The sequence below is a fragment of the Bemisia tabaci genome, chromosome 8 (genome assembly GCF_918797505.1).
Source record: "Bemisia tabaci chromosome 8, PGI_BMITA_v3".
Lineage (NCBI taxonomy): Eukaryota > Metazoa > Arthropoda > Insecta > Hemiptera > Aleyrodidae > Bemisia > Bemisia tabaci.
The window spans coordinates 4265925-4410103 of record NC_092800.1 but is presented as its reverse complement, the minus strand read 5'-3'; the positions used below and the strand labels follow the sequence as shown (position 1 = coordinate 4410103).

The following is a 144179-nucleotide window of genomic DNA, read 5'->3' as shown; positions in this document are numbered from 1 at the left end:
GTTCCGAAAACTGATCTAGAAGATTCTTGGATGCTTGCTGCCACGAGAGACACGCTTTAAGTACAGTGACTTCTCGATTTGCGCGGTTGGCAGCAGTCATTCGGAATAAAGGAGAGTGTGTAGATTCAGAGTGTTCCTAAAGGTGATCTCGATTTTCTAGGGAGCCTTCTTGCCCGGGAGCCCACAATGAACTCGGTGAAGTCTTAATTTTCATGGTTGGCAAAAGTCATCCCGACAAAAGGAGAGTTAGTAGATACAGCGTGTTCCTAAAAGTGAACCCAATCTTCCGCGGATCCTTGTTGCTAAGGAGCCTATTAACAACTTGGTGAATTTTCAATTTTCACGGTTGGCAGCAAACGTCCCCGTCAGAGCCGGTAACCGCGGATACAGGGTGTTCCAAATAACCGACCTGCACGGCTCATCGATGCTTTGTTCGAATGGGGGCGGCAGTTTGCAATCGGGGAATTCCCAATTTGCACGGTTGGCATCGGTCAGCACTGATCGAGAAAGGAAGCGATGATACGGCGTGTTCCGAAAACTGATCTAGAAGATTCTTGGATGCTTGCTGCCAAGAGAGACACGCTTTAGTTACAGTGACTTCTCGATTTGCGCGGTTGGCAGCAGTCATTCGGATTAAAGGAGAGTGTGTAGATACGGAGTGTTCCTAAAGGTGATCTCGATTTTCAGGGATCCTTGTTGCCCAGGAGCCCACTATGAACTCGGTGAAGTATCAATTTTCACGGTTGGTAGCAGTCATCCCGAAAAAGGGAGAGTCTGTAGATACAGCGTGTTCCTAAAAGTGAACCAATCTTCCGCGGTTCCTTGTTGCTAAGGAGCCCATTAACAACTTGGTGAATTTTCAATTTTCACGGTTGGCAGCAGTCGTCCCCGTCGGAGCCGGTAACCGCGGATACAGGGTGTTCCAAATAACCGACCTACACGGCTCATCGATTCTTTGTTCGAATGGGGGCGGCAACTTGTGATCGGGGAATTCCCAATTTGCAAGGTTGCCATCGGTCGTCACTGATCGAGAAAGGAAGCGATGATACAGCGTGTTCCGAAAACTGATCTAGAAGATTCTTGGATGCTTGCTGCCACGAGAGACACGGTTTAGTTACAGTGACTTCTCGATTTGCGCGGTTGGCAGCAGTCATTTGGAATAAAGGAGAGTGTGTAGATACGGAGTGTTCCTAAAGGTGATCTCGATTTTCAGGGATCCTTGTTGCCCAGGAGCCCACTATGAACTCGGTGAAGTATCAATTTTCACGGTTGGTAGCAGTCATCCCGAAAAAGGGAGTGTGTAGATACAGCGTGTTCCTAAAAGTGAACCTAATCTTCCATAGATCCTTGTTGCCAAGGAGTCCAGAATCAACTTGGTGAATTTTCATATTTCACGGTTGGCAGCAGTCGTCCCCGTCGGTGGCCGAAAGCGCGGATACAGGGTGTCCCAAATAACCGACCTGCACGGCTCATCGATTCTTTGTTCGAATGGGGGCGGCAACTTGTGATCGGGGAATTCCCAATTTGCAAGGTTGCCATCGGTCGTCACTGATCGAGAAAGGAAGCGATGATACAGCGTGTTCCGAAAACTGATCTAGAAGATTCTTGGATGCTTGCTGCCACGAGAGACACGCTTTAGTTACAGTGACTTCTCGATTTGCGCGGTTGGCAGCAGTCATTCGGAATAAAGGAGAGTGTGTAGATTCCGAGCGTTCCTAAAGGTGATCTCGATTTTCTAGGGAGCCTTCTTGCCCGGGAGCCCACGATGAACTCGGTGAAGTCTTAATTTTCATGGTTGGCAAAAGTCATCCCGACAAAAGGAGAGTTAGTAGATACAGCGTGTTCCTAAAAGTAAACCCAATCTTCCGCGGTTCCTTGTTGCTAAGGAGCCCATTAACAACTTGGTGAATTTTCAGATTTCTCCGTTGGCAGCAGTCGTCCCCGCCGGAGGCGGAAAGCGTGGATACAGGGTGTTCCTAATAACCGATCTGCACGGCTCATCGATGCTTTGTTCGAATGGGGGCGGCAGTTTGTAATCGGGGAATTCCCAATTTGCACGGTTGGCATCGGTCAATACTGATCAAGAAAGGAAGCGATGATACGGCGTGTTCCGAAAACTGATCTAGAAGATTCTTGGATGCTTGCTGCCAAGAGAGGCACGCTTTAGTTACAGTGACTTCTCGATTTGCGCGGTTGGCAGCAGTCATTCGGAATAAAGGAGAGTGTGTAGATACAGAGTGTTCCTGAAGGCGATCCTGATTTTCCAGGGATCTTTGTTGCCCAGGAGCCCACTATTAACCCGGTGAAGTATCAATTTTCTTAGTTGGCAGCAGTCATCCCGAAAAAAGGAGAGTGTGTTGATACAGCGTGTTCCTAAAAGTGAACCCAATATTCCACGGATCCTTGTTGCTAAGGAGTCCAGTATCATCTTGGTGAATTTTCAATTTTCACGGTTGGCAGCAGTTGTCCCCGTCGGAGGCGAAAAGCGCGGATACAGGGTGTTCCGAATAACCGACCATTACGGCTTATCGGTGCTTTGTTCGAATGGGGGCGGCAGTTTGTGATCGGGGAAATCCCAATTTTCTCGGTTGGCAGCAGTAGTCCCCCTGGAGGCGGAATGCGTGGATACAGGGTGTTCCAAATAACCGACCTGCACGGCTCATCGATGCTTTGTTCGAATGGGGGCGGCAGTTTGTAATCGGGGAATTCCCAATTTGCACGGTTGGCATCGGTCAGCACTGATCGAGAAAGGAAGCGATGATACGGCGTGTTCCGAAAACTGATCTAGAAGATTCTTGGATGCTTGCTGCCAAGAGAGGCACGCTTTAGTTACAGTATCTTCTCGATCGGCGCGGTTGGCAGCAGTCATTTAGAATAAAGGAGAGTGTGTAGATACAGAGTGTTCCTGAAGGTGATCTCGATTTTCAGGGATTCTTGTTGCCCAGGAGCCGACTATGAACTCGGTGAAGTATCAATTTTCATGGTTGGTAGGAGTCATCCCGAAAAAGGGAGAGTATGTAGATACAGCGTGTTCCTAAAAGTGAACCCAATCTTTCATAGATCCTTGTTGCTAAGGAGTCCAGTATCAACTTGGTGAATTTTCAGATTTCTCCGTTGGTAGCAGTCGTCCCCGTCGGAGGCGGAAAGCGCGGATACAGGGTTTTCCTAATAACCGATCTGCACGGCTTATCGATGCTTTGTTCGAATGGGGGCGGCAGTTTGTGATCGGGGAAATCCCAATTTGCACGGTTGGCATCGGTCAGCACTGATCGAGAAAGGAAGCGATGATACGGCGTGTTCCGAAAACTGATCTAGAAGATTCTTGGATGCTTGCTGCCAAGAGAGGCTCGCTTTAGTTACAGTGACTTCTCGATTAGCGCGGTTGGCAGCAGTCCTTCGGATTGAACGATAGTGTGTAGATACAGAGTGTTCCTAAAAGTGAACCCAATCTTCCGCGGATCCTTGTTGCTAAGGAGCCCATTAACAACTTGGTGAATTTGAATTTTCACGGTTGGCAGCAGTCGTCCCCGTCGGAGCCGGGAACCGCGGATACAGGGTGTTCCAAATAACCGTTTTCACGGCTCATCGATGCTTTGTTCGAATGGGGGCGGCAACTTGTGATCGGGGAATTCCCAATTCGCACGGTTGGCATCGGTCAGCACTGATCGAGAAAGGAAGCGATGAGACGGCGGGTTCCGAAAACTGATCTAGAAGATTCTTGGATGCTTGCTGCCAAGAAAGGCACGCTTTAGGTACAGTATCTTATCGATTTGCGCGGTTGGCAGCAGTCATTCAGAATAAAGGAGAGTGTGTAGATACAGAGTGTTCCTGAAGGTGGTCTCGATTTTCAGGGATCCTTGTTGCCCAGGAGCCCACTATGAACTCGGTGAAGTATCAATTTTCACGGTTGGTAGCAGTCATCCCGAAAAAGGGAGAGTGTGTAGATACAGCGTGTTCCTAAAAGTGAACCCAATCTTCCATCGATCCTTGTTGCTAAGGAGTCCAGTATCAACTTGGTGAATTTTCAATTTTCACGGTTGGCAGCAGTCGTCCCCGTTCAAGGCGGTAACCGCGGATACAGGGTGTTCCAAATAACCGACCTGCACGGCTCATCGATGCTTTGTTCGAATGGGGGCGGCAGTTTGTGATCGGGGAATTCCCAATTCGCACGGTTGGCATCGGTGAGATCTGATCGAGAAAGGAAGCGATGATACGGCGTGTTCAAGAAAATGATCTAGAAGATTCTTGGATGCCTGTTGCCAAGAGAGGCACGCTTTAGTTACAGTATCTTATCGATTTGCGCGGTTGGCAGCAGTCATTCAGAATAAAGGAGAGTGTGTAGATACAGTGTGTTCCTGAAGGTGATCTCGATTTTCAGGGATCCTTGTTGCCCAGGAGCCCACTATGAACTCGGTGAAGTATCAATTTTCATGGTTGGTAGCAGTCATCCCGAAAAAGGGAGAGTGTGTAGATACAGCGTGTTCCTAAAAGTGAACCCAATCTTCCATGGATCCTTGTTGCTAAGGAGTCCGGTATCAACTTGGTGAATTTTCAATTTTCACGGTTGGCAGCAGTCGTCCCCGTCGGAGGCGGATAGCGCGGATACAGGGTGTTCCAAATAACCGACCTTCACGGCTCATCGATGCTTTGTTCGAATGGGGGCGGCAGTTCGTGATCGGGGAATTTCCAATTTGCACGGTTGGCATCGGTCAGCACTGATCGAGAAAGGAAGCGATGATACGGCGTGTTCAAAAAACTGATCTAGAAGATTCTTGGATGCCTGCTGCCAAGAGAGGCACGCTTTAGTTACAGTAACTTCTCGATTTGCGCGGTTGGCAGCAGTCATTCGGAATAAAGGAGAGTGTGTAGATACAGAGTGTTCCTAAAGGTGATCTCGATTTTCTAGGGAGCCTTCTTGCCCGGGAGCCCACTATGAACTCGGTGAAGTATCAATTTTCATGGTTGGGAGCAGTCATCCCGAAAAAGGGAGAGTGTGTAGATACAGCGTGTTCCTAAAAGTGAACCCAATCTTCCATCGATCCTTGTTGCTAAGGAGTCCAGTATCAACTTGGTGAATTTTCAATTTTCACGGTTGGCAGCAGTCGTCCCCGTCGGAGCCGGTAACCGCGGATACAGGGTGTTCCAAATAACCGACCTGCACGGCTCATCGATGCTTTGTTCGAATGGGGGCGGCAGTTCGTGATCGGGGAATTCCCAATTCGCACGGTTGGCATCGGTGAGCACTGATCGAGAAAGGAAGCGATGATACGGCGTGTTCCGAAAACTGATCTAGAAGATTCTTGGACGCTTGCTGCCAAGAGAGGCACGCTTTAGTTACAGTAACTTCTCGATTTGCGCGGTTGGCAGCAGTCACTCGGAATAATGGAGAGTGTGTAGATACAGGGTGTTCCTAAAGGTGATCTCGATTTTCTAGGGAGCCTTGTTGCCCGGGAGCCAACTATGAACTCGGTGAAGTCTTAATTTTCATGGTTGGCAGAAGTCATCCCGAAAAAAGGAGAGTCTGTAGATACAGCGTGTTCCTAAAAGTGAACCCAATCTTCTGCGGATCCTTGTTCCTAAGGAGCCCATTAACAACTTGGTGAATTTTCAATTTTCAATGTTTGCAGCAGTCGTCCCCGTCGGAGCCGGTAACCGCGGTAACAGGGTGTTCCAAATAAGCGATCAGCACGGCTCGTCGATGCTTTTTTCGAATGGGGGCGGCAGTTTGTAATCGGGGAATTCCCAATTTGCACGGTTGGCATCGGTCAATACTGATCAAGAAAGGAAGCGATGATACGGCGTGTTCCGAAAACTGATCTAGAAGATTCTTGGATGCTTGCTGCCAAGAGAGGCACGCTTTAGTTACAGTGACTTCTCGATTTGCGCGGTTGGCAGCAGTCATTCGGAATAAAGGAGAGTGTGTAGATACAGAGTGTTCCTGAAGGCGATCCTGATTTTCCAGGGATCTTTGTTGCCCAGGAGCCCACTATTAACCGGTGAAGTATCAATTTTCTTAGTTGGCAGCAGTCATCCCGAAAAAAGGAGAGTGTGTTGATACAGCGTGTTCCTAAAAGTGAACCCAATATTCCACGGATCCTTGTTGCTAAGGAGTCCAGTATCATCTTGGTGAATTTTCAATTTTCACGGTTGGCAGCAGTTGTCCCCGTCGGAGGCGAAAAGCGCGGATACAGGGTGTTCCGAATAACCGACCATTACGGCTTATCGGTGCTTTGTTCGAATGGGGGCGGCAGTTTGTGATCGGGGAAATCCCAATTTTCACGGTTGGCAGCAGTAGTCCCCCTGGAGGCGGAATGCGTGGATACAGGGTGTTCCAAATAACCGACCTGCACGGCTCATCGATGCTTTGTTCGAATGGGGGCGGCAGTTTGTAATCGGGGAATTCCCAATTTGCACGGTTGGCATCGGTCAGCACTGATCGAGAAAGGAAGCGATGATACGGCGTGTTCCGAAAACTGATCTAGAAGATTCTTGGATGCTTGCTGCCAAGAGAGGCACGCTTTAGTTACAGTATCTTCTCGATCGGCGCGGTTGGCAGCAGTCATTTAGAAAAAAGGAGAGTGTGTAGATACAGAGTGTTCCTGAAGGTGATCTCGATTTTCAGGGATCCTTGTTGCCCAGGAGCCGACTATGAACTCGGTGAAGTATCAATTTTCATGGTTGGTAGGAGTCATCCCGAAAAAGGGAGAGTATGTAGATACAGCGTGTTCCTAAAAGTGAACCCAATCTTTCATAGATCCTTGTTGCTAAGGAGTCCAGTATCAACTTGGTGAATTTGAATTTTCACGGTTGGCAGCAGTCGTCCCCGTCGGAGCCGGGAACCGCGGATACAGGGTGTTCCAAATAACCGTCCTTCACGGCTCATCGATGCTTTGTTCGAATGGGGGCGGCAACTTGTGATCGGGGAATTCCCAATTCGCACGGTTGGCATCGGTCAGCACTGATCGAGAAAGGAAGCGATGAGACGGCGGGTTCCGAAAACTGATCTAGAAGATTCTTGGATGCTTGCTGCCAAGAAAGGCACGCTTTAGGTACAGTATCTTATCGATTTGCGCGGTTGGCAGCAGTCATTCAGAATAAAGGAGAGTGTGTAGATACAGTGTGTTCCTGAAGGTGATCTCGATTTTCAGGGATCCTTGTTGCCCAGGAGCCCACTATGAACTCGGTGAAGTATCAATTTTCACGGTTGGTAGCAGTCATCCCGAAAAAGGGAGAGTGTGTAGATACAGCGTGTTCCTAAAAGTGAACCCAATCTTCCATGGATCCTTGTTGCGAAGAAGTCCGGTATCAACTTGGTGAATTTTCAATTTTCACGGTTGGCAGCAGTCGTCCCCGTCGGAGGCGGATAGCGCGGATACAGGGTGTTCCAAATAACCGACCTTCACGGCTCATCGATGCTAAGTTCAAATGGGGGCGGCAGTTCGTGATCGGGGAATTTCCAATTTGCATGGTTGGCATCGGTCAGCACTGATCGAGAAAGGAAGCGATGATACGGCGTGTTCAAAAAACTGATCTAGAAGATTCTTTGATGCCTGCTGCCAAGAGAGGCACGCTTTAGTTACAGTAACTTCTCGATTTGCTCGGTTCGCAGCAGTCATTCGGAATAAAGGAGAGTGTGTAGATACAGAGTGTTCCTAAAGGTGATCTCGATTTTCTAGGGAGCCTTCTTGCCCGGGAGCCCACTATGAACTCGGTGAAGTATCAATTTTCATGGTTGGTAGCAGTCATCCCGAAAAAGGGAGAGTGTGTAGATACAGCGTGTTCCTAAAAGTGAACCCAATCTTCCATCGATCCTTGTTGCTAAGGAGTCCAGTATCAACTTGGTGAATTTTCAATTTTCACGGTTGGCAGCAGTCGTCCCCGTCCAAGGCGGTAACCGCGGATACAGGGTGTTCCAAATAACCGACCTGCACGGCTCATCGATGCTTTGTTCGAATGGGGGCGGCAGTTCGTGATCGGGGAATTCCCAATTCGCACGGTTGGCATCGGTGAGCACTGATCGAGAAAGGAAGCGATGATACGGCGTGTTCCGAAAACTGATCTAGAAGATTCTTGGACGCTTGCTGCCAAGAGAGGCACGCTTTAGTTACATTAACTTCTCGATTTGCGCGGTTGGCAGCAGTCACTCGGAATAAAGGAGAGTGTGTAGATACAGGGTGTTCCTAAAGGTGATCTCGATTTTCTAGGGAGCCTTGTTGCCCGGGAGCCAACTATGAACTCGGTGAAGTCTTAATTTTCATGGTTGGCAGAAGTCATCCCGAAAAAAGGAGAGTGTGTAGATACAGCGTGTTCCTAAAAGTGAACCCAATCTTCTGCGGATCCTTGTTCCTAAGGAGCCCATTAACAACTTGGTGAATTTTCAATTTTCAATGTTTGCAGCAGTCGTCCCCGTCGGAGCCGGTAACCGCGGATACAGGGTGTTCCAAATAAGCGATCAGCACGGCTCGTCGATGCTTTTTTCGAATGGGGGCGGCAGTTTGTAATCGGGGAATTCCCAATTTGCACGGTTGGCATCGCTCAGCACTGACCGAGGAAGGAAGCGATGATACGGCGTGTTCCAAAAACTGATCTAGAAGATTCTTGGATGCTTGCTGCCAAGAGAGGCAGGCTTTAGTAAAAGTGACTTCTCGATTTGCGCGGTTGGCAGCAGTCACTTAGAATAAAGGAGAGTGTGTAGATACAGAGTGTTCCTAAAGGTGATCTCGATTTTCTAGGGAGCCTAGTAGCCCAGGAGCCCACTATAAACTCGGTGAAGTCTCAATTTTCATGGTTGGCAACAATTACCCGAAAAAAGGAGAGTGAGTAGATACAGCGTGTTCCTAAAAGTGAACCCAATCTTCCGCGGATCCTTGTTGCTAAGGAGCCCATTAACAACTTGGTGAATTTTCAATTTTCACGGTTGGCAGCAGTCGTCCCCGTCAGAGCCGGTAACCGCGGATACAGGGTGTTCCAAATAACTGACCTGCACGGCTCATCGATGCTTTGTTCGAATGGGGGCGGCAACATGTGATCGGGGAATTCCCAATTTGCACGGTTGCCATCGGTCATCACTGATCGAGAAAGGAAGCGATGATACAGCGTGTTCCGAAAACTGATCTAGAAGATTTTTGGATGCTTGCTGCCAAGAGAGACACGCTTTAGTTACAGTGACTTCTCGATTTGCGCGGTTGGCAGCAGTCATTCGGAATAAAGGAGAGTAAATAGATACAGAGTGTTCCTAAAGGTGATCTCGATTTTCTAGGGAGCCTTCTTGCCCGGGAGCGCACTATGAAATCGGTGAAGTCTTAATTTTCATGGTTGCCAAAAGTCATCCCGAAAAAAGGAGAGTGTGTAGATACAGCGTGTTCCTATAAATGAACCCAATCTTCCACGGATCCTTGTTGCTAAGGAGCCCATTAACAACTTGGTGAATTTTCAATTTTCACGGTTGGCAGCAAACGTCCCCGTCAGAGCCGGTAACCGCGGATACAGGGTGTTCCAAATAACCGACCTGCACGGCTCATCGATGCTTTTTTCGAATGGGGGCGGCAGTTTGTGATCGGGGAATTCCCAATCCGCACGGTTTGCATCGGTTAGCACTGATCGAGAAAGCAAGCGATGATACGGCGTGTTCAAAAAACTGATCTAGAAGATTCTTGGAGGCTTGCTGCCAAGAGAGGCACGCTTTAGTTACAGAAACTTCTCGATTTGCGCGGTTGGCAGCAGTCATTCGGAATAAATGAGAGTGTGTAGATACGGAGTGTTCCTAAAGGTGATCTCGATTTTCAGGGATCCTTGTTGCCCAGGAGCCCACTATGAACTCGGTGAAGTATCAATTTTCACGGTTGGTAGCAGTCATCCCGAAAAAGGGAGAGTGTGTAGATACAGCGTGTTCCTAAAAGTGAACCCAATCTTCCATAGATCCTTGTTGCCAAGGAGTCCAGAATCAACTTGGTGAATTTTCATATTTCACGGTTGGCAGCAGTCGTCCCCGTCGGTGGCCGAAAGCGCGGATACACGGTGTTCCAAATAACCGACCTGCACGGCTCATCGATTCTTTGTTCGAATGGGGGCGGCAACTTGTGATCGGGGAATTCCCAATTTGCAAGGTTGCCATCGGTCGTCACTGATCGAGAAAGGAAGCGATGATACAGCGTGTTCCGAAAACTGATCTAGAAGATTCTTGGATGCTTGCTGCCACGAGAGACACGCTTTAGTTACAGTGACTTCCCGATTTGCGCGGTTGGCAGCAGTCATTCGGAATAAAGGAGAGTGTGTAGATTCAGAGCGTTCCTAAAGGTGATCTCGATTTTCTAGGGAGCCTTCTTGCCCGGGAGCCCACGATGAACTCGGTGAAGTCTTAATTTTCATGGTTGGCAAAAGTCATCCCGACAAAAGGAGAGTTAGTAGATACAGCGTGTTCCTAAAAGTGAACCCAATCTTCCGCGGTTCCTTGTTGCTAAGGAGCCCATTAACAACTTGGTGAATTTTCAATTTTCACGGTTGGCAGCAGTCGTCCCCGCCGGAGGCGGAAAGCGTGGATACAGGGTGTTCCAAATAACCGACCTGCACGGCTCACCGATGCTTTGTTCGAATGGGGGCGGCAGTTTGTAATCGGGGAATTCCCAATTTGCACGGTTGGCATCGGTCAATACTGATCAAGAAAGGAAGCGATGATACGGCGTGTTCCGAAAACTGATCTAGAAGATTCTTGGATGCTTGCTGCCAAGAGAGGCACGCTTTAGTTACAGTGACTTCTCGATTTGCGCGGTTGGCAGCAGTAATTCGGAATAAAGGAGAGTGTGTAGATACAGAGTGTTCCTGAAGGCGATCCTGATTTTCCAGGGATCTTTGTTGCCCAGGAGCCCACTATTAACCCGGTGAAGTATCAATTTTCTTAGTTGGCAGCAGTCATCCCGAAAAAAGGAGAGTGTGTAGATACAGCGTGTTCCTAAAAGTGAACCCAATCTTCCATAGATCCTTTTTGCCAAGGAGTCCAGAATCAACTTGGTGAATTTTCAATTTTCACGGTTGGCAGCAGTTGTCCCCGTCGGAGGCGAAAAGCGCGGATACAGGGTGTTCCGAATAACCGACCATTACGGCTTATCGGTGCTTTGTTCGAATGGGGGCGGCAGTTTGTGATCGGGGAAATCCCAATTTTCACGGTTGGCAGCAGTAGTCCCCCCTGGAGGCGGAATGCGTGGATACAGGGTGTTCCAAATAACCGACCTGCACGGCTCATCGATGCTTTGTTCGAATGGGGGCGGCAGTTTGTAATCGGGGAATTCCCAATTTGCACGGTTGGCATCGGTCAGCACTGATCGAGAAAGGAAGCGATGATACGGCGTGTTCCGAAAACTGATCTAGAAGATTCTTGGATGCTTGCTGCCAAGAGAGGCACGCTTTAGTTACAGTATCTTCTCGATCGGCGCGGTTGGCAGCAGTCATTTAGAATAAAGGAGAGTGTGTAGATACAGAGTGTTCCTGAAGGTGATCTCGATTTTCAGGGATCCTTGTTGCCCAGGAGCCGACTATGAACTCGATGAAGTATCAATTTTCATTGTTGGTAGGAGTCATCCCGAAATGGGGAGAGTATGTAGATACAGCGTGTTCCTAAAAGTGAACCCAATCTTTCATAATTCCTTGTTGCTAAGGAGTCCAGTATCAACTTGGTGAATTTTCAGATTTCTCCGTTGGTAGCAGTCGTCCCCGTCGGAGGCGGAAAGCGCGGATACAGGGTTTTCCTAATAACCGATCTGCACGGCTCATCGATGCTTTGTTCGAATGGGGGCGGCAGTTTGTGATCGGGGAAATCCCAATTTGTACGGTTGGCATCGGTCAGCACTGATCGAGAAAGGAAGCGATGATACGGCGTGTTCCGAAAACTGATCTAGAAGATTCTTGGATGCTTGCTGCCAAGAGAGGCTCGCTTTAGTTACAGTGACTTCTCGATTTGCGCGGTTGGCAGCAGTCCTTCGGATTGAACGATAGTGTGTAGATACAGAGTGTTCCTAAAAGTGAACCCAATCTTCCGCGGATTCTTGTTGCTAAGGAGCCCATTAACAACATGGTGAATTTGAATTTTCACGGTTGGCAGCAGTCGTCCCCGTCGGAGCCGGGAACCGCGGATACAGGGTGTTCCAAATAACCGTCCTTCACGGCTCATCGATGCTTTGTTCGAATGGGGGCGGCAGTTTGTGATCGGGGAATTCCCAATCCGCACGGTTTGCATCGGTGAGCACTGATCGAGAAAGCAAGCGATGATACGGCGTGTTCAAAAAACTGATCTAGAAGATTCTTGGAGGCTTGCTGCAGAGATAGGCACGCTTTAGTTACAGTAACTTCTCGATTTGCGCGGTTGGCAGCAGTCATTCGGAATAAAGGAGAGGGTGTAGATACAGATTGTTCCTAAAGGTGATCTCGATTTTCTAGGGAGCCTTGTTGCCCGGGAGCCCACTATAAACTCGGTGAAGTCTCAATTTTCATGGTTGGTAGCAGTCATCCCAAAAAAGGGAGAGTGTGTAGATACAGCGTGTTCCTAAAAGTGAACCCAATCTTCCATAGATCCTTGTTGCCAAGGAGTCCAGAATCAACTTGGTGAATTTTCATATTTCACGGTTGGCAGCAGTCGTCCCCGTCGGTGGCCGAAAGCGCGGATACACGGTGTTCCAAATAACTGACCTGCACGGCTCATCGATTCTTTGTTCGAATGGGGGCGGCAACTTGTGATCGGGGAATTCCCAATTTGCACGGTTGCCATCGGTCATCACTGATCGAGAAAGGAAGCGATGATACAGCGTGTTCCGAAAAGTGATCTAGAAGATTCTTGGATGCTTGCTGCCAAGAGAGACACGCTTTAGTTACAGTGACTTCTCGATTTGCGCGGTTGGCAGCAGTCATTCGGAATAAAGGAGAGTTTGTAGATTCAGAGTGTTCCTAAAGGTGATCTCGATTTTCTAGGGAGCCTTCTTGCCCGGGAGCCCACGATGAACTCGGTGAAGTCTTAATTTTCATGGTTGGCAAAAGTCATCCCGACAAAAGGAGAGTGAGTAGATACAGCGTGTTCCTAAAAGTGAACCCAATCTTCCGCGGATCCTTGTTGCTAAGGAGTCCAGTATCATCTTGGTGAATTTTCAATTTTCACGGTTGGCAGCAGTTGTCCCCGTCGGAGGCGAAAAGCGCGGATACAGGGTGTTCCAAATAACCGACCTGCACGGCTCATCGATGCTTTGTTCGAATGAGGCGGCAGTTTGTGATCGGGGAATTCCCAATTTGCACGGTTGGCACCGGTGAGCACTGATCGAGAAAGGAAGCGATGATACGGCGTGTTCCAAAAACTGATCTAGAAGATTCTTGGATGCTTGCTGCCAAAAGAGACACGCTTTAGTTACAGTGACTTCTCGATTAGCGCGGTTGGCAGCAGTCATTCGGAATAAAGGAGAGTGTATAGATACAGAGTGTTCCTAAAGGTTATTACGATTTTCAGGGATCCTTGTTGCCCAGGAGCCCACTATGAACTCGGTGAAGTATCAATTTTCACGGTTGGTAGCAGTCATCCCGAAAAAGGGAGAGTGTGTAGATACAGCGTGTTCCTAAAAGTGAACCCAATCTTCCATACATCCTTGTTGCCAAGGAGTCCAGAATCAACTTGGTGAATTTTCAGATTTCACGGTTGGCAGCATTCGTCCCCGTCGGTGGCCGAAAGCGCGGATACAGTGTGTTCCAAATAACCGACCTTCACGGCTCATCGATGCTTTCTTCGAATGGGGGCGTCAACTTGTAATCCGGGAATTCCCAATTTGCACGGTTGGCATCGGTCAGCACTGATCCAGGAAGGAAGCGATGATACGGCGTCTTCCGAAAACTGATCTAGGAGATTCTTGTACGCTTGCTGCCAAGAGAGGCACGCTTTAGTTACAGTAACTTCTCGATTTGCGCGGTTGGCAGCAGTCATTCGGAATAAAGGAGAGTGTGTAGATTCAGAGTGTTCCTAAAGGTGATCTCGATTTTCTAGGGAGCCTTGTTGCCCGGGAGCCCACTATGAACTCGGTGAAGTCTCAATTTTCATGGTTGGTAGCAGTCATCCCGAAAAAGGGAGAGTGTGTAGATACAGCGTGTTCCTAAAAGTGAACCCAATCTTCCATAGATCCTTGTTGCCATGGAGTCCAGAATCAACTTGGTGAATTTTCAGATTTCACGGTTAGCAGCAGTCGTCCCCGTCGGTGGCCGAAAGCGCGGATACAGTGTGTTCCAAATAACCGACCTGCACGGCTCATCGATTCTTTGTTCGAATGGGGGCGGCAACTTGTGATCGGGGAATTCCCAATTTGCACGGTTGCCATCGGTCATGACTGATCGAGAAAGGAAGCGATGATACAGCGTGTTCCGAAAACTGATCTAGAAGATTCTTGGATGCTTGCTGCCAAGGGAGACACGCTTTAGTTACAGTGACTTCTCGATTTGCGCGGTTGGCAGCAGTCATTCGGAATAAAGGAGAGTGTGTAGATTCAGATTGTTCCTAAAGGTGATCTCGATTTTCTAGGGAGCCTTCTTGCCCGGGAGCCCACTATGAACTCGGTGAGGTCTTAATTTTCATGGTTGGCAAAAGTCATCCCGAAAAAAGGAGAGTTTGTAGATACAGCGTGTTCCTAAAAGGGAACCCAATCTTCCACGGATCCTCGTTGCTAAGGAGTCCAGTATCATCTTGGTGAATTTTCAATTTTCACGGTTGGCAGCAGTTGTCCCCGTCGGAGGCGAAAAGCGCGGATACAGGGTGCTCCGAATAACCGACCATTACAGCTTATCGGTGCTTTGTTCGAATGGGGGCGGCAGTTTGTGATCGGGGAATTCCCAATTTGCACGGTTGGCATCGGTGAGCAGTGATCGAGAAAGGAAGCGATGATACGGCGTGTTCAAAAAACTGATCTAGAAGATTCTTGGATGCCTGCTTCTAGGAGAGAGGCACGCTTTAGTTACTGTGTCTTCTCGATTTGCGCGGTTGGCAGCAGTCATTCAGAATAAAGGAGAGTGTGTAGATACAGAGTGTTCCTGAAGGTGATCTCGATTTTCAGGATCCTTGTTGCCCAGGAGCCCACTATGAACTCGGTGAAGTATCAATTTTCACGGTTGGCAGCAGTCGCCCCCGTCGGTGGCCGAAAGCGCGGATACAGTGTGTTCCAAATAACCGACCTGCACGGCTCATCGATTCTTTGTTCGAATGGGGGCGGCAACTTGTGATCGGGGAATTCCCAATTTGCACGGTTGGCATCGGTCAGCACTTATCGAGAAAGGAAGCGATGATACGGCGTGTTCCGAAAACTGATCTAGAAGATTCTTGGATGCTTGCTGCCAAGAGAGACACGCTTTAGTTACAGTGACTTCTCGATTAGCGCGGTTGGCAGCAGTCATTCGGAATAAAGGAGAGTGTATAGATACAGAGTGTTCCTAAAGGTGATCTCGATTTTCTAGGGAGCCTTCTTGCCCGGGAGCCCACAATGAACTCGGTGAAGTCTCAATTTTCATGGTTGGTAGCAGTCATCCCGAAAAAGGGAGAGTGTGTAGATACAGCGTGTTCCTAAAAGTGAACCCAATCTTCCATAGATCCTTGTTGCCAAGGAGTCCAGAATCAACTTTTTGAATTTTCAGATTTCACGGTTGGCAGCAGTCGTCCCCGTCGGTGGCCGAAAGCGCGGATCCAGGGTGTTCCAAATAAGCGATCAGTACGGCTCATCGATGCTTTTTTCGAATGGGGGCGGCAGTTTGTAATCGGGGAATTCCCAATTTGCACGGTTGCCATCGGTCATCACTGATCGAGAAAGGAAGCGATGATACAGCGTGTTCCGAAAACTGATCTAGAAGATTCTTGGAAGCTTGCTGCCAAGGGAGACACGCTTTAGTTACACTAAAGACTTCTCGATTTGCGCGGTTGGCAGCAGTCATTCGGAATAAAGGAGAGTGTGTAGATTCAGAGTGTTCCTAAAGGTGATCTCGATTTTCTAGGGAGCCTTCTTGCCCGGGAGCCCACTATGAACTCGGTGAGGTCTTAATTTTCATGGTTGGCAAAAGTCATCCCGAAAAAAGGAGAGTGTGTAGATACAGCGTGTTCCTAAAAGTGAACCCAATCTTCCACGGATCCTTGTTGCTAAGGAGTCCAGTATCATCTTGGTAAATTTTCAATTTTCACGGTTGGACGCAGTCGTCCCCGTCGGAGGCGAAAAGCGCGGATACAGGGTGTTCCGAATAACAGACCATTACGGCTTATCGGTGCTTTGTTCGAATGGGGGCGGCAGTTTGTGATCGGGGAATTCCCAATTTGCACGGTTGGCATCGGTGAGCACTGATCGAGAAAGGAAGCGATGATACGGCGTGTTCAAAAAACTGATCTAGAAGATTCTTGGATGCCTGCTTCTAGGAGAGAGGCACGCTTTAGTTACAGTTTCTTATCGATTTGCGCGGTTGGCAGCAGTCATTCAGAATAAAGGAGAGTGTGTAGATACGGAGTGTTCCTGAAGGTGATCTCGATTTTCTAGGGAGCCTTGTTGCCCGGGAGCCCACTATGAACTCGGTGAAGTCTCAATTTTCATGGTTGGTAGAAGTCATCCCGAAAAAGGGAGAGTGTGTAGATACAGCGTGTTCCTAAAAGTGAACCCAATCTTTCATAGATCCTTGTTGTAAGGAGCCTATTAACAACTTGGTGAATTTTCAATTTTCACGGTTGGCAGCAAACGTCCCCGTCAGAGCCGGTAACCGCGGATACAGGGTGTTCCAAATAACCGACCTGCACGGCTCATCGATGCTTTGTTCGAATGGGGGCGGCAGTTTGCAATCGGGGAATTCCCAATTTGCACGTTTGGCATCGGTCAGCACTGATCGAGAAAGGAAGCGATGATACGGCGTGTTCCGAAAACTGATCTAGAAGATTCTTGGATGCTTGCTGCCAAGAGAGACACGCTTTAGTTACAGTGACCTCTCGATTTGCGCGGTTGGCAGCAGTCATTCGGAATAAAGGAGAGTGTGTAGATACGGAGTGTTCCTAAAGGTGATCTCGATTTTCAGGGATCCTTGTTGCCCAGGAGCCCACTATGAACTCGGTGAAGTATCAATTTTCACGCTTGGTAGCAGTCATCCCGAAAAAGGGAGAGTGTGTAGATACAGCGTGTTCCTAAAAGTGAACCCAATCTTCCATAGATCCTTGTTGCCAAGGAGTCCAGAATCAACTTGGTGAATTTTCAGATTTCACGGTTGGCAGAAGTCGTCCCCGTCGGTGGCCAAAAGCGCTGATACAGTGTGTTCCAAATAACCGACCTGCACGGCTCATCGATGCTTTGTTCGAATGGGGGCGGCAACTCTTGATCGGGGAATTCCCAATTTGCACGGTTGGCATCGGTCAGCACTGATCGAGGAAGGAAGCGATGATACGGCGTGTTCCGAAAACTGATCTAGAAGATTCTTGCACGCTTGCTGCCAAGAGAGGCACGCTTTAGTTACAGTAACTTCTCGATTTCCGTGGTTGGCAGCAGTCATTCGGAATAAAGGAGAGTGTGTAGATACAGAGTGTTCCTAAAGGTGATCTCGATTTTCTAGGGAGCCTTGTTGCCCGGGAGCCCACTATGAACTCGGTGAAGTCTCAAGTTTCATGGTTGGTAGTAGTCATCCCGAAAAAGGGAGAGTGTGTAGATACAGCGTGTTCCTAAAAGTGAACCCAATCTTCCATAGATCCTTGTTGCCCAGGAGCCCACTATGAACTCGGTGAAGTATCAATTTTCACGGTTGGCAGCAGTCGTCCCCGTCGGTGGCCAAAAGCGCGGATACAGTGTGTTCCAAATAACCGACCTGCACGGCTCATCGATTCTTTGTTCGAATGGGGGCGGCAACTTGTGATCGGGGAATTACCAATTTGCACGGTTGGCATCGGTCATCACTGATCGAGAAAGGAAGCGATGATACGGCGTGTTCAAAAAACTGATCTAGATGATTCTTGGATGCCTGCTGCCAAGAGAGGCAAGCTTTAGTTACAGTATCTTATAGATTTGCGCGGTTGGCAGCAGTCATTCAGAATAAAGGAGAGTGTGTAGATACAGAGTGTTCCTGAAGGTGATCTCGATTTTCAGGATCCTTGTTGCCCAGGAGCCCACTATGAACTCGGTGAAGTATCAATTTTCATGGTTGGTAGCAGTCATCCCGAAAAAGGGAGAGTGTGTAGATACAGCGTGTTCCTAAAAGTGAACCGAATCTTCCGCGGTTCCTTGTTGCTAAGGAGCCCATTAACAACTTGGTGAATTTTCAATTTTCACGGTTGGCAGCAGTCGTCCCCGCCGGAGGCGGAAAGCGTGGATACAGGGTGTTCCAAATAACCGACCTGCACGGCTCACCGATGCTTTGTTCGAATGGGGGCGGCAGTTTGTAATCGGGGAATTCCCAATTTGCACGGTTGGCATCGGTCAATACTGATCGAGAAAGGAAGCGATGATACGGCGTGTTCCGAAAACTGATCTAGAAGATTCTTGGATGCTTGCTGCCAAGAGAGGCACGCTTAAATTACAGTGACTTCTCGATTTGCGCGGTTGGCAGCAGTCATTCGGAATAAAGGAGAGTGTGTAGATACAGAGTGTTCCTGAAGGCGATCCTGATTTTCCAGGGATCTTTGTTGCCCAGGAGCCCACTTTTAACCCGGTGAAGTATCAATTTTCTTAGTTGGCAGCAGTCATCCCGAAAAAAGGAGAGTTTGTAGATACAGCGTGTTCCTAAAAGTGAACCCAATCTTCCACGGATCCTTGTTGCTAAGGAGTCCAGTATCATCTTGGTGAATTTTCAATTTTCACGGTTGGCAGCAGTTGTCCCCGTCGGAGGCGAAAAGCGCGGATACAGGGTGTTCCGAATAACCGACCATTACGGCTTATCGATGCTTTGTTCGAATAGGGGCGGCAGTTTGTGATCGGGGAATTCCCAATTTGCACGGTTGGCAACGGTCAGGACTGATCGAGAAAGGAAGCGATGATACGGCGTGTTCCGAAAACTGATCTAGAAGATTCTTGGATGCTTGCTGCCAAGAGAGGCACGCTTTAGTTACAGTATCTTCTCGATCTGCGCGGTTGGCAGCAGTCATTTAGAATAAAGGAGAGTGTGTAGATACAGAGTGTTCCTGAAGGTGATCTCGATTTCAGGGATCCTTGTTGCCCAGGAGCCGACTATGAACTCGGTGAAGTATCAATTTTCATGGTTGGTAGCAGTCATCCCGAAAAAGGGAGAGTGTGTAGATACAGCGTGTTCCTAAAAGTGAACCCAATCTTTAATGGATCCTTGTTGCTAAGGAGTCCAGTATCAACTTGGTGAATTTTCAGATTTTTCCGTTGGTAGCAGTCGTCCCCGTCGGAGGCGGAAAGCGCGGATACAGGGTTTTCCTAATAACCGATCTGCACGGCTCATCGATGCTCTGTTCGAATGGGGGCGGCAGTTTGTGATCGGGGAAATCCCAATTTGCACGGTTGGCATCGGTCAGCACTGATCGAGAAAGGAAGCGATGATGAAGTGAATTTTCAATTTTCAAGGTGTGCAGCAGTCGTCCCCGTCGGAGCCGGTAACCGCGGATACAGGTTGTTCCAAATAACCGACCTGCACGGCTCATCGATGCTATGTTCGAATGGGGGCGGCAGTTTGTGATCGGGGAATTCCTAATTTGCACGGTTGGCATCGGTCAGCACTGATCGAGAAAGGAAGCGATGATACGGCGTGTTCCGAAAACTGATCTAGAAGATTCTTGGAAGCTTGCTGCCAAGAGAGGCTCGCTTTAGTTACAGTGACTTCTCGATTTGCGCGGTTGGCAGCAGTCATTCGGATTGAACGATAGTGTGTAGATACAGAGTGTTCCTAAAAGTGAACCCAATCTTCCGCGGATCCTTGTTGCTAAGGAGCCCATTAACAACTTGGTGAATTTTCAATTTTCACGGTTGGCAGCAGTCGTCCCCGTCGGATGCTTGCTGCCAAGAGAGGCACGCTTTTAGTTACAGTATCTTCTCGATTTGCGCGGTTGGCAGCAGTCATTCGGAAGAAAGGAGAGTGTGTAGATAAGGAGTGTTCCTAAAGGTGAACTCGATTTTCTAGGGAGCCTTGTTGCCCGGGAGCTCACTATGAACTCGGTGAAGTCTCAATTTTCATGGTTGGTAGCAGACATCCTGAAAAAGGGAGAGTGTGTAGATACAGCGTGTTCCTTAAAGTGATCCCAATCTTCCGCGGATCCTTGTTGCTAAGGAGCCCAGTATCAACTTGGTGAATTATCAATTTTCACGGTTGGCAGCAGTTGTCCCCTTCGGAGGCGGAAAGCGCGGATACAGGGTGTTTCAAATAACCGACCTATGGAAAAGTCGATTTACATAGGGTGTCCAAAAATTACCGTGACTGGTTCTGTAACTTCAAAACTAAGATAGATACAGACATGATCTTGATTTCATTTTAAAGATCAACTCAATACCTATCAATTAAGACCAAGATCAGCTCAATTAAATGAAAACTGACCGAGTTATGGCAATTTGAAATCAGTGAGGAAAGTTTACCCCCACGGTTTTTAAGGAAGATTCTTCATCGCCGTGAATCGAAAAATCGGCCTGTAAAGCGATGCTCATTGTGTTTTTTGATTTCGAGGTGTCATTTATCAACATTTTGTACCGCCTTGTACCGCCAAACACAACAGGTGACAGTACGTATTATTGCAAAGTGCTAAAGGAGTTGAGAGTGCACATCTCCCAGAAACGGCCGGACTTGAAAGCTTCGTGGATACTCCATCAAGACAATGCGCGGCCTCACACATCAAACTTAACGCGTGAGTTTATGAGTAAAAATGTAGTTTAAACAATCCCTCATCCCCCTTATAGCCCTGACTTGGCTTCATGTGATTTTTGGATGTTTCCTACGCTTAAAAATGGAGCTTCGCGGACGAATATTCGAATCGAAGACCGAAATCAAGAATGCAGTTCAGAACTTTTTCAACGTCATCGCAGAGGAAGAATTCAGGAAAACAATGTTGGATAAGTGGCAAGAGCGCATGAATGTATCTTCCTCAATTTTTAAGCAAATGTAGCATATGTTTTCACAATTTTCTTCCAAATTATGTCAGCTATTCAAAACATTAACTAAATCTGGGACTTTCTCTCATGCGTAGCCGCTATATTAAAAAACCGCAAAAAAGGCCTTTTTAGGCCATTTTTTCAAAATGGCGGAAAATTCTCACCAGATACGCGGTAGGAAACTTCAGATTCGGATTCAGCGACCCAAAAAACATTAAGTAAGCCAAAAAAATCGCTGTGTACCCAAAATTCCAGGTAGCCTCATTTTTAGCTACCAGGCGCCTACACTAGCTTGCCTTGTTGAGGATAAGAGCCATAAAAGCCTTTGGCTGATGCGAAATTTCCTTCTTCCCTCCCTTAAAACAAAGCGATTTCGTTTCTAAGTGATTTTTTTTTTTTTTTTTTTTTTTTTTTTTTTTTTTATTTGCACGAATTAAACTTGTACAAAGGTCGCTAATAGACATACATAGATGTCTTTTAAAGCTTAATTAATCTATAAGTATAACTTAATTATAATATATAAACATTTTATCTTATAAATTTTCAAAGTTTTAACATAAAAATATCATACTACCTCTGAATATTGAGGAGCGTTTCTAAGTGATGACCATATGCGGAACGGCAAAATGGCGAATATCATCTTTGGAATTAAAATAAAATTTAACATCGGCTCATGTAGGTGCTTAATTTTCAAATAAGTTTTACCTTGTGCGAGAAAAGTTCATCCAACCTAAAAATTCATTTTACCCAGATCTGACTAAAGATACAGGAGAAAGAAGAAGATATGTATAAGGCTAGAATTCAAATTTTCTGCAAATTGTATGATTTTTGGTCTCCTCGCAGAGAAATATAAACCTCCGTGTAACTTGAAGTGAGTAAAGTAACCGATTTTAGTTTACTTGGTAAAACTAAATCTATCTTAACTAAAGAAATCTCAAGATAAAAAAAAGTCTACAACAATATGAGGTGAAACTTCTAATTGTAAGCCACATATCTCAGTTTGCGACATTGCTGAATTCTCAGTTACCTATGTTTTATTCTTTGAATGGAAAGATGCTAAATATAAATTCTTTTAAATCTTCGTGCTAGGAGAATTCTGTGAAAACTTGAAGGAATGTAATTGATTTCTTCTCCTTTAAAAAAATAACATGAGATCGGAGATTTTTATACACCACACGAAAAAAGTTGAGTTACTTACCGTAATATCAGATCTCTGTATTAAAATCATCGTTCGTAACCAATTAATGCGCCAAAACGTGATAAACAACAAAATGCGAGTTTCAACTTTCGCATATCGTCTTTTCGCCCTACTTAGAGAGCAAACAAATCGCATTTACAAAAATTCCACAAAACTTCTGCTACGTGAAAGTACGCAAAAAGTTGAGCTAAAAACCATAATGTCAGATGTCTGCATGAATTCCATAATGCTTTCGGCGACGCTTCGATACGCCAAAAAGCGCAATTTGCGGAAATCGAACTTGCAGGCGTGTCACATACAACGGCCGTGAGGCACGGTTAAAAAAAAACTTCGATTTTCTTTTTTTGGTCTTCCTTTACACACTAAAAGGAAACTTTTGCAGGGTTCTCCATTAAAAAGTTGAAAAAGCCATTTTTAACGGCCACCCTAATGTGGCAAAGCTCCCATACAACTTTCAGGCACATTATTGCTGAAAATTAACCGTAAGGTGGGATGTTATTGGGTAAGTACACAAAAATGACCATCTGTGTATGGGAAAGATGTCCAAAAACCTCATCAGAGTTGCCCTAACAGAGGCTTTTCCTTCGTTTAATTTTACATTTGGCTATTCTACACTATCATCACATCTCGATACTTAAAAGGTGCTAATGTAGTCGATAAAAGAAGTAACGAGAAAGGGAGCAAAGGTAAGGAACAGAGAAAATTGAGAGCAAGTTGACATGGTGCCTGACAAGAAAGTGCTAGATAAATGAAAAACATTTTTTGGCGCTTCTAATTACTTTTATTGTTACTGATTTGCTGAATATACAGGTGCAGATATCTCTTTGGTTAATCAGTCCATTATTATGATACATGAAAACATTGAAATATTTACAAACATGAATCAACAAAATTATCTAATTTTAAAACATTTACTCGTATAGTACAAATCATTCCAGATAAAGTATAGTGCGTTCACAGTAAAAGTACTGCATAGCTCGAAAAAAGATTATGTTATGTATGGCTTGTATTGGCTTGTGATATTATGGTCCCTTGACATTTTTTTCACTCCTCAATACTGACAAAACTTTGAAGAGAACTTAAAATTTTCTCTGATATTCAGTGTTTAATTTAAGGCTTGGAACCGAGTCCTGGTCCATGAAAAACAAAATCAAGGTCTGAACTGGAAAACCGCGCATTTCGCTTTTGTCCGCGATTCTCTACAGAATTGCCTGTCTTCCATTATTTTTTCATCGGAGGATTTATCAAATCAACCTCTTGAAAATCTTTGTGATTTTACTTCTCCATTTTAAGAATATTAACACAATGTCCAAAAGTTAGTAGCACTGAAATATATCGGTACCTATGTGGAATGTAGCCAAGTGCTAGAAATACTGTAACATTTTTTGGAAAGCTTACATTTTATTGATAAAATGTAGGCTTTCCAAAATATGTTACATTATTTCTAGCACTTGGCTACATTCCACATACCGATAAAAATGGATATGCAATCTTTGGCGAAATCCAAATCATCCTTCAGACAATAAAGTGTTCGAAGCGAAATGCAATACCTAGGTTGCAAGACCTTAATACTGTTAGGAGCCCTATATGAAATGTTGCATCATGCGTATTTGCAGGCAGATTTTGTGCCTTATTTATGGTGTTCGACGTTTGATGCTCATCCCACAGGGAACCTAAACAGAACTTGTCAGAGAATCGAGACCTTTGATTGCCTACATCGAGTCTCCAGTACTTGTCAGAAAAAAAATGATGAAAATCTCAAATGGACAGTTTCTAAACATACCTTTAACAGACCGACCTTAAATTTTGTTTCATGAGGGGGGCGAGCAAAAAAATGGGTTTGATTCCTATGATGCCATAATTTCACTTACTAAAAAATGTGTTAAAAAAGAATCATCGGCGCCTAAAGAAAAAATTCTGAGTAAACGAGTGGAAAAAATCCGAATTAGGATTGAGAAAGACAAATTTCGAGAGATATTTTGAGATACCGGAGAAATCCTTCCTTTAAAAACTTACAGTTTGAGCCACATTTTTCGTGTTTTATTTTATTTTTCTTGTATAACTTCTAATACATCAGTATGTTGTAAATCAGTTCTTTCTTAAGAAATTCGATTCATTTTTAATTTTGGGTCAAAATGACTCTAATTCAGACCTTACATCAAGAAGGAGAAGAGAGGAATATACTAATCTTCAGCACTTATGACATCGCACTACTAAAAATACTTGACAATTACCTAACTATAATTAGCTTTCTTAGGAACCATGACTTTCGTACAAATAAACTAAATACCTACTGACTTACGAACAAAAACAAACAAAGTCCTATATTAATAAATAAATTAATTATTCAAATAAATAAAATTAATACTGCATGTTTATGGAATAGATTCTCTTCCTAAGTACATCACCTAACTTTTCAGGCGTTCGCCCAGCAGTACGGGGGGTAAAATTAATACTTTGGTCCGAAATGCAATAGATTAGAGTTCCCAACGTTCAAAAGAATCCACTCAGGGACCCGTCTTCATCTAGCACGGAATTTGATAGGAGACGAAAACCCGGACCTGTAACAAATTTGATACATTTAAATTTAAATAAAATTAAATTTAAAACAAAAAACAGCACAACTGGACTGTATTTTGGAAAAAGGGACCAGGAGCGTTGAAATCTGGCTGAGATTGTACAACTATTTTTCTTGGAAGAAAAATCTGATTATCCATTCACAGTTTCTATTTTATTTGCCAAGAAACTGTAAATTTAGGACATGAATAACCATGCAAATTTCGTATTTTTTTCATGATTCCAGTGATTTTATTGCAAAACATTAAGTTGCAAAATCTTAGCAACATTGCAATTCTTCTGGTTCCTTTTTGCAAAATGCAATCCAAATTCCATTTATACTTTACTTTTATTCGGTTCTTTTTTATAATATACAAGATTTCCTATAGACTGCAAAATTTGGCACAGCTTCAATTATTTTCCCTTCTTTTTCATAATACAGTAGAATCTCACTTGTTCTCGTTTTCGGGACCGGAAGTTCCCAGCAGTAGTAATCCTGGCAAGCTTGCAGCTTTGGGACTCTCCGTTGAATGTATATGTGCAACAGAGAATTGGACTACATTTTGCAATTTGGAACTACAATTTCTGCCTCGGTTTTGAAACAACGTATGCACCATCAGTTCCCGAATGCAAATTAGTGTTTCCACGGAAGAGCCAAATCGTAGTTCCGAACCACAAAATGCAGTCCAATTGGACTTAATTTTGCAAATAGGAGCTATACATTCTGGCCCAGTTTAAAAATAACGTATGTACCATTAGTTTCCCTATGCTCATAAATGTTTTTTTCTGATGATCTAGAAAATGTAGTTCCGAATTACAAAATTCAGTCCGATGGGCGATTGCTGACATTTCGAGAGTGATCGCAGAGTTTTGTCTCAAAAATCTCACTCATACGAACCGACATTATAAAGGTTTTATCGACAAATGAATTTACAACTACGATCCCGGCTCGAGACGCCTTCATTTCCCCGTGATACCCTACGCTTTGTCGCGAAGTTAGTTTAGATGCCTATACAGCCCTACATCAAAAACGGTCACTAATTCCTCTACGTAAACACAAGTGTACATACTACCGTGCTGAGGAAAAATGTCGTATGAACATCCGAGAGTCGCCAAATTTACTCCGATAAAATGTTTATTTTTGAGGAGAGTTAGAAATATTTTCTCTTGAAATTTTCAGATGATTAAGATCTAATTACGAAACAAATTCTCTGGAAAATTGAAGGGAAAATATTCACAAGTTTTCCTGAAAATTCGTATTCGATCAAAGGAAATTTGGCGACTAACAAAGGTTCATACGGCGCTCTTCCTTAGCACGGCATCATATGACTGCTACCTTGTGTAAAAGACTGTGGCGAAATTCACGGCAGTATAATCAGTCTACTTTGCTTGCTTCCTTATTTCTAAATATTTTTATTTTTTTCTGCTCATTAGTAAAGGCTTGCAAATTGCCGTCGATCGCTAATTGCCTTCGAATTTAGCAAGAAAAACAGACAAATAATGAAAGTACACGGAGAGTAAAACGTCGTGCAGCAGATCCGAGGTTCGGGTCATATAGACCTCTCACGCTTTTCGGATCATACGAGGGCTGTCCCAAAAGAAACCGGACTTTTGTCATAGAAGGCGAACCGAGCGTCGTAATGAAGTTTTCTTGGGCTTGTTTGAAAGCTGATAAGCTATTGGAGATGCTTGTTTTTACAGAATGCAAAAATTCGTCTTGGTAAGGAAACTACACGCTTTGGAGTAAAGGAAAGTCAAACTCGAGTTGCGATTTTTGTCTTTATTTCAAGAAAAACTTGGATACAACTTAAAAATAAACCCCGGTTTTAAGTTAAAAACTTCGTTGCTCTCTTATTCAAATGCTTAAAAATAAGGAAATTAACATTTTAAGCAGATTACCAAGTCATCACCTATCCCCTTCAAAATACTCGCCAGCTTTGTTGATGCATTTTTGCCACCGTTTCTTCAATTGGAAGAAAAACTGTTGGAAATCCTCAGGTTTGAATGATCGCAATTCCTTCAAGGTGTTCTCTTGAATTTCCGGAACGGTTCGAAAACGTCGACCTTTCCAGGTAGATTTAAGTCGCGGAAATAAGAAAAAATTACACGAAGCCAGGTCAGGTGAATAAGAAGGATGAGGGAGGACACTCATGGCATTCTTTGCACAAAATTCGCGAATTTGGAGGGATGCATGGGCAGGTGCATTATCGTGATGCAGAAACCAGGAATTGGCTCCGTGTGATTTTTTCTTATTTCCACGACTTAAATCTACCTTGAAAGGTCGACATTTTCAAACCATTCCGGAAATTCAAGAGAACACCTTGAAGGAATTGCGATCATTCAAACCTGAGGATTTCCAACAGTTTTTCTTCCAATTGAAGAAACGGTGGCAAAAATGCATCGACAAAGCTGGCGAGTATTTTGAAGGGGATAGGTGATGACTTGGTAAGCTGCTTAAAATGTAAATTTCCTTATTTTTAAGCATTTGAATAAGAGAGCAACGAAGTTTTTAACTTAAAACCTGGGTTTATTTTTAAGTTGTATCCAAGTTTTTCTTGAAATAAAGACAAAAATCGCAACTCGAGTTTGACTTTCCTTTACTCCAAAGCGTGTAGTTTCCTTACCAAGACGAATTTTTGCATTCTGTAAAAACAAGCATCTCCAGTAGCTTATCAGCTTTCAAACAAGCCCAAGAAAACTTCATTACGACGCTCGGTTCGCCTTCTATGACTAAAGTCCGGTTTCTTTTGGGACAGCCCTCGTACATCTAGCAACTTGAGGTCCAATGGATCTCTTGCGTGTGTCAGCAATTTGCGATTTGAATACAGATTCTCGTGTAAAATTTTGCGAAAAACACGATAATGCCACTGGTTTTCTTTCAAATCAACTCCAAAACTCAAAAATTGCTCTCAAAGTTGAGGCCATAATGGAGAGGATATCTTACGTTGCCCTGAGAGTCAACCTCTCTATCAAGTCAAACTCTCTATGCACAGATAGGGAGCAATACATTAACAGGGTTGCCATTTTTAGGGGGTCTTCAAAACTGAAAACACTGCAAACTTGTTCATGTAAAATAACAATTTAATTTGGGGAAAGGCTGCAAAAAGGCTTTTTTGCAACCTTTCCCCAAAGTTGATCTTTGACTTTGTCTTAATTTAGAGATGGGATATCCCCTCCATTACGGCCTTAACTTTGAGAGATTTGCTGAGCTTTGTAATGGATCTCAGAGAAAACCAGTGGCACCATCGTGTTTCTCGCAAAATTTTACATAGCTATCAGTATTTAAATCACAAATTTCTGACTAGAGCCTCCTGAGAGCTCCATTCTGGAAAATTTGAGTTCATTGAATGGCTTCTTTTTTGGGCCCCAAGAGCTCTATGACCTAATTTCCAAAATTACCGACATGTCCTTACTCTACGCTTGTAGGTACTTTAGGTGTATCTTAATTGGATCAAATTTAGCAAAAAGGAACCCACGCAATTACAGTGTTTTCAAAACTGTGTAGTTTCTCCTTCTCTTACAAAAATACCCAATATAAGTTCCGTATTAACATTTCGACAATTATTTTCCTTTAAAATTAACAATTTTTTGGTGGGATGTAAAACAAATTTGCTATTTTTCAACACTGTAATTGCGCTGGTTCCTTTTTGCTGAATGTGGTCCAATTGGGCGTATTTCTATCAAACAGACCTATGTGGAGGTGAGAAATATGGGGTGTGCTCGTGGAAGCTGCATAAGAAACAATGTAAAAGTGGGCGTGATTCCTTTTGAAGAATTGGCAAAGCGGGATTTTACACTCTACCAAATAGACCTATGTGCCAACTGAATGCGGGATTCATGAGCCGCGAGGATGGGACGAGAGCGTTGCGGACAGGGCTCATGAGTTAAAGCGCCCCGACGACCATCTCCCCGTCGTGTCCCAACTCGATCATTGCCGCTGACGTCACTGGCGCTTTATTATTCCCATTCACTCTTACGGCCAGAGAACTAACGAGCACACCCCATATTTCTCACCTGCATATAGGTCTGTTTGATAGAAATACGTCCAATGGACCACTAGACAAGGTACGAATTTCAGCATTCTGATACATGTTTCTTGACTAAAATTTCACGTAAAACACGATGCACACAACGAAAATAACCGAAATCAACTCCTTTCGAAGATATTTTATGATTCTTGGTGCGTGAATTGAAACCATCCGCTCATGAAAACTCAATGCTCTACGTGATTCACATCGCTCGCTAAACATTATCATGAACGTCTCTGCGATAAAAAAATCTGGCAACCTCAATCTTGACGCTTTGGCTCAGCTGTAGCAAATTACTTATAGTTTGAACAACACATGGTGGGAAATGAACATTGCTCGATTGAGAAGATTGCTGAAACCGTTGTAGTGCGCGATTTGACTCACGTAGAGCTTTGAGTTTCTTGTGAGCGGGCAGTTCAAATTCCTCGTAACCATTGTGAAATAAAATCGTTAATATCTTCGTTAGGAGTTGGTTTTAGTAATTTTCGTTGTGTGAATCGTGTACCACGTGAAATTTTGGTTGAGAAACATGTATCAGAATGCTGAAATTCGTACCGTGTCTAGTGGTCCATTATTTGTCTCTTTGGCTGGATCTGAGGGTGTGTGAGAAGGAGGGGTTGCGTGAGTACAGAATGTACCTTCATACCGACAACGTCCGAGGTGCTTGATTTCGATGACGTAACCGGTGGCGCAGGCGTCCTTGACCATCTGGAGCTGGGAGGAGTAGGTGATATTGTTGGTGCCGCAGAAGAAGCCACCCCGGTTGACACTCGGCACGAGGCTGTTGCTGATCACCGCGCTCCCGCCGCCGCCCCCGCCCCCGCCACTTCCACCCCCGTTGAGGCTCTCCCTCAACTTCATCTTCCAGAGCGAGCAGCGCACGCACCGCGGGCTCCCCGTGTACATGTCCACCAGACACTTGTACTGCTCCGGGCACTGGATGTTCCGACACTTGGCCGTCTCTGCCAAAACAAAAACACACCAGTTAACATCCAATCCTCTGCAAAGAAAGACCTGGAGCACTTTTACATGGAGGGATCGGCACATCCCTCCATGGAGAGATCTCCCATCACGGAAAAAAAAACTTCGCGCGTGGGACCCGAAGTTTAGGTCGTATGGATCTCTGAGGTTTCCGGATTGAGCATCTGAACACTTTAGGTCCAGCTGCTGAGGTTTGGATCACGCATCTGAAACTTCAGTTCTTACATCTGACGTACTTCGGTTCTCACATCCGAAAAACTTCGGTTCTCACATCCGAAAAACTTCGGATCTCACATCCGAAAAACTTCGGTTCTCACACCCGAAAAACTTCGGTTCTCACATCCGAAAAACTTCGGTTTTCACATCTGAAGTACCTCAGATGTAAGAACTGAAGTTTCAGATGTAAGAACTGAAGTTTCAGATGTGTGATCCGAGCCTCGACAGCTAGACCTAAAGTGTTCAGATGCTCAATCCGAAAACTTCAGAGATCCATATGACCTAAACTTAGGGCCCTACGCACGAGGTTTTTTTTCTGTGTGGCATAGGAAGGTACCATTGGGCTGATCAATGATCATTGAAAAGGGCCGGTTGCGCTGGCCTCAGAATCGTGTTGAAATGCCTAATTCTCATGAATCAGCTGGAAATAATAAGATCCATCCCACCAGCAACTTTCTACGTTCAAAATTGACCGAGATATCGAACTTTGAAAAAATCGGTTTATGACGTCATCCATCGCGATAGTGACACCCTCGGTTTCTTCTGCCTTAGTTTCCTCATTCAGGGAGACACACGTTTGCCCTGATTACTCGACGTGAAATTTGGATGAGAACAAACAAAGGGAATCAAAGGGTGCCACTGCCGGGCCGCGGTGGATGCCGTCATAAACAGAATTTTTCAAAGTGCGATATCTCGGTTAATACTCTGATTATTTTTAGCTGAATTACAAGAATCAAGCGTCAAAACACAATTCTGAGATCAGCGCAACTGGTCCATTGAGAGACAAAGCAATAGACAACGAAGACAAAGAGAACATTGAAAAGATTCATTGATAGAAGTAGGTGGTTGCAACGGACTCACTAGCGGCAACTCACTGGAGACCATGAAGTTAGTCCGTTATTTCCTCCCTCATTGGTCCGTGAGAACAACCCCTTTCACCAAACAGGATCGCTCAATTTTCCCTTTATCTCCTTTGTCTATAGCCTTGTCTATCAATTTCAATGATCGACTCGCCGTGAAGACTTTCTCTATCGATGGCCAAAGTGCGAAACCACGTACCTTTATTTGCGACGTTGCGGATTTCCTGTTATAATTAGTTTTTTCTTTTGAAAACTAGACAACGTAATATCTTGAAAACTTCCATGATTTTTCTTCTCTGTCAGTGGGATATACCGTATAAATTTATAAGTTATGTAGTTAACTTTTCTTCCTTTAAAAATAAAATATAAGCGGAAATTTTGAAACACCGCTATAGAGATACGTGACTTTCGCCATGAATATGAGAAATTCATTTGGACGCATTCAAACAGAATAAGTATATCAGAAATCAAATTTACACTGAAAACTATCCCAGCAGACATCTTTAAATCGCAGGGCCAGTTTGGCTTTTCAACTCACCCGCTGCTGTGAGATTCTGCAAATTGTCAGTGCAGGGAAGAGCGCTTTCTTTGGCTATGTATGATAAGTTGCCGCTCACCTCAATTGAAGGAGTTTTTGACCCGAAATAGAATGACGGCGGAGCCACACGAACGTTTCAGTGTTTCTTGAACGGACACGAGCTATCGTGTTTAGGCAAACCATTTACTCAGCAAGTCGGGTATCCCTCGTAGTGCGTAATTCTTCAAGAATTACTTTCAGGGCATCATAATGTCAAGATGTCTCTTGCCGTAAAAATAGGAACGTTGCCGTACTGTAAGATTGGTCGCATCATCGCGACGGAATTTGACACATCTGGGATACTTCGTTCTTTTGGTGCCTTGGAGACATATCGTAATTTCAGCAAATATTTATTTCCGTTAAAAAATCTCGATTAATTTTAATCGATAAAAAACTATTCTTGACTTTTAGTTATTAACCTTCACAAACTAATACTTTTTTCAAAGCCACGTGAATTTAAGAAAAAAATAAAGTTTAATTTTAGACACGTTGTCTATTTTATCAAAATTTGATTTTAAAATTGCTCAAATATATTTTTCGGTATAATTTTTATACAATGCTGTAAATGTCTATTTGATTGTTTTGATAATTCATACTCATGAGGCTGTTGCAGCCTTTACGATAATATTTGAGTTTTATTCTATATTCTATATTCATATTCTATTATTCAATTCTAACAGAGCAGATATTTAATGATAACAAGATACATGCCGCTCTTTTTTCCAGCGAGTTTAATAATGGAGATATAGGATGAATTTTGAACTGGGCCAGTCGTATATTTTGAATTACTATGCGCAAAATACTAATGGTAGCTTGGCTCGCAAATTCCAGACACTGGCGCGCAAGTAAATTCTGAATTTCATTAAACATACCGTCACATGCTTTCACGAGGGCAAAAAAAAGTGGAAACGGGAAATGCATTTTATAAGTCTTGTCCTGCCGTGCTAAGGAAGAATGCCGTAAGAACATTCAAGAGTTGCCAAATTTCCTTCGATATGATGTTTATGTTTTGAGGCAAGTTATGGATTTTTTCTTTTAAATATTCAGGAACTTAAGGTCAAATTGCGAACAAAATTATCTAAAAAATTGGAAGACAAATATTCATACATTCATCAGAAAATTCGTGTTTTATCGAGGGAAAATTGGCAACGCCTGAAGGTCCATACATCGTTTTTCCTTGGCACGACAGTGTTGGCGCTCAACCTCTCGCAGGAGGTAAATCCAGTCCACAGACACCTCATTTAAATCATGATGTATTGAGCTAATGCAAAAAACGGCAAGAGATTTTAACGATCTGTTAACGTCAATTCCCAGCCATTAATGTGTCCGTCAAGTTATTTTATTATTTATGCGCTCGAGGAAAACGGTAACAATGTGTCCGCAAGAATGGGGGCTTGCAAGGTTTTTCTGTCAGCGATTAAGACGTTTGGCCGTTTGCAAACATCGTGATATGCACATTTTGTTTTGCTCCTTAGATTAAATGTCCTGAATTCAACTAGACGGATGAGGGTCTCCTCAATGGTGCCCTCCTTATTTAAGAGCCCGCGGTTCTCATTCAGAAGTAGTTTAGTGATGAAAAAAGCATCCGTTAGCATCCGTAATTTGAGTTATGATCATACAGCTGTGCAAATATTTTTACATTCATACATTTTTTTTTCTTTTTTTTTCTTTTTTTCCTTTTTTCTTTTTTTTCTTTTTTTCTTTTTTTTCTTTTTTTTCTTTTTTTCTTTTTTTCTTTTTTTTTCTTTTTTTTCTTTTTTTTCTTTTTTCTTTTTTTTTCTTTTTTTTTCTTTTTTTTAACATATTTAGCGTGAATTGAGCTCTTGAATGTGTAATAAATTTGAAATCAAAGCACTGATTCCAATTAAAAATTTTTTTCATAGACAAAGTTCAAGAAATCACAGTTCAAAATTGCAAAATACAGTCCAATCGATCAGTTGCGATTGTGTAATTAGGTGCTGGTGTGCCACTGGAGCTGTCTTTCAGTACGGGTGCTGGGTGTTGGGTCAGTGTTCCGAATGCAACTTAATTAACATCGGAGTAGCGTTGGGAGGTGTCCTCTTTGTTTGAAGGCGAAACTTTGGTACATCTTCTCTCGATATGTTAAAAGTCGGAAACTGCGTATCTCCCATGAAGCTCTTACGTATGTCAGGAATTTGCGGTTTAAGCACTGATTCCTATGTAAAATTTTGCTAGAAACACTATGGTGCCACTGGTTTTATTTGAAATCAACTACACAGCTCAAAAAAAGCTCTAAAATTTGAGGCAGTAATGGAGGGGAAACCCAGCTCTATATCAAGACATACTCTCTATGCAAAGAGAGAGAGCAAATACATCAACAGGGTTGCCACTTTCTCTTACTCCAAAACTAAAAACACGATAACCCTGATGCTAATATATTTGCCTCCTATCTTTACAAAGAGAGTTTGTCTTGATGTAGAGGTGGGATATCGGATATCCCCTCCATTACGGCCTTAACTTTGAAAGATTTTTTGAGCTCTGGAGTTTATTTCGAAGAAAACCAGGGGCACCATCGTGTTTTTCGCAAAACTGTACACTGGAGTTAGTATTTAAAGCGCAAACTCCTGACACATGCAACAGCTTCATTGATGATCATTTTGAAAAAGGGTACAAGGTGCAAGTCCACTTTTCTTTAAAATTGACTTTTTGACGGATTTACACTCTCCAGTGTGTACCGTTAAAAGATGATGGGAAAAAAACACTTTCTTGGAAAGGCTCCTTGACTAAATTCCTCATTACGTAAGTATGGATCTATTTTGAAGAATGGTGACCTATGTGCATATAAAAAAAATTTCCAAGGCGGCAAATTTTGCAAAATTCGATCGCAAATCAAGAAGTGAACTTACGGTGGAAAACGCTCGTTCCTCTATTTTCCCGAAGATTAAGTTTCAGGGGTTGTTCTTTCACAACTGTGGGTTTTTAATCCTAATTTTCATTATACATCTTCATGAGTAAATTCAAGGAGATGTTGCACGACGAGAGACTGTCGTCGACGAAAAGATTCTAAGGCATCAGTTGCCCTACGACCTTTTGGCGGACAGGAAGTGCAAGCGTTTTTACTTCAAACACTGGCCGCCTCATCAGCGACGCACAGTAGGAAAGAGTCAATGATAAGGGATATACAACATTTGAAAATATTAAAAGGTTTTATCGATGTTGATATGGAACTTAGAGGTTTTAGAAGCGGTTTCATTGCATTTCGCGTACAATTACCTTCAAAGAGCACTCAATAAAATTTATGATGTGAAGCATTAACATCAAAATTTGCAGTTTTAGTCAAAAATTCCATGTCGAACCTCTCTGAGAAGCTCGTTTCATTATGCAGCCAGCCTTAGTGCGAGGATCTAAAATAACACAGACTTCAATTTATTTTTCATGTATACTTCGAGGACATCTCTTGGACAGGAATAATAACTTCTCCACAAAGCAAGCCCAGCATACCCTGGTAAAAATTGGCGATAAGAGCTGTGTTTCAAAATACCATAGGAATTCTTACAGCCGGCTAAAGAAGGCTACAGAAAATCATATAGCTGGCTGTAGAATGCGGAGAAAATCATACGGCCGGGAAGCGATAAAAATTATGCAGCCGGGCTATAGTTCCTATCGCCGGGCTTTACACTTTATCGCCTGGCTGTTGCTTTTTCGCCATCAATTATAAAAGGCTATAAGAAATCGTGTAGAAATTCGTGTGCTTTGGAAATCATTAAGTTTGACACGGAACCACCTTAATATTACAAAACACGCATTATGTTTTCCTTTAATACATATTTTTTTTCATCAATTAAAATAAGAATAATCCATACAGGATGTGCAAACATTTCAAAATCATGAGTTGAATAACGCTGACTCCTCCAGATAAAATATTAGAGCCTAACTCAAAGCGGAGCGGCGACGCACTGGCGCCTACAAACCTAACAGGATACTTCACGCACTGCGCAACGCGTGAAGTATCCCTGTTAGGTTTGTAGGCGCCAATGCGCGTTTCGCGCTGGCTGCCCGCCTGCCGCGCCGCAGCGTGCCACGGCGCTTGAAGCAACTATTTCACACCAGAGGTATGGCACAGTATCATACAAAACTGAAAGCGCTCTAATATATTAGTAATGGCAGGCATCCATCAAAAGTACGGAGCTTTCCTCGCAAAATAAATCAAGATACTATACGGCCTAAAAAGAGAGCCGTATTCCAAAAACTCACTAAGTCCTAGCATACGTAATTAGTAACGTTTAGCATACTCTTTATCGCCTGGATGTTGCTTAATCGCCATCGGCTATAAAAGGCTATAAGAAATTGTGTAGCCGGCTGTAGGTCTATGGTATTTTGGAACACAGATTCTACTGCCACTTTTTACCGGGGTATTGTGAGATATATCTGTGTTAAACGAAGGATTTGTGGCAATTTGCTATTTTTGATCCTCACAGTGAAGCTCGCGTGCCTGGTCAACCAAAGCGCCTTTACTGTCGTGCGTATGCAACACGGACAACCATGGAGCCCGAATAGTTGCACTCAGGATTTCTAGATTTAAAATGACACGTTCGTCGAATTCGACACTAACTGAGGTAGCTTTGCCTCTTTCTTTTGCACCGTAACTTAATTCCAGTGTTCCATCCTGAGCCGATAAAGGAAATTATTGCTAATTTTAACTGTAGACTGTAGCATCGTCAATATTCCGCGTATTGCTCCGATTGTCTAAATATGCAACAATGTTGCCATCATGACAAGACACAAATCGACGGTGAAACTACCAAACCACGTATCTCGTTTGCGGTGTTTAAAAATCTACGCTCGCATTTTATTTTTTTGAAGTAGACCAAATCAATATCATTCCTTGAAATTTTCACAGAATTTTCTCCGCACGAGGAGGAAAAATCACAGAAATTTTCAAGACTGGACGTCAAGTAGTTTTTCATTTAAAAAATAAAGTATGACAGGAAGTCTGCGACGTCGCAAACCGAGATACGTGGTTTGGTAGTTTCACCGTCGAAATTCCACCTCTGTTTTCTCTGATCTAGGAACGACGAATGGGGCAAAGTCCTTCGATGGTGATTTCAAGAATAAATCGAGAGCGCAACCCAACAAATTTGTTTTGTTTTTTGTTTTTTTTTTTTTGCTAGAGAGTTAGAAAAGAGTTGAGTTAGAAATATAAATCAATCTCGCGTAAGGTTCCTCCGATTGAAGTAGATGAGCACGTTTTCTCGATTTCTCTGCTTTATTACTAGAAACGCCGTAAAAAGAACTTTACATGAAAACTGTAAAACTGAGCGTTGTCCTCCATTCTATGAACCGTCCTCCTGTGGTCATGTGCATCAGTAAGTGAAATTTGAAATTAAACAATGCAACGTAGCTAAAGTCCATTATTCGCGACTCATTTCGCTCTCTCTCATTTCTTGGCACTTACCGGCTCAGACAGTCTGACATTTGGCACTCAAAATGCGCGATCAAATTTTTTTTTTATAAAAAAAATAAAAAAGACAGGTGCACCGCTGCAAAGGTCCACGAGAGGAGAAGTTAAAACTGCGCTGCATATCATTTATTGTGGTTGCGGAATATGCAACGCGAAGGAAAAAGACCGTATCAACAACTGGATGTTGCCAAATTTGAACCACTAATATTTTCATTTTTTGCGAAAGTTAGGAATATTTTCCCTTGGAAGCATCGAATACTCTCATCAACGTTTAATTAAAATTCTCTGAAAAATTCAAGAGAAAATATCGAAGCATTCTTCCTGCAAATCCGTATTTTATCTCGGGCAATTTCCCTGCAAATTAAAAAACGGTTTTAAAATATTTCAAAAATAATGTGTCCATAATATTTCCGTAATACTTTAAAAATGCTTTAAAAAAGTTTAGGAAATATTCAAGTGTCAGCACTTTCTCGATATTTTTTTAAAAATAAATTTAAATTATTTTTAAAATATTTGTACAAAAACATTATAATAACACAATATTAATGTTTTCTAGAGTATATTGCAAAAATACTTATTAAAAAATACTTTGAAAGTATTGTGACAACAACTCAACAATATTTTCAGAAGTATATTGTCATAAAAATATTGTCGACAACCACGCTAATATTGTGACCATATTTTTAAAATGTTGCTGATTTGCAGAGTTGGCAACGCTTGAATGCCCATACTTAGCGGTGTTTAGGTGTTTCTACTCGGAATGGGAGTAATGGGCGTTGTTTTGTCACTTGTCGACTCGTTTGACTAATTACGAGGACTGCACACACCGCGGGAGTGCGATATATCGATTGATACGCCATTCAAACCTAAGAAAAAAGATCGATTATCGGGGTGTTCCCAGCGAACACCTTTTAGTAATCGATTCTTTACCATAGCTTCAAATGGCGAGAAATCGATAATCGATCATTCACGCTTCGCCAATGACCGCGGGGACCGGGTATTTTCAGGGTGGATTAGAGGATGACAAGAATCTGCGCGGATCAAAACCAAAGCATGGACAAATAGCGTATGCTAATTCTTACTTTTCGGATTTTTTTTTATTTTTATTTTATTTTATTTTGTTTCATCGCCTGACAATAAGTGCACGCTCGATAAACTGCATTAGCCCCTACCTCTCCCCTCATTAGTCTGAGGGCTCTCATTAAATTCCGTCTGGCGAAAACCGGTTGGGAAATGACTATCCATTTACCCTAATGCGCGCTTTCCTGTCTCCTCCTTGAGCCCCGAAAACCCGAAGGACCAACTTCTACTGCCGTGCCATGGAATAACCGCGTATGAGCGTACTAAGATTGCTAAATTTCCCCCAACAAAACGATTATTTTGAAAAAAAGTTATCAATATTTTCTCTTCAAATTTTCGGAAACGTCAGATTCAATCGTGAGTAAAATTCTCCGGAAAATTAAAAACAAAATGTTATCAAGTTTCCCTAAAAATGAATTTTTAGTGAGGGAAATTCGGCAACGCCTGCAGGTTCAAACGACGCTCTTCATCAAGACGACAGCATAGAAATTCTCCTCAGCATTTCGCTAATCTCCCGTCTGTCACGTTCGACGTGCTTTGCGATATATCGATTGATTCGCCATTCAAACCTATGAAAAAAGATCGATTATCAGGGCGTTCGCAGCGAACACCTTAGTAATATATTCTTTATCATAGCTTCAAATGGCGATATATCGATAATCGATCCTTCACGCCACGCCACTGGTCTCGTTGCGAAAAAAGAGAGAGTAAGAATGCTTACATGGTTAGCAGGAGTTTTTAACAGCCAGAGTTCTGCAACAGAGGGCGAAGCTGGCAGAGATAGGTACTGCCAAAACAAAATTATAATATGGGACTGTTCGTAATAAACGTGAGGCTAAATTTTGGATTTTTGACCTCCCCCCCTCCCCCTCTCTTCATCTCGTAACGTTTTTGAGACGTAGACTCCATCCTTCACGTAAAAACAAACTGGCATAACGTTACCCTCGACCACCCTCCCCATTGAGCGTTACTAGTAAATACTACTAATGTTTGTAACGGACTGTAAAATTTTCTATTTACTTGATTTAAGCTACTGAATTTATTCAATTGCTTGACATACAATTCACTTTTTAATTAAAATCCTTTTTTTTTTTACTTCCTCTCATTTTTTTGGCCATTCAATATAACGATGGCTAAACTAGGCAAACACGGATCATGATTGCAAAATCTCAAACCACCATACTCTAATTTCCTTTTTCGAGGGGAAGTTAGTCAAGTCAACTTATTTACAAGGTGGAGAAATGGTGCCGGGTCCACACCATTTAGTAAGGACTATTTCTCCACCACCATTCAGCACCATATCTCCACCTTGTCACATACAGTTCACTACAAGTTAGTGTTTTTTTTTTTTTTTTTTTTTTTTTTTTTTTTTTTTTTTTTTTTTTTTTTTTTTTTTTTTTTCTCACTTATTTTCAACTCTGCAGAATTTTCTTCAAACAAAATGGAAATTTTACAGAAACCTTGAAACATTTATCCAGTGGATCTCAAATAAAAAAGAGGGGATCCGCGAGCGAGCTGAGGAAAAACTTCCTATGAACATTCGGGAGCTGCCGACTTTTCCCAAATGAAACATTTGTTTCGGAGGAAAGTTATGCTTATATTCCCTTAAAATTTGCAGATATTTTAGATTAAATCTCGGACAATTTTTTTTTTAAATAATTTGACGAAAAATGTTCACAATTCTCCCAGGGAATTCTTCATTCATGAAATGAAATATAGCAACGCCGGAAGGCTCATGCGGCGTTTTGCCTTAGCATGGCAGCATTCCGGACTGTAGCCATTGATAATTCAATTCGTCACTAATGTGCGCCGTGCTGCTGAACTAAATAAATTCCGAATGGGTACTTACTTGGAGAGCGTCTAGACCAACGCCGTTCAATGAGAAAAAGATCGTAAATTCCCGCCAGACGATAAATGTTGGCATGATGTAATTAAAGCTCAAATGTACCCTTTAATAAAACGTAATCACGTCATCTTCCAAGAGCCATATCGACACATAGGCACTGGATCCCCTATACTCTCTTCGTCGGGCATGAGTTAAGTCCAAGTTTAAGGAACAGCGAATCCAAATGCATCTGCGGAATCGGACTTCGGTGGTAAAAATTCAAAACTGAAATATTTTTTTACTATGCTAAGGTAGAACGCCGTATGAACATCGAGAGTTGCCGAGTTGCCTAATATCCTTCAATAAGATGTTTATTTTTGACGCAAGTTATGAACGCTTTTCCTTGACATTTTCAGGAACTTTAGGTGAAATTGCGAACAAAATTATCTTAAAAATTGGAAGAAATTTTCATGAGATAGTGAAAAGTCAGTTTCAAGACCTTCAGGAGGTAAATTAAGTTTTGAAAGGTTCTAGGGACTTTAACGAAGTTCGACATTTTTCATTCGTCACTGCGATAATTGTGTTACAATTCGTCGTTTCTCCCACGAAAGAACGTAACCACACACAGTGTTGCCAAATCTCTCCTCGCAAATTTAAATTTGAACTGAAGATTCTTGAGCATTTCCACCTGAAAATTTCCCTAAATATTCATATGATCTCATGCAAAAATCAGGAAAATTTTGGACAGAAATTGCATAAGAATATTCTTGTAAAAAGTCGAATTGTTTGAGCCAATTTTGCAACCTTGGAGTGGAGTTACGCTCCTTTGTCTGAAAAACGACGAAGTGTTTTAAAACTGACTCCAACGCGCAAAAATGCAATGATCTAAAATGAAGGGATTAGTCCTGAGAAGCAACTACGACTTATTTAGCTTTCTGACGAATTAGATGGCGTTGCGCATATTTTAAGAGACATTTCGTGACAAAAGGGCAGATAGGCCGAGAGCTTTCCCTGGATCGTGATCTAGATAAATTCACTGAACCGACTTGGACAAAATGTCAACGTTTGTCCTTTCTCAACACTATTCTTTGAGATTTCATCCTAGAGAAACTGCGCAAAAAGCTCTTTCAACATACGGAAAAACAGGAATAACTGTAAAATACGTAAAGTTCCTGATATATTTTTACATACATCAGTCGGGTAGCTTGTTTTGCTATATATCGATTAATCTGCCATTTAAACCTATGGAAAAGGATCAATGAGCAGGGTGTTCGCAACGAACGCCGTAATAATCGATTCTTTACCATAGCTTCAAATGGAGAAATATCGATAATTGATCATTCACGCCTCGCCTCTAGTAAACATTACATGCGCGTGGTTAATGAGGCCATTAGAATGAGTAAAGTTCTTTACTATAAGTTCTCTGACCCTCTAGATTTTCCCTCTTTGTGACAATTCATTCTACCGTTCTGTTCCACTAACAATAAGCTAATTTCCATGATATTGGCGGCTATAAACATGTGAAAGTACCTAATGAGTCCGCGTTCTGCTCAGATTTTGGAAATATGACCCAGGTTATTAAATATGAATCGCTAAATACAAAAAGGACACATTTCCAGAAAACCAAATTGTTCAGGAGACACAAAAAACTGTTTATTTCGTGGTAGATATTTTCTGGAAAGTCGTTATGTTTAAAAAAAACCGGCGCGGAGCGAAGCGGATAGCCGGTTTTTTTAAACATAACGACTTTCCAAAAAATATCTACCACGAAATAAACAGTTTTTTGTGTCTCCTGAACAATTTTGGTTTTCTGGACATGTGCCCTTTTTGTATTTGGTGATTCATATAAGGTTACAATAAAAAAGACGAGAAAAACGAGTAGCCAAGGCTAAAAAACGATAGGACACAAACCTCGAGACGTTTCGGGGTGAATTCAACCCCCTCTTTGACCAGGAAACAAAAACATATGATGTGCTTTATGTTTCGCTGATTTTACCCTCAGTAACCCGTCTGTCTTGTGTTTTTTAGTTAAATTATTCGAGCTACGTTCAGAGACTACGTTCGTGTATTTTTTTGCTAAGGTTACATATCGACGGTGAAACTACCAAACCACGTATCTCGGTTTGCGGCGTTGCAGATTTCCTGTCATACATCATTTTTTAAATGAAAAACTACTCAACAAAACTTCCATATTTTTTCTTCTCCTTGCGAAGAAAACTCTGCGAAAACTTCAAGGTATAAAATAGATTTGTTTTCCGTCGAAAAAATAAAATGGGAGCAGAGATTTTGAAACACCGCAAACGAGATACGTGGTCTAGTAGTTTCACCGTCGATATGTACATTACATAATAAAGTGATGAATTCTTCGATTCAAATAATGTGATTGTTTTTTGTTTCAGTTCGTTTTGAAAATGTACCGGGCCAAATTTCATAAATTTCCCAGATGAGCCCGCGTGAGATGATGGCGAATCGGCCTAAGAGTTAGGCTGCATAGCGGCCAGGGAGTGTACCCCCTAGTTTACGCTATGACCAGTCTCAACTCATGTTTGTCTTGACATTAATGCGTTTTTTTATACGAAAAAATATTTACAAAACCTTCCTCTAAGAAAAAGTGGTACTGAAACATTAAAATTTGAGTTTTTTAAGCCTTACTCCTACACTATTGTGCCGTGCGGGGTTTAAATTACACTGGGATTCGACAACTTGGAGGACTTGAAACTTGTTTTAAAAAAGCAGGAAGAAGAATTGAAATATGACAATTTGTAACGACAAGAAGAGAACAAAAATTGATGCGGTTCATATCATCTGAGATTGTTCATAACCTTCGGTGCTTTTATTAAAAGTTTATACACCGCAAGTACCTACAGTTATTCTTATAAATAGACCGAGTTCATCAGAACAGGACCAACCCACGTTAAATTGAAACTAATAAAAAGAGGATTAAAGTTTTATTCCTGCACCAGGCTCAATGTAGACAATAAATTGTAACCCCTCATTTCACGAACTAATTTTTTTTTTCGACATCCAGATTTTGACAAGAGAAGATAAACGACTGGTACAACTCAAAAACATTCTAAACTAATTTTTTTCGAAGATGTTGGTTGGTTCCTTTCTGATTAACTCAGTCCAATTTCCACTCTGCTTAACGCAGTTCGCAAACGACCGATCGGTTGGTGGTTTGTGACCATACTGCACTCCTGAGAAATATAACAAACAAAAATTTAACAGGAAAATGTAATTTTTTTAAGGGGGCTCGTCCCCATTCTCCATTCTCCGGTTTTGAGCATTACGTATTTTATGTAATAAATGTGCGTTTAGCGATAAACTCGGCCCAAAATATATCCCTTTATCCCTTCGCGAAGTATACTGACGAACTTTTGAAAGTACGACGGACCCTGGAGAAAAGGCAGAAACCTCACCGAGAACTAGGTCCGTTGGCAATATCGCAATGTAAGGATGACAATGTAAGGACGTAACGCGGTCGGGCGGGGGGAGGGGGGAGGGGGGAGGGGGGAGGGGGGAGGGGGGAGGGGGGAGGGGGGAGGGGGGAGGGGGGAGGGGGGAGGGGGGAGGGGGGAGGGGGGAGGGGGGAGGGGGGAGGGGGGAGGGGGGGGGGGAGGGAGCGGGCAAGAAAGTCGCGGCTCGCGGGTTGGCGCGCCCAGCTCTGAAGGTCGGAATCCAGAGCTGGATTCAAGGACCGGCAAAGCCACGGGGCAAGCTCAAAGCTCCGAGCTTGGGAGCCGAGCTTGCGTCCGCCCCCCCCCCCCGAATGCCGGGAGAAGCGGCCGAGCCAATGTCCTGCTCAACAGACAATGTTGTGGTAGGACAAGATCCTCGGAGGGGACAGGTCCGCGGGAGGTCACGGAAGGAGGACCACGAGAAGACCGCGCCGAGGAGGAGGCCAGGACGAAAAGAGGGTATTGCGCTGTGCAGCGCCGCGCCGCGCCGCCGTGGTGCCCGGTGAGAGTGCACCTGGGAGGAGGGGGCGAGGGGGGCGGGGGGAGACAAGGCTACTCAAGGTCACTGACCACGCGCCAGACACCCAGAGGCAGACAGGAAATATGCACGCACACGAATAAAATAAACGGGCAACCCGAGCTATCTTTGATTCAAAGTTCCGCATGGCGGCCGCGCGGCGCCCACCGCGGTCCACGATTCCGCGGAATACTTGCGACTCGGCCCGATCCGCGCTCCGGCGTCCCGGTGCAAATGAACTTTCAACTTGCGCGGAGCTTCGGCTCCGGAGGGCGGTCCGCGGCCGGCAACACGTTCTGCACGGACAGCATCGGCGAGCCGCGCGGCCGCGCTCCGCTCCAAGCTCGGGCCCGGCCGGGGCCAGGGTTGTCGCGTCCTCCCTGAAAATCTCCGCAGACTCCCGGAAATTTCCTTTTAGCTGGAGCTAGAGCCATTTTAGTTACATAGACTAGGATGCCCATAACTACATGGATGAAGATGAAGAGGAACGTTGGTGGCACACGGAGAAAAAAACTTCGTGCGCGGGACCCGAAGTTTAGGTCATATGGATCTCTGAAGTTTTCGGATCACACATCTGAAACTTCAGTTCTTACATCTGAAGTACTTCAGATGTGAGAACCGAAGTTTTTCGGATGTGAGAACCAAAGTACTTCAGATGTAGGAACTGAAGTTTCAGATGCGTGATTCAAACCTCAGCAGCTGGACCTAAAGTGTTCAGATGCTCAATCCGAAAACTTCAGAGATCCATATGACCTGAACTTCGCGTCCCAAGCACGAAGTTTTTTCTCCGTGCAGGAGCGAACAGGCAGGCGCAAGCGGGAACACCGAGAAAAGCCCCAGTCGGCCGGCCGATGTTTAAGAGGATTTTGGGGAAGGTATGGAGTCGATCGAAAAATGAAAACGTGAATCGATCGACATCAATTCGAATTGATCGACAAGTCAAAACGTGACAAAATTCGATCGATTCACGGGCTCGATGGACAAAATTCGATGGATTCACGGAGTCAGTTGAACGGCTGACGGAGTTGTCGATCGACCCACAAGGTTATATTCGATCGATTTTCTGGTGTGACGATCGATTGGCGGGATCATCGAACAAGCCACCGATCTTTAGATCGATTCAAGGACTTGTCGATCGATTCTTGGAAGTGCCAATCGATTCACGGTTGTCGATCGAATCACGTTTTAACTTTCCAATCGATTTACGTCGATCGAATCCATGCCTTCCGATTTTGGGCAGATTTCCCCACTTCACACGGCAAAAAACAACTAAAATGAGCTGATTCGAGTTTTGATGGGCTGGTACCTCCGGTCTTTTTTTTGGCTGGCAGTCCGCCCCTGGATAGTGGTTACTAGCATCCTCATCGCACATCATCGATACTCCATGTCGGCAACAGAAAAGTACTTTCTACTTCCGGGATGAATGTCAAGTACCTCATTGTTGCGAACTGATGGGTCACAAATTCACCAACGGTAAACTTCTTTGTTTATACATGTAGTTGGAAAGACAGATCAACGATCTCAGCACATCGCGATATCAAAACTGAAGCACTTTTGACACTCATCCTACGCCCAAATGCAACTATTTGTGCCTAGGAGGTATTGTAATATAAATGAAGGGTTGAAAGCCCTCAGCTATCTGGGATCCTTACAGTTAAGCGCGCTGTTGGCGCCACGGGTGAAGTAGTGAAAGCATGGACAGTCAAAACGCCTTCAATGCCGTGCATATGCAACACGGACATCCATGAAGCTCGAATTGTTGCATCCAGGAGTTAAAACAGAGTTTATTTAGTGGTTGTCGCATTCGCCACTAACTAAGGGCTCTTTGCTCGTTCCATATACGCCGTAACTTGATTTCAACGTTGCCTATTATGCAGTGAAGTGAACTATTACTGATTATTATCGTGACATTATACATTTTCCGAATGATTCAGGGCCGGAACAAGGGGGTGGCCACATGGGCCGCGGCCCATGGCGGTAAATTTTGCAATCTTTTTGAATGTAGGTATCAAAAAAAGAGAGAAAAAATCGGATTCAGATAATAAATTACAAACGAGAAAAGGCGATAAAATCTCTCATATCCTGAGCGTACAAGTATAGTAATTTCTAATTTTGTCGTCTTCCGGTGGTACAAGAGACAGCACCTTTAATTAGTCGAGTTAAGAGAGAAACCAAACATGCAATTTGACCCGTAACGGAACGGCGCGGCAGTCGGCATGAAACGCATAGCGCCTACAAGACTGCATGAATACTTCACGCATTGCGTCAAACACACTGCGGTCAGCAGCAGTCGGCGCGAAACGCATAGCGCCTACAAGACTGCATGAATACATCACACATTGCGCCAACACAGTGCGGTCGGCGCAGCGGCGGAAGTTAAAATTATTAACCACGTTTATGTTTGTTCTTTCATAATTTTCATTCTTTTTTATAAATGGAAGGCCTTGTCCAAACAGGGATGGGTTTACGGAACTGAACTTTTGTTAGGTGTTGACAGGGCTTTTACAAAAAATGTGCCCAACACGAGTAAACGTGTCTTATACACCCCTCCTCCACCGGCACGTTCACTTGAAGGGTTTTTATAGATCGTATTCAACAGATCACACAGGCGAGATTATATTGATGACGATTGGTTCAATATGTAACCACAGCCTCAAAAGTCAATTTAAAAATCTGAGGTAACAGGTCTTATGTGATCGAATTTTTACTCTCTCGAGTACCAAATAGCGATGAAAAGTAAAACTGTTAGGAATTTTATCATTTTCAGCTTTTCCAAATTAAATCCTAAGATTTTTGTTTGAGGTTGTGTTCGATTGTTTTGAGCCAAACGATACATTGAACCACTATGTCGAATACAATCTATTCATGTTTCAAATTGAATGAGAAGGGGACGGAAAAATACAGGCGGCCCATGGACGGCAAGTAGGTAAATCCGGCCCTGGAATGATTCATAAATTAATTTAAGCATATACCAACAACGTTGCTTCGTTGCCGTCTTAAGATGTGAGTACGTCACTACCTTCTCTGATCTAAGAGCGACGAATGCGGCAATCGACAAAATCATGTCATGATCACTTCAGGAAAAATTGTGTGCACATCTCAATTTTTTTTTTCTTTCCGCTGAAGAGTTCGAAAAAATTCCGTAACAAGCAACAAAGAAAAAATTACTGCAGTGCCTATCCATGGACGAAACCTTTCCTATTTTTTTTTTTTTTAGAAAAAATGAGAAATTTCAAAGATTCAAATCTGATCGAATTTCCTCGCAAATCTTCAAATGCATCGCTACACTTGAAAAAATTTCCAGAGAATCGGCCTGATAGATATTCAGATCTCACTGACACAAGAAATCGCTTCTTTTTTCAAACATACAGATTGAGCCAATGAAGAAATGAAGAACGCGTGAACCTATTCTGCCAAGCTAAGGAGGAACGCCGTATAAACATTTGAGAGTTGCCAAATTTCCTCCGCTAAAATGTTTATTTTTGGGGACAGTTATGATGAATATTTTTCCTTGAAATTTTCAGGAACTTTAGGTGAAATTGAGAACAAAATTACCTAAATAATTGGACGGAAAATATTCACGAGTTTACCAGGAAATTCGTGTTTTATCAAAAGAAATTTGGCAACGCCTGAAGGCTCATACGGCGTTTTTCCTTAGCACGGCAGTGTTGGCAGAAATCGTCAACTTCAGATTCGCCTACAATTTCGTCGCATAGGCAACAAACATAGCAAGAAGCGCAAGTCGTCATCTTCTCGAAAAACGCACATACATCTCACTTGTTGAACATCTTCTTATGCATCTCGCTACTTGAACTTCGACAGAAGTTCAATTTTGTGAAGTTGAAAAATACGTTCAATTTTATCGCATAGGCAACAATCCTACCGAAAAGTGCGTATAGTAATAACTTCGAAAAACGGACATGTGCCTCGCTCCGTAAAGTCTGGTAAGGAACAAGAGCCTTGATAAGATCTGGTTGCAAGAAACGCCCTTCGGATCCTACATTCGAAAACTTCAATTACTTGAACCAAAAATCCTTGATGTTCCATAGAAATCGAAGTTCATAGAGAAAAAAGGAGGTGTTTGCATCTCGGGCATCTTGGACTTTTTTGATGACATAGGTCAGCACGAACGAATTTCATCATCAATTTTTTCGGAAATTGTGTAGTTTATGGAAAAAAAGTCAACCTACATAAAGTGTTTGAAATTATATCATACACTGGGAAAAAACACATCGGATCTAGAGTCTAGACTCTTAAAACATCGACAAGAAAAAATACTCTTGATTCAATCAGATTTAAGCTTAAATCAAGAACCAAGCCTCTTAGTTTGAGCGCATTTCATTTTGATTTAAGCAAGTCTGATTGAATCAAGAGTATTTTTTCTTGTCAATGTTTTCAAGAGTCTGGACTCTAGATCCAATGTGTTTTTTTCCAGTATAAGTTGATTTACGCAAAAAAATCGAACGTTATGCTCCGTTTTTCAAAAATCGAATTCCGAATTTTGCTGGCCAGGTTGTACTGACCTACGTCACAGGGTAAACAATCCTCAAGTTGCAAACACCTCCCTTTTAAGCGCTCAGCCGATAGGGAGCGCTTTTTGATTTCGACTTGCCTCTAGAATACTAGTATACTAGTGCTAATTCGTTTAGATGGCGCAACAGCTCATCGATGTGTAGGTTTTGGGGGGGGGGGGGGGTCCAGTTTTAAAATAAATAAAGCTGTGATAACCGTGTTTTATGCTTTTAACGTAATGCGCGGGTAGTTTCGATCTTTTGTCTATAAGAAAATTCCTTAGCGGTAGAGTAATTCTTATCGAAATTGATCGTTGAAAATAAATGAAGCCTAAAAAAAACGCGCCTGATGAGCTCAACGGTGACTATCATTTTCGGGAAACGAAAAAACGCGTTTACGGTTTCCTTGGTAACCTTTGTTTGCTATCAGCTGATGTTTTATTTCCATTTCCCAGCCAAGTCGACGGAGTTTATACTTCCTTTCTTCACTATATACATTGACTAACACCTGAGCGCTTTTCTAATACGACAGTATTAGAACTTTCCCGCTTGTTTTTTCTCTGTGATCGAAGTTTGTCTTCCGTGCAGACCCACGAAGTCCGTGCCTCGGACGAGCCGAAGCACCGATTCGACAACGTCGGGAGGCGGGATGCTGGAATGAGGCTGCGGAATCCATCACCAGAAATCACGATAATTCAAGTTCAATACACGTATTTCATTATTATTCGTAATAATGCACGGTCCAGCAAACCCGGGCGATGGATGCTCAGCTGGATGCTGGGACCCGGGACCAGACCGCTCACCCTCGCCCCCCCCCCTTCCTGGGGCCTCGGAGCTTGGTGCAGGCAACTTTGCACTTGGGTTTGGATGTCTTTGCAGTGCGGGGCCTCGGTAAATCGCTGCGCGACCAGGAACGCTGCAACAGGTTACCATGCGCGGCAAGGTTGTTGTACTTACGTGAACTGAGGCTTTTTGCACGGAGAAAAAAACTTCGTGCGTGGGACCCGAAGTTTAGGTCGTATGGATCTCTGAAGTTTTCGGATTGAGCATCTGAACACTTAAGGCCTAGCTACCGAAGTTCAGGTCTGACATCTGCAACTTCAGTTTTTACATCTGAAGTACTTCAGATGTGAGAACCGAAGTTTCAGATGTGTGATCCGAACCTCGACAGCTAGACCTTAAGAGTTCAGATGCTCAATCTGAAAACTTCAGAGATCCATATGACCTAAACTTCGGGTCCCACGCACGAGGTTTTTTTCTCCGTGTGACGAACCGTTCGAACGAACGTCATTCGATGAGAGAGAGCACAGACGCTGCAGGATTTTTAGTTAATAGACTTGGTCTTAGGCAGAATCGAGCCAAAAATTGCATTTCTTCCGAGCGATTATAAGTGAAAACGATTGAAAGTTTAGGTTCCGACGATGGGTCAGTTGCGATGGTCACAAAATCGTGTTTTGATGCGTGATTCTTGTGGATCAGCCAAATATAATGAAATCTATCCAAATAGAAAATCTTTAGGTTCAATGTTAACCGAGATGTTAGGCTTTGAAAAATTCGGTTCATGACGTCATCCACTGCGGTAGTGACACCCTTGCTTTTTTCCACCTTGCTTTCATCCGAGTTTCTCGTAGAGTGACTAGTGAAAATGTGTGTCTCAGTGACTTATGAAAGCCAGGTGGAGGAAACCATGGGTGCCTCCAGGACTTTATGTCCACCTACCTTTCGTCCATTAAATAAATTTCCACCGTTATTTATGTCCATTAAACGTTAAGTCCGGTCTTTATTAAGTCCACATGATTTAATGTCCAACCATGAATATGTCCAAAATTGTCCAAATTGTGGACATGTTATGTCCACATTTTTTTCTTCTCATTTAAATGACAGGAACCACCTCAAAAATAAATGCATAATACTACTAGTTAGTTAGTTAGTATATTTTAGGACGTTCAACGTCACAGGCTATTAACGTCTTTACAGAGAATTTTGAAAAGGGGAGTGTATACGAAAATTTAGATTTTAGAGGTTAAAAGTTCCTTCATTCTTAAAAACATATCATTCATGAATCAAGTCATGAAAGACAACAGACTCTAAGAGCAGATAAAAACATATGTTCATGTGTACACTGTGCGGATATGATAAGATGAAAACCAAACCGGGAGCCTAGGAAACGCTCCAATGCCAAATTAAACATTTTTCAGTAACAGATGCAGTAAAAATTGAAAATCCTCTTTAACTAGTTATTTCGTGCGCCTTCAATCTCGTAGGATACTGTGCATCGCCTCTGACGCGAAATAGTTGCTTAAATCGTTGCGGCGTGTTAGCAGCGCAGAACGCGCACTGGCTCCTACAAACCTAACGGGATACTTCACGCGTTGCGCAATGCGTGAAGTATCCCGTTAGGTTTGTAGGAGCCAGTGCGCGTTCTGCGCTGCTAACACGCCGCTCCGCTCTGTGTTAGGCTCTAATATTTAAACTCGCGGAGTCAGCGTTTTTCAACTCATGATTTTGAAATGTTTGCACTCTCTGCATTGATTATTCCCTTTTAAACTGATGAAAAAGAAATATGTACTACTTGAAAATATAATGTGTTTTTAGTAAGTATAATAGTCGTTCCGTGTCAAATTGGAATTCAAGGATAGAAATGAAACCAAGTATTTACCAAAGAAAATTTGAAAAGATGAATCAAAAGAAGACATTAACATTTCATTTAAAATATGAGTTACGATAACAACACCTCATTCTCTCTTAATTTTCTCATTTCGATATTGTCAATATAATTTTACACGCGGACTATATGACGCTCGAATTTGATTTTAGTGGACTTTACATTTGTGGACTTAACTTAGTGGACGTTTAAGTAATGGACTTAACAATAGTGTGGGCTTTAGAACTGTGGGCGTAAAAATTGTGGACGAAAAGTCTGTGGACGTAAAAAAAGTGGACATGAAGTCCGTGTACCCCATGGGTGTCACTACCGCGGTGGAGGACGTCATAAACTGAATTTTTTTAATCACGATATGTAGGTTAATGTTGAACGTAGAAATTCGCTGTTTCGACAGATCTTATTATTTGCAGCTGATCTACAAGAATCAAGCATCGAATTACGATTCTGTAACGAGCGCAACTGACCCACTGACAACGCAAACATCTCCTCGCCGACGCCCTGTCGCCATTCCTCCATGGGACGTCCCTTTCACCTTCTTCGAAGGGCACCAAATTCAAAATTTGTTTCGGCAACCTCTTCTCTTACATTCTTCATACGAGAAAAGTTTCGTAAGAAACAAATAAAATGAACTCCTAACTTGCTGTGAATTTCTACTGGTTTTTATTCACAAAATTCCAATGCAGGATGTTGACTAGTTTTCTCCTAGAGAGAATAAAAATCGAGAGGAAATTAGGAGCCGGCTAACGTACATAGGTTGATTCTGGTAAATGAGTGAGGAATGAATGATAGAAAGGATGTACTCACTTTTGCACTTTCCTTGATATGCTTTGGAGATGGCTTTGCCCTTGCGACAAGAGGCCTCCTGGAGATGGCACTCGCTCTCGTAGGTGACGCCATCGACCCCGCAGATGGGCTCGTTGGCCGGTGGACAGGACTTGGTGCAGTTGACGCAGTGCGGCGTCAGATTTTGATCCAACAGGCAGAACGTGTTGTCTGGACACGGGACCTTATCACATGAACCTGGCAAAATGCAAAATGGGCAGTTTAGATCCTGATTTATGGCTGACGGCTCATTGCTGTTTATAGACAAATGCGGAGACAAAATTTAGGACCTTTATAGACATGCCATCACTGAAAAAAAATCCGGTCATATGTACCGAAATTCGGTCCCGACTAATTGGGTTCGTCAAACTGAATTTTCGGTTTGTCCAACGGAACTTTCGGTTCGCGTAGCCAAACTTGTGCGGTAAAATGAAATGACGAACAAAGTTTGGTCATATATGCCAAACGCTCGGTTACACGAACCGAAAGTTCAGTTTGACAAACCGAATATTTGGGATGATACGGAATACCGAACGTTCGGTTCACATGACCGATTTTTTTTTTCAGTGCCGTTCCGGGCTCAGAGGCCAAAAGTTCCGGTTGCTAGAGCAGGCATCGATAACTCGACTTTGAATGTTTGGAAGCCGAAGTCCTTTTTGACAGATCCTGTCTCATTCATTTACTTTTATTTGATTTTATTTTATCTATTAAGTTTCAATTTTTTTTGCTGATCTGTAAGTAGTTCTGGGCCGGTTGTAAGGACCTGTGAGAAATTTGAGACTCACTTTGACAGAAGCCGGGATAGACGACCTGGAGAGTTCTGTTGCGTGTGCGACAGGCCCTCTTCTCGAGGCGGCAGACGGTCCTGTAGGAGCGGCCGTCGGAGCCGCAGACAGGGCCTTTGATCTGGGCGTTGATCTTCCGGCACTCGGGCGCGCATACGCACTTCACCGAGCCGTTGTACCGTCGCACGCACTTACGGCCCTCCCCGCAGTTCACGTCCGAGCAGGAGTCTAAATCCAAAAACACACAAAAAACGCCTTTTAGAAACATCCTTAAAATCCACTACATTCTCCAATTTCTGCCTCCGAGTAGAAACAACACACACTGGAAACAAAATCGCTTGGATCTAGAGTCCATGACTCTTGAAAACAATGACAAGAAAAAATGCTCTTGATTCAATCGGATTTTTGCTTAATTAGGAACTAAAATGTCTGGTTTATCCGTAAGAAACATTTATGTACATAGGGAAACCAATGGTACATGCACTGGAAAAAAAGGCGCTTGGATTTAAAGTCCAGACTCTTGAAAACAATGACAAGAAAAAATAATCTTGATTCAATCGGATTTTTGCTTGGATTGAGAACCAAGCCTCTTCATTTAAGCGGATTTCCTTTTGATTCAAGCAAAAATCCGATTGAATGAAGAGTACTTTTTCTTGTCATTGTTTTAAAGAGTCTGGACTCTAGATCCAAGCGCCTTTTTTTCCGGTGCATGTACCAGGTTTCCCTATTTACATAAATGTTTTTACGAATAAACCAGAAATTTTAGTTCCTAATTGCTAAATGAAGTCAAATTGAAGCTAATAAATGATTTAGTCAGAAATGGTCGACAATGGAGCCCTCGCGTGTGTTAGGAATTTGCGATTTAAGTACTATTGCCTACTTAAAAAAACTCGATGGTGCCACTGGTTTTCTCTGAAATCGACTCCAAAGCTCAAAAAAAGCTCTCAAAGTTGAAAAGTATACCCTTCGCTACCCTGAGAGTCCATCTCTATGTCAAGACAAACTCTCTATGCAAAGATAGGGAGCAAATACATTTACAGGGTTGCCCCTTTGTTCGGGAACTCCAAAACTGAATACACGGCAACTCTGTTGATGTCTTTGCTCCCTATCTTTGCATGAAAAGTTTGACTTGATATAGAGGTGATCTTTCAGGGTAGCGTGGGATATTCCCTCCATCACGACCTCAACTTTGACAACTTCTTTTTAAGCTTTTGGAGTTGATTTCAGAGAATACCGATGGTACCGTCGTGCTTCTCGCGAAATTTTAAGTAAAAAAAGGGGAGGCTGTAAACTGCCACCCATTTCCTGGAAACATGGACAACTGCCCCCCGTATAAATTTGAAAACTGCCACCCGACTTGACAACTGCCCCCCGTGTAAATTTGACAACTGCCACCGGTAGTGACAACTGCCACCCGTTGAAATTTGACCAAGGAGCGCGATTGAGCGGGGTCGCACAGTTTACCAAACTTTCCTTCACACTTAGACATGCTGAGGACTGTCTACTGAAAATCAACACATGATAAGAAATTGAGCAGTGTCTGTGATGATTTTTAATAGGCGTGTTTAAAAGTTATTTTTTAATACAATTTTTTTAAAATTTTTTAATAAGGTGAAAAGAGGTCAATGGGCTCTTAGTTGAAAGTAGTGAAAAATTGTAAAAAGTATTTTTACAGTAATTTACAGTATTTTTATAGTAAAAAATAGATAAAAGTAGTAAAATTTTAGTAAAATTTACACTAATTTTTTTTCCGTCCGGCACAAGTCCATTTTGTCACACCTCCCGCTAATTTTTTTTGAAAAACAAACTTAAAATCGCCCCGAAAAATCACGTCATTTCCCCTTTGGCTCCCGCCTTGAACCATAGAATCATCGTGACACACATCGCACATCTTGTTATGATGCTTGCACGAAACGCTGCACTGACTGTGAGTCCTAACCCACAAACTGATTTTGCACAGACATTATCTTATTATTTCTACTTCTCCTGGCTTGAGATTCACAATCAGTCTTCCCATAATACCGCTTCGACCCTCTGTGCGCCGAAATTCATGTGGGTGGCAGTTGTCAAATTTACGCGGGTGGCAGTTTTCACTACCGGTGGCAGTTTTCAAATTTATACGGGTGGCAGTTTTCATACAAATTTCTTGAAAACTGCCACCCGGGTGGCAGTTTGCCGTCGCCCAAAAAAAGTACTCAGATCGCAAATCCCTCGCACATGCAAGAGTTTGATTCGAAACTGCAATTTCTGGCTCAGATTAAAAACAACGTATGTACCATTAGTTTCCATATGCACATACGTGTTTTTACGGCTGAGTCAGGTATTTAAGTTTTTGATTGGAAAATGAAGCTCACAAATGATCCAGTCAGAAATGGTCGACAATTCTGGAGAAGTGCTCAAATGGACCGAGTTGATCTGCAGAAAGGAACCAACCCAGATTAAGTTGAATTTGAGAAAAAAGGGTTGGAGGTTTTATTCAATTTTTTCAGGAAAATTTAGTTTTGTGTAAAAGTATTGCAATTTCTGGTTGAAGAAGGAGAACGGGCGATGGCTCACAATCCACGCATTCTACTCAAAAATATGAACAATTTAGAGGAACCTCAGAGATGTAAAAAAAAATTTCTGAAAAAGGAAGTGAAATCAAGATGTTAACGAAGGATTACCTTTGCATGGAGTGCAAGGATGATTGGAATCCATGTGAATGTGCAGGAACAAAGTTGAATTGGAGTAACTTTTGGAACTCCAGTATGACATAGTCCCCGGTCTCGCACTACAGCACGTCTCCTTTGATACGTTCGTGTATATTATATCTACTCCTAAGCACGTTTTACCATTTGCTGAGGCTTCCCAACACAATCCGGCTGAAACAAGCAAAAATACAATCCATTGAAGCATATTAATCGTATGTCAAGAAGGAAGGAAATATCACAGTCGAACAAGGGGAAAAATCAAGGGAAAAAATCAATTTTGTAATCAGATCGACCTTTGGATTTGAGGAGACCATTGATATAGCATCATAAAAATTAAAATTTTAACGAATATCGCGTAAAATTAAAAACTTCAGGAATAGAACATTGCAATGAATCCTAATGATTTGCCGCTGCAAAAAATGAAGACTACGGCCGAAATAATCCTCCGATTCTGACAAACATCAGGTATCTTGACAAACACTAGCCTACCTTTAGTTTTTGAGGGCAGCACGATGTTTTCTTTTGCATTTTTAATTTTAATTTTTCCTAGAGACAAATCATTGTGATACCTCGCTGGAGTCTATTCTCGAGATTACATTGTTGAATTTTACTCGAAGTCCGCTGAAATTTTCTTTTTCATGATGGTTTCTTGAGGATCGTTTTAAACGTTCCTAAATCACGATGCAAAACGTGTGGGATCGCCTAAGGAAAGGAGCTATTTCAGGAAAGATTATGAATACCCTAAGAGCCCTGACTCCTAGTAACGTTTTATCAATTCAAACAGCTATTTGTATATTACAGGTACACAGGTATTACATGTCCTTATCAGTTTTAAATGAAACACTAAAAATAATAAACAAGAATTAAGGACCCGCCTTTCATGTAAATCATGTAAATAGAGTCAAACCGCTCGTGAGTTGAGACTGGTTGGGAGGTAAAACTGGTTTATTTTTGCTAGAATTATCAGCTTCATTGAATTACGAAGTGCACAGCGAAGAAAAAATGAAGATTTGGGACACGAGAGTGGAAAGTTATCTAAAAGTCGGTATCCTGCCAAATGGAAAATTTGCACACAAATATTTTATTGCTTCATCCGAAAGTGGTTAAAACAGTTGATTATGCAGTATTTTTTATAATTTTTTTTTTCTGATATGGGAAGTAGTACCTACGAAAATAGATTCAAAAGTGAGAAAATGTACCGCCTAGTGACATAATCTGGCGGCATTTTCCATTGCAGCACATGAATTTCAGAGGGTTAGGTCATTTTGTCATATTTGCTCCAATAATTGTTCAATTTATGAGCCATGGGTATCCATGTGTTCATTTTAATCAGAAGCTTCCACTTTAATACGAAACTAATCAAATTTTAGAAACCTGTAAATTATCTCCATTCTGACTTGAGGGCTCCTGTCCCTGTGGGCTGACACCCTAATGCAAAGAATCTATGGGATAAACGTTTATGAGACAATGGTACACGTGGATCATACAATGGAGCATTTGCATGCAATTTTTTATTGCTTAATCTAAGAGTAGTGATTTTACAGAATTTTTTAAAAAAATTCGGATTGGGAAAACAGTATAAAAACGTATTTAAAAGTGAGAAAATTAACCGCCTAATAACGTCATCTTGCACGGATAATAGTGCAATTTATAAACGAAGACTATCCTCGCGTTCAATTCACGCAGTAGTTTCCACTCAGATACAAAATTCGGACACCTGCAAACTCTCCATTCTGCATAGATATCCTCAAAATGCACGAGATTTGAATTAACTGCATCGAGTATCCCCTCCGCTGCCCCCGCATGCACGGGCAAAGACCTTGAAGGTGCGCACTTTGCAAAGCTACTAAGGTCTAACAACAGACTTCAAACGCAGGCAAGTCATAACCCATTAAAGTCGGGAAACTACTGCGTTCAACCCTTCTTTATTTACAGCACTTGCACAACTTCATGCTTTCATTTACCCGCGCAATTGTGCCCAAGCTCCGCGCCATTATTCTTTGAAACACGTAAGTCGTGCTTCAGTGAACAAGTTACAGACTCGAGTCCCCCTCCCCCTCCCGCCGTCTCTCTCTGGACCCTAATTTATGTCACAAAATGTGCCACACCGTTGCCTTCTCGTTTTCCATCATTACTCGGAATACTCGCGAGATTAACAAATACGTGAAAAACTGATTGAGCAGGCGGATCCACGGGGGGTGAAGGAAACGTAAGCCACCCCCCCCCCCTTCACCGTTCGTTCGAAAAAAGGAGGAAGAAAAAGGAACAGAGAGAAAAAGAAGATCCGGAGAAAAGAAGAAGGAAAGACGCTTAGATTTGGTAATTATTAATGTCGAAATTGACTTAAACTGCATATCAGGTGCTTTGAAATGTTGACAGTTTCTGGGGGAGCCACCTGGACCCCCCATTCGAAATGTCTGGATCTGCCTATGTGATTGAGTAAAGGCCGTAAGAATTTTTAGGATTTTACTAGTCCTCGGGTGGCGCCTTTTCTAAAGTAAACAGCCTATGGTTTATACTTTGCAATTATGGATGATTCAAGGGGGCTTTTGAAATTGCATCATAAAGAATCTCGGGTTAAATTCAATAACGTAATTTGGGAATGATCAGTTTAAGGGATCCAGATAATTTTCCTCTGTAAGGAATACAGGATACGAAAGGAGATTATTACAAGTTTTACACATATTACGGTTGGTCCGTAGTCAGTGCCTGCTAGCTCTAAGTTTGTCAATATCATGAATTTTTTTCATTTTTTATGTTTTGCAATGCATGACCATTGTGATTCCTGACAAAAATCTGATTCCAAAGTTTGGCTGCCGAATACTACTCAAGACTCATTGAATTGCGAGGCTTGGAAGACAGGTATAAGTGCAGTTTTTGCTAATTCGAGAAATACGTGTTTGAAGTTTCGAAATTTCATGGATCCTTGTGGCGAAAAGAAATTTTAAACTGACTGTTTAATGCTTAAAAATTTGAATTTTGGAGCGAATTGTCCACAGAATATGCATTAAGACGTTGCATACGTAAGTTTTATTTGAATAAATTAATATTTCAATTTTTTTCAAAAACTGCACTTATGCGCCTTTTCCTCCAAGCCCCTCAAAGTTAAAGTGTCATGTTGAAAGTCTTATTCCTTCTCCCTTGATTATGATATAAACCATATGGAGTCTCTCTAGACATAAAGTCTGTCTAAGGAATGACTGTGATTATGATCTTTGGTGGATGGTAACTTAATAACTTAGTGTAATACGATCAAAATTAATACGGTGTTTGTTTCCGTATACAATCTGATAATTAAAATACAGCATTGGTACTTTTGAGGGATACACCTCACTTTAACGATCTCAATTTTAGCACTATCACAATGCGTCAATCAGAAACTTAGCGAATGAGCGGATCAAAGGAATCTGTAGTTACATCATCAAGAGTGAGACTTGGTATCAAGGATATTTAATTTATCTTAAAGGCAACCATGCTGCGTCATACACTTCAAAGAGCATTCAAACATTGTGATTTGATTACGAGTTCGGGGAGAGTAAAACTTTTCCCGAATGCGTCCTCCTTTGAGTCTTTCGGTTGCCCTGTGCATGAAAAAGATGTAATTTCCTGATTGCAATCAACTTAAAGACAAATTACTAATTTCTCGCATTCAAAGCCTTACGGAGAATGGCCATGTTTTCGAAATTTCGGAGGATGATAACTGCAAGAAAACTGGAGGTCAGCTCTTTCACAAAAAAGAGTCTTTAAAAAAGGAAAATTACAAAAACAAGAATAAACTAGATAAGTCACAAAAGGAGGCGTTCTTTTTCACCTGTTAGATCTTGACTTGAGTGAACAACACGACGCGCCGCGATGTTAAACCCCTAGATGCAACTATTCGAGCTCAATGACTGTGCGTGTTGCATGACCATAGATTTGAAGGCGCTATGCTTTTGATGCTCCCACAGTGATGCGTATTAGCCTATGCCCAGAGCTACCTTCAAACTTGATCCATTGCCCTTGATAGCGAGAACCTTTTTATTTAACGTCATTTATGCATTAAAATAATAGGTGAGTGTTGAATTTCAAATGGAACATCCGTAATTATTAACCGCGTTAAGCATAAAATTAGATAAGATCCGTGAAAAAAATTGTCTTCAAAAGCGATAATTTATTCAATAATATCGTCGGAAGAAAGCGGATTTAGGGACATTAAAACGCAGATTTAATCTTAACAGCTCTCAGTTTGATGGAAAATTGAATTTTTAGGGTTTCAAATCTTTCCATGACGACTTTCCTGGAGAAAAAAAGCGCAATTAGATTAACGAAACTGCCGAGTATGCACTTATGGTGGCAATGGTGCTTCTTGATTTGCAAAAATCAATATTTCGAGAAAATAACAATTTAAGGTTCATTTCTCATTTAATTTTCCTTTGCTTTGTCTTTTAACTGAATATTTTGCCGATGTCTAAACACCAGCAAAAGAGCTTATGGCAACTTAATTGATCGATACAAATTGTGTGTTTTACATCAGAGGCTCTTGCGTCGTAAAAATTTGGCAATTGTGCTCTAATGCGAGTACACGCCATTGTCACATCCTTCTAAAAGCACGAAAAGAAACGCGGAATACGATATAACAGGGGATGTTTTTTGCGTAGTTTGGCACACAAGCAAACGGACCATTTATACGTACGAATGCCCCCATTCATAAATGGGCAAATCTATTATTCTCACGGACCGTAAAGAAATGTTACCGACACATAAACAAACAGATAAATGAATGAGATACGGGCAGAGCAGAAACTATAACAAGCCGCCTCGGCCACAGAGGATGTAAATTTCAGCAAGGTCGAATTCGCGGTTTGTTAAGATCGGGGTGATGAAGCGGCGTCCGACGTGGGGGGATTATGAGGGGGTGAGAGGGGGAGGGGGTGGGGGCATTATGAGTATGACTACGCTTCACGTTTTGCTGTGCGTTCCGCTCCCCCCATTCTTTCAAGTTCAAGGTCCCGCGGAACGTGAGATGAGAATTTAATTGAGTGACAGTAATTGCAAGCGTTTTAGATCAAATGTGCAGTTAGCAGTTTGTGTCCTTGCAAAAGTGAGAGGAGGATTGTGACATTTACAAAAGGAATAAGAGTTACGTTTTTAAAGAAGTTCTATGAAAAGTGTAATACATTAATTATGATTTTTTCCTTTTTTCTTTTATTTCTAAAATTAAAATCATTTTTTTTAAATAATTCGATTTGCCTATAGGTACAAGAACAAATAATTTGCTTGCTGTATTTATCGAAGTTTCAAGGTGGAAGTAATTTTCCCCCCCCCCTTTTTGGGTGTATTTGTCATTTATTGAAACCCATGTTGAAAGCGACGAAACGTTTAGGATCGTGATTAGTGAAACCAACAAAATTCCGCATCTTTCGGCAAATTATTTTCACTCATTCTAAAAAAAAATAAAAATAAAAATAAAAACCATAAAGTTTTAAGGGAACATTTTTTTGGTATCATTCCATGGCGAACTTAAACCAAATCTGAGACTTTTAAAAGCTGTAAAGGAGATATGTATTTCGACGGGTCGGCAATCACACAACTCGGTTTGCGACGTCGCAGACTTCCTTTTCATTTATTCATAAAGGAAAACTACTCAACGGCAATTCTTTAAAACTGCCGTGATTTTTCTTCTCTGTGCTAGGAAAATTCTACAAAAGTTTCAAGGAATGATGTCGATTTGTTCTCCTTTAAGAAAATGACAAAGAGGCGGAGATTTTCAGACACCGCAATCGATACATGTGATCGCGGACTTACGCCGTCGATTTTCTGCATTTAGCCATCAAAATACTGTTTTTGGGTGAAATCTCCGGAGGGAAACGTTGAATTAAAACCAAAATTGAGCACTATATTTGCTCAAAACTTGTGTTGATTTAATGCCGACCAAAGTTCGTGCGAATTTAACCAAAAGAGTTTTTTGGGTGAAAAAAAGGTTAGCTTAGGACACTTTCGAGGCAGCGCTGTCTCTTCCTCGCTAGACGGGAGACTCGCGATTAGAAGTACAATAAAAGGTTTTAATGACGCCATAAAGACTGAAAACTGAGCGAGACGGGGCACTGCATTGACCAATCGTGATTACCAGTGGCGTGCTTTGCGATAAATCGATTGATCTGTCATTCAAACCTATGGAAAAGGATCGAAAAACAGGGTGTACCTTAAAAATCGATTCTTTACCGTAGCTTCAAATGGGAAAATACCGATAATCGATCGTTCAAGCCTCGCCACTCGTGATTACTAATCATACTGTGCCCGTCTGGAGGAGTGTCTGGAGGCCTGTCTGGAGTGATCATAGGTATTACGTGCGGGGCGCTGCGCCGGAGTTCCCCGAAAATTTGGGAGTCTCCTTCGGATACTTTTCATCCCGACGAGAGTCTCCCTACGTTGCACGATACCAAAGAAATTCTACGAAATTTCTCTTCTCGACCTCTTATAACGGCTGCGTTGCCGATGGACGACTGGAAAAATTCCTGGCACTGGAGCACGGAAGTTGAAGTAAAATGAAATCATCCTAACTTCTTTGCCTCTAGCATAGATTTGTGTTCAACAATCGGTAAAAACAAACTCATTGCGGTAGACGCAGACGCATGAGTCATATAGACAGTATACACTGAAAAAAAATCTCGGTGTATTTACTAAGAAAAGGATAAAATTACCAAGAATTCAGGGTTCTATTTGATCCCGGTTTTTTCTTGGTAAAATTACCGTTATGGAACTGGTAATTTTACCGAGAAATCTCGGTAAAATTATTGAACTTTCTCGGTAATTTTACTGGACCTTGGTAAAAACGCCAATATTTTTTATTGACTGTGGTAGAATTACCGAGGTAAAATGACAAAGTTACCGGGAATTGATTAACAAGTGGTATTCTTACCTGAAAAAGACAGTAAAAATACTGGTTTTTAGGTAAGCTTACCAGTCTGTCTTGGTAAAATTACCAATAATTGGTAAAAAAAGTGAGATGGTAAAGGTACCAACGGACCGTGGTAAAAACGCCGAGAATTTTTTTTCAGTGTAGCACTGGAACACGGAAGTTGAAGTAAAATGGAATCATCCTAACTTCTTTGCCTCCAGCATAGATTCGTGTTCAACAATCAGTAAAAACAAACTGATTGCGGTAGACGCAGACGCATGAGTCATATAGACAGTAAGTTGGAATTTTTTAGCCAACGAGCGTTAAAAATCAGCATAAAGCTGTGTTGCAACTATAGTGTTGCACCAAACAGCGTATTTCTTTGAGAGAAAATGAATCTCATATGAGCTTTTTCCCTCTGTATTGAGATGTTCAGCTTTACACTGATTAATAACGAACGTTGGCTAAAAAATTTCAACTTACTATAAACAGTGAGCATACAAAATTTACAGAAATAAGGTTAAAAATCATCATATTTTAAGCTCTTCAGCCCCCTAGATGTTCATCTTTTGGGTACCAGGACTACTCACTGCTGACTACTCGCCCACAGCCTTTTTCCTAAGGGACTATTCACTTACACGTTTTCACCAAAGCATTTTTTCCCACGGATATTCACCCGCCACCCTTTTACCCTACTTTTTTTTTTTTTTTTTTTTTTTTTTTTAGCTAAAAGCGTTTTCGTCCAGTTGCAAAAGTTAGAATCGAGCACCAATCTCGCGGTTACGCCTGAATAACTGACAACTAGAGTTACAATTCAAGTTCGCCTTCAATTCGATGGATATGCAATTTGAGCGGCTCAGGAGTTGAAATAGTTGTACCACGCTCCTTATTTTGGCGTGATGTCCAGAGGCGAGTGATTTTCGTCATCAACTTCGCGTTTTTAATGAGCAAAACGTCTCGTAACTTTTACTCGATTCCCGCATCGAAAAATATTTTGATAATGACATTGAGAAAAGTTGCAAAAGTTAGAATTGAGCATCGCTCTCGCGGTCACGTCCAAGTAACAGAAAATTGGAGTTAGAAATAAAGTTCGTCTTCAACAGAAGAAGTTCAAGTTGGTACACTGCTGTGCGAAGGAAGAACGCCGTATGAACATTGGAGAGTTGCCAAATTTCCCTTGATAGAACATGTATTTTTGACAAAATTCATGCATATTTTTCCTTGGAATTTTCAGACATTTTAGATTAAATTGCGTACAAAATTGTCTGAAAATTTTGAAGACTAATATTTAAAAATTTCCCAGTAACTTCGGTTTTCACCGGCGGAAACTTAGCAACGTCTGAAGGCTCAAACGGCGTTCTTCCTTAGCACGGCAGTACAGTATCTAGACCTCCCCCATTTTAAAATTTCCTCCAACCTGACCTATACTTATCAGAATTTCAAAAACTTGATCCTATTATACGCTAAAGAGTATGCAAAGCAAAAATTGGGTGCTCAGTGGAAATGTCCAGTAGGAAATGTCCAATTACAGGAGTATCCCGAGTGTCCGAGGTAGTACATTTTTAGCTTTTAACAATTATCGTGGACCGAAACAATATCTGGTATCCTTTTTTTGGACAAATTATTTTGGAAATGTTTTCCGTAGGACATGAAAGAAATTGGACAGTTTGTTTATTGGACATTGTAGTTCATGGACATTTTGTGTTGGAAAAACAATGTTTGGGCATTTCATCGTGGACATTTTTTATAATTGGACATTTTGTATTGGACAATTCCACCTGTCACCAAAAATTGGCAATAATCCGAAAATCCAAAAAATTCAATTTTCTCTCTTCCCTACCTCCTTAAATACGTTCGATCAGGTGAGGCACAATCTCTTTGGTCCTCACGGCCAAAAGGCATGCTTTCTCGTCGCTTCTGTTGGAAGAGTCAAGGTTTCCTAGAAACCTCATGACCTTGAATCGAAAATGCCCGGAGGGAGTCCGGGGTGTCCAGTCAAATTCTCCCGGCAGACGTGTACGTATTATCGTCTCCGTGGCCACGCTCGGAGAAGTTTGATTAATCATTGAAAATTTACTCGGGGAATTTTTTGCTTGTCTGGAGTTGCAGTGGAGGAATGTGATAATGCCGTTTGCAGTTGGACGCTGCAGTGGCCCACTGGACCGGCCGGCCGCGCACCCCGCCCTCCCTTCGCTCGCACCGCTTCCACCAAGCACCGTTTTCCACCGTTGCCATTCCGATGATTCTTGCACCCAACTCCCATCTCCAATGCAAAGGACCCGGTATAAATTAGAGTACCTAAATAGCGAGAGTATGGACAGATCGCTTCCTGGAGAGCTTAGGGCCCAAAAGTGCAGCCACCCTTCTAACCAACTTCTAACACACAAAACACTGCCAGTCTGCAGATTCCAATTATAACCAAGATGGCCAAGAATGTGCAGAAATGAGCGTTCTTCCGCAAAATTTAGTAAATGTATGCAAAAACTGAGACAAACACGTGCTTATAAACGACGGTTTGTAACAATAGTATTAGTAAATCGTTCTGGAGAATTGAAATTCATAGGTTGGCTGCATTTCTGGGCCCTAATTTTATTCGCAGAAGCATCGGTGAAAGCCTGATGGATTTTCGGAGTTTCACATCTGTCCATACTCTCGCTTTACAAGTACTCTAGTATAAATTGATGGGTGCCAAAATATTTTTAACCACTTTTTCTAACATTTTTTATGAAAAACCAATTTGCAATGCGAAAATGCGTATTATAATAATTCCAGTTGCACAAGCTACCAAATGGATAACGTTTTGCAATCAAGAACCACTATTTCTGCCTTATTTTATAAACAAAATATATGACATTGGTTTCCCTAAGCAGAAAAGTGCTTTCACAAAAGAGCCAGAAATAGTGGTTCCTTATTGACCCTGGTAAAAATTGGCCATAAGAGCTGCGTTTCAAAATACCATAGGAATTCTTATAGCCGGCTAAAGAAGGCTACAGAAAATCATATAGTTGGCTGTAGAATGCGGAGAAAATCATACGGCCGGGCTATACGAAGCGATAAAAAATTATGCAGCCAGGCTATAGTTCCTATCGCCGGGCTTTACACTTTATCGCCTGGCTGTTGCTTTTTCGCCATCGATTATAAAAGGCTATAAGAAATTGTGTAGAAATTCGTGTGCTTTGGAAATCATTAAGTTTGACACGGAACCACCTTAATATTTACAAAACACACATTATGTTTTCCTTTAATACATATTTTTTTTCATCAATTAAAATGAGAATAATCCATACAGAATGTGCAAACATTTCAAAATCATGAGTTGAATAACGCTGACTCCGCCAGATTAAATATTAGAGCCTAACACAAAGCGGAGCGGCGACGCACTGGCGCCTACAAACCTAACAGGGATACTTCACGCATTGCGCAACGCGTGAAGTATCCCTGTTAGGTTTGTAGGCGCTAATGCGTGTTTCGCGCTGGCTGCCCGCCTGCCACGGCGCTTGAAGCAACTATTTCACACCAGAAGTATTGCACAGTATCATACGAAACTGAAGACGCTCTAATATATTAGTAATGGCAGGCATCCATCAAAAGTACCTACGGAGCTTTCCTCGCAAAATAAATCAAGATACTACGGCCCAAAAAGAGAGCAGTATTCCAAAAACTCACCAAGTCCTAGCATCCGTAATTAGTAACGTTTAGCATACACTTTATCGCCTGGCTGTTGTTTAATCGCCATCGGCAATAAAAGGCTGTAAGAAATTGTGTAGCCGGCTGTAGAAGCTATTTGAAATCTCACAGCCGGCTGTAGGTCTATGGTAATTTGGAACACAGATTCTACTGCCAATTTTTACCAGGGGAAAAATGTAATCCGCAAATGCTGAAGTTATGATGGATTAAAGTTAGTGGTTTAAAAACCCTAATGGGTTAGTTGCGATGGTCACAGAATCATGGTTTGATGAAGTAAGCCAGTGAATTAGGAAAAATTAACAATATCCGTCCAATCGCCGAATTTCTGAGTCAAATATTGAAGGAGATATCGCTCATCGAAAAACGCGGCATTTAACCTCACTCAGCGCGATATTACATACTATGGTTCCTTCCACCTTGGTTTCATCCTAGTTATACGTCGAACAACCAACGCAAATGTATCATCGATTAATGAGACCAATGCGGAAAGAACAATGATTGGCACTACTCTGATGGATGCATAGGCGGGTTCAAACACTTCGCATGGGGAGGCAAAGGGGGGGGGGGGGTCCAAGGGTCTCCCCCAGAAATTTTTTGAATTTTTAAGCATCTACTATGTAGTCTGAGTCAATTTCGTCATGCATAATTACCAAATATAAGCGTCTTCCCTCCTTTCCTCTGTTCCTTTCTCCTTTCTTCTTTCTTCTTTCTTCTTTCTTCTTTCTTCTTTCTTCTTTCTTCCTTTCCTTTTTCTTCCTTATTTTTTCGGGCGAACATGGGGGGAGCGTACGCCCCAAACGCACCCTTCCTAGATCCGCTTATGGATTGATGACGTCAAGAGCCGTGTTTTTCAATGAACAATATCTCTCTCCGTTCATACAGGACAGAGAAATGGCGCACAGTGGATCGATGCAATGGGAGAGGTCGGACATGCAATTTTTAACTAAAACTGCAAATTATGATGTTTATTTTGTCACATTTTAAATTTTAATGGGTGTTTCCGAGAGAAAATTTCACGAGGAAACCAGTGGAACCATTTTTGAAACCTCAATATTTTGTGTAAACGGAGTTATAAGCGTGTAAAGTTTCCAAATTTTGTCCGACCTCTCTCATTGACTCGATCCACTGTGCAGCGTTTGAGTAAGTATAATTGCTTTTTGCTACGAGTAGTGTATGAGCTTAAGCTATCAAAACACGATTCTCTGACTGACCCACTGAGATTGCGACTGGATTCAGTTTCAGTCGGTCGTGTCGTCACAGCCGAAATCTACTGAAATGTGAGGAATTCGTCACATGGCTAGGTAATAGGAGGATAGTTACATAAACAATGTAGTGAGTTCTAGGAAGTTTTAGTGGCTCTTTAAATAAACACGTCTGTTCCGACCTACATTACGGATGCGGTTCGGGTTAAATTTGGGGCCAGACGCGCATTAATGCAGCTTTTCTGTCTGGAAGTCTGCTCCGGGTTTGATAAACCGACGCCTGACGCGCATGCAAACAAGTTCACGGGCGAACCCCGCACGGGAGGGGCTCATGGAGAGGATTGGCGAGGAGGAGGCAAGCTAGTCGTCATTTCGTTTCGAGATGAGAATGCTCGAGAACAACATGCGGTGAGAACAGGCTCTTTTGGGTCACCTACGCGCAAAGATGGAAAATTCAGTGAAATTTATTCTCGTGAAAGTCAACAAAATTCCATGAAATTTTTTGAAACTTTCGGGGATGCATTCAGAGGGCCAAGAAATGCCTAGAAACAGTGTTTCTTGATTTTGGACTTTTTCACTCCAAGCCAAAAACATGCACGCGTTGCAAATTTTTTCGTTAGATGTATAGACTTTTCTCTCTTATCTCTCCTTTGTACCTCCTTTCGTATTGAAGCATTCAGTAGGGTACCAAAATACTGCCAGTTCAACAAGCGGAACATTGAAAGCTTTCGGATTGCTGAGGGTTTAATCAAAAATTCCGAAAAAAATTAAAAAATTAAACTTTTGCGGAATTTATTCGAGTCTTTTGAAATTTCACTTTCCATGCCTGCCTATACAACATTGTTCCCAAGTTTCAAAAGATTAAGAGAAATTTTAATGCTTAGTTGCACTGGAAAAAAATTATCTTGGATCCAGATTCCGGACTCTTAAAAAATTTGACGAGACGTCCTTGATTCGATCGGATTTTTGCTTGAATCGAGAGTCAAGCTTCATAATTTAAGCGGGTTGCCTTTTGATTCGAGCGAACATCTGATTGAATCAAGAGAATTTGTCCTTTTCAGATTTCTTAAGGTCTTGAACTTTGGATTCAAAAGACTTTTTCAGTGAATATTTCTTCCAATAATCTGTAGGATAAGTAAAGAGTACAAAACAAATTCACTTATTAATTAAATGACCCGATATTGGGGAGAATACGGCTGTTCAGACGGTTGTTTTGGCAGCACAATACAGTTGAGTAAGAATCCGCTTAAAATAAGAGGTTTGGCTCTCGAAGCGAAAGTCCGATTGAAACAAGAGTATTATTTCTTATTAAACTTTTTAAGAGTCTGGGCTCTGTTCTAATGGATAAAAAGAACCTCTAGCTCTGAATGCCTGAGGGAAAGTAAAAAAAATATTTGTAAAATATAGAGAGAAGCTCTTTTAAAAATACGGATAAAATATCCAAGTTAGGAAACCTTTTTCAACCTTTTTCACGTGAAAATCCCACCTCGCACTTTTAAAAGTTTTGTAAACATTCATTTCAGTTAATTTTAACAATTATTACTAAGATAGAATTACATGCGAAATAGCGCTTTGGAAAACAAGAAGATCCAAAATTTTCCTCTTCCTAATCTCAATACTTCACTTCCGAAATGTTTTCATCAAATCCCTGGCTCTGTTCAAAAACTAAGTCTCCAAGTCTAATTAATTATTTTTTAGTCTTTATTATTTTTTTTACACATTTCTATCGCTCTTCCCTTTTTAAGATGTTAATAATTATAGGTGTTATGGCACCTGTAAATAAATGTAGTTACTAAAACCAACCATCACCTACATGCGTACCCCAATGTGCACACATCCTTAACAGAACTCACACAAAGCACCATGTCGAAAACGCTCTGTTAAGAAAGAGCCTCTCGCAGCTCAAATAAAAACCTTCACACCTATGACTTTACGTCAGTACCGAGGCGTGAATGATCAATAATCGATATTTTCCCATTCGAACCAATGATAAAGAATCTATTTGTAAGGTGTTCGTTGTGAACACCGAATGCATCGATCCTTTTCCATAAGTTTAAATGGCAGATCAATCAAGACCCGCCACGCCGAACCACTTAACTAGATGTGTGGTTTTTGCTAGGAGCGGCTGGGGAGACTTAAACGCAACTTAAGAAAATAAACTCGGTCAAGTCAAGGGCTAAAGCAGCGGGATTCTCCGAACACTCAAAATGATTGATATTTCCGTTTTTCTTATTTTTTCTTCTTCTCTTTCTTCTTCTTCTTCTTCTTCTTCTTCTTATTATTATTATTCTTCTTCATTTTCTGACGACTAACAAACAGCCCTGTTTTATCAAACTCTCAGGTACCGCGCGTACGTAATTTATGAAAAAGTACAAATACCGAAAGAGACAAAAACGATTATTTCCTTTTGCTTCCGTTTCAAATTAGAATGCAAATTCCAGGTCATAATTGTGAATAGGGGTGATGTTTTCCGGTCGTGGCGCAAATTTATTGATCTTTGAAGTAAATATTTTAATTGATAAATGAATTAACTTCTTTTGGATGAAGGCAATGTTACATTGGAATGAAAGTGGTTGAAACGGTGGGTCGTCGCCTCGCATGACGTCACAAGATTTAGACCAATGAAAAACTTCATTCTTGTAAGTTCAACATTACGGCTATTTTCAAAGTTAAAATAGCTATTCTAACCCCTTGAAAGGCGTGTTTCTCGATAAAATTTACTATTTCAATTACTATTTTAATTACTTTTATTAGCAGGGCAATTCCTTGATCTTGCAATAGGCTTTCTTGCCCCGGTGAACTTTCAAAAATATCAAACACCAAGAAACAGTCTCAACATGAGCTGACAGAGTTTCCTACGATCTTTTAATCAAAATATTGTTAAGAAGATAGTGTATAGCGGGTAGCCCGGGAGCTCACTTGAAGGCGCGTCCAAACTGCGATGTCACCATATTTTCCCCGTATCGTCTCACACCCCAGTTACGATGCCGTTGAAATTTCATATTTTCCCGCCCAGCTCAGCAACGTTGCAGGAGAGCAAGTTGGAGCATCGATCACGACCGGGTGTAATGTGTAATCACGTCGGCTTTTTCCTCATTCTCATTTTTACCGTTTTCCGTCGTCTCGTCCCAGTCGATAATCTTTCCATCGATCACCCGGAAAAATTGAATATAGGGCGGCGTCACCAAATAGGGCAACGGTACCCTCGACGCACGTAAGAGCGGTGATGCTAGGAAGAGAAAAAAACACCCTCCGAACGACCTTGACCTGGATTTTCAAAAATATAACCCACAGGCAATTCTGATTCTATCGAAAAATATTGATGATATGGATCGAGATTATCAAAGAGAAACTAACCCGCATTTTCGAAAAAAATGGGGTTAAGAAAGTTTTTGAGTTCCACAAGCGTATATTTTCTCCTCGAAAAAGGAATACGTTTGTGAAAAGAGGAGCTAAAGTTTATTTTCTACACTGAGCTTTATGCAGGTATAAAACTTCAAACCTCTTTTTCTCAGTTTCAACTTAATGTGGGTTGGTTCCTTTTTGATGAACTAGGTCCATTTAAAACTCCAAAGGGAATATGTGATATTGGTTTGTTCGACCGAAATTGAGGGTCTTGGAGGACAAGGCGCATAAGTGCAGTTTTTGCTATTTCGAGATATGCGTGTTTGAAGTTTCGAAATTACATGGATCCTTGTGGAGAAAAAAAGTTCATACTGACTTTTTGATACTAAAAAATTGGAATTTGGGAGAAAATTTTTCACAGAATATGCCTGACAACTAGTTTTACTTGAAATGATTAATACCTCCATTTTTTCAAAAACTGCACGTATGCGCCTTGTCCTCCAAGCCCCTCAGTTTTAATAAGTCGCAGAAAATTTATTTGACACCAGCCAGGCAAAAAGGGATTCTCGTAACGAAAAACTCAAAATCGAGCTTTAGGTTTCGCTGAGCATGATGAGAGATGTTTTGTGACATTCTGGCGCAAAAAACGTCCAAAAATTGTCAAATCTAAGTGGTAATGTGATCATTTGAAGCTCTCAGTTCAAAAGACGTAGCTATGAGAAAAAGCTGTCCTTCCAGTTTCAATTCCTCATGCCCGAAGCTCTTTAATGACAGATGAGAATACGATTTCACAGAAAACTTATAAATCAAATAACTTTTTAACCTTTACGAAAATCGCTGGTCTAAAAAAATTTAGTCTGTAGGCTAACGTCCCTTTCCTTTCCGATTTAAACGTCTGCTGAGAAAAATTCTGAGACACCCACCCCCTTTCTCCATGAGTGTCATTTAAAAAAAGCCAAGTGGGGACCTGGATGACTTCATTCATGACCGTGAATTTAGGCGCTTTTTAAATGTGTCCCCCTTTCTTTGAACGTGGTAATTATTTCTTTCCTACATGATAAATTAATCATAATACTTACCACCCCAATTTAGTCTTCCTTCACGAAAGGAGAGAAAGAGAGAAAATAGCATAATCCTGGCAATTTGGCTGCGAAGTTTTGACTACGAATGCCCACGGTAACTGCTAGACCTGCAGACTGTTAGCTCGGCAAAGTTGCCATTTCGCTCGACTATTTGTGAGTTTCGTAGCAAAAGTTATGTAGATCAGGCTAAAGGGGTTTGAAAAATGGCAACAGCGCGGACGAGGTCGCTGGGATTTGCGTCAAGGAAGACAGGATAACGAGAGAGTACCGGACAGTGGCGTGACGTGCTTTGCGATATATCGATTGATCTGCCATTTAAACCTATGGAAAAGGATCGATTATCAGGGTGTTTGCAACTAACACCTCGATTATCGATTCTTTACCATAGCTTCAAATGGGGAAATATCGATATATCTCGAAGCACGCCACGCAACCAGTACCGGAGGTACAGGTGCGTGAGTGAGAGAAACAAAAATAACCAGGATCGGGGAGAAGGTATCAATCTAGGGAGGACGATCGCTCGATTGGGGCCGAATCGATACATTTTACTGAATCTTATGAATCTATCGAATCTCGACTCGTCTCTAGTTCCACCACCGAAGTCGTTGAAAATATCGGTTGGTTCTCGATGACGTCACCTCTCAAGGCTGACCACGGCCCCCGCCGCAGTCGCCGTGGTCTTTTATAATTGGGTCCAATTTGCTGGAAAACACCTGTTACCGCCCTAAGATGAATAGCTGTTTGTTTCCTGCCGTGTTGCCGGGATCGCAATAGACGGTATTCTAATCACGGCTTCACGTAAGAGATTTCGTGTCACGCGCTCGAGGGGAGGGGGTTGCTCATCCGTTCAAGAAACAAATGAGACAAGACTTTGTGGCGAGGCGTGAATGATCGACTGTCGATATTTGTTTATTTTAACTATAGTAAAAAATCGATTATCAAGGTGTTCGTTGCGAGCACCCTCTTTATCTACACTTTACCATGGGTTTAAGGGGGCAGATCAATCGATAAATCGCCATGCACGCCGCTGACAAGCCTCCTCCCTCGTTGCGGTCGATTGGCCTCCTGCGAGAAATTTAAATATTGAGGACCTATCGCAATTAATTGGACGTATTTCTGTCAAACGGAACTACGTGCATTAAGACATGAGCCCTGAGATCCATAAGAATACATCCACAACAGGGCTCACGTCATAATGTACGTAGTTCCGTTTGGCAGAAATACGTCTGCAACGTTGCAAACTGAGATACGTGACCTCGTAGTTTCACCGTCTATTTGGGTTCATTACAACGCAGATCGATTTTAATGTCAACCTGCGATAACTATGAGAGATGAACAAATTTTCACTTTGTGTGCGTCGTTTTTCCATCTTTTTAATCCATGAAATCAAAAAAAAAAAAAAAAAAAAAAAAAAAAAAAAAAAAAAACATTTACCATCCAATTTTCGTTGTTACAGAAAGGTTACTTGTTGGCAGCCCATGTTTTGCCGTTACGCATAAAATCGGCCACGTTTAATAGAGATACATCTAGTCGCTTTCAGTTTGAACCAGGTTTCAGGTTTGAAGTTTCATTTATTCATAAAACTTAGATAATGTTAAATGTGAAGTTTAACGTGCTTTCAGGCTTTAAAATGTTTTCTCGACTTTGAATTTTAGCCAGGACACGATGCAAGACTAATTGTATTAAACTACTTCAAACTCTTCTCTTTTCAAAATGCGGCATGGTAACTGGTAAGTTCCTGCTGAACTTGGTCCAATTCGTTGCTCCTATGGCGTAAGGGTGTATCTCAAATTCCGCATGAGTCCCGGCACAGTGGTTTTGAAGCAAAACAAAAAATGCGACAAAAATGTACCCAAAAATGGTTTACTCGGGGTGAGTCCATGGTGCGTATTGGTACGTGCACACTTAAAATCGCGAAAAATCAAAATCTTGGCTAGTGCTATTTTCGAAATACGCGCTTTGAAATTTTCATAGTAAATGCAACTTTTCTACTGATCTTGATCCACTTTTTATTAATTTGTACATTGAATCGGTGTTGATCGGTCCACGTTTTTATTTTTTGTTCGAATCAAGTCGATCGAATACATGCCCTCTCTTTACACGCACACTTCCTTTCATACTCTTTTTTTTAACCGAAAAATTCGCCTTCTGCTGCGTCTGCGGCAATTGTTGTTACGAGTATGCGGTGCGTGCTGGTTTCAGGTAATTACATACTCGACACTTTGAAGGCGTTTTGTGTGCGAGAGCAATTCGTCAGTTCTCCAACAGGGTGCGCCACTTGCGCACATAAAACGCCTTCAGAGAGTCGAGTATGTAATGACCTGAAACCAGCACGCACAACATATTCGTAACAACAATTGCTGCAGACGCAGCTGAAGGCGAATTGCTCTCGCACATAAAACGCCTTCAGAGATTCGTGTATGTAATGACCTGAAACCAGCACGCACAACATATTCGTAACAACAATTGCTGCAGCTGAAGGCGAATTGCTCTCGCACATTAAAACGCCTTCAGAGATTCGTGTATGTAATGACCTGAAACCAGCACGCACAACATATTTGTAACAACAATTGCCGCAGACGCAGCTGAAGACGAATTTTTCAGTTAAAAAAAAAAGGGTATGAAAGGAAGTGTGCGTGTAACGAGAGGGTATGTATGATCGACATGAATCGAACGAAAAATGAAAACGTTAACCGATCAACACCGATTCAATGTACAAATAAATAAAAAATCGGATCAAAATCAGTGGAAAAGTTGCATTTACTATGAAAATCTTAAATCGCGTATTTCGAAATAAGGATCAGTCAAGATTTTGATTTTTCGCAATTTTACGTGTACACGTACCATAGACTCGCCCCCTGCAAACCATTTTTGGATACATTTTTGTCACTTTTTTTTTATCTTTTAGATAAAAAATCTCGGCAGATTTTGAATTTTCAGCAAAAAAAAGGACGATAGCCCCTGCCTGCGCATGAGTCTAAAGAATCATTCTAAACCCAAAAATCGGCAAAATTAAGAGAAATGAAAGCAGAATAGTGTTTGGAAAAAAACCTCACATTCGATACAGAAATCGGTCAAGGGTCAATTCCAATACTTCACGCATTGCATCAAACAGTGCGGTCAGCGTGAAACGCATAGCGCCTACAAGCATGCGTGAATACTTCACGCGTTGCGTTCAACACAGTGCGTTCAGCAGAGGTCGGCGTGAAACGCATAGCGCCTACAAGACTGTCGGAATACTTCACGCATTGCGCCAAACACGGTGCAGTCTGCGCGGAGCGGCGGCGGAAGTTAAAATCATTGATCCACATTTATATTTGTTCTTACATAATTTTTTCGTTCCTTCTTTAAGAATGGAAGGCCTTGTCCACACAGAGATAGGTTTACGGAACTTAACTTTCGCGCAAAGCTCCGTGAACTTTTGCTAGTAGTGTTGATAGGGCTTTCACAAAAAATGTGTTCAACACGAGTATAAATGCGTCTTATGCACCCCTCCCCCGCTGGCACGTTCATTTGATGGTTTTTTATCGAGTTTCAAAACGAATGAGAAGGGGGCGGCAAAATATAGGCGGCCCATGGGCGGCAACTAGTTGAATCCAGCCCTGCCGGGCTCTACCAATAGGATCACTCGATTTTACCTTTGACGTCTTTGTCTATAGCTTTGTCCATAGATTTGTCTATAAATTTCAGTGAGCAGCCCGCAGATGGAGTCGGGAGCCGGTCCATTGCAACCACCAGGCTCTACCAATAGGATCGCTTCATTTGCCTTCTTTGTTCTAGGTGGCGGTAGCCACCCCGGCCCAATCCAAAAAAACTCCCCCTAAAAAATGACGACCAAAGAAAACAAAAAAAAAAAACAAAAAAAAATCTATCAATTTCAACAAACAACCCGCAGATTCCGTGTTACGGATAAGTCGACGGCTAAGTAGGCACCAGTTTTACCTTTGATTCTTTCCCTTTTTCGTTTCCACTGGATCTAGAGTGCAGACTCTTAAAAACATTGACAAGAAAAAATACTCCTGATTTAATCGGATTTTTGCTTGAATCCAAACGAAATCCGCTTAAATTAAGAGGCTTGGCTCTTGATTTAAGCTAGATTCTGATTGAATCAAGAATACTTTTTCTTGTCGATGTTTTAAAGAGTCTGGACTCTAGATCCAATGTGTTTTTTTCCAGTGTGTCTTTGTCTATAGCTTTGTCTATGAATTTCAATAATCAGCCCGGAGGTGGAGTCGGGAGCCGGCTGGAGGCTCTGGGAAAAGCGGCGGGGCCGTCGGGGGCAATGGAGCCGGTGGGGTATTTTAATGAGGCGAATCATCCATTCGTCTGTCGGAGCCTCGGAGCCCGGAGCCGGGCCGTTGTGCTTCGCCTGGCGATCTTCGGGAGGCAAGGCCGGTTCCACCAGGACAGAGATGCAGTTGCAATGGCAATTTCAATTGGAGTCGTTAGATGAGCGCAGGGGCGCAGGGTGGAGCGGGGCGGGGGAGGGAAAATGTAAACATTTTAAGTAGATGCCAATCACCCGTAGACGGACCGAGCTTGCGGAAACCTCTGCGCCTCAACCCGCGTCGTGCTCCGGACTCGGGGAGACTTGCCGCGTTGCCGGCCTCTGGAGCCTCCATTATACTTCGGCTGGGGGTGCTCCCCCTGGTCACTACGCGGATGTGTCCCTGTCCCTCACAACCTCGACTACCCTCAGTGGCGGACCTGGCTTATAATTTGGACGTATTTCTATCAAACGGAACGAAGCGCCAATTTGAGTTCCTTTCGAGGAATTTAGAATGCCGGATAGCGCGTTCTGTCAAACGGACCTAAGCGCCATGGAAAAGAATTGCGAGTATAGGACGGCATAAGCCGGATCAGGCCCGCCACAAGGGGGGGGGGGGATACTGGGTCCTTGGTACCGGGGCCCGGGCCCTGGAGGGGCCCGTGCCGCAGGTGACAAACCACTACGAATTCATGTGTAACCCTAGTCTCGAAGGGAAAAGTGAAAAAATTACCCTAAAAATTCCGCAAAAGGTGAATAAAGTTTCAAAAACACGCTAGGGCACTATAAAATTTTTCTTACTTTTTTAGAGATTTTCAAGATTTTGAGTATATGTAGAATGATATTTTTAGTAACTGTGTTTCGTTTTCTTCCGTTGTCGGATGCTAAGAGGCTCCTTTCTGGCATCCTCGACTTCAATGGCTTAACTTCCTTGCCATAGACGTACGAAAGGGGAGTCCAGGGGGCCCGGCTCCCCATAGAATTGAAAATTATCATCTGCCCCATCAAAAAAAAATTTATAGATGTTTTGAATGCAACAATTCGAAAGTTTTTGGTGCTGAAAGTAAACAAAAAGGCGTAATTATTCTGCAGAAATTGATGGAAAATCTCCATCATAAGAGCTTCATAATGCGTCCAAATAGATTTAAAATTTCAAAAATTTCCCGGGGAAGGCCCCCCGGACCCCCCCCCCCCCCCTGTGCTAGGGGCCGGGGCCAGAAAATTGGTACCAGGGCCCGAGATGGGATGTGGCGGGCCTGAGCCGGATGCCCGATTTCGCCGCCAATCCAAGCCCCCCTCTACCTTCCTCACCCTATGGCGCTTAGGTCCGTTTGATAGATATACGTCCATTTGTAACTTTGATCATAGCAGGCTATGAAAAGTGTGGAAATAGGCTCGGTAAAACTTTGGATACACCTGACACTGACAATGACAAGAGGTTAAAATGTGTGGTATCAAAGAAATCATAGAAATGACCAGAGTATTCAGCAAAATGAGACTCGTATACAATGCAAAAATTACACGCAGCGACCACGGATGAGAATAATTATCAAACGGGCCTGTTGCAATCTTCAACAAGAGCAAAACTAAGAATTATTTCTTGTCGAAAATGGCTCCAAAATCACGATGAAGGCATCGGAAAAGTCTAAAATACGCCCTTAATTTCACAATCAGTGTAAAATATATGCGCTCTGTAAGCTTCCCACTTCAGAAACGACACTACGGCACATGTGAACATTTTGTAAAGGTAGTCGAAGTCGTTCCACTCAACCCTTGTGCACTCAGATGTGCGTTGATAAAGACCATGCGGTGCTTCCTCACGATTTGTGCGCGACAGCGTCAGCCACGATGAATATTGTGTAGCATCCTAGCGTGCAAGGGTAGGACGGAACGACTCCTCTTACGAAATGTTGTCCTGAGCCGTAGTATCGAGTTTGAGGCGGAAAGCCTTACAAAAACCCACATTTCTTAGGCAGATTGTGGAAAATTAGGAGTGCATTTCAAACTTTGCCAATGCGCTCATCGAGATTTTTGAGACGTTTTCTATACAAAAACAACTCTCATTTTCGCTCTGGCAAAAGTTTGCAACAGGCCAAAATTTTCTTGCAGCTTGCTACGATCCGGGGGTCGTGAGGTGTGGAATTGTCTGCACCCCTAGATTTTGCAAGGGATGCGAAAATTATTAGACGTCCTACCCGAGGTGGAAGCAGGGGTTGATTGTATGAAGCAACGCCGGACGTTACCGGCCAACGGACGGAGACAGTGGACAGCCGACAGCGCTGTTCGGGATCCAGACTTGGGCGGCTTCGCGAGGCGCTCATAAAATTCCTGGAGCCGGCCGCGGCCACGGTGGAGTCGTGGTTGGGCCGGCGTGATGCAGCGCGACAAGAATGTCTCCGGAGCCGGACTGGTGAAGCGCGGCGCGGCCCATGCTGACCATATTCGAACAACCCGCCCTCCGACCGGCCACCGACGAGCGCCCATCGTCGCCGACGTTGCCGTCCAAAGGGCCTTTGCGGGTAGAGTACCTATATTAAGAGAGTATGGCCACTGGGTCCCATGGAGAGGCTTAGGACCCAAAAATGGCGGTGCTTTGTTTTGGTTTTTGAGGATGGGAGGGGGGTCATTGCCAACTTTTGACGGTTATCACCAACCGCACTTGCTGCCAACCTTACTACATCTAAGATCATTTTTCTCAAAAATTGCACACGATTAGCCTTAAAAATATGTAAAAATTTTGTCAAAAATTGCACACGATTAGCCTTAAAAATATGTAAAAAAGTCGCAATAGTGCATTTGGGTAAAGTTCTCGTTACGATAAGCAAAGACAACTACATTTTGAATAATTTTGCATTACATTAACTTTATGGCGTCAGCCATTTTTGGGTCCTAAGGGCTCCATTCAGTCTAAGATGGCTGAGCCAATCAGAGGTGGTAACTCCAGTGGCCATACTTTCTCAATATAGGTACTCTATTTGCGGGTAGGGAGCCTAGTCTGGAGTAGAATCAGAGACAACAGACCCTTCACTGGCTTCTTGGTGACAGGTGGAAGTTGTTTATTTCGGGGATTCAACACTTCCTTATGGACAATTATTGGACCTTGTTAAGCAGAAAGGAACCAAACCAGCCATCAGAGCTAGATCAGCTATTGCCAAATTTAACTGGGCATTTTCATTTTTACGATTGAGCAGAGTTTTGTGCTAATTTCAGTGAATTTTCTGCAAAGTACGTAGCGAAGTCCTTAAAATTTTCAAAAAAATCCGCAAAGACGTCCTCTTGTAAAAAATTAAATTGCCCAGTTAAATTTAACAGTAGCTGATGTTGATGATGATCTTACCTACTGGGTGAATGACAATAGAAATATAGTCCCGATATAGTGGTATGTGATAGAAAATACTGAACGGCACTCGTATACTTTTCCAAGTCTGTACCACTATCCACATCATATGAACTTTTTATTCTTGGAACGCTACCTGAAGCACTGCACCGAGAAAACATAGAAAACGTGTCAACAATCTGGCAAAGATGGGCTCGTTATATATCTTATTTTTGATGAAAATTCGCAAATTATGGAAATAGTCTCAATGGTGTTTCTTCTGACTGTATGCGAGACAATACTTTATGAATGTTCGATAAGCGATTGGAAGACCTTACGAGTTTGTTACACGATGCGATGCGGAATGTTTCTGAAATTCTGATACAAATATTTTAACTCCGGTGTGGGCGGCGAAGTATCACCCGAAACTGAAGGCGTTTTCGATCGGTGACAAAATGTATGTAGTAGCTCACAGCAGCGCATGCCATGTGAACAGATCAAAGAAAACCACATCTCCCTCCGCGGTACGAAACATGTGCAAATTGTAAAAGCAGTTTTCATTGAGGTTCCATTTCAGTTATGGTCCATGAAAAAAAAGTTTTAGGAATTATCTCCTAAAATTGTCGCGCTACCTCAATTTGTTGGATGATATGGATATTACCGACTAATTATAGTAGTACTGCAACTCAAGTTGGGGTAGTAAGACAACATTTCCGTTATTAACTTAATTTATTGGGATACTGCCACAGTGGATTGGAAACACGGCAACCCAATGCATTTGCTTCCTATCTTTGGATAGAGAGCTTGTCTTGATGTGGAAGTGGACTCTTAGGGTAGCAAAAGCACCTAAATTACGGCCTCAACTTTGAGAGCTTTTTTAAAGCTGTAGAGTTGATTTAAGAAAATATCATTACGGCCTCAACTTTGAGAGCTTTTTTAAAGCTGTAGAGTTGATTTAAGAAAACACCAGGGGCACCATCGTGTTTCTTGCAAAATTTTACATAGAAATCAGTAGGTAATTAAATCGCAAATTCCTCGTCCTCACATGCAAGCTCTCCATTCTGTTACTTTACCCAGTCCCTTAATCCCTTTCACCGCTGACGACCATATTCAGCAAAGAAAGTATATTTTACGAGTAGTTGAGTAAGTAATGTAAAGTAAAGTAAAAGTATGAACAATCAAAATTGAATCAGTGCAGTGGTCCTGTTTTTTTTGCACATTTTAACCATCGAAAATCGATTAATCGATTACTGCAAGAACAGATTAATCAGTCCGTTTCGTGACATACGTACCTACAACTTACTGAAGGACTCCAGCATTGCGGAGTCTAATAACATCTAAGTTTGTATATCTGTTGAGACCCAATTTAATAATCATTCTTGAACGTCTCAAATCCTGAAAGTTCGATTCTTATGCGTAGGCTCCTCTCTCCTGGATTTGATCTAGTTCTTGGCGACCGAAAATATCCTAGCTGCCCACTTGGCGCCTTCCGGGAGACCGGTTTTCTTATTTTGGCTGTCCGTCCAACTTATGACGTTACATTATCGGACATGGGTTATTCCGGATGGTCTGGATGTGGAATATTTGCACGCAGATCTATAAATAGCCGGCTTCTAGATGTCTTGCGGCCGCTAGGGCTTCGACATCGGCATAGGAATAGGTGCTCTAATCCCATTCCAGTGTCCGGCTCCGTCCTCTATACGTCCCCGATACCATCGATACCTATCGAACTTGCCGGACTGGGCCAAGAAATTAGCGAATTCTCATCCCGAGGGATGGATAAAAAGGGCAAATTTCTACAACGGTTTAGCAGGCTTGGACGACAGCGGTAAGACTGTCAATTTTCAGAAATTGGACCTGTTTTAAAAAAAGGGAAATTAATAATTGCGCGTCAAACAAAGTCGTAGTTCGGCGGTAGAACCTGAAGGATTAGCATAAAGATTACTTCTTACCCAGAAGTACTACAAGGGTCCTGAATTAAGGGACGCTCTAGGAGGAAGGGGGTTTAAAAGAGAGCGTTACGTCATTTTGTTTTTACGTGTTAAAGGATAGGGACCAGGGACCTACGTCACAAAAGCGTATGTAAGAGCTCAATTTTGACATTACATTTTGACACTTCAGAGTGTCAAAATAAGTGTCAAAAATGTAACGTCCATGACCCAAAAAGCCTCAGAATTGGGCCGACTTCATCAGAGAGAACCAACCCGCATTAAGTTGAAACTGCGAAAAAGAGATTTGAAGTTTTATACCTTCATAAGGCACTTCAACCCCTCTTTTCACAAACTAATTTCTTTTTTTCAACTTTCAGATTTTGGCACAATGGAAAAAAAAAGTTGCTTGGATTTAGAGTCCAGTCTCTTGAAAACAATGACAAGAAAAAAAAACTCTTGATTCAATCGGATTTTTCCTTGAATCAAAAGGAAATCCGCTAAAATTAAGAGGCTAGGTTATCGATTTACGCAAAAATCCGATTGAATCGAGAGTATTTTTTCTTGACAATGTTTTTAAGAGTCTGGACTCTAGATCCAAGCGACTTTTTTGTCCAATGCAAGAGAAAATAAACGACTAGAACTCAATTTTTTCGATAATGTGAGTTGGTTCCTTTCTGATAAACTCGATCCAATTGAAAAGCTTACCCCATCCCTTTTGCCGAAGATTTCCCCAATTTTCAAAATAGCTTATTTCTAACGAGCTAAGAGGAAATGGACTAAAGTGTTCCACGGACATTATCCAAACAGGCTATCTCGAGGAAGGAGGGGAGTCCGGATTCCGGTGCTCTCCTTTCGCGTATATTTCTTCGGCGGTCCTACTTTCATTTGGCTGTCGACGGCTTACGTAACCGCGACAGCAGCCTTGAGGATACGTCTACGACTCTACGCCGACCTCCGCCGGCTCATACGGGTCACGGTGTAATTTCATATGTAAGGCAGTGTGCATGGCATCCTGCGCTCCCGCCGCCATCAATTAATGACGGTCAGTAATTGTAATTACACGTCGCGGGAAAACCGCGTATTCCGCCGTGCTCAGAAAAACGCCGTATGAGCCTTTCGACGTTGCCAAAATTCATTTCATAAAACGCGAATTTCTTGGTGAACTTATGAATATTTTTCTTCTAATTTTTCGGATAATTTTGTGCGCGATTTCACTTAAAGGTTTTGAGAATCTCAAGGAGAAATATTTATTACTTTCCGTAAAAATGAACGTTTTATCGATGGAAATTTGGCAACTCTCGAATGTTCATACGACGTTTTTCCTTAGCATGGCTGTATTAGACAGCGGACACGAACGTTCGAGACAGAGAGGACGCGATGGAAAAACTCCCGAATCCTGCTCAAAGAAACTATGAGAACATGATAATAGATTTGCGCACGATAATGAAACGTGGAATACCATGATGCACTGGAAAAAAAAACACATTGGATCTACAGTCCAGACTCTTGAGAACATTGACAAGAGAAAATATACTCTTGATTCAATCGGATTTTTGCTTGAATCAAAACAAAATCCGCTTAAATTAAGAGGCTTGGTTCTTGATTTAAGCTGGATTCTGATTGAATCAAGAGTATTTTTTCTTGTCGATGTTTTTAAGAGTCTGGACTCTAGATCCAATGGGTTTTTTTTCCAGAGTGGAGAGAATATGGAAATTTGACGCTCCATCTCCATATGACTCGGGCTTTTTAGACCCTCAGGCTCACAAGACCCTAAAAAATTTCAGAAATAGTTAACAAATGACTATAATTTTTTTTTTTTTTTTTTTTTTTTTTTTTTTTTTTTTTTTTTTTTTTTTTTTTTTTTATCTCGCAGGATTTCTCCCGGTATTAAGAGCCCAAGACTAGTCAAGAGCTAAAGTCTTGGGCCCTTTTCTTGCTCTAACCTCTAGCCATTAAAATTTTAGAAGATACATCTAGGAACTTGAAAAGTAAGATAGGGGAAGAAAGAAGAGAAAAAGAACTATTCCGAGTTTACACTGAAAAAAAATTCTCGGCGTTTTTACCACGGTCCGTTGGTACCTTTACCATCTCACTTTTTTTTACCAATTATTGGTCATTTTACCAAGACAGACTGGTAAGCTTTCCTAAAAACCAGTATTTTTACTGTTTTTTCAGGTAAGAATTCCACTTTTATTGGTAATCAATTCCCGGTAACTTTGCCATTTTATCTCGGTAATTCTACCACAGTCGACAAAACATATTGGCGTTTTTACCAAGGTCCAGTAAAATTACCGAGAAAGCTCAATAATTTTACCGAGATTTCTCGATAAAATTACCAACTCCATAAAGGGTAATTTTACCAAGAAAAAACTGGGATCAAATAGAACCCTGAATTCTTCGTAATTTTACCCTTTTCTTAGTAAATACACCGAGATTTTTTTTTCAGTGTAGGGAAGCCCTAAATGTGCTAAAAGTAGTAAAAAGTGCTAAAAATAGTAAAAAGGTCGCAACTTAATCTCAATGTATTGCGATCTTTCCATGGAAAAATGCTACTTGGGAGGTATTGGGGAAAAAGCAACCTCACTCGTGTAATTTCTGCTGAAGGTCGCTTTAATTGCAATTTCCCAGGCGTAAACAAATTCTTAGCGCCGTGTAAACATGCATTGTTCCTCGAGCTGCAGCACAACTATTTATTGTTTTCAGATGGGGTGGGATGAGTGAAATCCGAGCGCGGTGCTAACCAAGAAAAAATGTTGCACGCGGGGGCAGAAGCTGAAAAGTTTTGAATACGAGAAATTGGAATACGGGGGGTATTCTGAGGATCATCGCAAATAGATCAGTGCCGCCATCCAGGCGACGACTCATATTATTGCCACACTACAATAAAAAATTACGTATTCATGCATATAACAAGCTACATATTAGCCGTGAAAAAAATCAAAACTGAATATAGAGTGGTTACTGGCCGAAAAGAGAATTATATCCTAAGAGAGCTGAAGAAATAGGCACTTGACTATGTGGTTTGGGAATGCATGTACTTGAATACTACCGTGATAGGGAAAACGCCGAATGAACCTTCAGGCATTGCCCAATTTCCATTGGTAAATCACGAATTTTTGGGCAAATTTGTTAATATGTTTCCTCAAATTTCTCACATAATTTTGTTCGCCATTTCACCTAAAGTTCCTGAAAATTTCAAGGAAAAATATTCATAACTTTCTTCAAAAATAACTATTTTCTGAGAGGAAATTTAGCAACTGAATGTTCATACGGCGTTTTTCCTTAGCACAGCAGAATAGTTTTCTTCTCTCACGTTCATATCTGAAGACTCATAAATGAATCTCGTAACTGAAAACGGGAATGAGAAATTAAGTTCGCCTTCAACTCGATCGACGCAATTTGAGCGGCTTTGGAGTTGTAATAGTTGTATCACGCAATTTGGATTGACGTGATGTCGACTTATGAATCTAATTCGACATTCGTTGTAATCTTCCTCTTTCTAGTGACCTCAATGGAACGTCCAGTAACTTTTACTCGATTCTCCGAGCAGATAAAAATTTATAGCTGAATATCCAAAAACAAGTTGATTAGATTCATTTTATAAAATGTAAAAATTAAAAATACTTTTCCCTCTCATTCTCATTTAATTACAAAAACTCCAGTTCCATTTTGCTCTTCATGTCGACATTCTCCGCTTACAGTCAACCATATTTTGCTATCTTACCCAAAAATCTATGCTACACGCATCAAAATTCAAAATTACCTCCCTCAATATACCCACCCTTTAAACTCTATTAATCCAAAAGTAACCACCAAAATTTTAAATCCCTTTAAACATGTAAATCTCAAAATCTAAGGTGCTTTCCTGGTCTCCGACGTAAAAAGCCGAGTTGCCGATCATCGTAATTAATTAACTAACTGCTCACGACAAAATCCTTTTTTTGTATATTAATGTACAGGAATAAATTCATTATTCCAAAAATCTATGGTGCGCGCAAAGGCTTAATTGTTTCCCATCTCTTCTCGAAAGTTTGGCAACTCTGAACTCCAAACAAAAACTGCAAACCGAGCAGGCTCCTAGCGCATCCAGCTATTCAAAACTGCAATTTTAATTAAGATCAGTTGAAAACTACTGTGCCGGCAGAGTTGTCATGATGCGAATGAAAAATACGAATCCATCGCTAGGGGGCTAGAAAATTTTACTGAAATTTGACAACATAGCCTCCCTATGACTTGGAAGCGCAACAGGCTTCAGCCTTTCAGCTTTCAGGACCCCGCTCTTCGCGGGAAGGGGTTATTTTAGCGCGAAAGTTTCGCACGTTCATTCGGTTTACGCTTGACGAACCTTTCAGCACGGCGGTCCGAATTTTAGCGTTTTTGAGTGCTAGTCGCGCGTTTAACCGACCGATGCAAGGAATGTTGCCAAAATTGAGCGACATTCCGTCTAAGTCACTCGGCCTTTGAACTTCATTATTACGATCTGGCAGCACGGGATTTAAGTGAATGTTCTAGGCGCCGTTTTTCGTGAAAATGCTTTCGCGTCCGAAGCTTCTCTCAGTACATTGGCATATCAGGACTTTGCGTTGTGACTTCAACACTTCAAGCGTGGCTGTCGAGAAGTTTCGGAACTTCGGAGGATTGCAAGAGATTTACGGACGAACCATGGCAGCACCTCCCAACTAAGCACTCCGTAGAACTTGAAGCAAGTGTAAATATAAAACCACAGGGGCATGACATACTGCAAAAGGGTAACTGCTACCTTACGAAAATATAATAATACATTTTTGTGTAGGTACATAACATCAAAACTAAAAATGAGGATCTTGGAATACTAGCCGCATAAGTGCAGTTTTTGCTATTTCAAGATATACGTTTTTAAAGTTTCATCAAAATTACCAGGAGCCTCGTGTTAGAAAGGAAGTTTAAACTCACTTTTTGATGCTATAAAGTTAGATTGTAGTTGTGAATTTTTCACAAAATATACTTTCAAACTAGTTTTAGTTGAGTTCATGAATACCTCAATTTTTTTTAAAAAACTGCACTTACGAGCGCCTTGTCCTCCAAGCCCCTCAAATAACCATGTTTTGAGGAGTGTTCGAACTGAATTTTGCAATTAAGAACCATAGAGGTTGGAATAATGTTGATCGTGTGCAACTTTTTCGTTTTGCTTTCAAAAACCTAAAGAATTAAACTATTTATTTTACCCAAAACTTAATTACATCAGAAAATTATTTTGTACATATATTTTTGTCCATATTTATTGATCTGCATTCAGATAATTCATTTTAAACGTCAAAGCCGCACACCGCACACTTTTGTAGAGGCATTGTCATGCTACAGTCTCTAATTGCAAAAAAATTATTTCACAAAAATGGAAGTCTACCACACCATCCTGATTACTTTAGCGCTGGGGTCCTTACGAATTGTTGAGCCGAAAAAAGCTATAAGAGAGGAAAATTAGTTGAAAATTTGTTAATTTTTTAACAAACTGAATCATTTTTTAAATTCATTCGAAGATTTGAGAAGCGTCAGTTTCAGAAGGAGTTTCCATTTTTTTCATTCTTCGCCGAGTGCCTCAATAAGATTTCCACCTGCCCATGAAAATGGTTGATTGGTACATAGTACAGCAAAACGGACAAAAATGTTAGTTTATCAGAGCGATAGTGTCAAACTTTGAGGATTCGTTATCAGAATAACTGGATACAGCAGTTTTAAATACTTTACTAGGGATTTTCGCCGCCTGATGATCGCGGTTCAACCCCGTGAGCAGGGCCAAATTTTCTCACTTGCCGCCCCCTTCTCATTCGTTTTGAAACATCGATACAAACCGTCAAGTGAACGTGCCAGAGGAGGAGGGGTGCATAAGACACGTTTACTCGTATTGGGCACCTTTCTTGTGAAAGCCCTGTCAACACTAGCAAAAGTTCCCGGAACTTTGCGCAAAAGTTAAGTTCATTTAACCTATCTCTCTGTGAACAAGACCTTTCGTTTATAAGAAATGAACGAAAAAATTAAGAAAGAATAAGCATGAACGTGGTTCAATAATTTTAATTTCCGCCACCGCGACGACCGCACTGTGTTTGGCGCAATGCGTGAAGTATCCCTACAGTCTTGTAGGCGCTATGCGTTTCACACCGTCCGCTGCTGACCGCACTGTTTTTAACGCAATGCGTGAAGTATTCATGCAGTCTTGTAGGCACCATAAGTTTCAAGCCAACCGCTGCTGACCGCACTACGTTTGACGCAATGTGTGAAGTATTCATGAAGTCTTGTAGGCACTAATATGTGTTTCATGCTGAATGGCGCGCCGAGGGCTTCTTCTTTTCAACTCAAGTCCTCGTTATCATTGCTCTCTGCGCCGCGCCGTTCCGCTCCAGGCCAAATTGTGTGTTTGGTCTCTCTCTCTCTCCCCCTCTACTAGACAAATGAAAGGCGCTGTCTCTTGTATCACCGAAAGACGAACAAATTAGAAATTACTGTACCTTAACTCTCAGGAAATGAGAGATTTTGTGGCCTTTTCTCGTTTGTAATTTTTTTTTCTGAATCCGATTTTTTTTTTGGTTGATACCCACATTTGAAAAAATTGCAACATTTGCCGCCCCCTAATTTTGCCGCCATGGGCCGTGGCCCATGTGGCCAACCCCTAAATCCGGCCCTGCCCGTGAGGCAATCAGCACAGCAGAGTGCGCTACCACTGAGTCGTATAGCTTGACACTGGAGGCAGCTCTGCTGGTGCAGCGGCTGATTGCCAATTGTAAGTTAACGACGACAGGCCGAGACTCAACTACTGAGGAGAGGGTTTCAAACGGCGCACAGTGGATTGAGCCAGACCTAACATGAAGACTTTAAAAGTTTATATCCTCATTTATACAAAATGAAAAGGCTCAAAAGTTTTCCCATTAGTTTTCTCGTAAAATTCCCTTCAAAGGATACCACTTGCAATACAGAAGTAGTTTTGGTTAAAAACTGCAATGCCTTGTTACACTTTGAGCCGTGGTGAATGTGCAAAAAGCAAAATGCCTTTAATATTATGTACATTCAACACGGGTATCAACGGAGGGTGTATGGTCGCGCCTAGTTGTATGCGTCTAACATCGCGTGAAATTATTGCGAGACGGTAACTTTTCTTTCTTGTTTTTATTCCTTCTCTTACAATAGAAATGAAAGTATCTTCCTTTTGAAAGGCACGTCCCTGATATGTGTAATGAGACGGAATAAATATTTAAATTTGCAGTTTTAGTCAAAAAAGTCACGTATGACCTCTCCCAATCGTGAATTAATAACATGCGCCTTCACTTTTGTGTACATGCAACATAGCATCCACGGAGGAAGTATAGTTGCATCAAGGTACCTTGCTTCACTTTCGTATCTCACGAATGAGACGAGACGGATAAAACAAGTGATTTAATTCCTTTCTTAAAAAAGGCACTCCTGTAAATTTAGAATGTGACAAAATAAGCATCAAAATTTTCAGTTCTAGTGGACGATTTCATTTTCGAGTTCCAGCCTCCCTCTGATCGCAGTAGACGCGATGAAAGAAAAGCGCCTTCTCTTTGATGTGTATGCAATATGGACATCCACGAGGTACGTATAGTTGCATCCAGTTGTTTGCACCTGACATCGCGTTGAAATAATCCATGAAGGTGACGTTTTTCATTCCGTGATGAGGTGAGACGAATATGTCCCTCTTGTAAGTGGCTCCCTCAAAATTTTCAACGGGACAAAATAAACCTGCAAATTTTCAGTCTTACAGTGGGAGATTTCATGTGCGACATCTCTCAATGGACCACTAGACAAGGTACGAATTTCAGCATTCTGATACATGTTTCTCAACCAAAATTTCACGTAAAACACGATACGCACAACGAAAATGACCAAAATCAACTCCTGACGAAGATATTTAATGATTCTTGATGCGTGAATTCAAACCACCCGCTCATGAAAACTCAATGCTATACGTGATTCACATCGCGCGCTAAATGTTTATCATGACAGTCTCTGCGATGTAAAAATCTTCAACTTCAATCTTGACACTTTGGCTCAGCTATAGCAAATTACCAATAGTTTGAACAACACATGGTGAAAAATGAACATTGCTCGATTGAGAAGCTTGCTGAAACCGTCGTAGTGCGCGATTTGACTCACGTAGAGCTTTGAGTTTCTTGTGAGCGGGCAGTTCAAATTCCTCGTAATCAGTGCGAAATAAAAACGTTAATATCTTCGTTAGAAGTTGATTTCGGTAATTTTTGTAGCGTGAATCGTGTTCTACGTGAAATTCTGGTTAAGAAACATGTATCAGATTGCTTAAATTCGTACCTTGTCTAGTGGTCCATTGGACGCTGCACTGTGCGGCGCGGCGTGAGCCAAGACTTGCATTCATCTCAAGGTCGATTCGTATGATTTATTGACGGAACTAGGCGTCGCCGAGACAATTGCACTCGCTACTGGCTCGCGCTCCAAGTTGCAACCCCAGCCGCGGCCCGCGAGCCCCGCGACGCGACGCGAATCCAGCGCCATGGCAGATGCTGATAGAAAGGTCAGCCGACGCCACGATGAATACGCGTCCTCACTGCGCTTGCAAATGCGCCAAGAAACAGGGCCCCTACACGCAAACAATGTGAGCTCTTTTTTTAAGCGGAACATTTTTAGTTGCACATAACAAAATCGTATAGAGCCCAGACAAACCTAAACTTTCTCCCTCGTCAGAGATTCTCGAATTGCGACAAATATTTGATAAGATTTGGACCACTTCATGATATCACACACTGTTATTTGAGGAGTGAAATTAGGTGCCGGAGTCTATATAGTGCCTAAAAATCCCGATTGATATGCATGATATGTGAAATTAGCAAAAACGTACATGGCATTGCGCAAGAGGAAAAGATTCCACCCGAAAACTGTAAGATACTCCGTAGGGAAAATAGATACCGCTCCGCATTCATATCACTCGGAGTTTTTGGGACGCCATATGGACTCCGGCACAGGATTTCACTCCAAGCTTTGACAGTGCAGCGGTTCTCTGCAGAGGATCATGTATGGAACTAGTGGTAGGGGGGTGTGCCCTCCTCGAAAATCTGACCAGCCCCCTCAAAAAATTTTGAGGAAAACCTTGAATAAGAGCGTGACATGCCTATCACCTTTGAAATTGTATTTCAATCGATTTTTCGGTGAGAATAGCTTAAAATTGATCCTGAGATATACATCTCAATTTTTAAAAAATTTTCCGCAGACTTCCCCATAGAGGTTTACCCGAACCCTCCTTTGGAGCTGAGGGAGTCCCCCAGACCCCCTTCGATGCAATTAAGTTTAGTTTTTTCCGACACACAAAAAAACACAGAAATTTTTAACTGTGTAAAGGTTTGGCCGACCGTAATCCGCGACTTGTTTTGGCAACGTGGGTAGTTAGCGAGAATTTGCAGTGAAGTTGAGCAGTGACTCAAACAAATTTCGCTCATCATTTCCACGAGCGGAGGGGCTGCGAAAGCGGTCCGGAGTGCAGACTCAACGAATCAACAGTCAACGGTGAACATTTCAACAATCAACAATCGAAATCAGACATCAGACATCACACCTCGAACAATCAAGCGAGGCGCACAGACAGCTTGACACCTAGACACGCCGAAACGCCTCCACGCCGGCAGCTCAAATGATGCCCCATCCCAGACCCCGTGCTGCCCTGCAACCAAAAATCGCGTAAGTCTATTGCAATCCCGGTTCTCATTCGCGATTTTTGCCGAGGCACGACAGACAAGGCTCACTCAATACCTTTGCATTAAGAAAACAAGTTCACACGTCACCCACTCGGTCTCAAGGGCGAATTTTATTGTTTGTCTTTTAGAGTGCACCCAGACGTTGTCATGTCGAAAATTGCTCCGCAGCCATTTGGGGCATGTACGTGATCGTGGCGAAACGGGAGCCCAATTACCTTCGTTTTCGCCAACAATTACGTTACGAGATGTGACCTCTATTTTGATTTGCGCAACGCATGCGCTTCTGATTGGCCGCAACGGGGACTTGTGTGGGTATTCGCCTACACATGAGGCGAATTTTTGGGGAGTGCAATAATAAAACGAATTACACAGCGGGTAACGAGGCTAATTTCCACGTAAATACCACCAAAACGTTTCAGCTGACAACTCAGCCTACCTCATTTGAATAAAAACAGAAAAAAAATGTAAAAATCTAAATACGTAGCACATGACTGTACCTTTTAGAGCTAGAAAAATGTTGTTATGAACATTTTGGGGAGTGGATTTGGTCATCTTTTTCGACCAAATCCTAATGAAGAACGGTTTTTTCAGCTGTAAGAACAGAAATGGCTATGTAAGCAATCAGTTGTCGTCAATTCGACATTTATCAAGATCCACACCCACACAGAACGCAGTTTGCAAAGAAATGTTATAAAAGTGGATCCTCTTCGTTGTAACCATAGCAAATCTAATTGTTGCTCATGAATTATCTGCAAACAAAGATGAGTGTTTATTTTTGAAACAGTATGAATGCAAAATTTTTCGATACCTTCACTGCGGTAAGGCATATTTTTGCAAGTCCTGATGAAGAACTTTTTTCTTTTTTTTTCAACACAATCCACTAGTCTGCTAAGCTTATCGGCATCGGCATCGGCAAACGGTGTCTAAACCAAGCCCAAAACTCGACCCTTCCCCAGAAGTAGGCTGAAAAGTGGATGAGAGTGAACAGTTTCACCGGAAACCTTGAAAAGCAACCAATTTCAAGATGTTGAATTCAAGATGCAATTGTTGTGCGACAAAAACAGCTACTGAGCATTAACAATTGCAGTAGGTGATGATGATGAAGTAAAGAGGTGTGTGAAAAAACGGCCAAAAATGCCTCAACGCATTTTCGAATTTTGATCACTTGGGGTGATACAGTAGCTTCCCAGACGCCCAAAACCGGTCGCCGTTTTGCTTAGAAGCGCCGCGTTGCGACGTTGCCATTTTTTAAAGTGGAAACCTTTAAAAATTCATGTCTCCGCCGCATCTCAACCGATTTCAATGAACTTTTTTTAAAATGTTCCTCTTAAATAGAGCTTTCTAGTGGTATATAGTTTTCTGGGGTTTACTTGGCTTTAAGTGGCACTTACGCGGTTTTAGCACTTCTTGATAGACACAAAAATGTAGTTTTTATTTTACCACGATCGTGGAATCGACGGAATCTAAACAAAAACCAGTCTAAATGAAAGTTCAGATTCTCACCTTTCTAACGAGCACAAGATCATTCGGGGAAACGTTTAGTTTCCGAGATATGACCGCTCAAAGTTGGTCACATGCGCTTTTGCGCAATGTGAATGCGCCTTATCACTAAGTCATTCGCAAACTGGGGGTCCCTTATGTTCAATTTACGTTGAAATAATTACACAGAGCAGTAAGGTGTACAACACGAGCCGTATTTTCACCTTCGGCTGCTGATGTGCGACGTTGCCATTTTTTTAAGTGAAAACTCTTAAAAATGCATAACTCCGCTGCATTTCAACCGATTTCAAAGAACTTTTTTTTTTAAAATGTTCCTCTTAAATAGAGCTCTCTAACGGTATTTAGGTCTCTGGATTTTATTGACTTCAGGGCGGCACTTAGGTCGTTTATATGGTTTTTTGCAGAGATTTTTCATATAAATAATTGAGTTGCTATTTTTTTTTTCTTTTTTTTTTCGGAAGGGGGTCTGTATTTCCCCCGATTTTTTTTAACATTCAAACTAGATCGGAAGATCACCATCGCTTAAAGTATAATGCGAAAATCTTGGTAAATTAACAACACCAACTTCCCTTGTACAATGAGAGCGTCGCTTTCAATATTTGTACACGTAAGAATAGTGATTAAAAGAATCCCTTTTTTCAAAGTTCTTTCTTTTAAATTTTGCTATTTCAAACCCTCCCACAACCCGCGGAAAAATAAAATAAAATAAAAAATAAAAAATAAAAAATAGCAACACTATTTTCTATATGAAAAATCTCTGCAAAGAACCATATAAACGACCTAAGTGCCGCCTTGAAGTCATTAAAATCCAGAGACCTAAATACCGTTAGAGAGCTCTATTTAAGAGGAACATTTTAAAAAAAAAAGTTCTTTGAAATCGGTTGAAATGCAGCGGAGTTATGCATTTTTAAGAGTTTTCACTTAAAAAAATGGCAACGTCGCACATCAGCAGCCGAAGGTGAAAATACGGCTCGTGTTGTACACCTTACTGCTCTGTGTAATTATTTCAACGTAAATTGAACATAAGGGACCCCCAGTTTGCGAATGACTTAGTGATAAGGCGCATTCACATTGCGCAAAAGCGCATGTGACCAACTTTGAGCGGTCATATCTCGGAAACTAAACGTTTCCCCGGAATGATCTTGTGCTCGTTAGAAAGGTGAGAATCTGAACTTTCATTTAGACTGGTTTTTGTTTAGATTCCGTCGATTCCACGATCGTGGTAAAATAAAAACTACATTTTTGTGTCTATCAAGAAGTGCTAAAACCGCGTAAGTGCCACTTAAAGCCAAGTAAACCCCAGAAAACTATATACCACTAGAAAGCTCTATTTAAGAGGAACATTTTAAAAAAAAGTTCATTGAAATCGGTTGAGATGCGGCGGAGACATGAATTTTTAAAGGTTTCCACTTTAAAAAATGGCAACGTCGCAACGCGGCGCTTCTAAGCAAAACGGCGACCGGTTTTGGGCGTCTGGGAAGCTACTGTATCACCCCAAGTGATCAAAATTCGAAAATGCCTTGAGGCATTTTTGGCCGTTTTTTCACACACCTCTTTGAAAAAGTGCACATATATTTGTATATTTGTATATTTGTACGATATTTTGTATCGTAGATTAAGTCGTGTTGCATTGGCCATTTGGCGCGCTTTTTTGAACCGAATCCGGGGTTAGGCTCGTTTCCTTCAGGATTCGGTTGAAAATCGATACACTATACGTCTTTTGTGGATACCCTTGTTGCAGATACACAAAATTAAAGGCGCGGTGTCTTTCTTCTCGTCCACTATAACGCAACGGCCGGTTCCGTTCCTGATTGCCAGAAAAGCACCTTATTCGCACTTTTCACAGCGCTCTGTATGATTATTTCACGATTCACATTGGTCTAAATCCACCACAAATTCTGCTTGAAAGAAAATGCAGCTGATGTATGATAAAAAATTGACAAAGGTGAATTGGACGTCTTTCTGCCAAACGGAACTATGTAAATTAAGACATGAGCCCTGAGACCCGTCAGAATATATACATAACAGGGCTCTCGTCATAATGCACATAGTTCCGTTTGATAGAAATACGGCGTCCAATAGAGAAGATGTGACCTATGTTTATTCACGCGGCACTGGTCCCTGAATAGGAATCTATATAATGCCGAAAAACAGCATGATGTAGACGAACTAGGGCGGGAGGTTGCGTTACGGAAATGATTCACGCATGATCTCAATATATTGAAATTCTGAATCTCTTATGCTCTTACTGGGAGCTGGTGTCCGTTAAACTACAATTTGCGAATAGGAACTACAATATCTGGCTCATTTTTAAGACAGCATGTGAGCCATTAGCTTTCCTATGCAAATAGGTGCTTGATGGATGATCAAGAAATTATACTTCCTAATTGTAAAATGCAGTTAAGTATATGGTTCCAGTTTCACCAGGGCGAGCAGCACGACAGCGAAGAATATCTTGACGAGAGAGGAACATCCAATAGTGCGTTTTGTGGGACATTTAACACAGCCACACGACCTGTATCGTCGAGAACATAAATAAAGCTAGTGCCCCTTCATTTTTTTTGCTTATGCAATATGGTCATCCATCGTGCACGAATAGTTGTATCAAGGCAATGGCATCGATGGTCTCTGCATTTTTGCATTGAGGTCAATACTGCCTTGCTAAGGAAGAACGCCGCATGTACATTCGAGAGTTGTTGCCATATTGTCTCGAATAAAACATGTACTTTTGAAAAAAATTATGCGTACATTTCTTTGAAATTTTCAGACCATTCAGATCAAATTAAGAACACAATCCTCTGCAAAATTGGAAGAAAAATACTAACAAATTTTCCCGAATAATCGTGATTTGTCACAGGAAATTTGGCAACGCCTGAGGGCCCATACGGCGTTTTTCCTTAGCACAGCAGAATAACTAAAGCAGTTGCGTTCCGATTGCGTACTTCGCAAGTACCTACTATTGTTAATTTCCTCTTACTTATTTATTCCTGGCATGTGAAGACTTAAATGTAAAAATGATACCTGACTTGCTCTATGGAGATTTACTTGTTTTTTTTTTTTTTTTTTTTTTTTTTTTTTTTTAAAAAAAATCACAGGTAAAAAACCACAAAAATTACACGCTTAACGCACCTACCTAATTGAAGGTCCCATGAACTGCAAGCGCTATTTTAAAAATATGTACAACTACTTCACGTTAAAAATCAGGAAACGTATTGCTCAATGCCCAATAGGGCCCTATGTGGCCTATGTGTGCAGTTTCACAGATCATTCACAGAAAAATGATTTATTCTACTGTCATATTATTTTGAACGAAAAATGAGGAAAAATTCATAGCTTATGTTGGTAAAATGTACATCAGATGTTTTGACCCCTTTACTATCATTGCACCTAAGACATTTTTTAACGTAGGTGCATTTCGATCGTAGCTTAACATTATCTTCCTGCGAGTTTTCAGGGGCCTTTTAAGGCTTCTTATTGTGTCATTCAATTAGGCCTTGATTATTTTTCGGATATTTTTCGCTTTCCCAAAGAAAATCTCCGCACAAATACAAAAATTACTGAAGATGAATAAATGTCCATATAAAAGGCTTGCTAACCTCAGCTGCAACTTTATTAAAGTGCATGTTGCAATTATGGTCCATCTCAATTGCAATTCTCGGAAAATGGTGACTATATTTTCTTCCATTTCAATGCATCGCAAATAATCGATTTCACGTGAGGCCGTCCGTCTTAATAGTATTGTTTTACATGCACGAAAATGGACACAACCAAGTGTTGTCAAATCGCAAGAATAGCCAAGGGACGACTAGATTGAGAGCTCAAACTTACGTTCGCAAAAAATCACTAAAACGTGAGTATTTAATCGTGGATGACTTTTTAGAACATTTCATGGAATTTCTAATTTTCAGCTACTACATATAATGAGCCATGAGTATTGAGGAAAAGATAGATTACATGTTTGGCATAATTTGTAAATTTTAAAGTGGTTTAAGAGGTGAGGTTCCAATTGCATTTTAATGTTAAAATAACCGAATTTGTACAGTAGCTTTTTTTCATAATGATAATGATAATAATAAAAAAATATTGACCGCACGCTTAGGGGCCGTCCCTAAATTACGTGCCGCACTTTATTGTCATTTTTAACCCCCCTCCCCCTTGTAACGCTTTTGTGACGCAGGTCCCTATCCTTTAATACGTAAAAACAAAATGGCTCCCTCGAGACACGTAATATGGACCGAGCTCATCAGAAAGGAACCAACCCATACTAAGTTGAAACTGATAAAAAGAGGTTTGAAGTTTTATCCCTGCATAAGGCTTAAGAATAAGCTTTAATCCCTCTTTTCACGACAAAATTTTTGTTCTAGACTTTCAGTTTTTTGCCAGAAACCCAAAAAAAAAAAAATAGTTTTTGGCAGGAGAAAATTTATGGTTAGTGAAACTCAAAAACACTATTAACTCAATTTTTTCGAAAATGTGAATTGATTCCTTTCTGATAAACTCGGTCGATTTATAGGACGCCCCTTGGGTGATTTCGTGGTCTTATTCCCATATTGACACAAAATCGGCTATTTTTTTTACTGTTTGGTTGAATCGATACACTAGAAAAAACCACATTGGATCTAGAGTCCAGACTCTTGAAAACATTGACAAGAAAAAGTACTCTTGATTCAATCGGATTTTTACTTGAATCAAAACGAAATCCGCTCAAATTATGAGGCTTGGTTCTTGATTTAAGCAAAAATCCGATTGAATCAAGAATATTTTTTCTTGTCGATGTTTTTCAGAGTCTGGACTCTAGATCCAATGTGTTTTTTTTCCAGTGTATTGAACACAGGGTGATCAACTTTTTCTAGTGTGGATCCGACAACCTGGTGCACTCGCTCTTATTAGACGGGCAAATTGTGCGGTGTCATTTGGACGTCTAGTCGTTCGTAGGCCCGACTCCTCATGTTTACTAACGAACGACGATACTATTTACATTCCATCTGCAGACGTCTCCGACTCATCCGCTTTAAATGAGTTGGAATAAAATTCTGAGAGCACCGCGGCGACGAAACTGGTGTCGGCAATTAGGACATCGCGCCTCTTCCCCCGATAAGCGCAGGTTTTTTAAACGTGCCATTTAGTGTTTTTGGTCAAAGAGACTCCTAATGGCGGTGATCTTCGCGCTAGATTGATGATCATTGACATCGAGGTGTGCCCGGAGACATTAGGCAAATTCGTTGCTCTACTGGCGAAACGGCGTAACTGACTCTAAGGATGAGCCCTATTGTCTGTAACCCTGCTCTCCAAGCTTCATAAGTGTATAAAGTTATGCTCTTATGCTGGAACAGCGACAAATTGTTGCGATTGGATTACAGAGCAAAATGCCGCGCGAGATGAATCCTGTACGTCTGCGGTTCTCAAACTTTTTTGGTCACAGACCGCTCTCCTTTCGACGGGAAAGGCAACTTATTGACACAAAAATTTGATATTTTCATTGCTCAAGTGCATGAAGAATGGAGACTTTTGAGAATTTGCCGAGAAAAGAGATATAAAGCTTTTTGAAGTGAATTTTTAGAAACAAATTGCTAATGGTGAACATTGGTAGAATTGAAGTTGATGTCATATAGTGACGGAAAATGAAAAAACGAGTTTTTAAAAATTTTCTCCTCACACTTTCCTTTTTTTTAGTTACGAGTATTTCAAATTTTTGTAGAATTTTACGGGGGTGTTCGCGGATCACGGAAAACTTGCTATTCGTGGATTAAATTTTGGATGACCTTTTTGATTAACGCAAGCATCATATATAACAAACGAACAGACGTATCACACCGAATCACACGCAGAAATCAGACCCGTTATTCACTTTTTGTCCATCGATACGACACGATAAGTTTATCGTATGCTAGCAGATCAGCCGGCCACAGTAGTTTATTTCTTCATAATGTCTCTATCAATCCAATGGTTGATAAGTCATCCTCACTTCGTCGAAAATCGACATCCGACCAATTGTCCGAATAGTTTAAGTGCGAAGAAAACATCGAGTCATACGACCGATTAAATATATGACTTCATTTACATGTTTTTTCCTCTTAGAAAGATAATCCGAGTCGAGCCTCTTTCTGGGAAGACGAAACTGAAGTTTCTCTTACGAAGAATACTGTATGTTTTTATCAACTGCCCTCATTATTTTACAAAGAATAGCTATATCTCTGAAAAAAGGCACATGATTGAATGTAAGAGAATGATACTGCGCCTAGGCCAATGCGCGCATAAATGGAGACTTTGCAGGTGTCTGAAATTCGATAAATTCCGTGTTTGAATGGAAAGGTTACCAAGTGAACTGAACACGAGGATACCCTTGGTTCATAAATTAAACTCTTATTGGAGGAGATATGACAAAATGATCTAATCTGCTAAGATACATGCGTTTAAATGGGAAATGCCGCCAGATGACGCCACAAAGCTGCGTTTTTTCTCACTTTTAAGTCTATTTTTACACTATTTCACGCAGCCAAAATTAATGTAAAAAATACTGCAAAATCAGCTCTTTAGGCACTTTCAGATGAAGCAGTAAAAAATTTGCGCGCAAATTCTCCATTTCCCGTACCGTGCCTCCTTCCCATCCAAGGGCTTCTGATGAGAGGTTTTGGAAGATTGCAATCAGCAAAACAGCAATCTCAAAAGCTGCTTAGTTTCAAGAAAGACATGAGGCTCTAAAGGACGGCCAAGAACCTCTCGGCCGTCGCGTCGCGTCGGTTCCTCTCAAAGTCTGAGGAGCGGTCTGTTGATGTTTGGAAGTACCGTACTGACGTCACAGACAGCTCCTTACCCGGCCGAGACGGACCCCACGTTAGTCTCCGACACAACAATATACAAAGGATCGGACAGGGCGATACGATACGCAACACGCCTGAAACGCATAAATCAAAATTGATACTTTGGCGCCTTACTCCTACGGCGTAGATTTTTAGATCAAAAAGTGAGAACTCTTCAACGAATTGATTAATTGTCCGGACCGTTGATTAATAGTTGTCAATGGCTCGCGCTGTTCCGCTCGGTGGGCGAAAATATCGCCTCATAGGCCAAGGATTTGTATATTCTTAGTTCTTAGTGTATACTTTCATAAGGATATGAGATATGAGAATGGAGAATTTGCATGCAAAATTTTTATTGCTTCATCTGATAGTGCTTAAAAAGCTAATTTCACAATATTGTTTATAATCCCTGGTAAAAATTGGCGGTAAGAGCTGAGTTTCAAAGTACCATAGGAATTCTTATAACCGGCTAAAGAAGGCTACAGAAAATCATATATCTGGCTGTAGAATGCGGAGAAAAGCATACGGCCGGGCCATACGAAGCGATAAAAAATTATGCAGCCCGGCTATAGTTCCTATCGCCGGGCTTTACACTTTATCCCCTGGCTGTTGCTTTTTCGCCATCGGTTATAAAAGGCAATAAGAAATTGTGTAGAAATTCATGTGCTTTGGAAATCATTAAGTTTGATACGGAACCACCTTAACATTTACAAAACACACATTATATTTTCCTTTAATACATATTTTTTTTCATCAATTAAAATGAGAATAATCCATACAGGATGTGCAAACATTTCAAAATCATGAGTTGAATAACGCTGACTCCGCCAGATTAAATATTAGAGCCTAACACAACGTGGAGCGGCGACGCACTGGCGCCTACAAACCTAACAGGATCCTTCACGCACTGCGCAACGCGTGAAGTATCCTGTTAGGTTTGTAGGCGCCAATGCGTGTTCCGCGCTGGCTGCCCGCCTGCCACGGCGCTCGAAGCAACTATTTCACACCAGAGGTATTGCACAGTATCATACGAAACTGAAGGCGCTCTAATATATTAGTAATGGCAGGCATCCATCAAAAGTACGGAGCTTTCCTCGCAAAATAAATCAAGATACTACGGCCCAAAAAGAAAGCAGTACTCCAAAAACTCACTAAGTCCTAGCATCCATAATTAGTAACGTTTAGCATACACTTTATCGCCTGGCTGTTGCTTAATCGCTATCGGCTATAAAAGGCTATAAGAAATTGTGTAGCCGGCTATAGAAGCTATTGAAAATCTTACAGCTGGCTGTAGGTCTATGGTATTTTGGAACACGGATTTTACTGCCAATTTTCACCAGGGATTTTTTTCTGATATAGGAAATAGTATAAAAATATATTTAAAAGTAAGAAAATGCACCACCTGGTGACGTCATACATGGCAGCATTTCCTATTTAAACACATGTATTTTAGTAGAATAGATCATTTTGTCATATCTTCTCCAACAATTGTTCAATTCATGAACCAAGGGTATCCTCGTGTTCAGTTCACTCAGTAGTTTCCACTTAAACACGAAATTCATCAAATTTTAGGTACCTGCTAATTCTCTATTTGACGAAATGTCTAGGAATTTGTTTGTTTGATTTCCCTATCTGTCTACGACAGATTCAACAAGAAATTTTCCCGAGTGTCCCGTTAGAATCCTGGCTACGGCCCGGATTCGACCCCGAGTGCCCCGGGCATCGAACCCGGACCCGGAGTCTGCGGCGCAGAAGAGAATTTCCTCTTGAAAAAGCACATAAATAATGTTTGGACTATTTACGCGGGCCTTCCGAGAGACTGCAGCGGGCGCGGCATTCCAGCGACCAGACGCGATGCGTAGTTGGGTCGCGGAATTCGGATCCGAATTCGGGCGGGGGCGGGGATGTTATTGGCTGGACGTGAATGGTGATGAGTTCATCTCCTCCTTTCCGAGTCCGCGCTTTGCAATTGTGCAAATGCACGGCGCCGATTGAAATGGAACAGCAACCGCCGTGCCGCCGCGTCGCTGTCCAACTTCGTCGTTACGCTCCGAAGCATGGAAAATTGCCTACTTTTAGGGGTTTTTTTGCCTTTCAGCCCACTCAGCGGCCAAAAAATGAATCTCGTCGGAAAATGGTTTCATGAAAATCTGACCAATATTTAGCCATCCACACCGTGTGAAAAAGAGACCAAAATTTAAATATGGGTAGTAAAACACGAAGTAAACATAACGACGGTATAAGTCGGCAATCACATAGCTCGTTTGCGGAGTCTGAAAATCTCCGCCTCTATGTTATTTTTTTAAAAGAGAACAAATTGACATCATTCCTTGAAGTTTATGCAGAATTTTCTTCGCACAGAGAAGAAAAATCACAGAAGTTTTAAAGAGTTGCTGTTGAGTAGTTTTCCCTTTAAAAAATAACGTATGACGGGAAGTCTGCGACGTCACAAACCGAGTTATGTCATTGCCGACTTGCACCGTCGATAAGCTGTTGGACACTTATGTTTGTGTTAGTTACCCCTGTGTCAAATCGACCAAATCTGTGTGTTGAAGCGACCAAATTTTTGTCTTGAAAACGGGTGGCCTTCTTAGAACTAAGCGCCTGTCTGCGGGCTGATTGTTGAAACTGACAGACAGAACGGTAGACAAAGAAGACATGGGGACTTGGGGAGTATGGAGCGATCCTATTGATTGAAATGGCTGGTTCCTATAGACTAAGGGAGAAGATGATGGACTAACAATAGGGTCTCTCGTGGAATGCCATTAGTTATTCTATTCCCTATCCTCTCTGACCATTGCGACCACTCGCTTCCACCAACAGGATCCCTCCATTTCTTCTTGTCTTCTTTGTCTATCGCTTTGTCTACCAATTTCAAAGATCAGACTGTAGCCGTCAGGATCAAAACTGGATCGCATCGACGATAATCCAATGTGTTTGTCACTCGCAAGTTATGATCTCTCACTTTCAAGCACCGATGTTCTAGAGTAGCCTACGGTTTGGGTCGATTTAACATAAAATTGTGTTTAGCAACCAAGTCAAAGTCTGATCGAGGGACCTACAACTTTGAAGAATTTATCTTTGACCTTTTTGATTACTTTTTTGGCATCATAGAGTAGCCGTGGTTATTCATTGGAGGCCTACCCACGGCTACCCTAGTAATAGGAGACTCAAAAATAAAAAAGTGGTTTTATGATTTGATCTTCCATGGAGGGACTTAGAAGTGTTCGATAAGTAAGCCACTTTACACCCTTTACAAGTAGTAACATTTTCTTATAATAAAATGAAAAAAAAAATTGCGAGTTACGAGTTAATAAATTATTCGTTATTTCGATCCTAATCAGTTTTTTTCGAAAAAAAAATACTCGAATTTTGTTTTTTGTCGTAACAACAGTTGCTATCTTGGAAAAGTATCTGTGCATTACGGTTCTCTTTTTTGCGAGCCGCCACATTATCAGTGTATTTTATATTGAAAAATATGCAATTTTGCAGATTAGAAAATGCATGTTGCGCTGTTGCAGAAACATGACGCCGCCGTGACAGTACTAAAAACTCGGCCGGAGGTGTGGAGCGAATCAAGTCAGCAAATCAGCAAACAATCAGGGTACAAGCGCGATCGGGGGCAATGTTGGCAACATGGATGATTAATTAATTTCAAGAAATTTGGATAACACTCAGGTGATTGTATTGTATTCTAAGCATATCATGAAAGGATTAGACCATCTCTCGTAAACGTGGTTGAAATAGTATTTTTTACCAATATTTTTAACTTTCTCCAGCCATTTTTCGATTTTCTGGTAAAGCGCTGCTTCACTTTTGACTGTTTGGTTGAGAAGAGTTCAGTTTGGACAAAGAAACTTCAACCGAGACACGGGAAGTAAAGCAGCGCTTTAGCAAAAAATCGATAAATGGCTGGAAAAAATTAAAAATGTTGGTAAACATAAAATATCCGAAAAGGGATTTGACTCCATGCCAGTTTTTCCGTTAGTTTTTTTAGAAAATTAAGTTGTTTTTTTTTTAAATTAAAAAAGATTGTAAATTCAAAACAAATTGCTGGAATTAAGAAAAATTTTTAAAAAAAATCGAACTCCTTGTATGCATAAAAAATAGAGTCAATTTTTTTAAATAAGTATTTTTTTTTTTCAAAAAAATATATCGAAAAAGTTGTCGTAACAATCATTTCAGTGATCTGCCGAAATGACGTCCTTTTAGTCTTCTTGAAAGCATCTTCCGTTGAAAAGACACGGTGGATAACGTAATCTAACGCGCGAGTTCCTACCATGGCTTTTGTCAGCTGCAACATCTCATCCATGGTGCGCACGAAACAAGCAGAGCAAAACATCCATCACTGATTTTGAGTGACATGATCAAGGTAGAAAAAACCGCGCAGTGCTCCATAAAAAGAGCCCTGGTGGTACCTACCATAAAAAAGAAAAAACTTTCGCCGCATTTAACCAGCTGTGGATCACAGTTGCCAAATTTTTAAGTTATCTCATACAACTACTGTCCATGGGGGAAAGACTACAGTTTCTGATGAAATATTTTTAAGAGGAGGGATTTTTATCAAGTCGAGAGAAATATCGGATTTTTTTTCAACGAAGATATTTTCTATTAGGCTCGAAAGCGAGTGCCCCTAGGGTATCGAGTTGCATTAGAATTTGAAAATTCGAGCCGCAGATGTGCCATATCCAAACCTCGGATGGATGTTCTCTGAAATCACGCTCCTTGAACTGTAAACCTCAAGCTATCTTATCCCGGTACACTTAGACATTTTCTATGATTTTTGTATGATTCTATGATTTTGTTCATACAAAAAATGTAATACAAAAACACAAAAAATCCAAAAAATGTATACTTTTCATTCCTGGATAAAAGAACGTGAATATACTTCAACGTTGCAGAATTCGTCGTGTCCCGCACGAAGGAATACGTAACTCCATTCCAAGATTGCATAAGTGCAAAAGTGACTTAAACGATATGTATTTTTACAAGAATATATCCAGGCAATTTTTGACCAAATTTTGTTTACTTTTAAATGAAATCAGAGGAAAAATCGGTGACATTTTCAATAAGAAATGCCCTGAATTTTCCATGCAAAAATGCAAATTTGACTACATTGAAATGCAATTACGTTCTATCGTGAGAGGAACGACGGATTTGCACGCAGAAGTTGTATTTTTCCCAAAGAACTATCGAGCGTTTCAAACCGAAAATGTCACTGATTTTTCCTCTCATCAAACGCAAAAATCAGCAGAATTTGGGCAAAAATTACATGTGATAATTTGGTAAAACATTCCATTAATGAAGTCATTTTTGCAGCCTTGCAAAAAAGCTACGTCCCGTCGACCAGGAGACTACGATTTTTTCCTGAATACACCGTATTCTTCCTTTGCAGAGCGGACCTTTAGTTTCTCGAAGAAGAAAAATTGATTTCTGCGGTAAAACGGCAACGCTGAAGGCGAGAGAGGGTGATGCCCGCGCCCGCGGTCGGGAAGTCAACCCTGACCTAGACATTATGCGCTTCGGTCTCACCAGTGAACTATGAAGTCACCGCAATGGCAGGAGAACAGCGTTGCCGCCTCGGGCAAAAAAACCGCAGCGGGACCCGGGTCGCCGGGGAAATATCCGCGGAGCCCCCGGAAGTTCGGCAACCCTAATTACACCCGCGGAGCACGCTCTACGCACACTGATTCAGAGTACGCAGCATGTATGAACAAACCAAACCTCTGTCCCATATAGAGTAAATTTGTACCTTCGATGGTAAAATGTTGGATTTTGACACTCCATAACTGCCTTGTTTGAGCTCTTATTGTTAGCGTGAAGTCAGAATGCACTTTACTCGACGCGTATACACTAATAGTGCAAAAAAAGCACAGAAAAGCGGTATATATCGATTTATATATCATTGTTATAATTGGTTCCAATTCGATACAACGAGAATCCTTTTGACGATAGAACACGGTCAAAAACCGTGAGAAAATAGTCGATTTTTTACCTTTATATCGATTTTGAGGGTTTAATGGGGGGGGGGGGGGGTGAAGGGTGTAATTGGTAGGAGATAGATTTGGATTCTCGTTCAGAACCCTCCGTAGGTGAGAAATCCAGTAAGAAAAAAAGTTTCCCTCTTAAAACCGCATAAGGGTCGTTCCTATATACGCGTGACAGCAAGTTGGATTCTGGACCAAGTGCCTCATTTCGCCTTCAATTTTGATGATACTTTCAGCACATCCATAAAGCGCGAATAGTGGTATCAAAGAACCGTGTGAATTCTAGAACCTTGTCCTGTTGTCATCTCTTGATTTTTTACGTTCCAGCGATATTTATTACGCGAGTGCCTCGGTTTGATAGTATATGTCATGAAATTGAAAGAAACTAAGATGAGGTTTGTCCAGATGTAGGGAAAAGTTGTCTCGTTTAGATAGAAAATAGTCGTGCTTACAGACAGCACAAAGTCAGATTTCAGACCAGATGCCTCATTCCGCCTTCAAATATAAGGATACTTCAAGCACATCCATAGATCACGAATAGTGGTATCAAAGAGCCGTAAGAGTTCCTGAGCCATTTCCTGTTGTCGTCTCCTAATTTTTACATCTCACCGGTATGTTTTACCCAATAAGAGTCTCGGTTCGATAGTGTCGAGAATATGAGGAAAAACGAAGATTTTTGCCCAGATGTTGTGGATAATTGTTGCGCTTCAATAGAAAAAAGTCGTCCTTGAAAGTAGCACCAAGTCTAATTCCAGACCAAATGTCTCGTCTCGCCTTCAATTTTGATGATACTTTAAGCACACCCATAAAGTACGAATAGTGGTATCAAAGAACCGTAAGGGTTCTAGAGCCTTTTTCTCTTTTCAACTCTTATCTTTTTGCATCTCAACATAATTTTTTACGCAATATATGTCTCGGTTCGATAGTGTCGAGAATATGAGAAAAACTGAGATAGAATTTGCCCAGGTGTCGAATTGTCGTGGATAATTGTTTCATTTTGGTAGAGAGAGGTCGCCCCTGATTGCCGACGTTTTTGGGGGCTTTAGAAATGGTTCATATCAAACGTTTTCCACAAGTGCGCATAATGCAAAGTATGGTTTGACGCGGAATTCTGCAGAGTCTTAAAAAACGCTCAGCATGACATGAGAGACTGAAAATTGTTGAGTCCGAGTGAAGTCCGCTTCGCACTAATATCAACGCAATTTTTTGGGAGCAACATGGGCACTGGCGTCAAATGCACTCCAGTTCTCATTCTGAGAAATTTCAAAGTGTGTCGTTAAACAATCGAAATATTCATCAGTCTAAACATGAAATGATGTCACGCCAGTCCATTTTTGTCGATGCTTATACCTCTTATAAACGAAATGTTGGAATTGTGACCCTCTTAATGCACAAATGGTGCCGCCATTCATAACAGGAAAGGAATAAAAAACGATTACGCTAGACTTTCAATGAATCAGTAGAACTGGCGCAAAAATCAAGTTAGGATGGTTAATTCAAAATCAGTGGCAGAAACAAATAAGATTTTCCCAGACGCGATGTAAATTCTGATGGCTAAATCTTATGAATCTCATAAAATTAGAGAAAATATATTAAATCAATCGTTCTTGAAATAAAGTAAAGTGAAATAGAATGAGATAAGTGATACCGGCGACATTTCAAACGCAAAAATCGCACTTCGAAAAATATATAAATTAACGTCATACTGTGGCAATCCATATCGTGGTACCTTTCAATCATCATGTTTTTAGAATCATCTATCAATCGCTGATCTATCCATGTGCATTATCGAAACCTACGTGTAGAAGGAACCGAGTCCTATTGTTTCCATCCACATCAAAGCAATGGCGTGGCGAGCTTTGCGATATATCGATTGATCTGCCATTTAAACCTATGGAAAAGGATCGATAAACAGGGTGCTTGCAACAAACGCCTTAATAATCTTTACCTATCTTTTGCCATAGTTTCAAATTGGGAAATATCGATAATCGATCATTCATGCCTCGCCACTGAATCAAAGCCAGGAGCAAAAAAAAGAAGAAAAAAAGAAAAACGTCCAAGTTTTTCCAAAACCGAGTCCTGTAGTTTCCATCCACATCAAAGCAATGGCGTGGCGAGCTTTGCGACATATCGATTGATCTGCCATTTAAACCTATGGAAAAGGATCGATAAACAGGGTGCTTGCAACAAACACCTTAATAATCTTTACCTATCTTTTGCCATAGCTTCAAATTGGGAAATATCGATAATCGATCATTCATGCCTCGCCACTGAATCAAAGCCAGGAGCAAAAAAAAGGAGAAAAAAAGAAAAACGTCCAAGTTTTTCCAAAAGCGAATTTTTTGCACAGGTTACTTAGGGTTTTGCGGTTTTTATTTCCCTTTTTTTTATTATGATCAAATTGTAGCATATGATGCACAAGATTATTCTCCTTAACATCCCATTTCAAAATCCATGCACCGGCTGCTCCCCTATTCAAGAGATTTTCCGTAGGAGTATAGACAACAATGTGTCGCTCCCCCGACGAAAAAGCGTACCTCAATATCCCCGTGAGCCTTGGTCTCCATATAACTCCATGCTTTTCGGAGTTCATTTGGAAATGAAGATACGCCCTTACGCCAGAGGAGCGACGAATTTTGTGGGCTCAGATGTGGGCCAACGTTGAACTGATTAGCATTCTAAGTTTAGGCTCAGCCGTCTAGACGCTCGCGAATTTACCTTGAGTTATGACTAAGAGGCGACGTTGATCGAAGGAAAGAAATAATCCGTCTTTAAAAAATCTTTAGGCCATCTCATCATAGGGGACAGTTTAGATGAAAAAGGCAACAACGCTCGTGAGAACTCTCACATCAGAAAATATAAGTGAACTGACACTTGCACCTGCACGTACAGATCTCAAACGCGATTAAACTGGGGTCGCCTTTAGTTCTGGAGGAAACGGAATTCCAGTGCAATTTTCCGAGAACAAACGCACTGCTTCACTTCGCAGAAAACTATGAGTCTGGACTCACTTGATAACGAAAATAGCGTCTGCAATTTTTACCCTCCATGATGAGTCAGCCTTGTATTGAGTCCCGAAAAATATACGAAGGAAAATTTCACACGACGTGAATCTTGTTCCAGTATTTATCCCATAAAGGAGCCATGGAATTTCAACCTCAGCCGTAATGTGCAAATTCAATATTGACTCTAAAAATGATTAAATGTGAAAATATTCTTTGTTTTTTCTCTTTTTGCCCGTAATTACAGTCATCGATTCATAGGCGGATCCAAGAGGGGGGCGTGCGACCCTCTTCCTCCCCCCTCCCCGTCGCTCGAGAAGAAGGAAAAAGAAGAAGAAAAGAAAGGAAGGAGGACGCTCACATTTTGTAATTATTCATGACAAAATTTACTCAAACTGCATGTTAGATATTTTAAAATTTCGAAAAGTTTCTGGAAACCTTGTGCCAAAACCCCCAGTAACACATTTCTGGATCTCCTACTTCTGGGGGCTGGTGGTCGAAATTGATGTACAATGAAGACATAGGGAATATGGAGCGGTCCTATATTGGTTGAAATGGATGGTTCTAACAGTCTAAGGGGGTAAATAATAGACTAACTATAGGATCTCTCGTCGTGGGTTGCCGTTAGTTTATCTATTACCTACCTTACCTACCTCCTTTATCCATTGCAACCAACCGCTTCCCCCAAGAAGGTCCCTCCATATCCCTTTAGTGCTTTTGTCTATAGCGTTGTCTATCAATCTCAATTATCAGCCCGCTTTTCCTCCGTATTTACGCTGCATCTCGACGCTACTAATTGAGTTGTCAGCCAAACCAGAACACGAAACCCGAAGACGCCGACTGCAGGAGTCATTAGATGCGTCGATGCAAAAGATCCTAACGCACCGGGGAGATCATCGGCGGATACGCTGTTTTGACAGGGATGGATCCGATCTCCCGTATCCTGGCGTTTGTTTTTTCGCAGCCACGGACGAAGGGATACGTTTCCGATAGGCGACACCTCTTTATCACTCACGAAGGGCATTGTCTCCGCCGTTTCAGACGCTTTCACCGGCGGCGAGCGAGTTTCCCACAGCGAATCGTCCGCCAGATGTCGCGGGTGAACGACCCTCCGCGACGGTGGGAAATCAGCTCGGACATCGGAACTTGAGTCCTTTTGTTCCCGCGGCCGGGGTCAGTTTGTGCGACGTCGGCTGTTTTAATGCAGGGTACAATGAAATCATAATCAGGCTTTAAGAAATAGCGCGAGCGTACGGAAGGGATTTGGGAACATGCGAAACCGGCTTGAGCCTGAGGAAAGAAAATAAGAGGGAATAAACCGTAGGTGGATCCAGGGGCATCCCCCCCCCCCCCCCCTGTTCGCCGAAAAAAGGACGCACTGGGAAAAAAACCACATTGGATCTAGAGTCCAGACTCTTGAAAACATTGACAAGAAAAAATACTCTTGATTCAATCAGATTTAAGCTTAAATCAAAAGGAAATCCGCTCAAATTAAGAGGCTTGCTTCTTGATTTTAGCAAAAATCCGATTGAATCAAGGGTATTTTTTCTTGTCGATGTTTTTAAGAGTCTGGACTCTAGATCCAATGTGTTTTTTTTTTCCAGTGCGAGAAGAGGGAAAAAGTAAGAAAAGAAAGGACAAGTAAGGAAAGAGGGAAAAAGAGGGATGATGCTTATATTTGGTAAATATTCATGACGAAATTGACTCAAAATCATGTTAAATTCTCTGCCTCGGATGTTCGGTACTGAATTCCAGTGGTTACGTGATAACGGCTGGGGTCAGGTCGCCACTCAATTTTTTACTTGTTTTTATGTGTTTTTGCAGCTGAAAATGAGCTGGTAACAGCTCGAAACGTCCTGCCTTTTAGTGTTTTAATTTTTTAGCCTTGATTACCCATATTTTAATTAAATCTTCTCTTTATTCGTATATTCGGGCTACGTTTTTATGCTTTACCCTATACAGATGCTCTATACGTTTCTTTTTCAACGAATGGAAGAAACACTGCTGAAATGAAGACTTGATGGTACATTAAAAAGTAACGAAGAGCAGAAGCACGGAGCTGACTCGATATGAAAGTACGCCGGTACGCGGGGGATCAAGTGGACGTATTTCTATCAAACGGAACTATGTGCATTAAGACATGAGCCCTGGGACCCATAAGAGTATGTGCGTAACAGGGCTCACGTCATAATGCACATTGTTCCGTTTGACAGAAATACGTCCAAGTCGTAAGCGCCAAAAGGAGACTTAACTCCCGTGCTGAGAAAAAACGACGTATGAACACTCAAACCTTGCCTAATTTCCTGTAGCAAAACACTCTATTTCAAGGGAAATCGAAGGGATTTCGCCTTGAAATTTTCCGTTGCACTAGATAGAACTGCGAGAAAAATTTTCGGAAAATGTCAATAAAATATATCCACGCAATTTTTTTCGAGAATTAGTATTAAAGCAGGTGCGATTTGGCAACTCGGGAATGTCGATACGCCGTTTTACCTCTCCGCGGGAGCGCGCAGCGCCCACTCGTCTCACAATAACTCCTGATTCCCTCATTTAAAGTTGCGCGGGGAGCAGAACTATCGGGGGCATTTCTTCCCCGTCTGAAAAGTTGCGGAACAAATATAGATAGTTTGCGAAGAAAGGGGCGCTGGATCGGGGGCGACGGGGGGGGGGGGGGTCGTCGAGAGCGCGCGGTAATTGCACTTGTTGCGGGCCGGGCCGGAGTCGCGGCACAAAGCGAGCGAGGGAGCGCCTTCAAAACTACTGCGCGCAACTTGGCCTACGCGGGCGGGAGAGCCCGGGTACCGGAAGCGCCTCAAAGGACGCCGGAGAGGTATTTAATTACAGTGGCCGATTAACTACTACAAACGCCGAGCGAGGGGCGCCTATTTACTATTTAGAGCACTTCAATCGGATTACAACTGAATAATGAGCAATCGAAAGAGTAGTGCTTGCCGTTTAAGAGCTGACAAACGTTACCAAGGCAACAAGGTTGCCGTCGCGGGCGAGGAAACAAAACTAGGTGGGCTTTACTAGGCGCTTCTCTCCCACCGGGAGCTCGTCATATTCAATGTCAGATTGGAAAATATGAGGAGTTAGGTGCAAAAACGGCTCAAGTAGCAAAATCGTGGTTTCACAGAACAATGATTGAATAATTCATTATGCACTGGAAAAAAAACACATTTGATCTTGAGTCCAGACTCTTGAAAACATTGACAGGAAAAAATACTCTTGATTCAATCCAATTTGCGCTTAAATCAAAAGGAAATCCGCTTAAATTAAGAGGCTTGGTTCTTGATTTAAGCTAGGATTGAATCAAGAGTACTTTTTCTTGTCGATGTTTTTAAGAGTCTGGACTCTAGATCCAAAGCGCTTTTTTTTTTTTTTTTTTTTTTTTTTTTTTTTTTTTTTTTTTGCAGTGAAATTAAAATTTGAGGTTGTAAAACGTCTCTCCTATCTTCTTCTGTGTTGCTCACGTAGCCCCCGAAGTGAGGCAAACTTCACTTCAAATCACCTCAAATGAGACAAACGAGACTAACACAATACAAACACACAATATACACAAATACACAATGAAATTAGAGCTATAGGAACAGGACTCGCGTTGACGACGGCGCAGAGATACAACTATTCGTACCCGATGGATGTCCGTGCTGCATCTCCAAAATTGAAGGCGCGATGTCGTGAGGCGTGAACTCTCAAATCAATGCTGCTAATGAGAAGTCGCAAAAGTTGAAAAATGTGGCCTGAATACGTTTCTCATTTCTTCGGCTGTGTTGCTCACGTAGCCCTTTGAAGCATCACTACAAATAAGACAAACAGAGCCAACGCAACATGGAAATAGAGGAAGGGAACGGACGAGCGTTGACGACGGCGCGGTGATACAACTATTCGTGTTTGATGGATGCGCGTGTGGCATCTGCAAAACTGAAGGCGCGATGGCCTAAGACGTGAACTGGCAATGATTTTCTATGCTGTCTACGAGAAGTCGCTCAGGCCCGAAAATGTATAAATTAAGAGGCTTGGTTCTTGATTTAAGCTAGATTCTGATTGAATCAGGAGTACTTTTTCTTGTTGATGTTTTTAACAGTCTCGATTCTAGATCCAATGTGTTTTTTTTTTTTCCAGTGTGGTGCCAGTTGTTTACACCATTAGATGCAGTATTGGCTGAGGTCAAAAACAGTTATTCATATCCTCAAGTTTAAGTTGACACGACTGAAATATGGACGTATTTCTACCAAACAGACCTATGTGGAGGTGAGAAATATGGGGTGTGCTTGTTAGTTCTCTGGCCGTAAGAGTGAATGAGAATAATGAAGCGCCAGTGACGTCAGCGGCGACGATGGAGACTCCGATCCGCGGATCCGTGTCTTTAACTCATGAGCCCTGTGCACAAGGCTCTCTTGCCATGCCCGCGGCTCATGAGTTCCGCATTCAATTGGCACATAGGTCTGTTTGATAGAATGTAAAATCCCGCTTTTCCAATTCTTCAAAAGGAATCACGCCCACTTTAACATTGCTTCTTATGCAGCTTCGACGAGCACACCCCATATTTCTCACCTCTACATAGGTCTGTTTGATAGAAATACGTCCATATAGAAAGATATTCTTGGAAATTAGAAATAATAGTTATAGAAAAGGCGCTTTTGTGCCATTTTTGCACAGAACGACTGATCTGAGAAGGTAATTCTTCTTAAATGCCTTATACTATGGCCAGAAGTAAAGGAGTAATGCACTACTGGTGCATAAACACTAGGTAGAGGGAACGACATGGATGGGGTTAAGTGATAGGTGCACATCTCCATTTTTAGAGTTTTGATTAGTTATATGGAGCCGTCCCTTAATTACGTTAAGCTCCAAGGAAGGTGGGAGTTTTTGCCTGCGTCAAGTGGCGTTACAGGGGTTCATAGAGCAAAGCTACAATACTTCCACTTTTTCTCACTAAATGGAAACGCCAATACGTTCAGTGGAAGTAAGGTGATATTTAGATAATTTTGTATCGCAATGGGGAAAGGCCGCGCAAGCATTATGTATTTTTTTAAGGGGTGGGGGGTCTAGCACAGTGTTATGTTCCGTTGCAGAGGAGTAAAGGTGGCAAAAAACCGCAAATGTAGCGTTACGTAATTGGACAGCATTTGCAACTTGGAACTTTAAACTCTGGCTCTTCTGGAAAAACACTTATGTGCATAGGGAAACTAATGGCTTATACGTTGTTTTTAAACTGGGCTAGAATTAATAGTTCCAAATTGAAAAATGTAGTCCAATTTAGGGACGGCCTCTATGTGCAATAAGTTGTGATAGCGTAGCTTAGGTATTAGGATCGCATATCGATGGCCGAAGTGCGAAACCACATACCTCCGTTTGCAACGTCGCAGACCTCCTGTTATACTTTTTTTTTCTTCGGAAAGCTAATCAACGTACAGTTTTGATTTTTCTTCTCTGTTGGGAGAATATTCTGTAAGAGTTTCGAGCTATGAATATATCTTGTTTCTCTTCAAAAAATAAAATAGGAGCGGAAATTTTGAATTTCCGCAATGGAGATACGAGGTTTCTCACTTTGGCCATCGATTGAGGCCACGAGATCGGGGGAGGGCACGGATCGCGCCGCAACCTAATTGAAAGTGCGAGGAGATCGGAGTGCGGGAGTTTGAGGTCCACCCGTGTTATTGCACTGAGATCATGCACGGGCCAAGCAACGGCCCCGCTGCACCGACGCGCCCCGACACACAGTGGTTCGAGCCAACAAGAGAAGTCGGACAAAATTTGGAAACTTTAAACGCTTATAACTCCGTTTATACAAAACTTTGAAGCTCGAAAAGTGGTTCCGTTGGTTTTCTTGTAAAATGTCTTTAAGGAACACCCCTTGAAGATAAAAGTGTGGCTAAATAAACATAAAAAATTGCAGTTTTAGTAAAAAATTTCACGTCCGACGTCTCTAATGGAGATGTTGCATGTGTGCGGAATTTGCGATTTGACCGTTGATTCTTATGTAAAAGTTTGCGAGAAACACGATGGTGTCCCTGGTTTTCTCTGAGATCAACTCCCAAGCTCAAAAAAAAGCTCTCGAGTTGAGGCCAAAATGAAGGGGATATCCCACCCTATCCTGAGAGTCCACCTCTACACCAAGACACTTTCCATGCAAAGATAGGGAGCAAATACATTAGCAGGATTGCCACTTTATTTGGGGACTCCAAAACTGAAAACACGGCAACCCTGCTAATGTATTTGCTCCCTATCTTTGCATGGAGAGTTTGTTTTGATGTAGAGGTGGACTCTCAGGGTAGGGTGAGATATCCTCTCCATTTTTGCCTCACTTTAAGAGCTTTTTTTGAGCTTGAGAGATGATTTCAGAGAAAACCAGTGGCACCATCGTGTTTCTTGCACCGAAAAAAAATTCTCGCTGTTTTTACTAAGGTCCGTTCGTACCTTTACGATCTCACTTTTTTACCAATTATTGGTAATTTTACCAAGACAGACTGGTAAACTTACCTAAAAACCGGTATTTTTACTGTTTTTTCCAGGTAAGAATACCACTTTAATTGGTAATCAATTCCCGATAGCTTTGCCATTTTATCTCGGTAATTCTACTATAGTCGATAAAAAATATTGGCGTTTTTACCAAGGTCCAGTAAAATTACCGAGATTTCTCGGTGAAATTACCTATTCCATAAATGGTAGTTTTACCAAGAAAAAACTGTGATCAAATAGAACCCTGAATTCTTGGTAATTTTACCCTCTTCTTAGTGAATCACCGAGATTTTTTTTTCAGTGCGCGGACTTTTACATAAGAATCAATGGTCAAATCGCAAATCCCTCACACATGCAACATCTCCATTGAATGGATCCACTGTGCGACGCCGGCGGCAATTTATAACGTCGCAGGCGTTGAAGTGTAATTTGTTCGTCATGACGCGAGCGCCGGCCCCGAGGCGCCCAAAACAAACGTTTTCGGAATATAGGTAAACGCGGTGGCAAATGCGCCGGGATGTTTTTCATATCGCACTCTTTGCGCGAGATTATTTATAAACAGGGGGTCCATTGCCAAATCGCCCGATTATCCAGGGCCCCCGCCCCCGCTGCGAGTTCGGGGTGCAGTGGAGCTTGCGATGACCGCATCTTGATAAAACGCGCTCTCCTATTTTGAAATGAATCGTATCGCTCACCGAGGTATTCGGCCCGCTCGAATGAGGGGTCCAGGGAGATCACTAACCCACTGACCTCTTAACCCCAACCGAGCTTCATATGGATCGAACTCGACAGGGAACTGACCTGCCGTAATCTAATTTCGTGGAACGAGGAATGCAATTTTGAAAATTTCTGGCGAGGAGAGATCTTAGACCATTAAATATTGCTAGGTCTGTGGGACTTCAATTGGACGTATTCCTATCAAACGGAACTATGTGCATTATGACGTGAGCCTTGTAATGCATATACTCTTATGGGTCTCAGGGCTCACGTCATAATGGACGTAGTTCCGTTTGATAGGAATACGTCCAATTACATTTTCCCGCGACTCTAATACTACCGTGCTAAGGAAGAACGCCGTATGAACCTTCAGACGTTGCCAAATTTCCTTCATTAAAATGCTTATTTTTGAGGAAATTTATTGATATTTTTCCTTGAAATTTTCAGGAACTGTAGGTAAAATTGCGAACAAAATTATCTGAAAAATTGGAGGGGAAATATTCATAAGTGTACCAGAAAATTCGAGTTATATCGAAGGAAATTTGGCAACGCCTGAAGGTTCATACGGCGTTCTTCTTTAGCACGGCAGAATAGTAGTGTATATTCATTTATAGAAATAATATTTATAGGAAATATGAAACAGACGAGACAATACGAACTGCATGTCTTCGAGTTTGACTGTTTTCCCCCTATTCATTCAATATCATGCCTAAGGATGGCACCAAAGGTGTCGAAACGTGTCCCAGGTTTGAAGAGTTGTGCAAGTGGGTTGAATTTTTTGTCTACTTTTGAACAATTTTTTAACCATTCAATGTTCCGATGGAATTGTGAACTTCAGCAGTAACAATCACGAAATTTAAAGAATGGGTACACGTAGAACGCAAGTCATATGGTTGTTTTGGTATAAACTGTTACACCTGTTATCTAAATAATAATTATTACTATACGATAAAATCATTTGGACTGCATTTTGCAATTTGAAACTTTAAATTCTGGCCCTTATGAAAAAACACTTATGTGCACAGGAAAACTAATGGCACATTCGTTGTTTTTAAACCGGGCCAGAATTTTTAGTTCCAAATTGCAAAATGTAGTCCATATAGGTAACGCGTACCGCATAACGCCGCAAAGGCGCAAAATGCTTCGAAGGATTGGACCGCGGAGAAGTCAGGGGGCGTATCCCGTGGTAAAAAGTAAAAATGTTGGATTGAGGAAAAAAAACTAAAAATTTAAGGGGGCCGTCACCATCTCCTCGCCCTCTTACACACACCGTCACCGAAAAAGAGCGGAGATTTTGAAACTCCACAATCAAGGTCCGTATTCTGCGACTTTCATCGTCCGTATTTTTCCTTCGATCGCCAAGAAAACAGAGTCGCTAGGCTAGTAATGCCGAGCTAAGAACAAACGTCGTATGAGCCTTCAGGTGTTGCCGAATTTCATTGGATAAAAAGCGAATTTCCTGGTAAATTGATTAATATTTTCCTCCCAATTTTTCAAATGATTTAGTTCGCAATTTTACCTAAAGACTCTGAAAATTTCAAGGAAAAATATTCAAGATTTTTCTAAGAAATAGACATTTTATCGAAGGAAATTTGGCAACTCTCGAATGTTCATACGGCGTTCTTCCTTAGCATGGCAGCATATGATTTTGTCGTATAAGTAATAATAATTATTCAGATAACAGGTGTAACAGTTTATACCCAAACAACCATATAACTTGCGTTCTACGTGTACCCATTCTTTAAATTTCGTGATTGTCACTGCTGAAGTTCACAATTCCAACGGAACATTGAATGGTTAAAACATTGTTCAAAAATAGACGAAAAATTCAACCCACTTGCCACAATTGCCAAATTTCATTTGAAAAAAACGAATTCCTTGGTAAATTTATGAATATTTCTCTTCCAATTTTTCAGGTAATTTTGTTCGCAATTTCACCTAGAGATCCTGAAAATTTAAAGGAAAAATATTCACAACTTTTCTCAAAAATGAATATTTTATCGAAGGAAATTTGGGAACTCTCAAATGTTTATACGGCGTTCTTCCTTAGCACTGCAGAGTAGGAGGGAGAAGGGAGAGGGAGGAGTGGACAAACGAGCGGCCGGCACGGACGGTGACAACGACGCGACACCGGCGACCGCCCATTCGGGGGCATTTTTTTCTCGCCGTGATTGTTTCACACATTGTTAATTTTTTTAAGGCTCCCGGCCTCGTCCATCAAAGGACCATCACGCACCCATTTCCGCTCCCGCGAGCGAACAAAACACCTTATTAAATGCCGGAGCTCGTCCTCCCTGAATTATGGCGGATCTTCTCGGAACCCCCGAAATACCCCGGACTCGGGGATGAGCCCCAGGGACCGAGGGGCGAGCCCGCGGCGGGGTTCAGGGAGGTGCGGGCGTGTGGAGCACGTGTCGCGATTGCGTTTCTGTCGTGCTGTTTCCGCCGGGGTGAATTGGGCCCGGGCGCGGTGCGATGCAAGATGACCATCCACCGACTCGTTCCACTAATCCCCCCGGTCTTGGGTTCGCTTCGTGGAACGACCATCGCCGGCGCGTCAAAACAAACAGGAGAATGCGATTCGCTTTTGGACCACGCGTGGGGACTCATCCTGGGACCTGGGTGACTTACTCCGGGCGATGAGTCCAAAAAAGTGGTTTGAAAAGCAGTATACTCCAGTGGTGTGACGTATTTTGCTCTATAACTATTGGTTTATCACTGAAAAAAAATTCTCGGCGTTTTTACGAAGGTCCGTTGGTACCTTTACCATCTCACTTTTTTTTACCAATTATTGGTAATTTTACCAAGACAGACTGGTAAGCTTACCTAAAAACCGGTATTTTTACTGTTATTTCCAGGTAAGAATACCACTTTTATCGGTAATCAATTCCCGGTAACTTTCCCATTTTATCTCGGTAATTCTACTACAGTCGATAAAAAATATTGGCGTTTTTACCAAGGTCCAGTAAAATTACCGAGAAAGTTCAAAAATTTTACCGAGATTTCTCAGTAAAATTGCCAATTCCATGAATAATAATTTTACCAAGAAAAAACCGGGATCAAATAGAACCCTGAATGCTTGGTAATTTTACCCTTTTTCAGTAAATACACCGAGATTTTTTTTTTCAGTGCAGGCTCAACTTGCGTAGGTAATTTGTAAAAGGGTCGAAAGTTTTGACCGATTTTTGATCTTTCGAAAATTCAAGTGCTATATAACACTTTTGAAGGACAAAAAGCTGCCGACTTTTAATTTGTTTCTCAATTTTTGTGAGGCAGCCTAAAAACGCATTTTTCTGGAGTTTCCCTCACGGTAGTTGTACCATCACCTCGATGTGCCTTCGTGGGGTCAATGGGTCATGTTACAAAAAATGACTTTCTTTACGACCACTTACACAATTTTCAAAAACCGAAACAAGCCTCTTCACGGAAAAGTTGAGGTTATCCACTTGGTGCTAATTTAAGTTCCACAGCCAGGATTACACAAAATTCCTTGAAATCTAAAAATCTGATCATGGAATGTCTCAAATACATCATATACCTTAAAAAATCGTCGATCTTACTATCATTGAAAAGCATCGACCGACAAAAATAAGGAAATGACGTGAGGCGAGCTAAAATTCTACTTTCTACAACAGCGTTAAAGTCTCCGAGATCATTAATTCCCATTTCTAAAGCTTAAGTTTTGAAAGACGTTAATTTGTATGAAAGTATCATGAGATGGAACATATCATACTCTATTATCATAAGATTTAACGCGTAAAGCATAACGCTTCGGGGGGTCAGACTGCGAAGCGGTCAGATGGCGTACCCTACAGTTTTTCAAAAAGTCCGAAAGAATATATGTAGATACCTCGCGTTTGCTAACACGTCGATTGGTCCGAGAATGATTTATAATTTTCTGTGTTATGCTTTTGCAATAAATGGTAGTTGGAAAGCGACGTAAGAACACTTTCATAGTTCCTCCTCATTGTTCTACTTCAACTTTTTCAGAAACTGCACACATGCGCCTTATACCTCATTTCTCCTCTTATTCTGTCGTTAATATGAGTCCAATTTTAGGTATTTGGAGCAAAGAAAGAGCCCAAAATTGTAATATTCTACCCGTCTGGGCTTTTCATACCTCGAAAATCCTATGATTTGAAACAAGGTATGCATGGCAGAATAATTACCACAATATTCGGCAACGTGATGGAGGAATATTGCCAGGATTGGGAAGGACCCAGACGACATGTCTCCGCAAAAGCACCCCCCGATCGGTCGGAATGACACAGAAGGGTCCGAATTAAGTTGGTTCTTGTGTTCGGTTTTCGCGGAAGAAAGTAAAATTAGAAATATCGTTTAATCATCGCTGTCGCTTTCATTGAATTGTCGGGGAACCGCCGTCCTGCTATTTATGGCTATCGGCAAGCCCGCCTATTCATATCGGATCCCGCTGAAAAATCACGTGTAGCCCTTGCAACGTTTATGCTCCAGTTGAAACTCAACCCAAATTTTACCGTTTACAATTTCACAAATTTTCACGTTTACAATGTCACAAATTGTCACGTTTACAATGTTAATGTTAAGCAAATTCTGTTACGGCTACCAGTTAAAGAGAACACCAGCCAACAAACCAGAAAAAAAATTATCGTCAAGGCTCTTCTCAACGTATCCAAGGAGGCTTCAAAGAGACTCATCGATGCAATTTTTGACTGTTGCTTTTCAGTGATAGCAAGGTCGACGATTTTTGAAGGTACCTGATGTTTTTGAGACATTTGGAGATGTTCAAGGACTTTTGTGTGACCCTGGCTGAGGAATTCAAATTAGCACCTGGATAACCCACACGGAAAAACATTTTCTTGAAATACTGTTTGACTTAAAGCGTCGTTAATTGTCGACAAAATTTGTTTTTTTAGTTAAATACATGTGTATTCAATTCAACAATAGTTTTTTTGAGCTGAAAAAGCGTTATTTTCCTATCGTTAAGTTTAAGTTAAAAAACGATAACACAACAACGTTTCTTCGACTCTAAACACTGACTTTAATCCGCACGGATTTAACTTAAAAAAACCAAATTTTGTCGAGAAGAAACGACGCTTTAAGTTAAAATAATGTCTCGAGAAAAAAAATTTCAATCAGTTTTCACGTGGAGAGGCACTCCCGTGTTTCAGTTTTTGACAATCCCTCTCCCACACTTACTTTTTTCAAAAAATAACTAAGAAATCTTTGAAATTAACAAAAAAAAACAACAATATTGTTGTTGGTTTTTCCTTCTTTTTGAGTGGGAGACTTACGTAAAACTTGAGCTAACCCCCTAATTCGTAATACTAAGCTCAAAACCCCCCTCCTTCCTAAGCGACTTACGTAATTCTTGAACGGCTCCTAAACGAATATGACAGAACTTTCAACGTCCAAAATTCAGATACGTGTTTTTGGACGTGGGCCATGGATTTGTGTACCAGTTTCATTGCTTTTTCTAGGTTTTTAGGTGGAGTGTGTGGAATGGACGACTTTGCACAATCGGTCGAGGATCATTTAACGCGGAAGCGTTCCTTCAGATGCCGGCGATTGATAACGGCCGATTGATGACATCACTTAATTTGCGTCACAAAAGGGATCCGCCAGTAGCGAGGAATAAATGATCGCTCATCGATATTCCCCCCTATGAAACTGTGGTAAAAAATCGATTATTAAGCTGTTCGTTGCGAACATCCTACTTTTCGATCCTATTCCATAGGTTTAAATGGTAGATCAATCGATTTATCGCAAAGCACGCCACGCCACTGGGCTTTGGGCCTGCGACTCATAATGCGTAACGAGAACAGTAACGCCCGCCGCCCTTCGCCGCAGTGTTGCAGATTGTGCTGGTAAATCATTCATTTTTTCGTTCAAATACGAGGTCAAAAATTTTTGACACTAAATCTAAAATCCGTAAATTGCAATAATTGCACTTCATTTTGCAATTAGGAACTATGATTTCTGGCTCATCCGAAAAAACACTTATATTCATAGGCAAGCTAGTAGTACATGCGTTTTTTTTCAAACTGAGCCAGAATTCATAGTTCCATATTGCAAAATGTGGTCCAATTGAGGGATTCTGAGAACAAGGCATATAAGTGAAGTTTTTGAAAAAATATAGATATCGATGATTTCAAGTGAAACCAGTCTTAGTGCATATTCTGTGTAAAATTCGCTCCCAAATTCCAATTTTTAGGCATCTAAAAGTCAGTTTGAACTTTTTTCCCGCCAAGAGGATCCATGTAATTTCGAAACTTCAAGCACGTATTTCTCGAAGTTGCAAAAACTGCACACCGAAAATAAAAAAGAATGTTGACTTAACATTCTGGATGTAAAAAAGAGTGCGACAAATCACAAATCGCTGGATTAACCGCCACAGCAGTTAGTTTTATATCTTGACATTGCTATAGTGTCTGCTGTAGCGGTTAATCCGGCGTTTTGAGAATTTTCGCACACTTCTCTACACCCAGACTGTAAAATCAGCATCCTTTTTATTCGGTGCGCTTGTGTGCCTTGTCCTTTAGAGGAATTTTTAAAAACAGCAGAATTATCATCCTACACTGGGGGGAAAAAAATTGGATCTAGAGTCCAGACTCTTAAAAACATCGTCAAGAAAAATACTCTTGATTCAATCAGATTTAAGCTTAAATCAAGAACCAAGCCTCTTAATTTGAGCGATTTCTATTTGATTTAAGCCTAAATCTGATTGAATCAAGAGTCCTTTTTCTTGTCAATGTTTTCAAGAGTCTGGACTCTAGAACCAATGTGTTTCTTTTTTCCAGTGTATTGATGATTTCCACTTCAGAAATTGAGTTTAATTAACATTTTCGCATACTCATGTCACGATATCATAGTAAATTTCGTCTTCGTGGCAACAGTGTCTCCCTGTATCAGTGGGGGCTTGGTGACATTATGGTGACCCATAACTGGCCTCGGCCCACGGGAGTGAGCATTCCACTTATGCAGGGTCTCGTGCCTCCGCGGTCCCTTTGAGGTCACGGTGAGCCCCTCTATCCCTCTAATCGCGATCAGTCACTTAGCGGATCAAATGTTACGTCTGCGGACTGATCCAGGCTCTATCATCGCCCAACATTGCATTTTTAAATTGCATAGAGGTGCAGAAGTAGATTCAGAGAGAAGCTGAGGAGAGTGTCTTTAGGGACCACAAGTCCCTTCTCACCCGTCTTTATAGTTCTTTTTAGCATAAACACATCGAAATGAGGTAAGTAATGGACTTAAAAAAGCAACCCAAGAGAGACCCTATACTTAGTCCATCATTAGCCTCATTTGTCCATGGCAATTACCTACCACTCGCTTCCACCGATTTTCTCTCAATTTTCTGTGTCTATCGGTTCGTCTATCAATATCCATAATCAGCCCACAGGGTACTTCATGGATGTACAATAGCAACTATATTCTATATCGACGGTGAAACTACCAAATCGCTTATCTCGTTTGCTGTGTTTAGAAATCCCCTCTTCCGTTTTATTTTTCGAAGGAATACATACATATATCAGGATCATTCTTTGAAATTTTCACAAAGTTTTCTTCGCACTGAGAAGAAAAATCACAAAAGTTTTCAAGAATGGACTTTGAGTAGATTTCAATGTAAAAAATAAAGTACGACACAAAGTCTGCAACGTCGGTAATCGAGATACACTGAAAAAAAATATCGGTGTATTTACTAAGAAAAGGGTTAAATTACCAAGAATTCAGGGTTCTATTTGATCCCAATTTTTTCTTGGTAAAATTACCATTTATGGAATTGGTAATTTTACCGAGAAACCTTGGTAAAAATATTGAACTTTCTCGGTAATTTTACTAACCTTGGTAAAACCGCCAATATTTTGTATCGACTGTGGTATAATTACAGAGATAAAACGGCAAAGTTACCAGGAATTGATTACCAATAAAAGTGGTATTCTTACCTGAAAAAACAGTAAAAATACCGACTTTTAGGTAAGCTTACCAGTCTGTCTTGGTAAAATTACCAATAATTGGTAAAAAAAAGTGAGATGGTAAAGGTACCAATAACGGACCTTGGTAAAAACGCCGAGAATTTTTTTTCAGTGATATGTGATTTGGGGATTTCACCATCGATATGCTTTCGGGTTTCATAGTGCATGACCCGACAACACCGAGCTATGCAGGCAGTATGCATCGGAATTTCGATGTACTGATCACCTGATCAGTCGCGCCACGTGCTCCGATAACAGCGATCACCTGAGACCTGAGACCTGCAGGTAGGCACGCCGCACCGCGGACGCGTGCGGCGCGCGGCGTGGGTGGATCCGTCAAGTTCAACCCCCCCCCCCCCCTCTCCACTGTGGCTGGCGGCGACCGCCGCGGAGACGGAAAATGCAGACTCACCGTCTGCGCTTCAGCCGACGAGCTGAGTTGACACCGGGATTTTTGGAAACGGATTAGGGTTTCAAAGCTCGAATCCCTCGTAATCTCGGGATTTCTAATTCCAGCCACCGCCGTCATTTTCTGCGCCTTTCGCATCGACACAGTGGGATATTTTCTGGAGACTTGAAATTTTCAGGGGTGTTTACTGAGCGTGGCTGCGCTGAAAGGAATTTGGGATTAAAGAACTCATTTAATACTTTATACAGGGAGAAAAAAACCTCGTGCGTGGGACCCGAAGTTTAGATCATATGGATCTCTGAAGTTTTCGGATTGAGCATCTGAACACTTTAGGTCTAGCTATCGAGGTTCGGATCACACATCTGAAACTTCAATTCTTACATCTGAAGTACTTCAGATGTGAGAACCGAAGTTTTTCGGATGTGAAAACCGAAGTACTCCAGACGTAAGGACTGAAGTTTCAGATGTGTGATCCAAACCTCAGCAGCTGGACCTTAAGTGTTCGGATGCTCAATCCGAAAACTTCAGAGATCCATATGGCCTAAACTTCGGGTCCCACGCAAGAAGTTTTTTTCTCCGTGTACAGGGTGTCCCAGACCACCCGTGCCCGGCTTTTTTCCTCGGTTACTTTGGGTCGGACGAAGTCGGGGACCGCGGGGACGAATGTAAAAAAGACCCCTAGGAATCCTAATTTTCCTACCCTAAACCCCCATGGACACCCCCTCCCCCTCGGGACCTGGAAAGGAAGTCCTATTTTTGAACATTAGGATTCGCGTCACACTCTTTGAAATTCCTTCATCCGAATCATAAAGAGCGGACAATTTTTACCTAAACCGCTATCAAAATGTCCAAAATCGGCCCTTCCCGATCCGAAATATTGAAAGTTTCTTTAGAAATGTTGTGGATTTTGTGATTTTAATAAACTGTTCCCTTTACCTCTCGTTTTTCATTGCCTAGCAAGGAAAAGAGTTATATTTGAACTTATTTCTGCGAAACGGAACTAAGTTTATAAGAGGAGAAGGGGAATGCGGGTTGGTTTGGCGGGTGCCATGGACTGAAAAGCTCATTCCGTCCTATGCTGACAATGCTTTTCCATGGCGCTTAGTTCCGTTTGATAGAACACGCAATCCGGGATTCTAGAATCCTCAGAAGGAACCCAAATTGGCGCTTAGTTCCGTTTAAGAGAAATAAGTCAACATTTTCTGGGCGGACCAAATAATACCATTGCAAATTCTAAGGATGGGGGAGGGCAATCCCTCTCTGGTTCCTTCAACACCTTCAATCAACGCCCATGGTCTTGTCTCATTGTATGGACGATTCAATAATTATCAGGTCGAACGACCTGAGATAGCGCAACTCTCGATGTAAGGGACTCCATTCGCGAATGTATCGATGTTTCCCCACTTGAAGCTGTTGTAAAGAATCGATTATTCAGTGTTTGTTGCGAAAATCCTGTTCATCTATCCTTTTCCATAGGCTTCAATGGTAGATCAATCGATATATTGCAAAGCACGCCGAGCCACTGAAAAGGACTCTAGTACCACCTTCAATCACAGACATTTCTCGGAAGCAATCACTGATAAGCCGGCTCCTGAGAAAATACGGTGAGTTTCTGCTGAAAGCGGTCCGAATTTTCCCTAGAACGACGCGGCGCTCCGCGGAGAAAACGTCGCTTCTCTGACGTAAAGGATTATCCCCATTTCTACATGAACCCTGGAAAGCTTAGGGCTGCGTGTAGCACAGGGCTCACTTGGAAATTGTGATACGATGTTATGTCGCACGAGCAAGGGAATAGCCGGGCGGGCGCGGATCTCGGAGACTCTCAGACACGGGAAGCTCTGATGCCTCTCTCGGGGTCTGCACCACCGTGCTACGGAAGAACGCCGTATGAGCTTTCAGACGTTGCCATGTTTCCTTCCATAAAAAACGGAATAGGGGGAAATTTTGAATATTTTTCTTCAAAACTGACAGATAATATTAATCGGAATGGAGAATTTGCAGACGTCTGAAATTTTTATCGTATCATGTTTAAAATGAAACTACTAGGAGAACCGAGAACGCGGATTCCCTTAGTTTTCAAATTCAACAATTATTGGAGAAAATAAGACTTAATAACATAATCTGCGAAGAGACACGTGATTAAATAGGAAGTGCCACCAGATGACGTCACAAGGTGGCACATTCTCTTACTTTTTCATCTATTTTTCAACAAGTTCGGATTTTAGAAAAAAATTATGAGACATACTGCGAACTGGACCGAGTTTAACAGAAAGGAACCAAGCCACATCAGCTATTGCCAAGTTTAAGAGGGCAAGTAAATTTTTTACGAGAGGGCGTTTGTTCGGATTTCTTTGAAAATTTTAAGGAATTTGCTTCGTACCATGGAGAATTTTCACTGAAATTTTCACGAAAATCCGCACAACCGTTTTCATGTAAAAAATTAAATTGCCCAATTAAATTTGGCAATAGCTGATGTGGTTTGGTTCCTTTCTGTTTCACGCGGTCCAACTCAGCTCACTATGCAGTCTCAGATGAAGCAATAAAATTTGTTTGTGCAAATTTTCCATCTACCATAAAATATCTGAAAATTTCAAGGAGAAGTAAGGATAACATTCCTGAAAAATACATTTTTGATCCAGGGAACTTTAGCAACTCCGGGATGTTGATACGGTGTTCTTCCTTGAGTCGGGAGTGCGGGAGGGGCGCAGTGGCGTGGCGTGAATTGCGATATATCGATTGTTATGCCATTTACACCCATGGTAAATAATCGATTATTAAGGTGTTCGCTGAGAACACCCTGTTTATCGATCCTTTTCCATATGTTTAAATGGAATAACAATCGATATATCGCAATTCACGCTACGCGACTGGGCGCCACGGTCTTGGGGCCCGCGCAGACGCAGGCGGCCAGGGTCCGCTCTATCTCGGGACTCGGGCTTCGTGAGAAGGCAGTACGTGTATGAGTGAGCCAACTTTCATAGCTCTCTAATAGCCGGAAGATTAAATTCCGTTCAAAATAAGCACCTTGACTCGCCGAGAAGTCATTGCACTGGTGCACTACAATTGCAGTTCGCAGTTGCCCGTTTCCTGCTCTTTTTCAAGGTGAACCCGCGCTTCCTCGCTCCTCCGGGTCGAGATCCCCCGGTCCGTCCCTCTTCCCGCCTTCCGCACCCCAACGGACCGGACTGGATTCCTGCCGTCATAGCCAAGAGAGTAGTAAGTCTCAAATTTTCAATTTTATTTTTATTTTTTTTACCCACTCGAAATGACCATAGTGCATGGAGAATAAGAAAGTAAGTGATATTAATCGGTTTTTCCAAAAAGTTTTAAGTTTATGTAATAATTTCAAATTTTCAAAATCGAGTTTCCTTCAAAGTTCGTCAAATCTCTTTGAGATGAAATCCCTGAAATCGCTATGTCTTAACTGTATGAAAACGAGATGAAGAAACCGTAAGTGCGCAAAAAATGACGAAGTTTCAGGCAAAACAGCCGTAAGTAGCATTATTCCTCCAGAGCTCCAATTGGAACAGTGCTTTCAAGTAAAATGCCGCCCTTTTCTGTAAATTTCTGACCTGAAAATTATTTTTTGTATGTCCGAAACGCAACCACGAACGCATGCAGAGGATAGCACTTGTGGCTACCTTGCCTAACGCTCCCTGGTAAAAATTGGCAGTAGAATCTGTGTTCCAAAATACCATAGACCTACAGCCGGCTGTAAGATTTCCAATAGCTTCTACAACCGGCTACACAATTTCTTAGAGCCTTTTATAGCCGATGGCGATTAAGCAACAGCCAGGCGATAAAGTGAATGCTAAGCGTTACTAATTACGGATGCTAGGACTCAGTGAGTTTTTGGAATACCTACTGCTCTCTTTTTGCGCCGTAATATCTTGATTTATTTTGCGAGGGAAGCTCCGTACTTTTGATGGATGCCTGCCATTACTAATATATTAGAGCGCCTTCAGTTTCGTATGATACTGTGCGATACCTCTGGTGTGAAATAGTTGCTTCAAGCGCCGTGGCAGGCAGGCAGCCAGCGCGAAACGCGCATTGGCGCCTACAAACCTAACAGGGATACCTCACGCGTTGCGCAATGCGTGAAGTATCCCTGTTAGGTTTGTAGGCGCCAGTGCGTCGCCGCTCCGCTTTGTGTTAGGCTCTAATATTTAATCTGGCGGAGTCATCGTTATTCAACTCATGATTTTGAAATGTTTGCACATCCTGTATGGATCAGTCTCATTTTAATTGATGAAAAGAAATTGTATTAAAAGAAAGTATAAGGTGTATTTTGTAAATATTAAGGTGGTTCCGTGTCAAACTTAATGATTTCCAAAGCACACGAATTTCTACACAATTTCTTATAGCCTTTTATAATCGATGGCGAAAAAGCAACAGCCAGGCGATAAAGTGTAAAGCCCGGCGATAGGAACTATAGCCCGGCTGCATAATTTTTTATCGCTTCGTATAGCCCGGCCGTGTGATTTTCTCCGCATTTTACAGCCAGCTGTATGATTTTCTGTAGCCTTCTTTAGCCGGCTATAAGAATTCCTATGGTATTTTGAAACGCAGCTCTTATCGCCAATTTTTACCTGGGCTATCCTAACACGCAAATTAATGATACCCTTCTTATGTAATCAAAATAAAGTCGGTCAATTTTGATCATCCAAACAATTGTTCTATGAGTCTTTCTGACTAATTTGTGGCAATTTGAAAAAGAACGGAGGCTTCTTTCAATAAAATTTTCCGTTCAGATGCCAGTGAGCCCATTTTCTCAAAACTTCAATCGTGCAGTATAACGGCTCTCTTCGCTATCACGGCAGAGTATCGACCAAATTGCCAAAATCAAGTTTTCTTTCCATCCTACCATTCCGACCATTTTTATTTTTCGGCCCCATAAGAAAAAAAGTACTTCTTCATGTATAATATGCTTCCGTTCTCTGAGATCGATTCTCTGAGATCCCTCCCATTGATGATCTCATCACGCAACTCCCATCAAGAAGACCGTGCGATCTCCATAAATTCGAAGTTTGAGACGACCAGAGGCAATATATCGTCACCTTTCGGCCAATTTATCACAAGCACCATCCGGCGTTTAGAAATTTCTGCCGTCATTTTATTTTTTTACAGAGAAATACTTGACTGAATCTGCTTGAAAATTTCACTGAACTTTACCGGCAGCACAGAGAAAATTCAGTGGTGTTGTTGGACAGCTTCCTCGAACATTTCTCTGTAAAAAAAAATAAAATGGCAGCGGAAATTTTTAAAAGTCGCATGGCACTTTTGATACTTTGGCCGAAAAAGGTGACGATACTTTAAAAACTTCGCACCAAGAGCAATGTAATTGAGTGAAGCTAAGTTAAGTTCGGAAGTCAGGGCCATTTCTCGCTTGGTGATGGTTGATCAGCAACTTGAACAAACAATGAAATAAAATTCTTCTAATGCTGACTGTTAAACGTTGGTGTGAGCATTTCGCAAATTAGGTTAAGATTACTCAACTCTGTGGACATCAGTCGTCATTTGGCAAATCTGAGCGTTGAATTCCGAGAGAAATTTTACATTATAGAAAGCTGTGGCGAGGCGTGAATGATCGATCATCGATATTTTCCCATTTGAAGCTATAGTGAAGAATCGATTATTAAGATATTCGTTGTGAACAACCTGTTTATCGATCCTTATACATAGATTCAAATGGCAGATCAATCGATATATCGCAAAGCACGCCACGCCACCAATACATGGGATCTCTAAAATATATTGTCTTGGGAGACGACATCATTTCGTCGTTCGGCTGACGTAAGGGCGTAACTACAATTTGAAATGAGCCCGAGAAAGCGCTAAGTTACATGGACAACAGGGTTCATCTTCAAGTGTAGATGCGCCTTTATGTCAGAAGGCGACGATTTTAACGCGACGAATGATCAAAGATCATATCGGGCAGAAAATTCGGAAGGACTAATTGCCCCGGCCGGCCCGCAATGCCTGTCGTTCCGTGAATGAACCGAATCTTGACCACGAGCCAAGTTTCGGTCCGACAAACACTGGGGCTCGACGTCCTGTGCGTGGATGGTTAAATTTAAGCCGAAATGTAGGTTTTTCGTAGGAGAGGGAGGATTTTAGCCAAAACTGTCACTGGTGGAGACATTCGTACGTGCCTGACAGCTAGAACACTTCCCGAACATCGAGAAAAAATATGCTTCCTATACTTGGAGCCTGTGTCTTTACAGCGGACGTGGAAAAAATTTCTTCGAGTGCTATCGGCCAGTGCTGCCATTTTATTTTACCAAAGATTCCGGGGTCACCGGAATTAATTCAATTGCTCAAATTTCGGAACAATATTCCGATTTTCTTTCAAGAGTTCCGGGGAAAAATTCCAAAATACGCTCGGACTAAGCTCCTAAATTATCAACTTCTATAAAAAAATTTATAAATTTTAATCGAATAGGCGGTCGAACTAGCTTAAAACCTCACAATTCCGATACATTTCATAGATAGCTAAAATTCCGTGAATTTTAAAGATCTCAGGAAAAGCTTCAGCCATTTGAAATGTTCCGGAATTTGGGATTCATTCCGGGAAATGACAGTATTGCTATCGGCAAATACGATCTCTGCAAAAAAATGTAGAGTGAGCTTATTCATGTTTTGCTTCAGTGTGTTAGCAGAAATTCTATTGGGACACAGAGAAAAAAACACGGTTATTCTATGATTATACCATGTTGGTACGTTGAATGGGATTCCACGGTAGTAGAACCGTGGATTTCGGTGAGATTATTGATGAGAATAGTAGAGGAATAGTACCTTACTCATAGTATAGTATTTTCGTGCTCATAGTAAATTTACGGTGGACACGGTAACATCACCATGCTTATCATTACAATCATCAAAATCCACGTCTCTTCTACTGTAAAATCCCGTGTGACATTACTATCGTGGTAACCGTAGAAAAACCGCGATGCAATGATGATGCATCATTGAAGTATATTTTGCAGATTCCAGTAGATAATTCCTACTTCATTGAGCTCATGCAAGTTCTATACGTGTGCACGCCAAATTTTTTTTAGTAAAATTCTATAAGATTCTGAAGAAGAACCCATTGCAAGGTTCAACGACCAAACCAATGACTTTTTGTAGCTGTTACCAAGGTTTACGAAGCGTATAATTCCCTCCATCGCCTTTGCCGTACACTGAAAAAAATAACTCCAGCCGTGGGAGCCGTACTTACGGGCTATATAGACTTACCGTCCGCGTTCCGGGCTCAGAGGCCGAAAGTTCCGGGCGTAGCACTCGGAACAATCAAAGCTACGGTTCCAGCACCCGGATCATTTGGCCTTTGTGAGCCCAGAACGGACGGTATGTCAATACAGCTCGTAACTCTTATTTTTCAGTGTCTTCATGACTTCAATCGAATAATTTTAAAAACGTTATGAAAGTGCCATTTTTATTGTTTTTTGTTAATAAATCATCATAATCTAAACGTGGTCATAGAATATTCTGAGGAAAGTTCACACCGGTACTATCATGAACTTTTCGGATAGTCATGCATGCCCTTTAATACCGGGGACCGAATGAAACCAAAGCCACGAAGTTTTAAGGCCGACAACGAGGACGGTACAAAGAATACATCGTATTCTGCCAAACGGAACTATGTGTATTCAGACATGAGCCCTGAGACCTACAAGAATATATGCATAACAGGGCTCACGTCATAATGCACATCGTTCCGTTGGGCAGATATAGTCCAAATAGCGCACCAATTCTGAAGGTCACGGACTTTCTTTCGCAAGTCGCCGGCGTGAGAAATGGGGCCGCCAAATTTCGGACAATTTCGACTCCTACAGAGTATAGCGCTTGCGACCCAAAGTAGTTAAGCAGGCACTGATGTTGCAAAATACAAAACGAGGGGCTAATCGAAAATTTTGCCGGCACGAAGAGAGCAATGATCGTTTCAGCTGGTTGATTTATTAACCATAACGCTGCCAGAATTCCTCGATATTTTGCAATCGACGTATGACCCTCCAATTTAAGTCGGATGAAAAACAAAAATTATCAGAACCGGATCGGCAACACTGAGCGACACGAGACTTAAATTTTAAGGATATTATTCAGCATTTTAACGCTCAATTTTGAGACTTGTATTTTTTTCCCTGAGTCAGCGGCGCATAGTTTTAAGTGCGTAAGCTACATCGTCGCTCTATGACAAAAAGACATAAATACATTTTGAGATAAGCTCTATTTTTCGTATAACTCCACGATCTTTGAAGCTTACGTGAAAGTAAGGTCCCACGCCCTTGCGTCATCAGCGGTATGCCATGCTAAGTTTGCACTCGGGTCAATGTTTTGCCGGTATTTATTTAGTCTGATGTGTGCAAAAAACCTCGTAGTAAAGGTTTATGTAAGACTACAGGCGTGTACATTTGTGCTGCACTCGGATACTCGGGGCACGAACGAACCCGGAAATATTTTGCGTGGAGTGCGGGACGGAAGTAACAGTCCGCGAATTTTGGCACATATTACGTAAAATTCAACTGCTTACGTTTCTATAGGCGGATCCGGACACTCTAAACGGCAGGGGCGGGGGTGGGTCTGGGGGCTCCCCTAGAAAATTTTCGAAACTTTAACGCGTTCAATATCCAGTTTGAGTCAATTTCGTCAAAAATAATTACCAAACATTGGCATCCTTCTATTTTCTTTCCTCCGTTCCTCTCTTCTTTCTTTCTTTCTTCATTTCTCCTTCCTCTTTTTTTCGGGTGAACGGAAGGGGCGCGCGCCCCCTACGCCTCCTCCCCCTTAGATCCGCCTATGTACGTTCCAGACTTAAGGTACGTGATCAAAGGTTTATTTTGTATAGTTACACAGACATTAAACGCAATTTTCGCTCGACAGTTTTGGCGAAAAAAATTACAATAAATCGCGCTGTGAAAAACAGCCTCAGAGAAAAATCAAACAAGAAAGAAGGGGCGGCGTAGAGTAAAATGAATAGGGAATGGAATCCGCTTCGTGAGTGCGTGATTAACTCTGCAAAAAAAGTTGGATTACATTTTGCAACAAGGAACTACTATTTCTGGCTCATTTTAGAAACAACATGCATGCCACTAGTTTCCTATGCAGATATGTGCTTTTATGGAAAGCCAGGGATAGTGGTTCCTTATTGCAAAATGTAATCCAGTTAAATTCCTCTGTAGTAGTAGAGTTCACTCCACAAAATGCATAGATATTGCTCCAAGCTCTTTATTGTCCGTTTTTCAGAGGCAAAATAGGCGCAGGAACAGAATGCAATCCAAATTCTATTCCGAGATTTTAAACAGAGAAATTGTATCCGTTAATTACATTATTTTGCTAATAATCACCATTCAGCTGTTAACTCTCGAAATCTTTTTTTAAAATACGGCGAACCAGAGCCAAAATACCCGAACGCGAAAATTTACCGTTTAATTGGCCTAGTCAACACAATTATTAGTTATTCCTATTTCTTTCTTTTGTACATTTCTCGTTCTCTTCGATTTTGTTTATATCTTTTTTCTTGGTAACGATCGAGAATAATATCTAGCATCGGCACCAGTCAGCTCAGTGCAGGTACCGGTTTTAACCTGAAACAATCAAGGGTCGCAAATTAGCAGGGCTAATTGGCGAGTGCAGCAAAGCGTTGCCAACTCTCTGGAAAAAATGAATTATCAAAAAATACACCCACGATTTCCGGTAAACCCTCAAAAAATTTAAGCAAATCGCAAAACATTTGGACCCGTGGGGACGCAGCTACAGGCATCAAATTGGTACCGGTAACTTTTCAACTTTTTAAGTAACTGTATAATAACGCGATGACCATGCGAACAGCATGACAACATTTTTCGCCGGACCCTGGCTGCACAGGATTGCAAAATCGCATGTAAACTATAAAAAACCATGTAAATTTGCGTACTTCCATGATCAAATTTGGCAACTTGGGCAAAGATTGCGCGCGGTGCATACACGCGTCACGTGATTGGATGCGCCTCTTCGTCGCCTGTGCCCAATCGTCGAACAAAATTGCGGATTTCCTGTGGAATTTGAGGATAACTGGCGATTAATCGCATCGATGTTGCAGCGGGCTCCGTGGTTGTAGCAACCCACTTAGGCAAATCCTACAGTCTTTAATTTGTGCTTTTAATTTGTGTGACAACGCGCAATTTATGCTTGGCGGTTGTTAGAGCTGAGTAAAGTACGAGAAACTTCCGCGAAACAGAATAATAAACATGGAAAAACGCATGGGAGGAGAAAAGTTAAAAACCAAAAAAAAACTCTACTCAGTTTTGCCGGTCGGCAAAACGTTATTTTACAGATCTTAGAATTAGGTTAGAGGATTTCATTTCGTATTACACACTGGAAAAAAAAACACAATGGATCTAGAGTCCAGACTCTTAAAAACATCGACAAGAAAAAATACTCTTGATTCAATCAGTTTTAAGCTTAAATCAAGAACCAAGCTTCTTAATTTCAGCGGATTTCCTTTTGATTTAAGCTTAAATCTGCTTGAATCAAGAGTCCTTTTTCTTGTCACTGTTTTCAAAAGTCTGGACTCTAGATCCAATGTGATTTTGTTTTTCCCAGTGCAGGAGGAAAATGATACAAAATCAACTCTTTACCCATTGCAAAATGCAAAGGCAAGTTTAGTTGAAGGAAAAATGATAACTTGACTAAAAATAAATTGAAAGGGCTTTTAAATGGAACGAAAGCCCAATTTTTACCCTTTTCCTCTTACACACCCACAATTTGAACCTTTACTCCCCTCACAAGTTGCACATAACGCTCGGAAAGTCCTTCACCCAGTCTTAAAGGTTTATCCACGAAAAACTTACGTGACCCAAAATGCTTTCCTCCCGAAAATTTCCCTATTTTCTTAAAACTAACTATCAAAGGTCTCCTCTCTTTTAGTGCAGACTGGACGTTAAGGCGGACTCCCTTTGAGTCCCATATTTAAAAAAGGACACACATTGAAAAAAAATTCTCGGCATTTTTACCAAGGTGTGTTATTGGTACCTTTACCATCTCACTTTTTCTACCATTTATTGGTAATTTTACCAGAACAGACTGGTAAACTGACGTAAAAACCGGTATTTTTACTGTTTTTTTTCAGGTAAGAATACCACTTTTATTGGTAATCAATTCCCGGTAACTTTGCCATTTTATCTCGGTAATTCTACCATAGTCGATAAAAAATGTTGGCGTTTTTACCAAGGTCCAGTAAAATTACCGAGAAAGTTCAATAATTTTACCGAAATTTCTCGGTAAAATTACCAATTCCATAAATGGTAATTTTACCGAGAGAAAACTGGGATCAAATAGAACCCTGAATTCTTGGTAATTTTACCCTTTTCTTAGTAAATACACCGATATTTTTTTTTTCAGTGTATGGAAAAACCGGCTCATTTGACGGAAATGTTTTTCGGAGTACATTGATGTCCGCCATGACTCTTGTCTAATGATCGAGAGCGAATTAGAATCGGTTCAGTTCACTCCCGAAAGCCTTGGCGTGAATTCAAAGCTAATATTGCAGAAAAACAACAAAATTTCAACTCTCTGGCACCGTATTCCCGGTCGACGAGCCGGGAGCTGAGCAAAACAAAAGTACGCTCGCCGAAATTATGTTGTCAACTTTTTACCTCCAATCACAGGGTTGCCAGCTACACTGCCGAGCTAAGGAAGAATGTCGTATGAGCCATCAGGCGTTGCCAAATTTCTATCAAAAATTCATAAATTTTTAGGAAACTTTATGAATATTTGTTTTCCTATTTTTATTAGGATTTCGTTTGTAATTTGATCTAAAACGTCTAAAATTTGTTAGGAAAAATATTCGTAACTGTCTTTAAAAATAACTCTTTTCTGAGAGGAAATTTGTCAACATTTGACTGCTCATGCGGCATTTTTCCTCAGCACGGTAGTATAGATCTCTTGCAAAATTTTGCCAGAGTGAAAAAGGAAGTATACATCTGGTTGAAAATGGCCTACAAATTGCAAGAAACTCATCGGGAAAGTTAGCAATTTACTTTTAACCTTACAATCTGCGAGTAAAATTTGCGAAATTTACTGTCCCCCTGATGAAAGAACGCATAATTTTACACGAAGGTTGGCATATTGATTCGAAAATTTTATTTTTTACAGGAATATGACTGGCTTGGTATAATTTGAAGAAAAATGAGTGTAATTTTAAGTTAAAAATGTCCAACAATTTCGTTGTAAAAGTTCGTTCTCCGAGTGATAATTTCGCGACGTTGAAATGTAGTTAATTCATTTCTTTACGGAAAGACAACTTTGAGCCTCTATTAAAAAAAAAAAAAAAAAAAAAAAAAAAAAAAAAAAAAAAACCCTTGATGACAAAATGTGATTCGTATACGAGTGCAAAGTCTAGAATTTTACGCAAAATAGCAAATAGCCACTGTTATGTTTCACATAACCATGTGTTCGTCGTGTAGTATACATCTTCAGGCGGGAGACTGAAAAATTTGCATTTTACTTCCGCAAATTGTGACGTAACGAGTAACTTGCAAAGTTTCCTGATGTGCTAATCGCGATTTTTGACCTAATTTCTATGTCTAACAACTCCAAGTTTTGCTCCGGTAAAAGTCCACGACAGGATCAATATTAGAGATGACATGAACCCTTACCGTTAGGTATATCGACTTTTGCGAGTAGAGAGGTGCATATTCTATTGAGTCTTTCCCTATCGCAAGCCGCAAGTCTCACTATGACAAAATTCAATTTTTTGTTCATTTTCGGATTTTCTTACGGAACCCTCTCCACTATCAAGGCACAGTAATTCTGATGATGTCTTAGATTGTTCTATATCACCGCTTTTGACGTCATCGAAAATATAAAACGCCGCTCATGAAATTCTTTCGATCTTTCCATCTAGAACTGTGCGTTGCTACATACCTTTCATTCATTTTGCTCCATTGTATTCTTCAAGTTTAGGTATGGTGAATTTATCAAAATAATTACATTCGTAACGTTCTTCTAATTTAAAAGCTTAGTTAACACCCACCTAGGCAGGATGGGTGGATATTAAAGTTCAAAAAATTATCATATTTTAGTGACAGCTCGTTTGAGATTTAAAGTTTTTGTAAATGCAGTCATGATTATGCAAATACAAAGGAGTAAGATGAAAAATATCGCGCAAGGAAAACCGGACTTTGCGGAGAAACAACGGATGTGCTCGTCAAACGCCACGGGAAAGAATTTTTCAGTAATTCTAAAGGAGTTCGCAAAGCAATAGCCATAGATGAAGGCCCCCGCTGTCCAGGAACTCCAGTTCCGTTACTTTTTTCATGAACCAATTTTTCCTTGCGGTCGGTTTTTCTGGAATTGGACTTTGCTTTTAAGTGTTGAGAATCTGCTAAAAATTCGCAAACACTCGATTTTTTTTCAAAAATCACAATTTCTTTTCAAGGCGTGTACAAAAAAATAGGAACACACACACGTTCATCAAATGTTCCGGTTACGCGATCAAATTGAGCCATCTAATTGAAGCTCTAATTGGTGGAAAAAGACCTGAAGTGAGGATGCGACCAATGAGAGGCCCAATTTGATGGCTCAATTTGATCGTGTAACTGGACCTAAAGGATGAAATCAAGACTACGCGTACAGTCTTAATGACTGAAATTTTCTTTATTTTGTTGGCGTAATAATATGTTATAAAATAAAATCTATGCAGCATATTTCATAAATTAACCTACAAAATTATGAGAAAGACGAAAGCGTGAGAAGTCCTGCAGGACTGATATCAGCCTGTGAGGATTTTTTGCTATTTTCGCAAAACTTGCGGAATCATCGTAAATTTACAATATTTTTGCGTCAAGGCGAACTTGACCCTTTCAAAAACCGAAACCAAGAATCGCTCAAAAATACGACTTTTTTGGATGATATTAGATCTAGTACAGCATGCTTCGTTTAAGCAACAAATTGAGTATTAACATGGCCAACACCGAACATTTATCAACTAATTGATAGATCATTAATTTGATCTGGAACCATCTCCGAAATGTCGATAAAAATTCTTTGGAAGAATAATTACTTTTATCTTTTTTTCAATATCAATGACTAATGTACCCAGACCAGACAAATATTTACAGATTAACTTTGTTAGGCTAAATGCTGTCTAACGAATGATTTTTCTTCAGACTGATACTCACAGCCCACCGAACGACGACTATTCCGAACACAACACTAAAAATTATCGTACAAAATACTGAGCTAAATAAAATATTAAAATCCACAGAATTTTTCCCTTTCTTTTCATTTAAATAAGGGGAAAATTTCAGGAACGTGCGGCCTGACAAACCGTCTTCACATAAAACACCGAAAAATGAAAAAAGAAAAAAAATTGACACAGGAAAACTATTGACACAAAAAAAAAAAAAAAAAAAAAAAAAAAAAATTATAACAAAAATATTTGTATGTGTCGATGATTACGAGTAACAAATTGATGGAGAAATGGAAAAATAACCATCAACAGCGGAAAAAATGGGGATTAGAAAAAAGAAGGAAAACGCATTTGCGAAGTTGACGAATATTATCTCACTAATGAGAGCAAAAAGCACGGTAAAATTGTGTAACACAGAAAAACCATCGGTGATAAAAAAAAATCTATGGGTAGCAAAAAGACCTGCATCGATAATTCAGGAAAAAATTGATGGGAAAAATTGAAAAATAACCACCAAAGGCAAGGAAATCGCGGATTAGAAAAAGGATGAAAACGCAATGATTATGGATAAAACAAAACCATTGATAAAGATTGTAAGGAATACCAGTGATAGCAAAAATATTGATTTACAAAAAAAAAATAAAACAAAAAAAAACCATTTTTGACGAATATTATCTCACTAATGACAGGAAAAGACATGAAAAACGATAAAACCCCCAAAAAACCACTTAAAATTCGCAGCTTACCTTCAACCAACATCGGCGGACTGGTCCAGAGGATACTGTGCAACACAAACACAACAGTAAAGCAATTCAGCAGCAAATACTTGGAAGAGCACCTACTCAAACAAAACAATACTTTAAACGGAACTACGAGGATTGACAACGCACTATCGACTAAAATTTGACTACCGTCGCCAGGGGGGGAGGAACATGTTTCAAAGTCAAACGGGGAGCACCGCACTGGACACCAACACACGGACCCCGCTTTTGGTTCCGGACCACGGGCATGCCGCAAGTTTCCACGCACATCTTGGAGCTCAATCCCGCTCGGGGTTCTGGTAGAAAACCAGGAAGACGAAAAGCTGCACGAAGTAGAAGCAGAAATGGGGCGAGCGGACCGAGCGGCGCGAAAGTCTACCGATCACCTGTGCTAGGGGTGGGTGAGTCATCCCAGCGACGCTTTTCCAAGGGGGGGACACCCCCGGGTTCACTCTCCCACCGAGTCGTAACATCGTAAGCGGGTTCCCATCGTAAATGCGGCCTTAACAGGTGACGGTTTCTCGCAGAGACAGAAAAAAAGAAAAAAACTTCACGAGGGGATGAAACCCGGGCGCATTTTCGAAATTGAACTTTTCGGTTTCCGCAATTTGCGATATTTTTTGTCCCCCTTGCGGTACCGGAGCCGAAGTGGATGTTTGGGTAACGAGCACTACACTGAAGCAGGCTGGCGCGGCACGGCGTCTCATACTCACAGCTCCCCCCCCCCCCCCCCCCGCCGCCGGCCCCCCCCGCCCGCGCCGAGTCCCCACTCCGGGTTTTCATTCATAACGAGAAAATCCGAGGTGGGTTTTACGCGCGCGAGACGCTCCGACTCCCGAGCCCCCCCCCCCCCCCCCCCCCCCCCCCGGGCCGGTGCGGGCGTTTCTACCCCCGCTAAGTGATGATCGCACCCTTCGGGCTGGCTGGGCTGGATTCGCACGCCGGCGGTGAGTCGGTCGTCGTCGCTTGGGCGGTGTACCCGAGGTGGTTTTGCACAATGTTGGAGAATTAAATTGATGAGGAATTATTTCGACGATGCGCTCACGAAATTTTGAAATAGATCTGTAAACTAATACAAAGTAACTTGGGTGAATTTTAGAATTTCATGATTTTAATTTAATGGATTATTCTAAAAATCCAGGTAAATTCTCCCTCGTATGATTTTTATCGTTCTATTTATTAATCCATTGAAGGGAATAATTGATTGAAGAAAATATCCCTTATATGGGTGAAATTTGTTATCCCCAGATCTTATTATAATGCGGTTTTAATAGTCATATTTTGCGTGATGCCAATCAATACCTTCTCCTTCAAAGTAGATAGCATTTAACCACATGGACCTCTCACTATACTTCATTGCTCATGATGAACATGAACTCGGAGATGACAAGGTCACGATTCATACCTGACGTCATTCATGTTGCCCCTCTATGGCCGTTGGTTTAAAAATTTGAGATATTTTGACTATGTTTATACTCATAAATTGACGAGCAAAAACGAGGAGAAGTGGAATCTGGCGGAAGTAAAGTATTGTACGAAATGCCATTCTCACACTTCGTTATTAGGTCTACATATACATCGTTAAAAAATTATCAGACATAAAATTGAATAGAAAAAGAAGAAATCGAGCGTCAGAGAAATTTTTTTGGATAACTACCACCGGAAATCCCAGTCCAGGTCTAATTGACCCGACTATCTCAGCTGGGAGAGTTATGGTGCCGGCACACAAGAGCATTCGATATAGATCTGGAAATACATCCTAGAAAAAGAATCAGACATTAGGTTTAAAAAAAAAATGAATGAAAAAAATCTATAGTACGGTGGGTAATTACCAAAAAAGGGCGAATAGTGGCAAATCGTGATACAGTTTAGCGGCTTTCAGGGATCAAACTAGATGACATTTGAAGAGTTTTGAGTCGAAGAGGCATTTTCAAAATGGTGGCAGATCCAAGATGGCGGCCATTCAAAATGGCGGCCGGCGCGTACTTTGAGCCGCTATAGATCGAGATCCACTGAACCGATTTTATTCCTCTTTTTTTTGTTTGATAGATAATTGAAAGGTAAATACAACAAAATCACAAACTTTTTGATTTTGACAATATACAGGGTGTTTTTTTTTCCACAAAACCCGGTTTTTGTGCATTGATAAAAAAGCTTTTAACCCATATATCTTTTAAAATCGCATTATTAAGGCCCCTTTAAATACTCGCCATGTAAAAGAGCGTCTTTTGAGCTTTCCAACGATATATTACATGATGGGTCTATAATTTAAGATTTTCGCACCACTGCGATCCGCGCGACGGCGGCACAGCGCGGGCCTGCATAAATTAATCCAGGGGCATATGTTGAAAAGAAGCCTCCCGTGGAATAGTGAATGGAGCAAGTGTGAAAAGTGGCCTAATCTCTTCTTTTCGATGTGCAGAAAAATAATTTAGATGTTGTCTAGTTCAATTTTGCGTCCAACCCCTCCAATTCAAGATGGCGGCCAAAAATGGGGGCTCGGGGGTTGAAGATGTTGGAATTTGTTTTTGATGCCATGTATGGGGTCTATCACTATGTAACTCTGGTCGTAGAGTCCGAATTTGAGGTCTAAAATTGTCTCCGGCTCAAAGGGATGCCCAAAATCCAATATGGCCGCCAAAATTTCCACGATAGGGTCAAATCTCCGAAAGTTGCGTAAAACTGCCAAGTAGTATATCTTTCTTAGGGTTTTCTGGGTCGTAGATTTCACCGATAAGGTCAGAATTTCACTACAGGTTTATTGAAGCCCAGAAATTTCAAAATGGCGGCCAATATGGCTGCCGTTGCGGAGTGAAATATTTTGTTGAGGCTCGTATCCTCGAGTGAGGTGCCCCTGCATTGGATTTTTGGGTCGCAAATTCCACAAATGAGGTCCAAATACCGAAAAAGGCCGATAAAAGTTCTCTAAGAACCAAGATGGTGGCCAACATGGCTGCCGCTCAGATAATGAGAACGGTAGAGAAGTTACCTTTCTGTCATTGCGGGATTGGCTGATGGTGGAATTTTTGGTATCGATTTATCTTAAATCTCAGCTTACTATCTGATTTTATTTTTTAAAAAAAAAAAAAAAAAAAAAAAAAAAAAAAAAAAAAAATTAAAATCGTGGTGAGAATCCCGCTCTCCAAAGTTGGAATCCCCCTTTGTCCGCTGAACTCCCAAGGTGACTTTTGTATTCAGAATTGTGTATTTTGTCCTTCAAGCGAGAAAAGTATCTTCTTTAGGAAAAATCAGGAAATACGTTCTTGAGCATGTCCTAGATGTACTACAGACAACTATCACTACCACTCCGATGTACTTGATGACTACATACTAGAATCAGCGGGGTTCATAACATGCACGAAAATTCATCATTGTATGCATGGTAAACTTCTCTACCGTTCTCACTATCTGAGCGGCAGCCATGTTGGCCACCATTTTGAAATTTCTGGGCTTCAATAAACCTGTAGTGAAATTCTGACCTCATCGGTGAAATTTACGACCCAGAAAACCCTAAGAAAGATATACTACTTGGCAGTTTTACGCAACTTTCGGAGATTTGACCCTATCGTGGAAATTTTGGCGGCCATATTGGATTTTGGGCATCCCTTTGAGCCGGAGACAATTTTGGACCTCAAATTCGGACTCTACGACCAGAGTTACATAGTGATAGACCCATACATGGCATCAAAAACAAATTCCAACATCTTCAACCCCCGAGCCCCCATTTTGGCCGCCATCTTGAATTGGAGGGGTTGGACGCAAAATTGAACTAGACAACATCTAAATTATTTTTCTGCACATCGAAAAGAAGAGATTAGGCCACTTTTCACACTTGCTCCATTCACTATTCCACGGGAGGCTTCTTTTCAACATATGCCCCTGGATTAATTTATGCAGGCCCGCGCTGTGCCGCCGTCGCGCGGATCGCAGTGGTGCGAAAATCTTAAATTATAGACCCATCATGTAATATATCGTTGGAAAGCTCAAAAGACGCTCTTTTACATGGCGAGTATTTAAAGGGGCCTTAATAATGCGATTTTAAAAGATATATGGGTTAAAAGCTTTTTTATCAATGCACAAAAACCGGGTTTTGTGGAAAAAAACACCCTGTATATTGTCAAAATCAAAAAGTTTGTGATTTTGTTGTATTTACCTTTCAATTATCTATCAAACAAAAAAAGAGGAATAAAATCGGTTCAGTGGATCTCGATCTATAGCGGCTCAAAGTACGCGCCGGCCGCCATTTTGAATGGCCGCCATCTTGGATCTGCCACCATTTTGAAAATGCCTCTTCGACTCAAAACTCTTCAAATGTCATCTTGTTTGACCTCCTAAAGTGGTATAACACGATTTGCAGCATTTTGCCCTTTTTTGGCACTAAGCCAACGTACCAGAAGGAAAAAACACTGAATAGCACAAAAATAGACATTTTCTATATTGAATAAAAAAGGAGTCGGGGGCTCAGACCCTCCTTAGCTATCTTCAAATTTCTCCGTTGATACTCCTTCCGAACAAAACAAAAAAATCTGAAATCAGTTCAGTAGAAGCGGAACTAGAGCGATATGGGTATGCGCTACACTGCTATTTCGGAGGTCCATCGCGTGCCGCCGCCGCGCGGATTAAGATATTACGCAAACTGTTAATTACTGACCCATAGTGTAATATACCGTTGGAAAGCTAAAAACAAGCACTTTCAGAATAAACACATCTTAAATTGCTGGTACGCCCATCCTGAAAAGTTATTTAAATGTAAACGATTTTGGGTTTCTGAAAAAACCGGTTTTTGTGGAAAAAACACCCTGTACATAGTCAAAATCAAAAATTTTGTAATTTTTTTATTTTTACCTGTAAATTATCTTTTAAACAAAAAAAAAGAAAAATTAAATCGGTTCAGTGGATCTCGATCTATAGCGGCTCAAAGTACGCGCCCGGCGCCATTTTGAATGGCCGCCATCTTGGATCTGCCACTAAATTCGAAATGCCTCTTCGACTCAAAACTCCTAAAATGTCATCTACTTTGACCCCTGAAAACCGCTAAACTGTATCACGATTTGCCACTAAGTTGCAACTAGCCACCGTACTACTAGTGTCAACACAGCATAGGGTAGAGGAGACGTATTCGGGGCCTCGCAACTTTTCTCCCGAAAATAAGCAATACCTCATTAGCTCAAAGCGGAGCATTGCGCGTTCACGCCTCACGCCATCGCGCCTTCAATTTTGCGTACGCAACACGGTCATCCATCGAGTACGAATAGTTGTGTCTCTGCGCCGTCTCAACGCGAGTCCTTTCCCTTGCTCTACTTCCATATTGTGTTTGTTCCCGTCCTATGTAGTGGTGCTTCAAGGACTATACGTGAGCGACAAAGCCGAAGATAGGAGAGACGTAATCGGCCTTGTTTTGGTTAACTTTTCTTCAGAATCCAAGCGACACGTCATTAGCGGCATATGGCGGAGCATGAGTGTTTACGCCTCACACCATCGCGCCTTCAATTTTGCAGATACAACACGGACATCCATCAGGTACGAATAGTTGTATCTTTGCGCCGTCTTTTCCCTTGCTCCATTTCTATGATGCGTTGGCAACCAAAGATAGGAGAGACGTTGGAATCGTCCTGATGGTTTTCCCAGACCGTGTTTTACTTCAAACGAATGTAGTATTTTCCATTTTTAACCGTCAATGAAAATAATGAGAGCTCCTTTCATTTTTAAATTATTTTTTTTTTTAAAAAGGTCATTTATAAAGTTAGGA

At 41.6% G+C, this 144179-nt stretch overlaps 1 protein-coding gene across 2 annotated transcripts; it reads right to left on the bottom strand.

The window, feature by feature from the left end:
• Positions 1 to 23012: 23012 nt before the first annotated feature.
• On the bottom strand, positions 23013 to 139142 carry Fs (Follistatin). 2 transcript variants are annotated; one of them, XM_019052850.2, is made up of 6 exons: positions 138416 to 139142; positions 55221 to 55418; positions 52558 to 52785; positions 51755 to 51970; positions 29477 to 29800; positions 23013 to 24815 (listed from the first exon to the last, which is right to left on the bottom strand). In XM_019052850.2, exons 1-6 carry the CDS (start codon positions 138426 to 138428, stop codon positions 24748 to 24750), a joined length of 1047 nt encoding a protein of 348 aa, XP_018908395.2. In that variant the 5' UTR covers positions 138429 to 139142; the 3' UTR covers positions 23013 to 24747. The 2 variants fall into 2 exon arrangements, with proteins under 2 accessions (XP_018908395.2, XP_018908396.2); XM_019052851.2 differs by having other exon boundaries at positions 29485 to 29800; positions 138416 to 139141.
• Positions 139143 to 144179: the final 5037 nt, after the last annotated feature.

Excerpts from the sequence above, each read along its gene's own strand:
- Fs (XM_019052850.2), bottom strand. Across the intron at positions 52,786-55,220 it reads TCCTTGCACTCCATGCAAAG|ACTCCTGCTCGGACGTGAAC; the intron begins GTAATCCTTCGT and ends TTTTGGATTTAG. Across the intron at positions 29,801-51,754 it reads ATATCAAGGAAAGTGCAAAA|AGACGGCCAAGTGTCGGAAC; the intron begins GTGAGTACATCC and ends TTGTTTTGGCAG.